The 143,519-nt window shown below is 39.4% G+C and overlaps 8 protein-coding genes across 17 annotated transcripts in view; 2 read left to right on the top strand and 6 right to left on the bottom strand.

Annotated features, from left to right (window-relative positions):
* Window positions 1-11,127, top strand: part of znf410 (zinc finger protein 410) — an 11,586-nt gene extending 459 nt beyond the window's left edge. For both annotated transcript variants that reach the window (XM_041975994.1, XM_041975995.1), the window contains exons 2-12: window positions 1-29; window positions 113-164; window positions 249-381; window positions 1,568-1,753; window positions 2,538-2,759; window positions 5,702-5,861; window positions 7,487-7,668; window positions 8,171-8,260; window positions 8,413-8,532; window positions 9,553-9,672; window positions 10,191-11,127. The exon at window positions 1-29 is cut by the window's left edge. In XM_041975994.1, the coding sequence (XP_041831928.1) occupies window positions 132-164; window positions 249-381; window positions 1,568-1,753; window positions 2,538-2,759; window positions 5,702-5,861; window positions 7,487-7,668; window positions 8,171-8,260; window positions 8,413-8,532; window positions 9,553-9,672; window positions 10,191-10,291 (1,347 nt within the window). In that variant the 5' untranslated portion in view covers window positions 1-29; window positions 113-131 and the 3' untranslated portion in view covers window positions 10,292-11,127. The remainder of the gene's footprint in view (window positions 30-112; window positions 165-248; window positions 382-1,567; window positions 1,754-2,537; window positions 2,760-5,701; window positions 5,862-7,486; window positions 7,669-8,170; window positions 8,261-8,412; window positions 8,533-9,552; window positions 9,673-10,190) is intronic.
* On the bottom strand, window positions 10,864-19,657 carry LOC121633759 (ectonucleoside triphosphate diphosphohydrolase 5-like). 2 transcript variants are annotated; one of them, XM_041975993.1, is made up of 14 exons: window positions 19,476-19,657; window positions 16,628-16,848; window positions 16,159-16,238; window positions 15,733-15,876; window positions 15,166-15,241; window positions 14,704-14,739; window positions 13,477-13,565; window positions 13,305-13,387; window positions 12,864-12,970; window positions 12,457-12,558; window positions 12,032-12,175; window positions 11,693-11,749; window positions 11,396-11,511; window positions 10,864-11,050 (listed from the first exon to the last, which is right to left on the bottom strand). In XM_041975993.1, the coding sequence occupies exons 2-14, from the start codon at window positions 16,839-16,841 to the stop codon at window positions 10,967-10,969; spliced, it is 1,332 nt and encodes a 443-aa protein (XP_041831927.1). In that variant the 5' UTR covers window positions 16,842-16,848; window positions 19,476-19,657; the 3' UTR covers window positions 10,864-10,966. The 2 variants fall into 2 exon arrangements, with proteins under 2 accessions (XP_041831927.1, XP_041831926.1); XM_041975992.1 differs by lacking the exon at window positions 19,476-19,657 and adding an exon at window positions 16,984-17,049.
* Window positions 19,658-19,811: 154 nt separating this feature from the next.
* Window positions 19,812-32,164, bottom strand: LOC121633862 (methylmalonate-semialdehyde dehydrogenase [acylating], mitochondrial-like). Its single transcript, XM_041976158.1, has 12 exons — window positions 31,995-32,164; window positions 31,645-31,686; window positions 29,829-29,903; window positions 29,232-29,393; window positions 29,057-29,135; window positions 25,035-25,337; window positions 24,637-24,758; window positions 24,344-24,533; window positions 24,019-24,200; window positions 23,158-23,337; window positions 20,803-20,901; window positions 19,812-20,721 (listed from the first exon to the last, which is right to left on the bottom strand). Exons 1-12 carry the CDS (start codon window positions 32,031-32,033, stop codon window positions 20,617-20,619), a joined length of 1,578 nt encoding a protein of 525 aa, XP_041832092.1. The 5' UTR covers window positions 32,034-32,164; the 3' UTR covers window positions 19,812-20,616.
* Window positions 32,165-32,591: 427 nt separating this feature from the next.
* Window positions 32,592-51,255, top strand: lrfn5b (leucine rich repeat and fibronectin type III domain containing 5b). 3 transcript variants are annotated; one of them, XM_041976638.1, is made up of 7 exons: window positions 32,592-32,674; window positions 32,755-32,853; window positions 43,678-44,593; window positions 45,091-45,265; window positions 47,956-48,289; window positions 49,148-49,448; window positions 49,578-51,255. In XM_041976638.1, exons 3-7 carry the CDS (start codon window positions 43,703-43,705, stop codon window positions 50,271-50,273), a joined length of 2,397 nt encoding a protein of 798 aa, XP_041832572.1. In that variant the 5' UTR covers window positions 32,592-32,674; window positions 32,755-32,853; window positions 43,678-43,702; the 3' UTR covers window positions 50,274-51,255. The 3 variants fall into 3 exon arrangements, with proteins under 3 accessions (XP_041832572.1, XP_041832574.1, XP_041832573.1); XM_041976640.1 differs by lacking the exons at window positions 32,592-32,674; window positions 32,755-32,853 and adding exons at window positions 35,520-36,439; window positions 36,601-36,649; XM_041976639.1 differs by lacking the exons at window positions 32,592-32,674; window positions 32,755-32,853 and adding an exon at window positions 35,520-36,439.
* An 8,862-nt stretch (window positions 51,256-60,117) lies between these two features.
* On the bottom strand, window positions 60,118-66,919 carry yy1b (YY1 transcription factor b). 3 transcript variants are annotated; one of them, XM_041976214.1, is made up of 6 exons: window positions 66,221-66,919; window positions 64,533-64,695; window positions 62,172-62,232; window positions 61,560-61,718; window positions 61,107-61,319; window positions 60,118-61,032 (listed from the first exon to the last, which is right to left on the bottom strand). In XM_041976214.1, exons 1-5 carry the CDS (start codon window positions 66,756-66,758, stop codon window positions 61,137-61,139), a joined length of 1,104 nt encoding a protein of 367 aa, XP_041832148.1. In that variant the 5' UTR covers window positions 66,759-66,919; the 3' UTR covers window positions 60,118-61,032; window positions 61,107-61,136. The 3 variants fall into 3 exon arrangements, with proteins under 3 accessions (XP_041832148.1, XP_041832147.1, XP_041832150.1); XM_041976213.1 differs by having other exon boundaries at window positions 60,118-61,319; XM_041976216.1 differs by having other exon boundaries at window positions 60,118-61,319; window positions 64,533-64,683.
* A 1,710-nt stretch (window positions 66,920-68,629) lies between these two features.
* On the bottom strand, window positions 68,630-113,797 carry evlb (Enah/Vasp-like b). 3 transcript variants are annotated; one of them, XM_041976830.1, is made up of 13 exons: window positions 113,401-113,797; window positions 82,979-83,147; window positions 80,857-81,034; window positions 77,358-77,424; window positions 73,716-73,792; window positions 73,352-73,593; window positions 73,122-73,219; window positions 72,886-72,925; window positions 71,871-71,922; window positions 71,062-71,119; window positions 70,889-70,949; window positions 70,617-70,674; window positions 68,630-69,539 (listed from the first exon to the last, which is right to left on the bottom strand). In XM_041976830.1, exons 1-13 carry the CDS (start codon window positions 113,403-113,405, stop codon window positions 69,502-69,504), a joined length of 1,143 nt encoding a protein of 380 aa, XP_041832764.1. In that variant the 5' UTR covers window positions 113,406-113,797; the 3' UTR covers window positions 68,630-69,501. The 3 variants fall into 3 exon arrangements, with proteins under 3 accessions (XP_041832764.1, XP_041832763.1, XP_041832762.1); XM_041976829.1 differs by lacking the exon at window positions 113,401-113,797 and adding an exon at window positions 101,863-102,602 and having other exon boundaries at window positions 72,886-72,922; XM_041976828.1 differs by lacking the exon at window positions 113,401-113,797 and adding an exon at window positions 101,863-102,601.
* A 2,223-nt stretch (window positions 113,798-116,020) lies between these two features.
* Window positions 116,021-124,697, bottom strand: LOC121633927 (echinoderm microtubule-associated protein-like 1). Of its 2 annotated transcripts, XM_041976269.1 has the most exons (7): window positions 124,451-124,697; window positions 119,880-120,077; window positions 119,141-119,270; window positions 117,786-117,887; window positions 117,266-117,294; window positions 117,090-117,116; window positions 116,021-116,798 (listed from the first exon to the last, which is right to left on the bottom strand). In XM_041976269.1, exons 1-7 carry the CDS (start codon window positions 124,608-124,610, stop codon window positions 116,524-116,526), a joined length of 921 nt encoding a protein of 306 aa, XP_041832203.1. In that variant the 5' UTR covers window positions 124,611-124,697; the 3' UTR covers window positions 116,021-116,523. The 2 variants fall into 2 exon arrangements, 1 of the variants encoding a protein (XP_041832203.1); XR_006009146.1 differs by lacking the exons at window positions 117,786-117,887; window positions 119,141-119,270; window positions 119,880-120,077; window positions 124,451-124,697 and having other exon boundaries at window positions 116,684-116,798; window positions 117,090-117,122; window positions 117,266-117,350.
* A 1,254-nt stretch (window positions 124,698-125,951) lies between these two features.
* LOC121633916 lies at window positions 125,952-143,276 on the bottom strand. The gene is given in 8 exon segments (XM_041976250.1): window positions 125,952-130,077; window positions 130,196-130,287; window positions 130,796-130,875; window positions 131,000-131,159; window positions 131,336-131,694; window positions 133,047-134,353; window positions 134,355-134,829; window positions 143,065-143,276. Coding segments are annotated over 7 exon segments (2,643 nt in total). The 5' UTR covers window positions 134,810-134,829; window positions 143,065-143,276; the 3' UTR covers window positions 125,952-129,887.
* Between the last annotated feature and the right edge of the window lie 243 nt (window positions 143,277-143,519).

Raw genomic sequence — 143,519 nt, 5'->3', positions numbered from 1 at the left:
ACAGAAAATCTGGCATTTAGTACGTTGAGGTATGTATTGCTAGTTTTGAGCTAATTAACCGCATACGATTGCTGTTTGGGTATTATGTTTGCTTTTTTTTTTTATTTTACAGATTTTACACAGGGTGACCCATGCTTTCTGATGAGCTTGACTCCAAACCAGAGGTAATATACGGTATTTTGATCATTTTCATCCTCCCTCTTCACAGTTGATGTCTTTTAATTATACTGTGTCTCTCCTCCCATCAGCTGCTGGTGCAGTTTGTCCAGAACGCGTCCATCCCGTTGATCCAGAGTCTGGAGGATTCAGAGTCCAAACACTCCTGCCTGCCTCTGCTGGCTCCAGCTGATAACTCCCTCTGCACTCCGTTGGAGCTCACAGGTCAGCAGACATTTCTTGCTACTGTCTTTTTTGTTTTGTTTGTTTGTTTAGTTATAGCACTAGTTTTCTCTCTGGTTATGCACACACCTATGTGATAATATTGCAGAAACCCAGATGCACTCATTGGATAGAAATTCAACTGAATCAGTGGCACTGGGCTGCCATGTAGCTCACTGAGTTGGTAACAGGTGACCGCATCACCTGCAGTTAGCAACTAAAGACTTGGATGGTGCAGTAATGCAGGCAGGAAATTTAACAAATTTCTATTTTCACAAAATTACAACTCTGGCATTATTTCAATGAAACACACCATGCATGGACGTTGCATTGCCCAAGCTCCTCCTTCCCCAAAGTAGAAATGTTATGCGTGCAGCTAACATGCACGTTTTTATTCTCATGTAGCTTTTTTTTTTGTGTGTGTTTTTGAATTTTCAGATGTTACAATATTTCCATGCCCTTTAGATCAAGATGCTCTTTGCAGCAGTATTGCTTATCCTATATTGGTGAAATGTGATTAAATTCGACTCATACTTATAATCCTGAGAGGACAATAAGGCTTTTTCTGCATTGCAGGACAATTAATCATAATGACAAACTGTGTTTGGTTAATGCATTCATTTGTTGGGTCTGCTGTGATTTGAGTGGTAGTAGTAGCCCAGTGGTTAGAGTGATCGGCTTGGGTTCAAGTCTCTGCGCTGGCAACAGAGGTGAACCAATGGGCTGCAAGGCTCTTAACCTCCCAACTGCTCCCTGGGCACTGGATGATGGGTTAAAAGCAGATGACTAATTTGAGTATGTTTTCATAAGATTTATACTGACAAAGATATTTAATTTTCATTTAATAAAAAAAAAAGAGATTTGAAAGTGCAGATATCATAGTCATAAATGGATGAATAAATGGACTCGAATGTTTATTTTCAGTGTTTGCTTATCAAATCGTGGATTTATCAAAGCCTTCAAAACGTACTGAATGCATATTTTGCTTGTCATAAATATTAGTTTTTAATATCCATTTTAATCTGCATTCCCCATGTTTGCTAGTCAACAATTAAATTAATTAAACACTCATAACTGTCATACCTTCAAAACTGTGTAAACAATTTTCATTTTCTAAACAAATAATTTAACACATCATATTTGATGAGATATTCAGCACAGACACTAAGAACATTGGCTTCCTCTTCAGATGGAGGTCTGAGCCATGAGCCGGAGACGTCCCCCTCCCTGTCAGAGTTTGGAGGCGTGCCAGAGCAGAGCACATTAGTGGTCCAGACGCACCCTCAGTCACGGGCTTCACCCAGTCCTCCAACCATCCTGCATGACTTTCAGCAGCCAGACAGCACTTCCTACGTCCTGCTTAATCTCGCAAAAGGTAAACAAGTTGACACTGAACACTTGTCAGAGGGAAATCAATCACCAAGCTTGCAGCACTTTAATAATAATATCATTCTCTCTACTGATGTGTTATTCTAATCAGTTTTAATGCCTGAGCTAGTTTTTGTCTTCTGGTTGATCTGTGTTTTGTCAAAATGACAAAGTTGTGATTTTCTGCCTTTAAGAGTTCTCATTGGCTGTCAGCTGCAATTGTAGAATTCACAAAATAAGGATAAAAGGTTCTGGACTCTATGATTAATGATTTATTTTTCCCAGCACAAGCACAAAAACAAACAAAAAAAACAAACAAAAAACAACTGAATCAATAATTAAAGTTATATTTGACTGTGCCCCATTGGGGGGGAGAGTTTTCCAACATAAGTGTAAATCTGATCTCATTTCTATACTTCTTGTTTCACACAGGCCGATTCTGCACACACAGCTGAAAAGAAATGAGGTGACACATTTTTATGCAGAAAAAATAAGAAGTATTTTGGTTTAAATAAATGATCCTTGGCAGGCACATTCTCTTGGTTCACCAGCCGTTGGCAGGAGAGTCAGAAAAATGATTTGTCTCTTGAATCATAGCTTTTGCAGTTTGCTGTTCTGTCTGTGACTCAGAGGAAGGACAGTTATTTATCTTTTTTTGTGTGTGTGTGTGTGTGTATTGTTGAAAAATTACATTTAGAAATATGACCTAAAAGGGCAAAAGCAATTTGCCTTGGAGAACAGTGGTCTTCAATTCCTCTTGATTTCCCTCTCCACCTTTTCGTCCCTCTCAGGTATACCAGCCTCTTCAGAGTCCCTGATTTTCGCTGCAGATGGCGCCGGGGACGATGAAGACGAGGGGGTCTCGTCAGGGGATTATGGAATAGATGGCAGCGCGCCCTGGTATCTGCGGGTGCAGGAGCTGGCGCACGACAGCCTGATTGCTGCCACACGAGCGCAACTTGCAAGAGACGCCAGAGCCAGCCAGGATGCCAGAGCTGCAGGTGTCAGTAACGGTAAAGTGACGTCTTCAAAGCAACACAATCACATTTTTTTACACTTGAAAGTAATATTAAATAGTTTTTGCAGAGGAATATTATACTCTTCTGCTGTTCGTGGATATGTGCAGTATGGATTGAGTGAATAAGTTTGAGAAAAATCTTAGAAAATGGGTATAAATAAAGCTGCTGTGCAGAAAGCAGCACATATTTGTGGGGAGATCAGCTCAGAATATAAGAGGTGTATGTAGCATAATCAGCAGTGACTAGAACTGCCCAGTACTTTCTATCAGATGTCCTTAAATCAAAATGAATTTGTAACTTTGTTTTTGTAGATTTACAAGTCTTACAGCAAATATCCAGCAAGTCTGTAAATATCACAGAATTTGCCGGCACTGATTAACATTTAGTGGATGCGGTTAGATTCTGACTGTGACTTCATGTGTATTTAAAAATTAGATCAATGCAGAGCTAAGAGATGGATTCAAGTCTGAGTACTAACATTTAGAGAAGTAGTATTGACGTCAGGTGATCAAGCCATCAGGAAAATGCTTTTATATAGATTTTATAATGGCCAGTGGTTCTGAAATATTATTTGTTTTGATCGATGCCTCTTTGATGTCTGTACAGTAAAAAGAGCTTGTCAGTTAGCTTAGCTTAACACAGCTCCGAAACAGCCACATCATGTAAAGGGCTGCAGATTTCCTGAGCTGTGTCCACACGTTTTTCTTATCCTCCTGCAAAGCTGCTGCCTCGATCTGAAACGGACATTAATTTCTCACAGCACAGTCATATCAAACCGTTGACCCACACCAGGAGTCAGGACTCCATCGCAAACCAGGTTAAGCGCCGTCCCTCCACAGGCGCCCTGTTAGATGGGGAATTTACCCATGACGTTTAAAGCACTGTGACTCCTAGCTACATGTCTGATCTTTGAACTCCTCCTGAGTCAAATTGTAGCTGGAAGTCATGGTTGAAAAATGATATTAAATTTTCTTCCTCTTTTTGCCTGCTCCAGGTTTATTCTCAAGCTCCAGCCTGGATCTCTTAAATATGGTTTATGATCAACGGGGCAAACAAAACAAAAAGCATTACACTTGTGTTTTTATTTCTTTACTTTAGCAGTTATTTTTACTGGTTTAAAAACTCAACAACAACGTTGAAAATGATTTAAATAAGGTTAGAAAAATTTAGTGTGTTAAACTTGGTAAACACCTGTTTTGACACAATGATGGCAGAGTAAAAGCTCCTCCAGTGAGTCCTCCTTTATACAAATGAGAATCTATCATTCTGCCACATTTGTTCACATTGTTATCTGGATAAAGCGAGCCTCACCTCAGGCTATTACAAAGCCAATTCAAACACATTTACTATCTTTATTTAACAATTATTTCCTTACCTGTTTTATTTATCCTTTGGGATCAAGTTAGAGACATTGATGGAGAACACAAATTTAAGACTGAATGGATTTAGCCTTCATTGTCTTCGTCATTTTCAACATCAGCAGTACTGCTGTAATAGTTAGAGATTCGCAGCCTCATTATTTGAAATTACCACAATATTCCCTTAAATAAGGGGTCTTCAACATTTTACAGGCCAAGTCCCGCAAACAAGGACCCCACGATATAGCAGGGACTATCATACAGCTGAATGGCACGTGTATCGCAATCTTGTATATAACTGTAAAGTTTGTGTAGCTCAGAGAAAATATCAGTAAGATATGGCTGTCCAAACTTCAGACAATTATCTGCACAGTTTTGTATGGCTTGAAGGGACAGGTCTAAGTTAATCTTGTGCTTTGCGTGAATTGTGTCAAGCTTGAGGTAGGTCCTGTGTGTTGTTGAATGTGTGCATTTCTAACTGAAAGATAACATCTACTGCCCCTATTTATCCATTCACTACATCAGTGTTTATCAGTCCTGGTCCTCAGGACCCACTGCCCTGCATGTTTTAGAGATAACCCCACTTTAACACACCTGAAGGACTGACTGGCTTGTTAACGGCTGGCAAAGAACTTGGTGAGAAATTCATTGATCTGAATCAGCTGTGCTGGAGTAGGAACACAATCTAAAACATGCAGGGTAGTGGGTCCAGAGGACCTGGTTTGAGAAACACTGCACTACAATACACTGGATTCAGGCTATTTAAATTAGTGAGGAAAAATATATATATTTAGAAATTGTCCGGACGGCGTGTAGCTCATGTACAGACGCAGCCGCTCCTCAGTGCAGCCAGCCAGGTTCGAGGCCTGGCCTGAGGTCCTTGTCACTCCTTGCTCTCTCTGACTCCCTTTCCTGTCAAGCTACTGTCAAATAAAGGCCACTAGAGCAAAATCAAAAAACAAAAACAAAAAAAAAAGTCTAAAAAACCAGTAATGTCATGATCCCCCTGCAGTATCTCTGCAGACAATGGAAATAGTCCAAAGATAACATCAGGATGAAACTAAGGGGAGAAACCTTCCTTTTTCAATAATAAATCTGTTTTGAATTTGATGTCTGCAGTTTGTCTGATTTTCTTTTTCAAATATATGTATTACCAATCAATCTACTGTATATTCCTTTACGGTCTAGTATAGTGCATGTTAAAGAGCGCTGCTGTTCAGTGTGGGGCTAAAACTGCCAGATCCAAGCTGTTGTAATTGCTGCCATCCTACTGACTTGCATGAGATTCGACATGTTTCTTTTTGACAGCAGGGAATCGGCTATGGGTGCATTACAGCTGCCTCACCACAAGCAAAGTGGGAGCTGTTAAAGCTGTTCAAAGCAGGGAGTCGGGTCAGGTTAAAAGGGAATGATTGCATTCAGCTTTGGATTGTTTTCTTTTTCCTGCAGTTGTTCAGCAGGTCTCAGTCAGTAACTGATGATTTTACAGAGTCAGGCTCCAGAGGCAGGCCACCTTGCACTCTTGGATTGATTACTGCACAACCCTGCTCACTTCCTCCCCCCTTTCCGGTTGCCTAGGTGACCACACACACAGTTTGATAGCGGACGTGGAGAAGCGAGAGCTGCCGGCTCGAAGCGGCCGCCCCCTCTCCAAGCAGATCCTGCGCTGCTCATTTGAGGGTTGCTGTAGGACGTTCACCTGGCCGGCTCATCTCAAATACCACCTCAAAACACACAGGTAACACATTACACAGACTCAGCGGGGGAGTCCAGCAGTGGTTGCAGGGGCGATGCCCTTGTCAAAGAGTGTAATTTCTAGATAAAACTGCAGGCTTCTCAGCTGTTCAGCAATAATTTTCCATCTGAACTAGTATTACCTGCAAAGGGCAAATGCAAAAAAAAAAAAAAAAAAGTCTCACTTCGAAGTACTTCTGCTTTGTGAGCATGAAAATGATGCAAACAGCCACAGCCAGCTCAAAGGAACTCACAAAACACCACAAATTCATTCTGTGATAACCTCAATCCATACAAGGAAAATGAAAAACTGATTCAAATCTCCCGTTTTCAGAGTTGGAGACTTTATTTTTTGCAATGTAATTAATAATATTATTAAAGTGATGCAAGTTTGTGTACGTTGGGTATGAGCAGTGAGGGGCTTTACAGTTAGATTGACTCGGTTTTAAAAAGTTAAACTTGATACTGACACTAAGGATGATGCTTGATACTCGATAATATTTACGATACTATAGAGGGAGAACAAAATGTATTTTTTAATCAAAGTCAGTACACCACAAAAAACACAGTTGCAAACAATACAAAAAAATGATAAATATAAGAAAAGACATTAGCAATGTAAAATAAATGCATTATTTTAAAGCTCTATTAGTTTGTGCAGAGTTACAGTCTCCATAAAGTCTCAAACTGCGTTCTCAGACTGTTTGTTCATTATGCTGCAAAAAATACAAAAAACTTCAACCACTAATTGGTGTACTTATTTCCATAAGTGTCCTTCACAATACTTGAGTAGAGATCAAGTAAACAATAACATAATGGAACAAATAAACTAGTTATCTACTTTTTAAAACTAGATTTATTACAGAAACATATTTAAAAAGATTAACATTTTAAATGTTTTTGTCTACAGTTTACATTAAAAGGGATCTGACTAAGTAAGGATGCGATCAGTCAGTCGCAGCTTCGTGTAATTCATTTTTTAGGCTGGTTATGGAATAAGAGCGAACATCTGCTCCTGTAATATAACGATCAGGAAGCCACACAACTGAAACACCACAGAGGGAAATGATGCCAAAGCTCTATTCAAGGACGAGCCTCTTGCGAGTGCCTCTGGACAGGGGAGAGGCCTCCGGTAGCATCCGCAAGTCAGGGAAAAAAGTAAAGAATAAGTGCTTTCACATCAGCCTCAAAGTCTCTAGCACCAGAAAGTCACAAAATGTGTGCCTAATTGCTTTATTTAAAAAAAAAAAAGTCAATAGAGAGATCTAAAAACTCGCTAATTATAGCGACAAGTTGCTAAGTTGGCAATAATGTTGACAATGGGTCCTCTAGAGAGATGCTATATGGATGGGGCTACCCGCTGCAGTGCCTACTTAAAATGAGTAGAAGTGGGTGGTCCTTTCCGTGAACTAGCAGACACCAATTTGGCATTTAGTATCGATACCTGTGCTAATTAATATCTAACTATATACTAAGTTTAAGAATTGATTAGTATCGAGAATCGATTATTTTATTTTTTTGGACAACACTACTCAGTCATGACCGCTCGTCTCCTAAACAACTGAGAGGTGTAGCAGTGTAAATATCTGCGCAAGAAACACCTCAGTTGATCTGTTTTTACTTGTCCAGGAATGACCGAATGTTCAGGTGCGGTGCAGAGGGCTGCGGGAAGAGCTTCTATGTGCTGCAGAGGCTGCAGGTCCACATGAGGACTCACAATGGTGAGAAGCCCTTCATCTGCAAAGAGAAGAACTGTGGCAAGAAGTTCACCACCGCTGGAAACTTGAAGAACCACGGACGCATACACACAGGTGGGGAGCAGTAGAGATCCACGTCTAAAAGCCCAAACACACTGGACGCAATAACTTACTCAGGCCATTTGACTGCTTTTTTAATGCTTCCATGGTGCAATGAAGGCTGGAGATTTGAAGAGTCAGCAGAGCTGGCGCCTCCATTTCACTGCTGCAAGCAGTAACATTAACTCTGACATTTTATTTAGGGTGACATTAAGATTTCTGATGGTCAGTTCTACAGTTCGCTTCAGTCTAGTGATCAGCTAACAGAGCAGCTATAATATACAATGCTTATTTATGTTTCACTCTTATGTAGTTTTGTAGGACTGCTGTTGGGAGTTATTTTTTTATTGTTCATAACTTCAATAAATGGTAAAAAATAATGCTGCACAACCTTGTTGTAGACCAGTCTGGGTCATTCAGCACTTCAGTATGAACACAGAGCATTTCTGCTGAAAGAGTTTAATGAGGTTCCTGTATGTGGAGGTAAAATATGTGTGTTGGGTGCCTTTATTTTCAGGAGAGAAGCCTTTTCTGTGTGAAGCAGATGGCTGTGGGAGGTCCTTTGCAGAGTATTCCAGTCTACGAAAACACATGCTTGTACACTCTGGTGAGTGGTGCAGAGTTCACAGCTGCACAGCAGTTCAGTTCCTTTATAATTAGTCCTCTGCAGATAAATCTTGTACATCTCAGCAATGTTAGATCAGAGAGGATCAGAAAACGGCTTTTTCATTCGCTGCTGTTTGTGCTCATGTTTTTCAGGTGAGAAGCCTCATGTGTGTGGGATCTGTGGCAAGACTTTCTCCCAGTCCGGCAGCAGAAACGTCCACATGAGGAAGAGGCACGGAGAGGAGGGGCTCAGTAGTGAAAGCAGAGAAACAGGTCCTTCTCATACACATACACACACCCACTCAGCGTGGTAGGTTGATATGCTAATTGTTGGAATATGTAGCTTCAAGCAGCCCATAGAGTCTAAAAGTGTGCATAAAGATGGTATTGCTTTAAGTTAAAGTTTGAAATATTTCTTAAATTATTAATGATTTTTAGCTTTCCCCCCCCTTTTTTTTAAAGACCAGCAGCAGAGTTGTTTTAAACTGAGCACATCCCTGAAAAGCTGAGACAGCACAACTTTAGCAGAATAGGACCTATTAGGCTTTTTGTGATGTAATAAGATTCCTCTAAGAAGCTTGTAATTTCCAAAATGGCACAGTAACTCATTCTTAAATCTTAAAGCTTCTCTTAGTTTATTCACCTTAAAAGTTACTAAGACAAAAGTGTACATTTGAGTCTGCATCCATCACAGCTGAGGAAAATTCACACTCCTGTTCCTGCTCAGTGTCATTTTCACACCTCTTAAGATTTCAAGCATCTTCAGTGAGCACTTTGTGTTTCAGACTAATTGTACCAGACGCTTCAATTCTTTTCCAACATGCAAAAATGACAGCAGACAGTGCATCCTTGCCTCTTTGTCATTTTTCTGTAACGATCAGGAAGCCACGCAACTGAATCACCACAGAGGAAAAGCTGCCAAAGCTCTAATTATAAACAGCAGATTTATTTGGGTCAGCGTCCCTGAAGAGGCTGGTTGTTTGTAAAAGCAAAGCAAGATGCAGTTGAATAGGAGACGGATAGTTTGTGATATTACAGTTGCGGTTGTTGGAAAACCTGCACATCTAACAGCACAAATCAGCTCTGACATATAAGGTGCATCCAAACTTTTCATTTACTTTGAGAAAAACAGACAGTGTTGATTGGTAGTTGATGAGAATAACTTGCTCCAGTAAAGGATGAATTATTGTGGTAATGTGTCACTCCTCCACGGTTTGCTTTTTTTCTTTTTTTTTTTTTTAAATGTGTGGTGTGGGAAAAGCAAAAGTTTCAACCTCTGCTTGCAACCAACAGGAGAGGCTCTGACACAAAGCAGCCTGCTGGAGGCAGATGGTGAGAATGGAGGTGGTATGGTCACCATGACAACAACTGTGGAACCAATGAATCTTCATCATGGCATGCTTAGATCACCAGGTATGCATTTAGACACACGAGCAAGAACAAAAAATGTGAAGGGTGACTAACAACAGCCCTGACAATGTAACAGCCCCACAGTAAACACTCATCTGGTGAAGCTCATAATGTTATGTTGATGTCAGTGACACTGAGTCAATTTGTGGTGTTACTAATGCCCTGTTAAGTGTTTTTCACTCTGTGTCGATAAGTTCTGATAAGCAGTGTGACTCATTGGTTGTCTAAATTTCTGGTGTTTACAGCAGTTGCGTCTTTCAAATGGTTTTATTCTGGGTCTTTGAACAGTTCGACCTGCACTCTTTGCATCGTACTTCATTTGTTTTATCTGAAACGGTGATTGTCTGAGTTAAAAATTATATTTTACATTTTTTTTGTAATTGTTGGATTTTTTTTTTTAAAGTTGCACAGAGTGTTACACAGAGTGATTACTTTTCAATGAACTAATTGTTAATAGGTTGAGTGACATTTGGTAATTGTCCCTGTTTAACTTGCCTTTGTGTTTGCTTCTGTCCCTATAGATTCTGCAGACTCTGTGGTAGTTCTCTCTCAGCCTCATGAACTGGTGGCCATGACAACGGAAGGCCATACTTATGGGGAAGATGTGGTGGCTCTGCTGTAGTCTCCCATCATGACACACATCACATGCTGCCTATTTCAGCAGCCCTGAACTGTCAGTCAGACGACTAAACATAGACATTTGTAAAGAGATTAATCACAGACTTTAACACTTGTAGATATTTTGTATTTAGCTATCTATGATGGTTTTATTTTGAGAAGTGTGATACTGCAGAGTTTATACAAGACATTTTTTCTCCTCTTGTTTTTGAAACAAATCTTCCCAAAGAAATATTGAGACGGGTTGTAAAAGATTCTGAGTGTTGATGAAAAATGAATACCTGAAACCTCGATGGCTGTTCTGTTTGGTAGGCTTAAATGTATCAAACACTTGATATTAAAAACTACTTTGCTGCGTGGAAACACTGGTCATGCACAGCACAACCAGACAGCCTGTTGATTGTTTGAAACAAACTACATATTCAATTCAATAATGTCCAGCACTGCAGGTTGGTGTTATAAGCTGACATCTTGCATTTAGCCTTCAAAGGCAAAATATTGCAGATTTACAGCAGAATACATGAACACACGAGAAAAATGGTGTATTAAAATAAATAAGAGTGAATCTTGAGGTTATTTTTGACTGTATGAAACTGTTAGAAAAGGCAGTGCACATTACACGTGTTTGTTAATGAGTACCACATGAATTAGCATCTCATCGTCTGTTCTTGAGCTCGCCTCAGCAGATCTTCAGGTTGTGGAAGTGGTCCAATGTAGCACCTAGAGCCCAGCTGGCCTCAGCATTGTTCACTTTCTTGGCCAGCTAGGAGGAAAAAAATAACCAAAATCACTCAAATGACTTTTGTATTAACTAAATAAAACAGTTTGTGTCAAACTAAATATACTGGGCTCATGTCAATTTTTCAACAGTCACCTGACAATAAAATGACAAACTATGTTGTGTCCTCGTTAAGTTCTTAACGATAACTTCTAGATCAAACACAAACGCTCATCCAATGAATTTTGATTATTCATCTTAAGCCAAGTTGAAGCTACACAGTTGATGTTGTTATTTTAAAATCCTTACAATTTTAAATGTAGTTTTTCTCTTTGGTTGCATCCTTAAGACACAACCATTCACACTTAATGTTGAATAAAGCAGCCTAACCTGCAGCACGGTGCTCTCCTTGAAACCAAACCCATCCTTGAGAAGACAAGTGATGTAGGTCATGTCCATACACAGGTAAGGACTGGTGGTTGGGTGCTTGGTCATCTTGTTGCACACTGAGCCGGAAGAAGAGAAAAAAGTGTGTTAGGTTGGATAATCAGTCATCTGTATTCTGCTGACAGATGAGGGCAGCATTTCAGATAAAAACGACTGAAGGTCCATTGAGATGCACACTGTATCTCAAGCACGGAGCTGCAGATCCGTCATAGTAATGATGTATTCCCCTCCCCATCTCACCTTCTTTGGCTCTCTTCTTGAAGTCTTTGACCTGCAGCATCCCTCCTTGGACACCATCTGCAACAGGGGGTGATTTGGGGGTCATTTTTCGTTTAAAATGCTAAAACATTCATTACTGCACAGCAGATAAACATGCACATCTTCACAGTGCTAATGATAGAGCTTATGGCCTTTCTGTGTAGACTGGCAGAGGATAGCAATTTTTATAATACCTACACAACTATAGCTCATCAAATCCCCTGATACAGAAGCAGATGACTCACATTTTTCAGTCTCTGTGTAGCATGCTGGCATTGTATAATTATATAGGGTGTGGACAGAAAGTGTGTGCGTGCTAACCGATAAGGCCTGCATCCACAGCTCTGTCAAAGTAATAGGAGAATGCATAGAAAACACTGCCGTCTTCAAGCTTGTACGGCTGATGAATAACCCCCTTCACCACCTTAAGTACTTCCTGATAACAATGCTTGTATCCTGCATCACCTGAGGGAAACAAAGACAGCAACGTAAATAATTCATTTCCTCTTGGAACAATGTTATAAAATGATGTGTAATTCAATTAAGTGCATTTTGACAGCTCTAGTTGACATCTCAATATTGTCACACCTTATGCGCAAATCAGTCACATGACCTCATTTATGCCATATGTTTATCATGTTTATCAGCTGGTTTAACACAAACTAAATTAAATCAAGAGAAAACTTTGAAAGTCCTTTAAAGAGACAGCAGCTTTAAGTTTAGTCAATAATCAAACAGCATCTTACCATCTGGGTTTCCGCTCACTTGATAGGTTAACCCGCCAAAGCTCCACTCATCCCTGAACTTGTTAGGCAGACAGGAGCTATTAAAAATTTGACCCGCCAACCCTGTAAGTGTACAGAGATAATTACTCTCTTAACAGCTTCACAAAAGTCTTGAGTTTGACTCAAGAAACTCTCATAGTGCACACATTTTTCCTAAAGCACTTCAGTGATTAATCTCAGGGTATTACTTGAAATGTTTACTGGGGGTTAGACCAAGTACACCCCACCCCCCCAAAGAAAGAAAAAAGATCTTGTGACCATTATCACTTGGTGTTGCAGAAGTAGGTACGGTTAGTAGGATGAGGAAGAAAAATTGCTTTACTCTTGAGAGTCTCAGTATCTGTCAGTGACAGTAAGAAAACACAAACCCAAAGTTGGTTGTAATGCAATGCTGTTAACGTCATGAATGGAGCCGTCTGCAACTGGAGCACCCAGTGTGGCGACTCGTGCTGTCATTAGTCCATTTCCAAGATAACTAAAGGAAAACAAAGAATTTACACCAATCAGGAACAGAGAGTGCATACAAAACACAAGTCATTCTGAAAGTAGGGCATACCATGTTGTCTTCCCATTATTCACATCCTAATGACTAAGGAAGCTGTCCTAATTACAACTATCCAAATGAAGTTAAAAGTAACAAGAACAAAGTCATTGGAACTAGAAACATAACCAAAGGCCAGCTTAAATATACATGAAAATAAATTTGAATAGAGATTAAATCAAAAAATTAATTTCATGCTTTTAGAACAGTCTAATAAATGGGCTGGAGCACATTTCATCATGCATTCATGGACGATCAGATCTGTTACCTGTGAGAGTACAATTCAAATGTTGAGTTGAAGAAGTTGAATTTGGCAACGTAATCAGCAACAGGGGCGCTTTCAATGGTTTTCTGTAGTGGGAAATGAAAGACACAGTGACTTAAAATCACTGCAGTTTCTTAACTCATTCATTTCAGTTGAAAGATTTAGAATGGCTGACCCTTTGTTTGGGCAGGAAAGTGATCTGTGTGGATCCTCCTCCCAAATCCAATATTCCCACTGTCTTCTTGGCAGCTGCATTCAGATGACCTGAAAATATTTCCCCGCGTTAATCCACAAACTGCAGCTCAGAGGAGCTTATCAGGTCCACCTGAGATGCTATCTTCAAAAGGCCTTCTTGGCACACATCGAGTCTAAGAGGCATAAAACTGCAGCATTCAGTCTAGATTCAGTCACAGCCATGCTGTTTAGGCAAGGTATTCATACATGTGCCCATTCAGGCTCTATTTGTGGACAATAATGTATAATGCTACTATGACCACTTGGGAAATTACAAACCAGAAAAGATGGGTATTTAAATGTAATAAAAATGTAAGTAATCTGTTATTTCTAAAATTGTTTCAACCCTTATTTAAGACTGACATATATCCAAAGAAATGATCTGCAGCATTTTCACAGACCAACTTCATCTTTTAAAACATAAACAAAGCTACACTTTGGTGCTAGTAACACACCAAGTGATATTTTATAATATTCAATCTGCAACCAACAGATTGACTGGTGACAAGCGAATGGGTTAGGATTAGATACACACTACCAGTCCAAAGGTTTGGACACACTTTCCCCATTAAATCTAATGGGAAAGTGTGTCCAAACTTTCGACTGGTACCATAAAAGAAGCATCCACCAAAATGCTTAGTCTGCCAAAAACTTAGTCTTTCCAAACAAGGACATGTTGTGGCTCACCACTTTGTCCCAAACTCAAATCAGAGAATCATCACTAAGCATAAAGAAGAATGTAAAAAAGATTCGCCTACAGAAGATCTACAGCAGCTAATATTGTGAGGAAACATCAGTTCTGAAAGATAAAAAACAAATTGCTGTTGGATCTACAATTAAATAATGAATTAAAGGAAAGGATGTAACACAATGGTAAACTTGGTTCTGGCACAACTTGTACTGAATGTGCTGCTGACATCAAACACAATAAAGTTAGTTTTGAAAACACCAAAAATCATTTCAACTTGTTTCTGTTAAAAATGCTTCAAATAAACAAAAATACATTTTTTGCATTTTAAAATTCCCTCTCAACTTTTCACACTGACTGTACATTAAAGACACAAAGATTTGGAGATACAAACCCTAACATCAGAAAACGCAGGCTTCTTTATGATGAGGAAAAATACGAATGCTTCATGTCATGTAGATTTGAGTTTACCGTACTTGCCTGTCAGAAAGTTTACAGAAATCCAGGCCAGAACTCCTATATTTGCAAAACAAGTAAACAAAGAAACAGAAAGCAATCATTTCAGGTGGAACTCACAAGTTCATTTTAGAAAAGCTGACAACAAATTTGTGAAATACAAACAAGTAAAGCTGAAATGCTGACAAATCAATGACACCATCGTACAACAGACGGACATTTTTCACCACATAATAACTGGCTTTTAGAGTCAAAATAACTTTGTGGTGAAAAGACGTCATTTTTTTAAGTGTCATTATAAATAACATTCATAATCTACTGTAATTTACTTAAATGCCTTCATTAAGCAGATTTCTTTACAGAAAATGCACAGCACACGAATATGGCATCACTGATGTAACCTGCAAAAGCCCAAACTGAGGACCTGAGGCTGGGATAACATGATGAATGTGCTGCTTGTCAGGACAGAGGGTGGGCTGACGTTACCTTCGTTTGTGCCGTTCATAATGCTGACGCTGTTGCTTGGGACCAAAAAGGGAGATTCGTCAAACACGTGTTGAACCTGAGAGCACAGGAAGAATGGAGAGGAGTAAGATTGAGGAAGAGAAAGGGTGAATGAGAGCAGCAGGGAAATGGCCCTAACATTATCTACTGTAATGGTGGCTCATCCAGAGGTGCCCTCCGCAGGATGGGATTAATTCATTCCCTCAGGGGGATTAATAAAGTATCATTTATCATCCAAGGTGCCCCAGGGCTATCCATTATTATCTTATCCCCTAAACAAGAGCCTTCCACACTGTGCTCACAGCACTCTGGAAGAAGTACTTCCCTCTTGTCTCTGTACTACCTGCCACAGCACTGAAAATGTTCTTTCCTTTCCTGCCTGCTGCTTCACTGGATAAGAGGTTGTACTTTCCTGTGAAAGTGTCAGACAACGTTAAGACTAACAACTCCTTTATGATGAAGAACTGCACCCTACTTTGCAGTCTCACTACTGTTAAAACAGGACCTGGAGGCTCTCAATCACTTCTCATTATCAGTGTAGTCTTTGACCTGGTCCAGAAGAGCCTGGGCTTTCTCTGTGGGCAGCAGTCGAAATCCAGCTGTGGCTCTGAAGACCAAAGGCGTTCTTTTCCAATCCAGACGAGGCACCGTCTTCCTCGCCACTTTTAACAACATGCTCACCGTTTGACTGACCTGTAAGAACAGAAACAATTTAGGCTAAAAGCAGCATTCTACATAAAGGTCTTTTGACGATAGGCTGACAGGTAAAAGGTGAGAAAACTCTCCAAATGTTAATTGCATCTGCTTGAATTTCTCCCTGCTTTAACATTTTGCCTTTTCTCCTCTTATTTACTTTCATCAGCAATGTGATTCCCACAGAGGGAGGCTATTAGAAGCATTTCTGACTACAATGTAGAGCCAGCAGACCTTTTCCCTCAGCTCAATATAATTGATTTTATTTGACAATGAACTCACCATTTCAGGGAAGTCAGCATATGCTGACAAACCAGGCTTCACAGAATGGAACATCTCATTGTCCAAAACAGGCAGCTGCTCTGAAACATACAAGATCCACCCACATCAAATATGAAGAAGCCATTAAAAGCTTTAAAAGGTCTAAATCCGCTTAGCATATATATGCATAATACAGCTGACAAATGAAGTCAAGTGTGACCAATGTCCTCTAAAGTGAGAATTCACAGTTTTATAGAAGTGCAAAATAGAGTAAATGTCCAAGAAAGGCATAGATATTCGCTTATGCTTAATCAACAACAACATTCTAAACAACAATTTAGTAGTTTTACAGGCAATTTACACAAATTATATGTCAACCTTTTCAGCACTGCTCTGCTTCCACGCCTCTGATACTCTGATATCCTAAGGACACTGACAAAAGCAGACGACAGCTTCAACATTCAAATCTAAGACAACTCTACAGTCTTACTTGAGTCACTCTGGATGAAGGTGTAGACATGAATGCGTGTCCCTGTGCTCCCTGCATCAAACATCACTGCGTAGAAGATGCGGCTCTGATTCGCTGGCCTGCTGAGGCTGGGAAGGATCCTGGAAAAATCTAGTAGAGAGGTCTTGACTTGGGCTTGGTGGAGTCCTGCAACAGCGTGCAGGACCAGAAGGAGAAGCGAGACCGTGGGCTTCATCTTCCCTCTGGAGTAACAGCAAGTAAACAGTGGTTCTTCTTATTAGGCCTCGAAAGCAGCTCAAGTTGCTGTGACTAATGCTGAGAGGTTTGAAATTACAACGTGGCAGGCGACAGTAATAAGAAGCAATCAGGTTGTTTACAGCATCATGTTTGACCACACCCCATCAGTGTCTCAAAACCATCCTTTTAACCTGCTCAGTCGAGTCCTGTAGAGAGTTTAAACAAACAACAATTTCACTGTGTTGGAGCTAATGTGGTGAGCTTTAATCTGTGGGTCTGGATGATCTGATCAGTGCATGTCTCAACACCTTGCTACATAATTATAAAATCTTTATTTCATCAGCCAAGCGTTGCTTTGAAAAAGAATCCCTGCTGAGAGACTGTCACAGTGCTTCCAAAGAAATATAAGAGACTGAGGGCGTTTAACTTCAGAAACGGTAGCGCTTATGAATTCCAATTGAGGTTTTGAATTTCATGTTTTTCCACTTGCCCTTGGGTCAGAAACAAGTTCCAAAAAATTAACAGCAGTGCTGAAACTGTATGATCCTCTTATGGGATCTAGTTACAGGGTTATCTGCTAACTGTTCCCAAAGCTCTGTCTCTGTATTTCTTTATTTGTCACCGAGATGTTCAGGAAGCTAAATGGCAACAATGAAAACATTTTTATTATTACAAATGGACAGATTCCCCCAATAAATCCCCCCAAAATCATATTAAACTGTCTCTGCACAAAGCGATCCCAACCCTGAAAAAGACTGCATTACATCAGTGTAGATTACAGAACTTGTCTGTGTACACCACAAAAATGGAAATTTGTTGCTGCTATTTGTAATCACAACTTTTCTTCAATACAACAGTTGCATATTAACATGAGTTACCCTTAAGTCATTTATGTTTAGAAAGATGGCAGGAATATATGACACAGAAACAGAAAACAAAAATGCAAAACATTACTGACTCAGTGCAGAAATAAATGAGTTGGAAACTTGAAAGGGTAGCAGGCAAATGCTTCTAAGTTCCTGCATCTTAAAAACTGCACTTTGCAGAAAAGGTGCCTAAAAAGGCTTAAGAGATGCATAGTTATAGCTGTAATGATCAATTTAAAAGCCTGATTTTTTTATGTCTATCTACAAGATCTGGAGTCATGCGAGGGAATGAGCTTTTATAAAGTAAATAAATATATATAAAGTTATTTTTGATTAAGGAATAGTTCAGGTTGCTTCTATGTTGCATTTTACAGTCGTCTTCAAAAAGATCTGATATTGAATACAAGAGTCACTTATAGATCATAAATCACACTTATGAAGCCTAAACAAACCTGAACTCACAAGGTTATATTTGAAGAGTTTGTTAAAGTTGGAAAACATTTCACATATTTGTTTCCCAAATTAATAACTCAAAAATGAAAGGAGCATCTTTAAAGCCTGAGTCAAAAAGACTGCAATCTAATTTCATTCTCCATTCCCCAAGTTGGACAAATAACATTAGCCTCAATTGTTTGTGCAGAGGTTGTGAGCATGAGCAGGGTACCAAAGACTTTATTGTTCCCAATATCTCACCAAGATTCTTTTCCTGGACATCCTAGACCACTTGTATTAAAAAAGACACATTGTCACTTGTTTTTTTTAAAAAAACACCTACAAGGGAAGACTTTTCTTATTTCAGCAATACAATGCCAAACCTGATTTTGGTGGGTTTACAACAGGGAGGCTCTGATGTGCTGTTATGGCTGGACAGATAAATGAATGGATGGATGGATGGACGGACGGATGGATGGATGGATGGATGGGAAAAGAACAGGGAAAGCCCCCTGCCCAACTTTTTATTATTATTATTATTATTATTATTATTATCATTTTTTTAATAATGTTCCACTGACTTAAGTGAGTCAGGATATTTTTAAAAATTGAACAATACTTTCATATGTATATATAGTTCCAACAATAGCGTTGAATTAGGTGACTGTACCGTATATAACAGTAGATTTATTCAGTATTTTTGCAGTATTTTTGCAGCTCTTTGTAGACGGTCCCTGCGCACTGATCTAACAGAATGATGATTAGGGATCAGTGTCTTGACGTTTGTACAGCTTTGTCAAATCTTAGCACGTTATCTACCTCCTTGCAGTTTTTAGGAGATATCATTTGTCTTGCAGGAATATTTAATTTCTGAGGTATTCACTGAAAAGGCATGATCCTGTGAACATCCTTCCAACTTAAATTTAGTAGGTTTTCAGGGGTCACTTAGCAGTACACAGAAGTTTGATTTGTTGTTTTAATTCCAACAAATGTATCCACTGCCCTATAAGTTACCAGAGAGCTGTCCTCACTGGAATTCCCTCTACTCTGTTAGTTATTTTACACTCGTGTGTAAAATACTGAAGGTGGTGTTTAAAAAAAAGTGAGTTATACCAGACCGAGCAGTGAAAACCTTAATTAGCGTGACTGCTACATTACAGGAGGCTAAATGGTGATGCCTGACAAGCTAATGTTAGATTGTTAGCTACAGCAAGTTCACGAAACCATAAGAGTTTGAGTAAAGACAGACTTGAACACACTGTGAATCCACAGTAACATAAAAACGCCAGATAATTCAATGTTGTGGCACTCTGACACTACAAACTGAGGCTCACCATTTTTTCCGGTTAGCAGCGCCCCGATCTCCTGACGTCACTGAGTATTTTCGGTCTCGTGCAACTGTATATTATAACGTCTCGCGCTGTCTGGACTGAACATGCAGGGCAGCATTGAACAGCTTGTTCAGCCCGTGGTGGTTGGTTTAATGCCAGAAGGAGCAGCACCTCTACATTTCACAAGCTGCCGAAACAGCGGGGGTTCTGTCACCGACAAGACCGCCCACCATTCAGTAAAGTTGATTTTAAGTTCATTAGGGTCTCATTTTTAGCAACACTGTTATCTTTATGAAAATAATCACTGCATTCGAACACAGACAAAAAACAGTATCAGTCCACATAAATCTGTCTTTATTAAAACCGTAACTTCACTGTTATCTCCCAAGTCACAGGGAAGGCAAGGAAAATATGTCTTGTACATTCTGTAACTGCACCACTGCTAACAGTTTCATCCCAGATATTTTATCATAATAACTTAGATTCTTATATTTCAAGTGAATAACATTCTATTTTATTACACCATTCATGACCAGAAGTAGTATTTTCAATGGACAAGACACAACTGTAAATCTGACACACAAACTAATCCAAGTCTCCTCCCCAACAATGTACTACTAGGACAAAACACATGTACAGGATAGAAGCTGCAAAACTCTTTCAGGTTTAATGGAGCAAAGAGGTGGTTGTGTCCACTTTCTGACATTCGTTCCATTCACAATTCAAGATGATTTCTGTTGCTGCTTGACAGAATCCCAGGCCCTTTTGAGAAATTTGATGCCAGAGCCTTCAATGGCTTAGGAAATTGACCATTATTAACTCATGATCTTGTCTGGACAGCACCGGAAATGAGTAGAAAATAAGTGTAAAAATACAACAAACCCACAAAATTACTCTGTGTCACTCGGCGCATAAGTGCAGTTTATCTTCCTTAGGACTAACAGAAATAAAGAGGTGTCATTTGTGCTTTTGTGTTTATATAATGGAAGATGCTCAAAAATTCTAATCAATCTCTCTCTCAAAAATATCCAGTTTGAATGTTTGTCAGCTTTGAAAATGACATGTAACCTTTTTTCCAAACCATCATTGGGCTTCTTCTTAAGGCATGTATGGAAACAATGATGGATGTACAGTCATTTTTAGCTTAGCGTCCCATGGTTGGCATGGTAACAGCCGGGCTTTTTAGAGTTGCATCTTCAGCTTTCCACTGTGAGGTAACAGTCTTGATCTGAGTGAAGAACTGAATTCCCTGGTGGTGAAAACAGTTTCATCAGCAAGCCAGCTCATATATGACATCAAGAAACGTGTTCAAGCTACTTTGTCCATTTACCTGCTTGCCGTAGAAGTTGGTATCTCCTCTGAAAGAACCTCTAGAGCCGGTGAAGGAGAACATGGGGAGGGGGACAGGGATGGGTACATTCACACCAATCTGTAAAAAAAAAAAAAAAGAAGAAGAGTTGAAGCCATAATTCCATGTCTGCATTGGCTGGTCTGGTTGATAGACTGAACAAGCACCAAATTCATTGTATGTGCATTATGTGCATGACCAGCAAAGTTGACTGTGACCAAATACAACTGCAATCAAGAGAGCAGATATTGCCTTTACCATTGCAACTATTCTCCATGAAAAAAATAAAATAAAATAAATAAATAAAAAAAAACCACAAAAACCCCACTATGCACTATTTGAGCAGGCATTGAACAAGTTATTGTGAAATCTCGTGATGATATATCACCTTATCACTTTGGTAACCAAAGTGTATGGCATGTGGAATGGTGTAGCATAGGCTTCGTGAAACAATGTATTTAGCCCAAACCATGGTCTTTATCTAACTACTTAAACAGTACCATGCCAACCATGGGACATAAAATGACAAAAACTGTGAAATAATAATAAAAAAAAATCTATGGTTTTCTCATTGTCTTGAACGGGAGTCCCACAGCTGAAAGTGTTGCGTATACTGACAGCATCAGCTAGCCGCCCTTCTTACAAGGACTTTGTGGTTCATTGTTGATCCATTTTCTGTCATTACATGATGCACTGAAAACACTAATGAGCACCATATTTCCAGGTACAGAAGGACAGCCTATATAGGCATTTAGACTTGATACAAACATTGATGCTGCAAGCTGAAACACCAGATGAATCTGAGAACTCTTTAAGATGATCTAGCATAATTTGTAAATGGTAAATGGTCCGTCTTTACATAGCGCTTTACTGTACCTGGAACGATACCCAAAGCGCTTTACATCATACTTCACATTCACCCATTCATACACACATTCACACACTGATGGTGGAAGCTGCCATGTAAGGCGCTCAACCACGACCCATCAGGAGCAATTAGGGGTTCGGTGTCTTGCTCAAGGACACCTCGACATGAACCCGACTTGGCCGAGGATCGAGCCGGCAACCCTCAGGTTACAAGATGACCGCTCTACTCTGCTGAGCCATGCCGCCCCCATTTGGCTGACTTTCCTCTCAAAAACCTTTACACCTGGGCCAATCACAACCACATGTCTCATACAGAGGGAGTTTCATAGCTTAAACAGCACAAAGGAGCATCAATGAGCCATGTCACACATTTCATTGACTGGTTGTAAATGTATCCAACTGCATCCAGAGACATTTTGGTTTATATTCTGTTAGAAACACACTAGAAACTGAAAATGAGATTATAGACTGATTTACAGAAACATGTTGGTTTACCAGGCTTGCATAAGGTTGTCCAAATCTGGTCCTCGAGAGCTACTTACCTTGCAGGTTTTAACCGTGTTTTCCTACTCTTGTGCACCTGACTGCAATGAAATTAACCTCCTCAGTGACTTGTCTTAAAGCTCTCCACAAGCCTGTAAGTGACTAAAAAATTTGAGCCAGGTGAGCATAAACAAGGAAACACCTAAAACCAGCAGGGCAGAGGCCCTCAAGGACCGGATATGGCCAACCATGGACCAGGATGTTGACGCAAATGAGCTACAGCTTATAAAACCACAGGTGCTTTGTATATTTGTATAATTTCAACCAGCAGTCCAAATAAACACATTTTCAAGGTAGTTTAGTGTCACTAATTAAGCATCGGTGAAAACTTTTCTGTTTCTGAGTTATTGTGTTGACTAATGACTACAAAAACACTAAAAACTGCTAAATAATTTTGTCCTGTGTGAATCATCGGAAATTTAGTGAGCTTTTCTTGACATATAGCTGTCCACCAGCCAAAAAATGGTAAATCAACAAAAAAAAGTGAACTTCTTTCGGACAAGGTTCTGGAGAAATATTAATCCCACACTTGTTACATAAAAAAAACAGTTATTACAATTATCATGTATAAACAAGTTAAAAATAAGTCTATAAATAAGTCTCTAGCTGCACTTTTGCCCCAGGCTTTGGCATTCTCCAACCTTGCCTAGTGTTGGTAAGTCATAACTGTGACAGTTTCAGGTCAGCATGGTGCCACAGGATGTTAGTCCAATAAATGTTCCCACCGCAGATGAACTCAGTTTCCTCCTTCTGAAATACAGCACGTCCCACACACAAAACTGTTATTCAGTCTCACACAGGTGACTCACTGAGAACTAAAATAACACAGAAGGTGACAAGTTTACTTCCCGATTTAAAGAATGCCTTCGAGGCACTAGAAACTTTTTTTCCCCCCAAAACTTCCTTCAGCCTGTAAACATCTCTTACCTGGCCAACGTCCACCTCGTGTGTGTATTTGCGTGCCGTTGCTCCGTTGGTGGTAAAGATAGCGGTGCCATTTCCATACGGGTTTGAGTTAATTAAAGAGATGGCATCATCAAGAGTGTCAGCCTCCAGGATGACGAGAACAGGCCCAAAGATCTCCTCTCTGTAGCATTTCATGTCCGACTGAAAACAATAGGAGCATGATCAGACCAGGATTTTCTCCAGCGATAACCAAAATCTACAACTTAAACTCCCTGACGTTTTATTCGCAAGGCATGGTGTGACGAGGAAAAATAAATGCATTTCATGACACAGCATCTTTTTATTTAAAGAACCACCAAGTCTGACACACAAGCAGAAGCATTAAAGGGTGGGGGAGAATGTCACAATGAGAGGGCTGTGTGTCATTCAGGTGGTGGTATTAGTCTGCAGTGTACAGAGACAGCCAAGTTGTCTATATACATAAACTCCACAACTCTACTGAAAGGTCAGACCGTTAGGCTTTAGAGAGAAATTAATCTCCTAGCCTTTTAAACAAGAAAATGACTTCCTTTTCCCAGAGATTCATTAAAACATTCAATCAGAAGAGGAAGCTAACATGATGCACATTTAATTTAAATTAGAAAAAGCTTAAAATGAGACGCTGAGTTCACAGAAGAATGATTTTGTTTTGTATTAATGCTCCATCTACAAATAAATTCCGCAGGATGTTGTTTCCTTTTCGTTTTCTGTGCCTCATACTGGGACCTGCAGCTTCGACAGAAAACTGGCTGTTTCTTCTATCAAGAGTTTTTGCATAGATATCTGAAACACAGAGTAGATATTTCACTCTTTGTCAAGCCTACATTCAAATTCTAAGCTTACCGTGACATTGCTTAAGATGGTGGGTCCTACAAAGTTTCCGTTTTCATATCCTTTGACGTGAACCTTTCTCCCATCCAGCAGCAGCTTGGCACCTTCGTTCACCCCGCTCTGGATCAAAGACTCCACCCTGGCCTTGGCTTCAGGAGAGATCAGGGGACCCACATCTGCCCCAGGCTGATCGCCTAAAGCACATAATTATAGCCTGATGAAAAGGTACATTCTGCATGTTTTTTGCAACATTTTTAATAAAAAATGCTTAAGACTATACATAATCTTAAAATAGTTAGGGAAAAAAAAATTGTTTTGACACAGCTTTCTGACTTACCGGCGTTTACACGCAGTGATTTGGAGCGCTCCACCAGCTCCGGGAGCCATTCACGGGACTCCCCAACAAAGATAGCCGTGGAGAGAGCCATGCAGCGCTGGCCGGCGGCTCCAAAAGCAGCACCCACTAGCTGGTTGATCGTATTCTCTTTGTTGGCATCAGGCATGACCACACCATGATTCTTGGCACCCTAAGTGTAAAAATGTAGGGCACAGAAGCATTTTTAATATGTGGGTTATCATTAAAAAAAAAAAGTTCCCTAATGATCTTTTTACGATGACTAGTGTGGGTACCATGTTGGACTGCACTCTCTTGCCGTTCTTGGAGCCACGCTCATAGATGTACTCTCCAGCCTGGTTGGATCCCACAAAACTGATGGCTTTGATTGCCGGATGGTCACAGATGAAGTTCACAGCTGCATAAAAGATACAAGGAAAAAATGCAAATCTTTCCTTTTTCATCAATGCCTCAGCCTTAAGGCACAATTCATGAACACTAATACAAAGACTCCAATTCCCCTGCTTCAAACACCTGTGAAAATAGAAACTGCACATATTATGGAAATTTCCCATTAACATATCACTTCAGGGTATATGATTAAAGTTTCAAACATCCTCAGACCTTCCCCCCTTGTTTACCACAAATGCACCTTATGTACACCTTGTGAATAAATGGGGAGTAGCGCGCTTACCTGCATGCTGCCCGTGGATGATGTTGAGTGTACCATCTGGTGCCCCAGCATCTTGGAGCAGTTTGGCCAAAAGCATTGTACAGCCTGGGACGCGCTCAGAGGGCTTCATCAGGTACGTGTTGCCGCATACCATTCCAATGGGGAACATCCACAGAGGAATCATGGCGGGGAAGTTAAAAGGGGCGATGCCGGCACAAACTCCAAGGGGTAGACGGTATGTGTAAGTGTCCATATCCTTGGTGATGGAGGGCAAGGTTTCCCCAAGCATAAGAGATGTGATGCTGCAGGCATGCTCGACCACCTCTGAGGGGCAAAGAGAAAAAGGAGAAGATGGAAGATACGCAAGTAACCAATGGATGCCTCCACAAAAGTTCTAACAGAAATATAGTTTGATGTTTTGTTATGTTCAGCCTCAGAGAATAACGTTAAAACATTTAGTCCTCTGATACCCAACCCGGGAATCAGGGAACACTGGCCAGCATTTCTCGGTTTCTAGTGATCTGACACCCAAATAACAGTAAAAGAGCATCAGGGCTAAGATTTCAAGCACCAAAAATCTTAGACCCAGCCTGCAGAGTCTGCATATTCAAATGCATTTTTATTTCCCTGTATTCATCAGACATCATTAAGAAAAGCCAACATCTATTTATAGGCACTCTCACAGTTGATGTATGTCAGGGTGAAAACCAAACCATGGGATCAAGAGAACTGTCTGCAGATCTGCAAGACAGGATTGTGTTCAGTCACAGATCTGAGAAAGGATAAAAGAAAATTCCTGCAGCCTATTAGGAGCCTGAGCAGCAGCATTATTCCCAAGAAGATTTTAGACTGTCATCGCTGCAAAAGACACTTAAAGTGATACATACTAATACTTTTCATTTTAATAAATATAAATAAAACACATCAAAATGAAGCTTTTGCTTAGTCATCTTACAGAATTGTCAAAAATAAAAAATATGACTCGGAAAGTTTAATGGAGAAAATGTAACACATGAATAAACTGTCCATGTTTATTCAGTAAAATGATTGATTATCCACATCAACAGATAAACCTATTTCATATTTATTTCTGCTGGCAAACAACAGTAATACTTGAACAAACTTCAAAGATAATTTCCCTCTGCAGCAGCAGATCACCACTGCTGGCAGGACACCTGCAAACAGTCTGTCTTTCTGCTGATAATGAAAAGTTAGCAAGCCAGAATAATTAGAGCACCCCTTAACTGGGATCTGCACCAAGAAGAAAATAATTAATTAAAAGAAATCTTTGGCAGTTCACACTTTTAGTATCAAAAATATATCATCCTTTAAATGCAATATACACAGCTTTCTTAATTTCTCAAAATGTTTGATGTACACGTGAGGTTGCCAAAGTGAATAAGTGCTACTCAGTGAGACTGGAAGACAATTACTAAGTGGGTAGAAAAAGAGATAGAAAGTATCTATTTCCAGCATCAGGACTGAACAGAATAATTCTGCAGAAATGTCATTACCCACTTGTGTGTCTATGTTAAATTTGACATAATACTGAAAATAAAATAGGAAAGAAAAAGGCATTTTCCTCTTCTTAAGAATGCATGTATGTGTTAAATGACTAGAAACTCCAAAATCTAAAACATGACACTACTTCTTTACTTTGCTATCAGCAGTAAATGTGTATCAGTAGATATATATTTCACTTAAAAAAAATTAACAGGCTCTACCTCAACATTTAGTCCAAGATTTCAACAAATTGTACTGGACTTTGTAATGGATCAGGGCTAGCTGTCTATGGCCAAACTGCAGGGAAATCTAAGTGTTTGTAAATAAAATGGGCAGTCAAGTGTTTTCCAATAAGTTTGGTGTGTGGTAGTCTGTGCTTAGTTGATTAAAACCTATGGTGAGGCCTCGTTCCATCATTACGGCCTTCGTCTGTCAATCAGCCTGCCAGAGGACCTCAGGGCTGCAGGGACTGTTGATATTCTTAAAAAGACCTATCATTTTAGCTTAGCTTTTAACTGAATATTTATTTATCTGTATTTTTTTTGGGGGGGGGGGGACTCTGGCCTGCCCTGATGTGGGTGGTTCCCGTGGTGGCACCCTCTGTGTTCATGGGTGGGCTGGATTCCAGTGTGAATGGGACCTAAAGATATTGTTGCCTCACAGCAGCATCAAGCCAGATGTTTATGTCTATGGATATTTTTATACTTACATTCAGTTAGGAGACAGTAACTTGGGATGGGAGTCTGTTTGTATGGTACGGGGTACGGTAAGCTCTCTTTTAAACTGCCTGACCAAAAAAAAAAAAAAAAAAAAAAAAAAGTTCACACACTAATATTTTGTTGCACCACCTTTAGCTTTGATTATGGCAGCATTAACTGTGGCATCGTCTGTCATTCTTTGGGTACAAAATGTTGCTGAACCTAGACCTGACCAACCTCAGATCATAGCACTGGCATGATGGCTGCATCACTTCATCTGCCTCCCTCCTTACCCTTACCCATCACTCTGGAACAGGATAACTCTGGACTCATCAGACCACATGACCTTCTTCCATTGCTCCAGAGTCCAATCTTTATACTCCCCAGCAAAATTAAAGCCTTTTTCTTTGGTTAGCCTCACTGATTAGTGGTTTTCTTATGGCTACACAGCTGTTCATTCCCAATCCCTTGAGTTCACTTTGCATTGTGTGTGTGTGGAAATGCTCTTATTTTCACAAACATAGCCCTGAGTTCTACTGTTGTTTTCTTTGATTTGATTTTACCAAACGTTTAAGTGACTGCTGATCACCATCATTCAGGATTTTTTTTCGGCCATATTTCTTCCTGAAAGATGATGGTTCCCCACTATCCTACCACTTTTTAATAATGCATTGGACAGTTCTTAACATAATTTTTATAGTTTCTGCAATCTCCTTAGATGTTTTCTCTGCTTGATGCATGCAAATGATTAAAACTTTCTTAAACAGATTAACATCTTTTCCAACGCCACGGGATGTGTCTTTCCACGTGGTTGTTTTAGAAATGAGAAGCTACTAATTGCATCATGGGGTTAAATAACTTGTTGCCAGCTGAAAAATAATCGTCCATGCAGTAATTATCTAATAGGAGGCTGGTACTTATTTGCTTAGTTAAATCCAGGTGGCAACTTTTTTTGGGCCAGGCAGTGTTTGTTGTGTATGCAGTGTACAGGCAGTGTAAACAAGTGCACGTTCAAGGGTTATTAACGGGTGCAATCATCAAAGTTTCTGTTTGCATGGAAGCACAAAGGTCTATAATTGATCTTAAAAGATGCTAAACCTGAATTGGCTCAAACCCCCCATTAAAGCCAGCTGATTTGAAATGGTGTAGAGGATATTTTCTAGCTGGCTACTTCCAGCAGGATAATGCCTCATGTCACAAAGCTCAAACCATCTCCAACTGATTACTTGATCATGACAATGAGTTTGCTGTACTCCAACGGCCTCTGCAGTCACCAGATAACAAGCAGCTTTTTGATATGGTGGAATGGGAGATTCTCATTGTGGATGTGCAGCTGACAAATCTGCAGCAACCTGGTAATGCGCTCATGTTAACATGGAACTAAATCTTTGAGGAATGTTTCCAACACCATGTTGAATCTATGTCATGAAGAATCAAGGCAGTTTTGAAGGAAAAGGTGGGTCCAACCTGATACTTGCAGGGTGTACCTAATAAAATAGCTGGTAAGCGTATGTCTCCTTTAAAACTCATGAAAAGCAAAGTAAGTCTCTATATGCCAGTCACTTCGTTATTTACTTATTCAACAGTGTAAGTCGCCTTTGCTCGGAGTGTGTGTTTACACACACAAATAATGGACGCCCAGCAACCACTTAAGTTTCAAGCTTTCACCCAGGCTTCTAGATAACAGGTACACTTTGTATTGGGACATTCAGATATCGCAGACAACAATTTCAAGAGGGGAATTTTAATTTCTGATATGTATTCAGCAGCACTCTTATCCACCCAGTCCATCAAAACCCAATCACACCGCTTGAATTCAACTCCATGTATTATTTTACTTACGCAGTCCTCTAAATACATCTCCCTCTGCATCAGCAAGAGTTTTGCCCTGTTCCAAGGTGATTTTTTTCGCCAGTTCTTTCTGGAATATTAGAGGGAGAAACAAAGAAGGCTCAATTCAGGAAATGAGTATTCATTTAACCTGACATACATGTGAGCAACTGAGAAATTTCCCTACAATGTTGTCTTTTATCAGCTGCTGGTAGCGCAGGAAGATCTGCTGCCTGCTGAGGATGGAGGTCTCAGACCAGGACTTAAAGGCTCTGGAGCAGGAATCCACAGCTGCCAGCATCTCCTCCTGAGTAGCTTTGGGAACATGTCCCACCACTTCATTAGTGGCCTGAGGGAGAAGGAGACAGTCCAAACAAACAAGATGACTGAGACGAAGGGAAGCAACTACTTAGCCTTATTTCCAGGACATTGTTTCATGAATGCTGAACCACAAAATATTTGTCTTCTGCTCTTTACATCTTTGAAATCTTAAGTGATGAGAGATGGATATTAGTACATGCTATGAATCAACTCATTACTATTTTGCTAGAGGCTCATTCTTGTCAAGCTCAGCACCAGGCTGGACTCTTAAAGGCTATGAAACATGACAGGTTGTGAAGACTAGACTTTTTTTCCCCTTCCTTCTTATTTTACAAATGAAGCTATTAGAAATATCTAAATCCAGACTCAATTCCATGAACACAAAGCTATACAAGTTGTTTGCAACCGTATCTTGATTTCTAAGCCCATGTAAAGGTTGTTTAAACTTTGGTTGAATACTCACAGGATTGTGAATGTCTAACCATTCAGATGAGTTGGACTCGACAAACTTGCCATCGATGAACAGCTTAGTGGTGGGCTGGAAGATGAAATAAGAATACAATTAAATGCTTTCTACTGACTAAAACCGTTGAATAGTTCAATGAGTTTACCTATTAATCATCAAAACAAGGGCATTGGCTTTTAAAGCCTTTCACTTTGCATGCAATGAGTTGTGTATATTTCCTTGAGGAGACATTGCTAAGCAGAGCCTAAATATTTCTGAACATCTCAACCCAATATTACACAAGAGATTAATTGCATATGAGTTAATAGTGGTAATTTAGCTGAATTACTTTCATACATTTGTTGGATGGACTATCAAAGATGTACTGGTTATAATGCAGAGAAAGGTGCTCAATGTAATTTAGAAATAGGTGTCAAAGTCTGTCTGGAGGACGCGTTTAGAAACCAATAACAAGTAAATGATACATAGCAAAGTAGTTTTTAGTAATATGTGGACTAGTTTGTCTAATACATTGCTGGAAAGTTCAATACACAATAATCTCATTGCTGCTTTTTTCCGTAATATTACTAATAAGCACAAATTATCATTACACCACTTGCATTTAGTGACTCAGCTGTGTGATGGAGAAGACAAAAAGTATCCTTTATAAGTTGGTAATAATGCCATGCTATTTTCCACAGTTTACACTCCAGTCTCTTGCAGCGGTTGCCATAAACTATTTATCACAAACCTCATCACTTCAATTATTCAACCATCTGCATGTTGATGGGCATCTATAAGTATTGACATCATTTATTTGCAAAGTCAAACACCAGAGCAAAGGTAATCCAGTAGTGGTGGCCGTTTTAATCCTAATAATACTTCTACGAACGTTAGTACTGATATTGATCAATACTAAATAATAAGACTGATACTTTAGTTTTACTTTAATCCTATATGTCCCGACAGACCCAGACCCCTGATCCAGAAGCAAAGGTTATTGCCAGAGGCCTTTCAGCATTACAGAGAATATTTAGGTAAATAATGATAGTGAAAGTACTATTTTATTCATCTATAGGATTAGATAATTAATCTAATTCATTTTACTTTTGTACTCATATACTTTAGCCATTTCAGAAAGTATCAACCATGCTAAGACCTTAGCGTTTTACATTTATCCCATCGTAATGTGCTATTTGAATTAATATATTTAATGGAAGTGAAACAAATATACTTATTATATTTGATTGAATATAATTACTCTTTTGCTTTAACTTTGGAAAAATGTTTAATGTGTTTTGTTATTATTCTGTTGTTTCTATGTAATTATAAACTTTGCCCAAATTTGATCCTGGATTTTAACAAATATTCAAAAGGAAAAATGGCAAAAAACATTTAAACGTCAAGAAAATTCCTTCAGATTCAGCAATGTGATGATGTATCCCACCTTAGTTATTAACAATCAGCTGTAACTGGCGATACTGGCCCAACTTGGTATTGGCTCTTTGCCAAATCTTAAGTATCACACACCACTAGAATCCAGAAAGCTTGTGGTCAAAACCTTCAATACCACACAACAAAAAAACTGGCAGCCCTTTTTAAAATGATTATTATTATTATTATTATTCTAAACCCAAGTTAAACATATTGCAGGCTGACTGTATCCTTAAGAGCTGCAGCAGTCAGCAGACATACAAACAATCTGCAGAAATTTTCATTACCAGACAACCAACTTTTTCCCCCCACACATAAATAAAAACAAGCTTTGCCGAACTCCTGACATTCATTTATTGCTAAGTTATAAAAGCTGTTGAATGCCAGTAGTGTCCCTTACCACCGAGGAGGAGTAGCACATGCGACCCAGTTGGAGGGGGGCCTGGGAAAAAACAAAAAAACAAAACAGACATTTACCAACTCAAATTCCTATACAGCTCACAGTCAGACTCATAGCAGGCCACTCTGAATCCTCAATAAACATACCATCAACTACTATGCAAATATATTATGACAATAACACTAACTATTGATTACTAACATTAAATTCTTGCAGAAAGGGGGAGTGGAGAGTGTGCAACGTGTGTGACTTTGTTAGCCAACAGCTCAAGTTGTTAGCCGTTCTGAGTTACGTGAGCAACTAAACAAAACCAACGGTCGTGTAAAAAAAAGAACAAACATTTGTTTTACCTGCTTATTTAATACAGACCGCAGGAGAATTGCTGCCATTGTGGTGAGTCAGTCTGGTGTTTGCTTATCCTCTTGTGAAGCCCTTCAACCGACCCACAATTACCCCGGTGTGCGAACAACTTCAGCTCCAAACGCTTCCAAAGGACGGGATGGTGGGATACGATGCTGCGCTTTTATCAGATCTACAATTGTATATCACGTTGTCTTTTAGCCATATAGACTAGTGCAGATGGTTTATTTATCTGTGAAAATTGTATCTGTTGTCCTATTGGCTGGTTCCGCTCATTGTAGGCGGGACCAAACTTTTTTTAGTAGCGAACCACTGAACGATATTTACCAACCGCCCCAAATCAGGAGGCTCTGATTGGCTGTTAGGATGATCGCAAACAAACTTAGTTTCTATTTGAGTTTGTAACCGGACTAAATGTAGTGGTTAAAAAAAAAAAAAGAAAAAAAGAAAGAAAGAAAAAAAAAGAACAATATATATATATATATATATATATATATATATATATATATATATATATATATATATATATATATATATATATATATATATTAAGATTAGGGGCAGGTAGGCTAATCGTTCCCATAGCAATGAGGACAACATGGAGTTTCTGCAGTGGGAATGTCTTGACGTTGCAAGATGGATTGGGTCTTTAGGATTTCCTCAATACAAAGTAGGCTAAAACTGGCTAGGTTCAATCCAGATACACTACCCAGCAGAGATAAGTGTTGTTGACTTTTCATTTTTCTGCAGGCTTGTTTCACAGAGAATTTCATCACTGGAAGAAAGCTGATTCATGTGAACTGTAACAACTTACCAAAACTTGGAATCACAGATTTTAAAGACATGCAGGTAACAAGAAGAGACAGAAACTCTAAATTGAGATTGTTATTTTAGTGTCTGATTATTAGCATTACGGCAGTATAATCATTATTAAAATATTTGTTCATATATTAAACTTCGCATTTAAAACACGTGATGCTAAAACACCACAATTTGATGTGCAGCACCTAAACTGCCACTTTGAACAGCTTTATATAATGATCAGAATGAATGAATGAATGAATAAATAAATAAATAAAATTATTTATTTATTTATTTATTTTTCTTGAGTTGCAAGTCTCCTCAGTGGGTTGTACTTGAGACACCAGAAAGCTGCTCTCTTTGGGTGCATCCAGTACTATAACACATCCTGTTTGGCACTCTTTGAAAAGTGTGACATCCAGTTAAGCTGTGTGTTATAACCAAGTATCACTGTCAGAAACACCTCAGATCAGAGCCTATTCTATGTTAACTGTTAAATTTCTTATATGTCCTTGAGGTAAGAAAGACTAAATTGGCCATTAGTGCTTTTATATATTCAGCTCTGCTTAGTGTAAAAGCATTAAGTGTTGATGGGTGTGAGCTGACAATGAAAGAGACAGCAACAGAACTTTACAGTCTATCCTCTGACAGACAGGCAGCCAGTGTAAAGACCTCAGAGTTGGATTGATGTGGTCCACTTTCTTGGTCTTAATGAGGAATTGAGCAGCATAGGTCTGAATAAGCTGCGGGTGTCTAAATGATTTTTTTTAGGTAGACCTGTAAAAACACTGTTAATCAAGCCAACTAAAGATGAAAGTATGGAGCATCTTTTCCAGGTCCTACTGAGACATAACATCTTTTACCCTTGATATATTCATAAGGTGATACTAAAACATATTAAGGGAATCACAATGTCAGCCGACTTTGTGATTCCCTTAATATGTTCTTCAAAGTTTAGGTCTGAGTCCATCATACATCCAGATTTCTGGCCTAGTTAGCGGTTTTAGGCCCATACATTGAAGCTCTGTGGTGACCTTTAACTGTTTTTCTTTGGCTCCAAAGACATTCACCTCAGTTTTGTTTTTGTTTAAATGAAGAAAGTTCAGACACGTCCAATCATTAATCTCCTCAGTGCATTTACAAAGAGCCTGTACAGGGCCCCGGTCTCCTTTATGACCTGTGCTAGTGGGAGCATGTAGATGTTAAACAGAAGAGGCCCTTAGATGGAACCTTGGGGAACTCCACATGTAATTCTTGTCTGCTCAGAAGTAAAGTTACCTACCTAGTTACCACAAAATACTTCCAGTTGTTTAAGTATGTTTTGAATCAGTGCTGTCTAAAACCTGACTGGAGGACATCATAGCAGTCGTCCTGTTTTAAAAAGTCCTTTAGCTGATGAAAAACTGTTTTTTCAATGATCTTACTTAGAAATAGAAGGTTTGATATTGGCCTGTAGTTGTTCATTTGTGGTTTATTTTAGGCTTAACATAAAAGTCTTTTGATTCATTTTCTTTAAGATGTATAACCCTGTAGCCTCTGTTTCTGTTATACAAGAGTCTTAATAAGATCTCCTTGACCATATCCTCTCAGTCTCAGCGGGGCTACGTTATTAAAAAGAGTTAGAAAGTGTTAAGCGTGCTTCATCAAAGGCCTTTATCCTGCTGTGCGTCCTGCAGGTCATCTCTGCTGGTGTGCGTGAGCTGCTGGGGATCACAAAGACCCTGTGGAGTCGCAGCATCGCTGACCCCTGGCAGGACACCATGGCCCTGTTCTTGCAGAAAAAGAGCTGCACGGGCAAGTGTGCAGACAACCTCACCTACAAGCAATTCTTGGATGACATGCATCAGTGAGAGCTCAGCGTGAATCACGACAGTAAAGGAGAGAAAAAAAGCAAGACATGTCAGTGTCATTTCATATCACCAACTGTCAGCTGGCAATGATGCCTTTGAGACACTCACAAGAGGTCATATGCAGGCCTTGACATTAACACTTTCAAACAGCAAAATACTGGTGTGGCTGTTTTGGGGGGGAAAAAAAACAGGAAAAAATATTTTAATATAGTGGGTTTCTACTGGCTGTCAAAATATATTTATATCAAAATCACTGAAAATCTACTGACTGCCTAGTGATATCCCAGCAAGAGTGAAACAACAAAGACTGAGTGCACTTTTCACACATTGTGCACACATGCATATTGTATAATCAGCTATTCAATCAGCTCACGCCTTTTCAATTCTGGATAAATGCTTAAATCATGCGTTATTCTTGTTGATCTCAAGTGGATGTGTTGTAACTGGATTGAGTTATTGATCTGATGTAATCATCAGGGGAATTCTCTGGATGACAACAAGCACTTATTTTAAAGTGTCATGAGGCCCCTGGCGTGTTCCTGGTCATTGTTCTCAGAAATTAAATTGAAGAAAGCCCCCCAAATGACTTTGGAGCTTCTGTACTGTAATGCACTTGTGCATATACTGGCTACACTTTGCAAACTTGCATAAAAAGCTATAGGATGAGTGCATCAGATAATGGTTGGTTGTGTGCCAAGCAGACCCCAAGGGAGCCAGGTCCTTTCTGTTTCAGCCAACTCCACACTTTATTGCCAAAAAAATCTATGTAATACATACAGGGATGTTTAGATAGGTTGCTATTTTTGGCTTTTCTGAGACCAGATGTGTAGGCTCAGGTTTTATCCAAACTGAGGCATGGATAGATTTTCAGTAGTCTGATTATTGTTTGGCTCTTTTTTCTTTTTCTTTTTTTTCTCTCCCATCTAATGCATCTCTAAACCTGATCACCATTCCAGCTCTCGTTTTAATTCTTAGAGAATATTATAGGTCCACTGCATCTTCGTGCAGCAGAGTTCACTCTACATGAATAAATTATGATGCCTGCCTGTGAGATAGGCTGGGAGGCACTGCATCTGCCTATGCACACAAATGGTCTCTGTGCAGCTCAGAGCGCACCGATTACCATTCCGAGCACAGCACCTCTGGTCAGAAATGGAGCTGGGTCGGTGGCTGACAGCAGTCCGGGGGCAAAAGAGGGACGATACAGCCGACAATGACAGCAACCTCTCAGTCAATCTGGATTAACTCAGGCTGAGCTCCGCGTCGCCAACAAAAGCCCGTGAAAGCGAGACGAACATCTGGTAGGATTCAGCGCAAACACCAGCCACTCACAGCACGGTGTATTAAGGCAGCCTATCGCCACAAAAGGCGTTTTCTCCTCTCTCCGGAGGTGCACATAGACGGATGCGCATAGAGGCGATCCCGCACAGCCCCTAAGCCAGAACGGGACCCTCCAGGTTGCGCGTTTTTTTCTTTTCTTTCATTTTCTTTCTTTTCCCCCGCTTTCCAGATGGGGAAAATCTGAGTGACATTTTACTGGTGTGAAGGAAGGAATCGTCCTTTATCAGTTGGTTATGGATTTCTTGAAGGGCATCGCTGGCTTTGCAGGCCGTTATGTATTATAGGATCCCAAGACGCTTGTTTCGGGACACCTGAATTATCTCAAAAGAGCCACCGTCGGTCCCATTTTAGGCAAGCCACTGTTAGTATGCTCGCAGCACCTCTGGGAGGAAATAAGCTCAAACCCACCCTCCTTTGACTCGGCTTGATGTTTCATCTGCAAGGTAAATTCAATAATTGATAGTTGGAATTGCAGCTCTGAACTCTTTGGGGGGGGGGGAAGATTGTGTGGTTATGAAGAGGTGTAATATTGACTTGAAGCAGTTCTCTCAGGACCCATTTCAACCCCCTCACCCCCACTCCCAACTCTTCTTCATCATGACAGGGGTTGTGGCTGTGTAACTAACCCACCAGTCCAGGACCTGCACCGCAAGGTCAAAAAAATCTCCTGTTTTTTGCAAAGTAACACCATCAGATAGTGGTTTTATTTTTAGTATCCACCTGGCTGCTTTTTCTTTCTTTCTTTCTTTCTTTCTTTCTTTCTTTCTTTCTTTCTTTCTTTCTTTCTTTCTTTCTTCTCCTACAGGTGAAAGTAAGGATTGTGACTGACATGACCATTATTCTACTCTCAGATGCAGGAAGTGATTGATTTCAGCTGTTTTCTTGTATGTTTGGCAGCCAGTGGATTCAATTAGCTGTGGTTATGCTGAAATGCAAATTACAGACCAGACATTGAGAAGGTGTTAAAGTCCAAATGCACTTGAATAACTAAACTAATAATAAGTCTGAGAGTCTTTAACACACACACACACACATATATATATATATATATATATATATATATATATATATATATATATGTCCTGTCTTATAGGGTGTGTTAGTTATCACATATCTTATTATTCATGAGTGCCCAAGGCACCATTGTAACTGCTACACCAGTGAAACCAAGCCCACGCCTCATTTTGCTGCTCCTGTTTGCTCTTGCTGTTGTGTGAATGTGCTCAGTGCTGGTGCTTCCTTTGCTGCTACCTTTACTGATAGCAGAGAATAGATAGGTGGCTCCTCAGCAGCAGGCTATTCTGCACACCAGCTCCACATTTACTGACCCAAATTTGCACTGCTCCTCAAACTAAGCTTTTCTTTTTGCTGAAGAAGTGCTTTATTAAGATTTGAAACAAGCAAATTGAAACTTGTGTGCACCTGTTCCACTTATGTGTGTATCATGATTAGGTTTGTTTTCATTATTTAGCCATTTTCTGGCTGTGTAGAGTATGAAGCTCTGTGTCCTAAAGGTTTTTTATACAGACATAAATATATCTGTTTGGGTAGGCATAAATTTAATTTTGAATGCCTTTGTTAACCCATAGATGGAAAATAATGTGTAATAAAAAGAAAGCCTGCTTGTGGACTATGCTATATTTTCAACAATAGAATAGGTTTTTTCTATGGTTGTAACTCTTTCTGTCTAAAGCTGCACTTGGGATTTGATTAATTTGAACATCTGCTGCAAGATTATAATCACCTGATCACAATTACTTGAGTGGACAGAGATCATTTTGCATAATCTTTCAAAACACATCCAGTCAACTATATTAAAACTGCTGGATGAACCTTACAGAATAATCAAATTTCCATCACTGTCTCCCCATTATTTATCAGTGTTTATTCTCCTTTCTTATCCAATGATTTAATGGCAACAAACATTTATCCTGAGGCGTTTAACTTTAATTTTTAATCTTACTGCCTTTCAATGATCATCTACTGGCATCCACTTCATTGCATTGCTGTGGTCTCATTTGGGTTTTAAGACAAATGAAAAAAGAGAGACAAGGAATTTAGGCCTAATTCCAGTTCCCTCCCTCGGCCCTACCCCTTTGTTTGGCAAGGATAAGGTGCCCCTTTACCTTTGGAGCTCAAAGAAGAGGGTAATCTAGCCATCCAAATGGCTCTCAGCACCCCAGTTGAAAGGATTAATGACTGCTTCTACTTGATCGTCAAAAGAAAAGGGGTACTTTATCCCTGCAAAACTGTGATGCAGGGCCGAGGGAGGGAGTTAGGATTGGATCTTACAGGAGGCATTTTGTCTGATTGACCCAACATGGGTTAGAATCAGGTAAATGAATGCATGGATTAAAAACTGGCAATAACAAATGCAAACACATTTGGGTTTAATGAATGAATGGAGAAACATATAAAGGACTTAACTAGCACAAAGTGTAATCAAACAAGGAACATTGCATTTATATATAACCTGAGGACAAAATCCCATATGGGGCATATTTTCAGCCTTTTCTACCTACATGGATCCCACATGACAATGGAAGGTAACTATCTAGTCTAAGCCATGAAAACAATAATATGAAAATAATAGTGGCATAAAATGATGTGAAAAATGGAGTTCACCTCAGGAAACAGCACAATGGTGAAAAAAAGGGTCAGATTAACACAGATTAGTCTGACCGTTTAACAATTTACATCAACACCAGATTGTAAATTTGTCACCTGCTTAGCTGGAACACACCACAAAAAACACAAAGAGTTTTTTGACCCATCCAAGATATCTAGCAGATCAAGTCAGCACTGAATATCTAATGATGCAGTGTGAAGGGAAGCACTTGGAACTAAAGGGGGAGATGTTGATTCTGATGAACAGCACTTCTATTGATGCAGTGGTCTCTGCTTAGTATTCTACCCCCCTGGTTCAAACACACACACACACACACATGCATGCAGGCTTTTCAGACTGGAAAATAATTTCAGCTGCATCAGATTTCCCATCAAGTCATTTGGATTTTTATTAGGTGCCAGACTGGGAAAACATGTAATGATTGAAGCATAAAATCCAACACAAAATTAGCTGAGTGTGCAGTTTTCTCATCAAGAAGGTCATAAATGGTACAATAGGTCTGCCATGACCCTTAACTACAACTTTTAATTCAGTTTAGGTTGTCTGAAAATCAGCCAGTGATTACATCACACTCAAAACTGACGTTTTCTGTGTTGCCATGACATCAAGAGTGCCATCCAAAAGCTTTCACACTTTAACATTGACAGACTGCAGAAAAATGGTGTCACAGCACATACACAAAAATAAATAAAACATTAGTTAGAAGGTCCATAACAGCGTCAGTGTATAGCCAGGATGTTTGGACTTGGGCTGTACAAGCATTTACTTGACAAAATAGCGTTTCTACCAGCTCAGTCAAAATATGATCCACTTCAGCACATGCAGCAGCTCCATTTGGCCTCATAAAGCAGATGGGCCAAGAACCTGTTTCCCTGCTTTGTCAATACCATTCTACCAACCCGTTGCAGCATCGTTTTACCTCCTTGACACAAGTGAGCTTATTTTTGGCAGCAGCAGACATCCGGCTGTTCTTCTCTGACTAACCTGGGTGAGACACTCCCGAGACGCAGCAGTTGCTGTTGCGTCGACCTGCGTGAAGTTACAAACAGATCTCATTAACTTCCCCACACCGGGCTGCTTTCCCTGATTTCCTGCCCAGACACGGATTGCAGAAGCTCTCTCACATGAGCTCCAGCATAAGTTATACCATCTGAAAAGATATCCCCCCATGACCTCATCGGCCGATTGGCAAATAGTGTGCTGCATAAGGCTTTTCTTGGCGAATGCTACCCCAGGGAGGCAATAGATATCCTCTGCTACAGCATACCGCTGCTGCATATGATAATATGTCTCAGTGGCTGGAGGTTGTTGTGTGGTGAGCTGCCTCTATTAGGCACAAATCCACCCACTGGTGTGCCAGTGTGGGTGTGGGCTGTCAGTCTGTTCTTTTCTCTGAGGGTGGAAATACCTTCTCTGAGGTAGTAAACCTACATTTGATTGACTGAGAATGAGATTGTAGCTGATATATCAATAGATTGTCTGTTTCTTGGGTCTCCCAAGTCGACTCACTGTAATGAGCAGCGCAACCTGGATGGTAATGGTTTTTTAAGGTGTGACATTTAAAGATGAAGTGCGTGATTGATGAATGCATTAATTGATTATCTACTTATTTGTTCATGTACCTGATGAGTGCAACCTGTTATGCAAATCTCTGTGGAGCACCCATAATTAAATGCAAATTAAGGAGATTGTAACAGATATTTCCTGCCAGGTCTCAGTAGCGAGGGCTGGTAGGTGCAGAGGGGGTGGAGAGGGTTGTCCTTTTGTCCTCACAGAACAAATTTTGGAAGGATTACTGTTGCAACTACTCTTTTCACGTTTGGCTGAGTTTTCAGCAGAAAAAAAAGAAAAAGTCTCATCTACACAGAGTGAATCAATATCACGTTTTCACCACCATTCGAGTCTGGAAGTAGCAGGTTCTCTCCGCCTCATTGCACAACCAGGGGCCGTACTATTCACTCAGAGGTGATTGGCACACTAACATACACACATTTAGCACACATTAGCTTTGCTATCTTATCGTTGGACATGCATGCACATACGTGTACAGTCACGTGAAAAGGAAACTGTCTATGAGTCTTGAAATTAGGTAATTAGGTAAATAAAACATGGGATGTACAAAAACACAACATGTTACACTCATTACCACAAATCAAGCCAAAATACAGAAGAAGTGCCATAAAATATAACTACATCCCAATGCTTCTATATGAATTAAGGGGGTAAGTAGCAGCCAGGTAAAACTAATCAAATGTACTTTATTAATTCGTCATCAACAGTGTGTGTGATGTGCGTTAGCACAATGCCATAGAGGAAAGACATCAGCAATTATCTTACAGAAGCAATTGTTGCTGCTAATCAGTCTGGGATAGATTATAAGGTAATTTCCAAATTATTTGTAAGTCTTTCCTTCTAAGGAGAGAACGCTTATCGACAAGTGAAAAACCTTCAAGATAGTTACCAATCTTCCCAGGACAGAACATCTCAGCAAGTTAAACCCAAGGTCAGACTGTGCAATGCTCAGAAACACTACAAAAAAACCCGAAGAGCTTCATCTCAGACTCCAGACAGGCCCCAGTTAGCATGTTGAATGTTAGAGCTGAAAAAATGAGACTTTTGATGAATTGCCAGGAAACCAAAACACACTTTGGTTTGCAAAGTTGCTGATAAACAAACCACAACTTCTGAAACAATGTTTAGTCATAATGCGCAGCACCACATTTGGTGAAAACCAAACTGCATATGGTATTGACAAAAACACTTCATTCCAGTTGTTAAGCATGGTGATGGAAGGCTGATGATTTGGGCTTGTTCTTTAGCCACATGATCTGGACACCTTGCAGCCATTGTGTTTGCCACGAACTCCTCTGTATCTCAAAGTATTCTAGAGTCAAATGTGAGGCCATTTGTCCAACAGCTAAAGCTTGATTGAAATCTAATCATGCCACAGAATATTAATCCCAAACACAGCAACAAATCTACAACACACACACACACAAAAAAAAAAAAAAGTCCAGACATAAACCTGAAATACTGTGGTGAGACCCTATAAGAACAGTTCGAGAACAGAACTCAGTGATCTGAAGTAACATTGTAAAGCAGCCTGGATCAAAATCCCTCAACAAAAATGTAAGAAACTGATAATGTTATACAGAAAATGATCACTTTTCAGTTTTCGCAGCAAAAAGTGGTTTTACAAGCTACTGAATCATGAGGTACACTCAGTTTTTTACGCACTGTTCCATAACTTTGACTCACTTTTTGTTCACTAAATAATGAGTCAGTGTAACTGCCATGTGTTGTTGATCATTTGATGATAAATCTTCCTAATTTTAAGCCATGTTAATGACTAGGTAATTTTTAAAAATTATATCCTGATCATAAAACCTTAGAATTAAAGGAAGATGAGCTGTCTTTTTTTACATGACTGTAAAAGTAGACACTAAACTTGCCACAGAGGGGGGCAAGTAGAGTCATGGCAGCGCTCGGTAATGACTCCACACTTCATTTCTCACCAACTCAAATCCATGCGCCACTGCACTGCTAAATAAAATCCACAAATCTTTCCCGATTTGGTGAAGTTGTCCCATATAAAAATGGGTTGGGAAAAGACATTTATTCATCGCTGCTTCATCACCAGGGCTCATAAAAATGTCAGCGTGCTCTCCAATAATATTCCTCCCCTTTGCTATTATGTTCAGTTTAAAGGCGACCTCTTTCCTGCCTCCTTGTCAGGCTGCAATACTTTTTACCCAGCTGTCAAAATGCAGCCGTTGTCAGCGGATGCCACCAGACTTCCTTTACTCCCCCACATGGCTGCGTGTCACTCCTGTCCTCTCTGCTGTTTTTCTTCATAAGATTTTACTCATAATCATACTGGCAAGGTTATCACACCGTGAGCTGTGTTACCATTCAGGTGCAGAAGAAATTTTTGAAGCATGAAGGTTTTCAAGAGGCATGCTTTTGCCAAGGCAAGATTTATATGCACAGTTTCCAACTCCTAACATGGACAATGGGGGTATTATGAGCAAACCACTGGAAGCTGTAATCATAAATCAGCCATTCTCTGGTATTTAAAGCTGGCTTTTGTGACTTTACTAGAATTGAGGGATTGGATCTCTTGTTCTCTGTATTTATTTGGATTGCCGTCCCTGTCTGTGTACTGTAATTGGATACACAGGGGTGTGAATATTGCATGTTAAACTACAATGGCACTAAATTTCAACTGTAAATACAATCACATCTAATGTCACTCATGCTCCAACACATTGTGTGGTGCACCTGCAGGTCTGTGAACTGATCATCCACGGCTTAGTTTTATGATATTTGATATCCCTGACAATGTCTCAGGATTCCTCAAATGGATCCCTTCTTATCCCCCATCTCAGCTGTGTCATAAGTAAGAGTAGCACTATAGAGAGCAGAGAGAAAATCAATAGAAAGGCATAGCACATCCTCTCTGAGGCACCAGGCCCAATCATCCCTTCCTATTGGCGATATGATCCTGTGAGATATCAGTCTAATTCTTATGAGGCCCTGAACTGCCAGTCTAGACTTTCATCCTTCTGTACACAAACATAAAAGGACTGGTATTATCATATCAAAAAAGTATGATCAGGGGAGCTGGAGCTTAAAGGGAAAGCTGCCACAAAGACCATACATGATTACTGGGGCTGTTTCACTCTAAAGTCTGCAGGTGACTAATTAGTTTCATGTCTAATTGCACAGCATTCATTGTTTGTTCAGGCATTGACTTGCTCAGCTTCCTGCCCACTATTTGGATTTACTTCAATTCCAAGCTTTGAGCTGGCAGATAGTGATTCAAATCTAGTGGAAAAGCTTTAACTTTACAGGGAAGAAAGCCCCCCTTTCACATTTAAAGGGAGGTTTCTCACTGTGAGTGTGATCACAGTAACAAATACCACCCTTTGTTAAAGATGATACTGACTAGAATTGTATGCTTTGCATTTTTAACTGTTTAATAAAAAAAAACTTACTCTTCTCTTTTTTTCTGCCTGCCCTGATCTTGTTTTTTTTATTCTTTTTTTTTAGGTCTGTTAACCTGATTTAAAGCCAAATGGAGTCGTTTCTGGTGTATCTGATTGTTCTTGGTGTGGCTATAAAGGCACATAAAATTCAAATTTGCCCCAAACGCTGTGTCTGCCAGATGCTTAATCCCAACTTGGCAACATTGTGCGATAAGAAGGGGCTCCTGTTTGTGCCCCCTAACATCGACAGACACACGGTGGAGATGCGGCTTGGGGATAACTTTGTAACCAGCATTAAACGCAAAGACTTTGCAAACATGACCAAGCTGGTAGACCTGACCCTGTCTCGCAACACTATCGGCTCCATCGCACCTTATGCCTTCAAAGACCTAGAGAACCTACGAGCCCTTCACCTTGACAGCAATCGGCTAACTCGCATCACCAACGACACCTTCAGTGGCATGTCCAAACTTCACCACCTCATCCTCAATAACAACCAGCTCACCCACATCCACATCGGGGCCTTCAATGACCTAACAGCATTGGAGGAGCTGGACCTTTCTTACAACAACTTAGAAAGCGCCCCATGGGTTGCCATTCAAAGGATGTCCAATCTCCATACACTCAATTTAGACCATAACATGCTCAGCTACATCCCAGAAGGTACATTCTCTGGGCTACAGAAGCTTAAAAGGCTGGATGTGACGTCCAACAAGCTCCAGAAACTTCCACCTGACCCTGTTTTCCAAAGAGCAGGGGTCCTGGCTACATCTGGAATAATGGGGCCTTCGTCATTCGCGTTGAGCTTTGGAGGGAACCCACTGAGGTGCAACTGTGAGCTGCTATGGCTGCGGAGGTTGCGGAGGGAGGATGATCTGGAAACGTGTGCTTCGCCGCAACATCTTGCTGGACGTTATTTCTGGACTGTTTCAGAGGAAGAGTTCCTCTGTGACCCTCCTCTCATCACCAGGCACTCTCAGGTATAACCTGTTAAGACATAACACAATCTGCTACACTGTCTGAGACAAATATTGCCTTAGTTAATCCAGATTGGCACTTTGTGTTTACCTGGACTGTCACAACAAATATTGGCTTTTAAACATAAGGAATCCTACAAGAGCTGTTAGACATACCTGGGAATTGGAGTTAAGACATTATTGTCAAATATATAGCTCTTAAAAATACTGTAACCCACAGCAGACTCTACAGAGGTTATTTAGCTGGATTTTCAGTTATCTTTTTAATAAAGCTATTAGTGGGTTTATGATGGATTGGAGGTGAAGCTCTTGATACACAGTGGAAAGTTGCAGTGATTTAGTCGCTGAGCAGCCAAACAGAACGATCTTGCCATGTAAACTCATTTACATTCAGCAGACCTGCTCTGCATAATTGCTGAGATAATTTACTTTTACCAGAAAAAAAACATATGAGTGTGAAGTAGTCCTCACTCTAACTGCCTCTGCTGCTTCTGCCTCAGGAGCTGCGAGCTTTGGAGGGCCAGAGTGTGACCCTGCGCTGTAAAGCCAGGGGCGACCCCGACCCCATTATCCACTGGATCGCACCAGACGGGCGCCTTATGTCTAACTCCTCCAGGGCCGTGGTCCACACAGATGGAACACTGGACATCCTCATCAGCACTGTCAAGGACTCAGGTCTGTTTACATTCCAGTGGCTGCGCTTGTGGTGTTGACTGAACAAAATTAGTTGTTTGCTTGTACACACATAAGCCTATAGGACTGAAGTATTTTTTTTCTATCTCAGATAATAAAGTGGAGATGGTTGGGACATGCAGGCTTATGTACTGATAAAAGTCACTAGGAAATGAAAGGTGACTGCTACTTTTATACTTAGGTTTATGTTATCCATACATCATTAATAATATCTTTGCTCTCATTCTTTAATGTGATGTATTAAAGGTTTACATATTAAAAAGAATTCCCAGAGAAAATGTAGATCATATAGATCATTTGAGGGCTTTCTCTCTCCTAAAGTGTGTTATGGGGTTTATTGTGAAATTAAAAATCCATTAATCCACACCAAAGTGAATTATAACCCACAGAAGCCTTGAAGTCCATGGCCATGTCTTCATCACCATGAAACAATTTAATTGGATTTTGAATGAAAGGTAGCTGTTTTGACCAAACAGATCACTTTGGGTCTTTCAGGGCCTTAAAGCGACAGGAACTAAAAGAAAACATTTTAAACAGAAGGTGACGAGTGGTGACATAGCAATTGCATAGTATGAGGAAAAACTATGTTTTCTAATCAAGAACATGTGTTTACTTATTCTAATAAGCCAATTAAATGAAATTGTGAACTTGTAACTACGCTTAACTCACCTCCCCAGTCATATCACCCCACCCAAAAGAAGCTCCTCATCTCCACATTCCTATCACTAGACCTCAGGATGCAATCTGAGGAACTCCAAATAAAAAGAAAGATTTTTTAAACTAATTTATTTATTAAATTAAAGTGATTGTCAGTACAGTGTCAGATGAATATTCAACCTTCCCCTTCTCTAATAGCATCAATAAAGGAAGACAGAAGCTCGTAAATCACAGTGTTTATAGTATGTTTTCCTCTTACATGATGCTGCATTGTACATTACAGTTTTCAATCTTCCAGCAAATGCCTATATATTAATCTGATCTGGCCTTGCAATCTGAATATAAACCCGCTAGTTGTCTGGTAACACTGATGGCATCTCCCACTAATGTCTGTGTATGGTTGATCAGGACCTCTACCTTCATTTTTGTAAGGATGTACAGGATTGATTTCCAGTGTTGCTCTAAACCCATGTATGACAGGGTATATGTAACAGAGCTTGTGTTTCAGTCTGACATCCAGGACAAGATTATTTATAGTTACTAATTTTCTTAAGGCCTGCAGTTGTTGTGTGAATGTTTTAGAGGTATTACAAGTCTGTTGCCAGTCACAGTTACTAAAATGTAGTCATTGTCAACTTTCCATTTGGCTTTTACTTCTGGAACTTTATGTCTGGAAATGCTTTAGAGGTATATGTCATCTAAACTAGTAGTACCTCTATATTACTGTAGTTTAAAAAAATACTATTTAAAAAATACACATACCATATATGTGTTATATAGAAGTGTTTACTAATCCTGCATTTTGGTGTCCCACCTGTTACATGGTTGTACTTACATTGTTGTACCCCAAAAAATGTTGCTGCACCATGCATGTAAAAGAAAAGAAATTAAAATGAGGTAGATCTGTGCAGACACCTTGTGATTGTATACCAATTTAATGCCATAATTTCCCTTGGTCTTTTTTGATTATCATAGGAATATATAAATTAAACAATTGACAGAAGTTCTGCTGGGCTATAGAACCCGTCCAAATAGTTCTATGTCAAACAGCAAAGTTGTAAAGTTAAATATTCAATCGGCAGCTTTTTAAGTGGAACAAAAGAAGGATCCAGGGCTGAGGTCTGGAGATTGATTAACTAACCACTGGATATTATCAGAGGACATGTAATTTAGAGCACGGCTGCCACAACTGATATTCATAAAGCTTTAGATTGTGTGTCATGTTTTCCAGCCCTGTGAAAACAACACTTAAATACAAATAAAAAGAAATTTTTATAATCTTATTGGAGAAGTTCAGTTGGCCTCAGCAGGGATGTTTGGCAGGTTTTACTTACTTTGTGAGGCAGCTGGGTTCTGAAGAGAGGAGAATCGATCTTTGCTTTAAGCTAAGACCAAAGCACAGTAGTTTGGACCAGTCAATATGCCACACTGGTAAAGTTTTTGGTGCTGCAATAGTCAGATTAACAATGGCAGCTTCTGCAGAGGTTAGTGTAATATTGGCAAATGGTTATACATGAATTGGACAGTATTTTCTTGTTGAAAGAGAACAACAGGTTGTGTGATAAAAAAAAAAGTGGGCCTTATTCCTTTAAACTTGATCAAGAGCAAAGAACAGGGGGGCAATCCTTCATATAAAAAAATAATTATTAAAAAAATAGTATCAGTATCTGTTACATGGTTAGCTGTACCATGCAATGTTACCAAAAACAAAAACCTTACATGTGAAGTTAAGCTAGCAGTATATTGAATTAAATCTCAGCCCCTGTTCAAACATGATAGAAATTAAATGGTTTGGTACCATCCTCTACAAAGCCAAAAAAAAAAATTCAATTAGAGATAAATTTGCTAAGAATATTGAGACACAAAAATAAATTCAACTTGGCCTCGTTATACAAGAAAATACTTGAAACTGGCTATGTTTAGACATGTTTGCTGCCCTTTTAGTGCAGACAGTAAAGTGAGCATCATATAGATGGTTGGACAGGATGCTGATCTCATTAGTTTACTTTTTTTAGGTTCCTTTACCTGCGTCGCTTCCAATCCAGCTGGAGAGGCTCAGCAGACAGTGGATCTGGTCATTGCTAAACTCCCTCATGTCACAAACAACACAATTGCAGAGCAGGAGCCTGACCCTGGATCATCAGATATTGCCACTGTAACCAAGACAGGGGCAGAAACAGGAGGGGTGCCTCTGGGGAATACAAAGACAAGCCAAGAGAAGAAAGTAGTAATTGCAGAGGCCACCTCTACCTCAGCCCTGGTCAAGTTTAACTTCCACAGGAGTATTCCTGGAATCCGGATGTTTCAAATTCAGTACAATGGGACTTATGATGATTCACTGGTGTACAGGTAAGAAAAAAAGATATAACCTGATATAAAAAGAAGAAACACTATATAATCTAACAAACATACAATCTGAAACTGAACCATATTCTAATCCCATGACCCTTTACCTACCTTTATAGTCTTCTCTGATGCTTAAATCCCTTTGGATTTTTTGTCATTAAAAGCTAGGCCTGACTGTTGGCATGATTTGTGATATCTGCTAATCCTATCAGGAAGACAGACTAATGCACTGTTTCTGACTTCTCATCCTTCGACTCATAATCCCCCTTGTGTATTATTTACTATGTGCAAGACCCTGATAATGCTTAATCAACAAAATCAAAACATAATGTCAGCACTAAGCTACAGACCCTTAGGAAGATGAAAGAGCCGTCTTACTGCATTTTACAAAAAGCATCAGAGGCGTCGTACAAGCCTTTCCTAAGAACAGTTGCATACTGCATTCTTTCATCCCTACCTGCTTTTACGCCGTAGTTAGTTTTAATCACTAATGTATGATAGAATTGCCGCACAGATGCCTTTTTTTCAGAATGAACTTTGAGGTAGCACATATGGTGTTTCAGTATTGGCTGCAGGATTTGGTAGACTTGAAAGGTTCCGACTGTTATACTGATGCTGTGGAACAAACAGAGACTTCCTGTGTTCCCAAGCAACCCTTTATCAGTGGTATTGTTGAAAGAATAAATCAAATGTCACAAAAGATTGTGCCTAGACACGTCTTAAATAGTCTCCTGAGAGATAAATGATTGTCATGTCATTTTATTCCAACAACAGTAAGCTGGATAATCTGATTTGCTTCAGTCCCTTTTCATTTAAACCTCCTTTATCTATGCCACAACTCACAAAGCTCTTCTTCTGCAGAATGATACCCCCGACCAGTCAGAACATCCTTGTAAACAACCTGGCGGCTGGTACCCACTATGACTTGTGTGTGTTGGCCATCTACGATGATCAGGTGACTTCGCTGACCGCTACCAGGGTGATAGGTTGCATCCACTTCACTACCGAACCGCAGTACCTGAGATGCCATTTCATGCAGTCCCAGTTTCTTGGTGGCACCATTGTGGTTATCATCGGAGGAATAATTGTAGCCTCCGTGCTTGCTTTTATCATCTTCCTCATTGTGCGCTACCGGGTGTGTAACCAAGGAGATGCAGATAAGGTCAGTTTGGCAAGATTCATCATGTTTTCTCATTTTGTTTGCCATTTTTATTGGTTTTTAAGCCAGGCTTTGAAATGGGTCTGTTGTCATTTTTCTTTCTTTTGCTGTACCTGTCTTCTGTTATGTCAGGCACTGGAGATGGGGGATATTCGATCCCTGAGCAGTGATGGACAGCTACAAGGCTGTGGGATACCCAAGTCTCTCTCTAAGCAGGTGTTGCGTCCAGAGAAGAATGACAAGGACTGCCTCAGAGTCGCCCTCCCTCCCCCAGAGCCAACCAAGCAGCGGCCACCTGTGACTGTACCCACCACAAAACCCTCTGTCCCTGACTGCACGGTCTCTACCTCTGCTGGCAGTCACAGCTGGCACCCGGCCTCCCCAGGAGCTCCAAGGCCCAAACGTTCCAGTGCTCCACCAAAACCCTCAGAGGGATGGCGAGCTGAAGCTCAGGCAGATGTTGAGCTCAATAACATGAACCGGAATAACTCATCAGATGTTAAAATGGCTACCGGCATTGCTCTCGCTGTGCCCGGCCAGCCTACCAAATGGACTGCTGCTCCCAGGGGTCCACGACCCCACCATGCTTCACGACACTATATGACTGTGCCTGCAGGCGGAATAAGGGTGAACCGCAGGCATTCGCTTCACGCAGACTCATACAGGGAGCGCTGCTATGTGGCCTACCCCAAAACTGGAGCCAGTCTACGCTCCAAGCGCAGCCTGTCAATGAGCGGAGAGCTGCCACAGCTTGACAGCTCAACAAACATTCACCGAGCCAGAGACAAACTCTCCAGGTCTGAGTGGCTGCTGGAGAGCACTTTATGATTTGAAGTTAATGACCTGCGCTCTCTTGTATTCTTGGATTGGATTTGTGGCCAGTTGTGGAACAGATGCCTTGTTCTGAGCTTTAGTGCTCTTTGTTGACGGACCTGTGGAAGGCAGGCACACAGGGTTATGGGAAATGTTTCACATTGTTTTCTACCTTATAACCTCTCAAAGTCTTCTTTATAACAGTGGATCAAACTTTGATGAAAGGCACAACACAATGTATAAAACATCATGTACAAAAATGTTTAGTTGTGTGAGATACTATATATCTCAGTGCAACCATAAGTGTTCATGTGGTATTGAATGCAGTAACTTGGACATACTGTATTATAACAAAGAAAGCATCACACAATGGATGGAGTAATTCTGCTCACAGTCTCGATGTCTGTAACTTAAGGTGAAACAATCTGAAGACTTCGAGCGTGATTTTCTTTTTTTTCTTTTTTTCAGTCTGTAACGCCACAGACGGATGGTGATGTGACTTAATTACTTTGGTGGTGGTTTGGAGAGATTAAGAATGTTCCTTTTATCCCAGAGATGTGGGACCAGAATGTAGAAGACAGACAGTGCTCCAGCTTTTCATCCCAACCCTCCCAGACACAGCACAATGCAGCATTTTTGTGGCACAAAGTCGACTCAGCCTAATACTGCCCTCCGGTTTGAATCGATACATTTTTATCACATAATTACATAAAGACTCAACTCTGATAGGATTCCTGTCATGATTGATTTGAGAGACCACACCAATAGCACGACAGGTGCGGCAGGTAATCTGATATTATGTGTGGATGAGATCCAACGGGATGGCTTATTTCCATATTTTTACTTACAGACATTATTATGTCATGGCGACAACAACCATTGTAAATTAACTTGTCGATGTAAGAGAAAAGGGTAATTACAGGAATGGGAGGACGTCTGCTCTTGATTTTGCTGTTGTTTCTGTTTGATGTTTACCAGTATAAATAAACCAGTGATAAAAGGGACATGCTGAGATTTATCTCATTTTCAACTTGCCTTGTGTGTTTTCCCAAGTTCTCCCACATCACAAATTAGTGAAGAGCCCTCTGTGCAGTGTAATGTTTCAGAACAAAACAATAGCTGCATCCCTTCCTTATTCTTCCAAGCTTTGTTAACCAAAGTGATTGTAAACTTAGGTGTTCAGTAGTCTTACAGCAATTTAATTCCCCTTTCTCTGCAAGTGGTGGACCTTTGACAGCTCCCTGAGCCCTGGTGTTTGTTCAAAGAGAGCAGGGAAGCAGATGATGAAAAGAGGCTGTGCTAGTCACTGGGGACGCTTCTCGCTTGCACATCTCAGCACTCATCTAACAGCAGCATGCCTGTTCCCTCCAAAAGCAGTCACTGCAGAAACCTGCCGCAGGAGAGGTTAAACACAACCTCCGCAGTGGGATCTCATGTGCAACTAATTCCACAGTTTTAGTCACAAGAATGACATGATATGCATTATCTATTGGAATACAAGCTCTGGCTCTCTTTGTATTTTGGTGTCTGGATGTTGGCTGATTGATTTTACATTAAGTGGTGTCTCTCAGTTTTAGACCTCAAAGGATATAGAACATTGGGTTGGAAATACATCTAGAATGAGCCACACACAGTATGTAATAATTCCTGTCATTTAAACAGCATTTTAAAGCATTTTAATTAATTCTTTCTTGCTTATTACGAGTGATTAAAATGCTGAGGAGCTTGGCCTGAACCTTGGTTCAGTTGTTGACGAGAGCCAGAGGTGTATGTTAATAATAGATGCATTTCTGGAGTGAGACAGAAGCAGCATGGGGAGGAGTGGAGACGAAGCAGAGAGGAATAGATAGAAGGTTTTGTGAAACAAATACAGCGAGGAGGATGGGAGGCAGGGGTGAGGATGAAAAAATAGAGGTGTGGAGAAGAAAGTTAGATGGCTCAGAGATGCAGAGACAAGAGAGGAATGGGACAGAGGGAATAAGTGAGAATGTAGAGCAGAGTGCAAAAAAAAAAAAGAAAAAAAAAACATCCTTTGAAAGGAAACCATGCAGCCTCTGGCGCTTTAGTATTCAGCAAACCTTCACAAAGATGGTAAGGATGGGGAGGAGGAAGCAATGAGGTGAATGTGGGTGATAGACCTCAGCTGGAGGTCAGGCAACGAGCAGAGCAGTGAACCTTTCGGCCACATCCAACCACACTGTGCCCTTCACAAAACTGCATGAGCCTGACCCACTTTTCAAACCCCTATAATGCGTTTCCGGGCCTTTGTCTGGCCTTCCTCCTCCTGACACCACCCTCCTCCTCTCTGGTCTACTGTCTTGCATCACGCTGACTCACTACTCTCAGCTGCGGGGGTCTTGCCATGCCTTTGAGCAACCCAGAAAATCCCTCTCATTACCACTCCTCTAATCCCAGATACATTTTCTGCTCCTGCTGTTAACAGGCTTTTTATTCAGTGGTGTGAGTTTCATTTTGTTCTGACAGGACAAGTCCCCTCATGAAGAAATTACTCTAACATGGCCTCTGATGCAACAACTGACCGCCGTGTTCCTCAAAATTGCACTCTCCAAGGGTTTTGTGATGGGAAAAAAAACTGTCATGGCATAAAAATGCCATGTTAATCCGAACATGTGAACATGTTAATCCGGCCCCTGCATACATATCCCCAACTGTACATATTTAAACCAGACAGCCTTTCCCGAGAAGAGGAAGCTAAATCGCATGAAGTAAAAGTATGAAAATGGTACCATATTCACTTTCTATTGCTCGTAATTCTAGAAATGTGGCAAGTGTGGGCTGAGATTCTAGTAAAACCAGGTCCCACCTCTTGAGCTAGCCAAGCAGCTTACGTCCCTGGCTAGTCTTCTGCTACCATGGTGTCCCAGACCCCGGCTCACTTGGCTAATAGCTAACCTGGCTAGCTACTTTGCCACCTTCCAGCTTCTGCAACTCTAAAGTTCTGGCTTGTTTGGCCAAGAACTTGCTCAGTTAGCTACTTGGCTAACTTCTCACAAGTAGTTAGTAAACTCCAGTCATCTGAGAGCTGTTGTCTTTTCCCCTTTATTTTCTACCCAGCTTGAACCCTGACTTCTCCTCACAACTTGTGCTAGCTTCTCATTTTATTGGTTCCTAACAAACTGCAAATGCAAATTAGTTGAACACACTGGTTCTTTAATTTTTCTTGTCTTTTTTTAGGCTATGGGTGGGGATCTGCAGATTCAATATTGACAGCCAAAATATTGATTGCCAATTTTTACATAACATGGCCAAAATTGCAAACTAAATTTTCATTATAAATGAACTTTAATGAAAACCATGTTGCAGGGGAAATCACATTTGGAAACATATACAATTTATGACCAATTGTCTCATTTAAAAAAATCATTGTGCCTACTTCAATATACTGAAGAGCCTATTAGCATCATCGTTAGAGAGGAGTAATAAGAAGCCTTAATTGAATAAAACTGAGGATCTTCAACAAGTGTGTCAGCACCTCCTGCTCTCTGTGCTACAGCTCAGTGTTTCATTATCTCCACACAGCAGGCGGTGTTAGTCAAAGTCACACATGAGACATCATTTCTCTGGCAAGCATTGTTCCTGGGAGAATGCGTAAAGAGCACCCTGGGCCGGATTGTGAACACAACCCAAACATCACCGGTATCTTTTCGAGGGGGAAGGAGAGCACAGAGGAGGAGGTGGCATTGTGTAAAATATACACTAGCAATTCCAAAGAATATGCATTATTGAGAGGTGTAAATGGGTTTAGACTGAACATTATGGCTCATTAATAGTGAATGTGATTACTGTTTCTGGGAACACAGCAGTCTGGACAAGAGGGGAGATAATTGAAATGGCCAAATCTAAACAAAAGTTGTGCTCATTTACTCAGCAGCAACTGTCATGTCAAACTTATAGCTGACAACTGATTCTGCCAGTGTATCCTGTTATGAGGCTAACTTCTCACCCTGAAAACTTCTCTTCTCCCACTCCAGTCACGGCTTTGCTCATTCAAGCAGTTTGAGAAAAGGTTGGAGTCATTCATTTTTTATGATCTCAGCTTTTCAGTAAATTACCAGCAGGATTTTAACAAAGCTGAGGGAGAAAATGAGCGAGCAGTTTTTGGAATCACATTTTAAACTGGAGGAGTTGTGCTGAGTGAAGGTCACACACCAGGGTGGGGGGCTGACAGAGTGACTCCCTCCGTTTGACACACAGACGCAGCATCATCCCCAGAAGATTTGGTTTGACGTGAAGCCAGATTATCATGTTGCCCCCTGAAGGGGTTCCCACGCTAAACGAACAGATGCCTCCTCCGCTTCCTTTCCTCTGTAGCAACCTCCAATCTTTCTGTTACATATGCCTCAGGGTGATGGACGACAAGGAGGCTGGCTGCAGTTTACACCAGACATACCAGGCACCATTAGGAACCATTTTCTGCCCATTTGCCTGATAGCTGCTATCTCTTATAGAAGTGATTTGCTCTCCTTCTCTGGAGTGATGGATCTCTCATTGATTTGTCAGTGTTGGAGATGACTAAAACACCAGTGCAGCTGCCAAGCAGATGTGCCAGTCAGCTCTCAACTATTTATCAATAGCTGGTGAAAGGGGACACTTAAAACCTTAATCAGGGTGATTTACTTAAAGTGCCAATCTTGTCATCTCTTCAGCCTTCTGGTAATAGAAGATGGGAAGTTGTTGGGAGGTCACGGACCACATTATTTTAACTCCCATCACAGACACCTAGTAACTCCAAACATGTAGATGCAACTGCATGAATGGCTGTATTTTCTCTCATAGAGTAATCTGCATGGCTGTAGGCTTTCCTTATCCAGCTCACAAAAGGATTATGAAATGATTGTGTTTATGTGTGCTAATCTTATCTATTGCTCAGAGTGATGCAAGTGTGCTTGTTAAGATATCAATCCATGGTGTCATATTATGTATGAATTTCATGCTGATTGGTCATATATGTCTCCCATGCTGGCAGTTGAGAGTATGGACAGAAAAGAAAACAGAAATGGTGCAGTGGCCCCACAGCGATCATCTGATCTGCTGTCATCCGCTGCAGCTGATCAGGCAGAGCTGCAGTATGAGAAACTGAGATTGTCAGGCAGCTCTTCATATACAAGTCTGTGAAAGTATCTTCATTTGACCGCGACGGCATTTGCAATGCAGAACTCGCAGGCCGATCACATCTCCACACAGCCGTGCAGTCAGTGATTTAAAAAATGGAGATGGAATGGCTTTGCTGTTTTTGACATGAGTTCACCTTCAGTGGCCTGGTGGATGCAAGAGGACGTGATGAGGATGTTAAAATGAAACATTAATCAAACAAAGGCCAATCTGTGATTGGCATGTCATATCTGATGCGAGAGAAACTGAGGCAGACGAAACTCAAAGCTACTGAAAGCTAAGAGCAGACCAAAAACTGAAAAAGCCTGAGTGTACAACTGAAACCTGGCCCTGACTTTCTGTGCTGTAGACATACATTTTAAAACAGAGAAAAGAGACTCACACAACAGAGATGAAGTAGAAAAATAAATGTTGCAGCTTGTAAATATAAGATTTGAAATAAAATAAAACTTAAAAAGGCATACAAAAAGGCCTTCAACCACTTATTTAGTGAAGTTTTTGCATCTGATTATATGTTTTTGACGCGGATAGAATCTTAAAACTAAAGAGGTAAATGTTCTATAAATGTGTTCCCTCTGAAATCTTGTGAACTAAAAGCATAAAGTATGAAATACAAAGTAAATGTGCTTAGTTTTAAGTTTCTACCCTCCAAATAAATAAATAAAAATTTAAATAAAAAAATAAAAGATTTATCACTTTTTATATTTTAGGGTTAAATAAAAAGAAAAGATGTTGATAAAACAGAAAAAACTAATCTTTGCATTTTAGTTATGGGAGCAAGTGACTTGCACATAATGAATGTCTTACATAACTGGCTGATTATCAAAATATATAGTTATTATTTTATCATTGCATTTAGTGCAGTCATGCGTTGATTTACTAATCTGAAAATCTGCCATTGTAGTCCTTGTACAATCTGCCTTGGCATCAGTGTAGTGTAGTCAATCATGATAATGTACGTGAGATACTGTAAATCTGAGCCTGTCAGGCGCAGAGAGAGGAGAAGGAGGAAGACATGTACACTGACTGAAAAAGACTGAACCTGAGGCAGAGGAGAGACAGAAAAGCTTTCTATATTTAGGCAGAGACAGGCTCAGAGAGAGCTGATAAGGCAACCAGAGGTGTGACAGAAAAACCGGAAACTGGAAGATGAACTACACCCTGTACCATTTTTGTGTTTTGTGACTCTAGAAAAAAGGGCAGAAATAAAAACCCAACTGCCTTGACATTTTAAAAGGATTCAAAGACAGGTCCCTTAGATGTGAGGTGTAAGCGGGTTGGATGTTAGCAGGGCAGAGCGGAGCGCTCTAACATCTGCAGCAGCAGTCCTGGTGTTCGGAGGGTATCTGAGCCTCTTTCTCTCTCACATGCTCTCCCTCTCTCCTCTGTTACCTTGGCAACATATTTTCTGCATGGAAATAGCATCTCTTGCTGTGCCCAGTGCTGAAGAAAAGGCACTTCAAGAGATTTAAACGTGTCTAGAACAGATTTGACCTACAGATTGGATGGAATGGAGTTATTACTGTTCAGCTTGTCTTAGCAGCAAATTGGCTTGTGAAGGAGAATTGGAGGAGTTAAGCATGATAGCCACCAGCAGGCTTTCGTTATATAACCAAGGATGTACTTGAAGGTATAACCTACATAAATGGCGATTTGTACAGCTCTGTATTAGCAGAGTAGAGTTTATGCACCCGCTGTTTTTTTAAACAAACAAAAAAAAAAATTATTTGCATTTATTCACATCTTCCACTGATAAATGATCAGATCCAGCTTTTGACAAGTAGGGGAAAAATCCTTGCAGGGGTGATATTAAGAAATGTAAAATAAATGTTAAGGCAAAGAGAGCTGTGGACAGATCTGTGGATTTCCTGATTTAGTCTCTACGAAGGGGTTTAGTCTTATCTCACTGCTCAGTCCGCCTGGTACTCTGCAGTGTGATAAACCTTTGTTTGCTTGCAGTCAGAGCAACATAGAAGAGACAGGCAAGCTAATGAAAGAAAATTCAGGCACTGAGATGGTGGGTGAGATCCCACTCAGCTGCAAATAAGCCAAGACTTGGCCTGAGCAGAGAGGGAGACAGGGAGAGATGGGGAGGGAGACGGTGAGAAAGTGAATAAAATCCAGGTAAACATGCAACCCAGGATTTAAAAAAGAAACAAGTGCCTCAACTCCTGGGGGATAGAGAAGCCATAATGAAATAAGCATCTGAAAGAGAGCAGGTGTTGGAGGCTTGACAGACTTCAGCTGCATAACAAGTAGTGCATTCACTCTCCCCTGCCTTTGTCAATCAAAACAAGCAGTGTTGTAAATAATTCTGTCTTAGAAGAAGGAGAAAGAGCTTTAACACTATCTGACTCTTTTCTTTACTCACTTAAATAAAAAGAGGGTGGGTTTACATGTCACACCAGTCAAAGTTGGCTCACAGGTAAAAAAAAAAAAGAAGTGGCCCTAGTTCTGAATTTAAAGCAGGAACACTGAGCTGTTTGGAGTCTAAAAAACAATAAGACATCAAGAATCCACTCAAGCTACATTTATTGATTTCCTCAGTAAGAGCAGAAGTTTGCGACCAGAGAGGCTCAAGAGAAAACTACAAAAACGGACACAAGTTGCCTGCTGATCAGCACCACGGACAGCTCTGCCATCAGTTTCAGTACAGTTTGCTGCCTGAAGGGGGCAGTTGGTTGGAGCTGGCCTGGGAGTCTGCAGCGGGAGGGGGGTGGGGGATCAGGCCAAAGAGCAGGATCTTAGCAGGACGCTGACATAGACAGTTGTGCTAATCCTGCTGCCTGAGCAGAAAAAGGAAAAAAGACTTAGGAGGAAACTCAAAAATTGCCCGTGGAGATCAGAGAGGAGAAGAAGGAAATCCTTCCGAAGAGATGCAGCTTTTAGAACGTTATCCTGAGCTAAATATTAATTAAAACTGACACATGATGTCTTTGTGGATGGCTACATCTAGTTTTCTTTAATTCTTAATAAAAACACATATGCAATCGCTTTCTGGAATGTGCTTCTTTTCCACAAGATTACAGAGGGGAACAGCCTCAATATCCTTGGGTGCCAGAAAGCTGCTAAGCCACAATACAAAACTCAATTTACAGAAACATGTAACAGATCAGTACATTAGTAATATATAGCAATAGCATAACAAAAATTCTAGATAATTATGTAATGCATCTGCATAAAAAACTGTTCAAGGTTCACCTTAAATATTATTATATAAATGATTAATGTTTATGTATCATTACATTTGGTAGAGCTGTTAGCAAAAGTCCAACAAAACTATATTTTTCTTGATTTTTTAAAATGCAAATAAGAGGCATATTCACATGAAAAATAAATGTCATTTTCATTTAAGTTACTTTAGTTGTTTGTTGGCTTTCTATTCATCCACCATCTTGCAATTATCTTTAGGCTGCCTTGAGTGCACAGCATGTTAAAGAAATACTCGTAGATTTCTAATGTTTAAATGTGGGGATGTTGGTTCAAAAAGGGTGTTTTATTGTTAAAGCCGGTCTATATTCAGTTCAGTTTTCTTTACTTACTGCGTGAGTTTCATCCAGAATTTGACTGATGCTATGCACACTGCACTGCTCCACTAGCTGCTACACCACTCCAACGCAGAGCAGTTGGGAAAAAAAATTATTTTCATCAAATGCTGACATATTTGACATATCCAGATGCTGCTTTTCATGCTTTATACACTGTGTTTTGTGATGAGTTCGCAGTTAGGGTTTCCCTGTGGTGACAGCTTGCAGAGCATGTTTCTGCAAACAACTCTGCAGCTCCTTTGCAGTCATCGTAGAGTTTACTTTGCATTTCTGCACAGCAGATGTGCATTTTTTAACATACATTTCAGAGTGTGAAATGCAAATCACGAGCTCCTGGATTTCTTTTTATGGGCTCCAACTGCTTTGTAGGCCTCAATTTTGAGATTCCCAGTCAGTTACTTAAAGAAGTTTATGGCACTACATTTAGCATGAAAATTTAGCAGCTCTAGAGATATCAACAATGGCAATGCTCAAAAGTAACTGGGCAAGAGAAAAGGTACAATCAAACCGGGTTGGTTAGCCTTAATGGGGCTAACTAATCCAAGGTTGCACAATTAAACTCAAGAAGCCAGAGCATCAGGAGTAAACCCATGTTTGCACAACTTGTGACTAAATTCCAAGCTGATCAGCAGGTTGTAGCCCACAATCTTCTTGCTGCAAAACAATGACAACTAGGGTTTATAGCTGAATATATAGCTACCTTCCATCATCCTTTCCAAAACTCTTTTCCCTGATCTCATTGGAAAAGGTCAAAGGATTAAGGAACGATGGTAGGAGAAATTCTTAATTTTCTTCAAACTCCTAACAAACGACCATGCTGCAATGAGAATCCAACACTTTAACTAAGCTGTGATGTTTGTCAGCACCACTGACCAAAAGATGCTCCAGTGTTTCCTACGCTTAAGAAGTTAAAGGAAGAATAAAGGAAAGAGTGAAGCTCCCCAAGCAGAGAACTCAATTAGACTCAGCTGTACCAAATTCACATCCCACAATTACTTACAAATTTCACAGGAAAAAATACTGAACAGTTAATATTTATTAGTATTTGAAGAGGCTGGTTTAAACAAGTTTGAGACATCACTCTTATTTTTGTGTATGAATGAATTTTAGTTATATCTACTGAAAAATGCTGGAAATAGTATGTTTTAATAAGAACACGTATCAAATAAGATGGAAAACCTGTTTTAGTGCTTTAAATAAAAAAGAAAGCAGTAACAAAAAAACAGCTGGTCCACACTCACAACTACTACAGTGTGCAATTTAAGCAACTTACAAGTAAGATGTTCTTGTCAAAAAGACAAAAAATGATACACTTAAACCTTATTATGCCGTTCAACAGAGTTGGAATGACCCATTTTATTGTGGGCAGCTGAGATACATGGTGTAAATATCAACAAAGGAAGTTAATGGTTGACGTCTGTACATTACATTCTAAACAAAGAGGTGATGGTCTCGCAGTCAGTTCGATGTAAGCTTCACACACTGTGACAGGCTTCGAGTACATTTATATTACTCATTCATCTGTGTAAAGACAGTTAACAAAAAATATAAAGCAACTAATTTAATTGCTTAACACTTTAAATCACACCTCAATCTATATCTACTTCATTTTAATACAGCCATACAATACAGGTATACAAGGTTATTTTGTGGTTAGAGAAAAATACAACCAAAGGTGTGGAAATGCAAACATACAAATGTTCATAAGTGTGAACCAGGTTAAACAAGGCTGAGGCCATTTTTTTCTATATCAGTATGACTTTATAATGCTGGGTGAAAGGAAATTACTATTTTACTAATAAACACAGCCTGAGGCAAGTGTACAATATGCACACTTGGAGGGAAATAAAAGCAATGCAACAAAATAAAAAAACACTAATAAACTGCTGCTTCTCTGGTAAAAATAAGTCTCTGATGTTTGTCCATGGGTTCCATCTTCTGGCAGCTGAGTGCCACTGGAGAAACAGGGACTTATGTTGGCCTTGGCTTTGGGGAGTATTCACTGTGTTCCTCATCCAATGACAGCAGAAGAAACGGGGGCTCAGGAAAACCAGCTGATTCGCAGTGTTTTGTCTTTTAATCTGTCAGATTATATATATATATATATATATATATTCCATCTTCACAAGAGGTTTTGCATGTGCCGCCACAACGCTCCGTTTTTCGTCTTTGTGGCTGGATGCTGATGGAGGGGCTCTCATTGGTTATTTTTAGCTTTGGCGTGTGTGAGAATGTGAGACTTTAAGTTGGTCGACTGGGCGAATTTCTTATTGCAGCCGTCGAAAGGGCAGACGTAAGGCCGGTCTCCAGTGTGGATCCGCACATGTGTGCGCAGGTTGAAGTCCAGAGAAAACCTTTTCCCGCAGCCTTCGAAAGTACACTGGGAGAGGAGGGAGGAAGATAAGAGTGAGCCAAAAATGTGAAACTGACTGACATGTCAACAGCTGAATGGACTTTATTGTTAAACATGATTCAGAGAAATCAATCAGATCAAATATTACATGTCACCATGACTGATTTATCTACTTAAGATAATGTTTTCCTGACAGAAGTGATTATTACCTCATTCTTCTCGGCAGAATTGTAATGATATACAAGTGTAGGGGAGAGTGAGGCCTACCTGGAACGGTTTCTCCCCTGTGTGAACGAGTTGGTGCCGTTTAAGCTTGGAGCTCTCAACAAAAGCCTTGCCGCACTCCGCGCAGACATGCACACGGGGTCCGTGAGTGTGAAGATGCTTCCTCATGGCCGAGTTATCCCTGAACATCTTTGTGCAGCCCTGGATCAAAAGACATGCAGCACAGAGAAGACAGACATATAATGTAAGCTTCTTTGCAGCAAAGCTGTAAATGCTTTAAGTGGTGCACAGAGAGGTTACATTTTCTTGCATTTATGTCAGTGTTATAAGGGCTCTCAGCATTTTGTAGAGCTTTTTCTGAAACAGGCCCTGAAAGAGTGAAGCTTTAAATCCATTCTGAAGTGGTGGTGTACTGTTAACAGTCACAAAGAGCATAGAAAAACCATTTACATTAGCTGGTTCAGATAAGGCCTGATTGTTCTTGTACAACATAAAAATCAATGTACTCAAGTGTTATCTTCGCTTTTAAATAAGCTTTAGTGTAATGTGACAAACCAACAATGGGTAACAAATCTAAACCATTCAGGAAGGATTAATTTCATTTAGCTAAAATAGTGACAGGATTCCTGTGAGGGATGGCAGTGCAAGACTCACTTTATGAGGGCAAGCTATCGTCCGGGGAGCGTCGTCCTCTTTGACCTTCCTGGGCTTCATTCTGTTGAGAAAGAAGGAAAGTTGAGGGTTTTAACCACCAAGAAACAGGCAACAGCATTCTTCTAACTAAAGTTCCTGAGTTAGGAACAAGCCCAGGTTTAAGGCGGATTATTGAAGTAAATAATAAACCTGTTACAGTTGAAATATGACAAGTACCTCATGGATGGCACATTTCTACAATTAAAGGAAGTTACTTTGGAAAACATGTGGCAACCCCCTGACTTGTCACATTTGCTTATTATACCTCAAAATAAAAATGCTTTCCATCTTGCCAGTTTTTACAAACAACCCTTTTTAATTCAGTTTCCCCCAAAACAAAGGTTTAAGTTTGATGCTTTTTCTGGCGCAATACTAATTTTTATGAAAGAGAAATCACAAATATAAAAGTAATAATAGAATAAGAAATCAAGTTAAAGATATTTTTGCATGAAGCAGGTCACATTTTGAATTTTCACCTACAACAGAGATAATGTTGTAAATGATTTCACACAGTGGGGTGGATGCTATGTGAAATTGAGTCTACAGGGTCTTAGTTGGTATTGCAAATTTATTTGCATTATTGTTAGAAAAAGACACCTAAAATGGATCAAAATACACCTTCTAGATATGTGCACCATGCATGCAAAAACGGCCCAAATCCTGCTTTTTTTTTTTTTTGGTTTTACATGACAGCTGAACAACACAAATTTCATATTTCATGTCACGATAACAAATTTTGCTGTGTTTTACTGTGATAAGCGATAATATTGCGCAAAGCAATAATGTTGTCTTTTTGAGACCATTTTCAACTAATATAATGACAGAGACATAATAATACAAGTACACCATTCAAAGATCAATAAACTTTCATTTTTAAAGAACATTTTACACTGGAACTGGAAGAAATTTTAAATAACACAACAAAACAATAAATAGAACGAACTCTGTCTCCTTAACAATGAATGAAAACCAAACACAACCAAAAACAATAAGTATGATAGAAAATAAAGTCTCATGAAGCTCAGACAGGGAAAACCGGTAAAACCGACAGTTAGTACCATTGTATTAAAAACAAACAGACTGTGCTTCGTTGCAGTTTGTGCAGCTGAAATATTCTCCCTCACCACTGCATGTCAGATTGATCTATGAGCAGTGAGTGAACCGGGGCGCTGCTGCAACGCGCTGCTGCGCCGTTCCCACATGCGCCGGGACACCGGCCCAAAAGTAATGCGGCCCACTCGGAATTCTCCCGAACCTCTCAATTAGCCGACTGATGTGTATTTCAGCGTGAGAAATCGGAGGTTTGGCACGAGAGCGTAAGAAGCCACTCAAATGCGCGAGTCTCAAGGCCGATATGTGAGAGTTGGCAGCCCTGTAAAACAAATGCGGCATACCGGCTCGCACAGGTGCTTCACCATGGTCCGTGCTGCAACATTCTGCTGTCAAGTATGACACGAGAGAGATCACTCCGCAAGAAACGAGAGCGTTCAGTAGGGATACTCCATAGTGAAACCTACTGTCATACACAGCCTATAATAAAGTAAAAAAAAAAAAATCACAGCCAGGCCTATATGTGGCCCTAAATCAGATGCAAAGTTAATATTTTTAAAAGCAACCTCAGTCTAAACGTCACATTTTATCTGACATTTATGTCATAGAAGTGAGACAAATCTCAGAGTTAAATAAAAATTTGGAACATGAACATTAATGCTACCATTTTTGAAAAAAAAAAATCTGTTTTTATTTTGTACAAAACTAAGAACTATAAATGTTCAATTTAATAAATTAAAGAGACTCCCTTTAAAGTACATCTGACGCTACACACTATATTGCTTGTCAAAAATACACTGCAAGTCATCTTTGCCTAAAAAATTAACACTTTTAAATAGCAAAACTAGACACATATGACACTACAGGTGAATATTTTGACTACCGCATATCCCCAGAAAATGCCATTCAAACAATTAGATTTTGTGTTGGACTTATAAGCAATTCAAGCGAAATATTTCTGAATATGAACTAATTTGCTTTAATTGACTGCATCTTGTAAAATTAAGAAAATTAGTGTTTCTATACTGTATTTTCACTCTTCTAAAACTGGTAAGTATATATTTTAATTCGTGTTTTGTTTTTTTTAAATCTTTTTAATAGCGTTTAATTTCCTCTTTGCTTCAAAAGTTCCCACCATTCAAGACTCCAGTAACAGAGGAGCAGCTTCCTATATATTCATCAAAACTGTGTTGACAGTGTAAACAAGTCTGTTAAGTGCCGGGAAGCAAAAGATGCAAAGATACTGACACACATACACACTTGTTCACTCACCTGGCAAACTCAGCCAGCTGTTTGGGGTCTGACAGGTCGATCCCTGGGATGCCACCAGGGGGCAGCTTCTTCCCCGTCATGTACTCGGAGTAATCCGGAGGGGAGTTCTCCCCCACAATCTGCTCCTCCACCACCGACTCATGGTCAATGTCTTTATTGTCATCTAAAAACACATTACAGAGACTGAACCGATAACATATTGCTGGTACCCTGGCTACAAGCCCCGGGGGAGCTGACAACACCTGCTGCAGCATCAGCTATCAGGTTACATTTAGAGCCACTTCATAGGTGTAGAGAATTACTCTGGGATTACATGGAAATTACATGGTCTGACAACTATTTAAATGGCCAGTAGCTGTGGTGGTGTTTCACACTATTTGCACATTATTTCTCATTAATCAACTGATTATGGGAGAAAACAAGCAGCAGATCCCTTCTTTTTTTAAAAATTCCCCATATTTGGACGCTATACTAATTTACCACAAAATACAAATGCAATAGTTGTGTGTTACATCTTCTAGCATGCAAGGCTTAGCAAGTTCCTGATAAAACTTCAATAATTGAATTTTATTTCAGTGCAGCACTTTAATTGTAAGAGAATACTTTGAAAGACTGGCATCAGTCTGCAAATACTCCCCCCCCCCCCCCCAGTATGTATAAAAAAATGCAAACTATTTATTATTACATAAATTAGGATGGCAAATAAATATATAAATAAACAAAATCATTAAAAATCCAATACAGAAATAAAAAAAATAATAATCTAGTTTTCAACTAATAACAGAAACAGAAGTATTAATACACCTAATTGATTTGTTTGACATAGGCCATTTTTGCAAAATGCTACCCCCCTTTTTCATGTATATTTAAGAATTATTCACGCTTAATTATAGACATATTGAACTTAATATTTAGCAACAAAAATGCAATCAAGTGTAAACATTACTCTCCATCAACCAGCAGAGAGCAGTAAAAATAGACTATCCAAAACATAAACTGGTGTACTTATTTTAATAAGTAGGCTAGACACGCTGTTTTACAATGCTGTGATATAACCTAAGGTGTCGGTAAATACAAGCTCTTATATTATTTATTTTATTATTTCTAATGATAATGGATTAGCACCTGGCACATTACGGCTGTACGTAGCCAGCTGTTAAGGCGGAAAGCTACATGGTCAAATTACCAGCAATGGTAGCCAGAGCTATGAGAGCTAACGGCTAAATAAATACCAAATAAATAGTACTTTACTCTAAATTACACCAAGATTAAACTTTAACACACTTAACAAACCACCCCTGCGCAATACCAGTTGTTATTATGCAGTAAGTGTGCCACAGTTTTGAGGCCTGTGGATATAAGCAAACCCAGCTGTCTCTACCCAGAGCACCGCCGCCATCTCTGCCTGGCCGCGTCTATCGCCATTTTTTCGGGGCCGCCGCCATACTTACTAGTCTCGGGGAATATGGCGGCGCCCAGCAACACCTAAAACATGGCCTCCCTTCAAAACAAAAACATTTCCATATCCTGCAACGGGGTTTTGCATCGAAAACTTGCATTATATACCGCTTCTCACAACGACGCGACAGACCACTCCAGGAAATAGTCTGGTGCAGCAGGACAACGCCCTGGTAATGAGGCCTCATGCAACGGAGCTGACAAGACACTGCTGGGCTAGCGTTACTTACCCGATGCCCACATTGTAACAGAAAATTCCCCCTCCAGTGTCTTTATTTGCACCTGCTTCTGTTCCCATTTTCTTCCACCAGCCTCGGTGCCACTTAAATAGCTCTTTTTGCCCGCTTTCTTTCCACCGGTGCCGCCTCCCCGTTTCATCCGACCAACAGAGCTCTTCCCGGCTACAGTCACTAAAGTCTGCTCAATGTACTCGTCCTCAACCCCCGGAGCAGGTACCGGGATGAGGATCTGGTCCTCGAATCCGCCACCACCGTCCGTATGCAGGTCCGAGTCATCCCCACCGACTACTTCTTCCCGAGTCTGCACCAGTATCACCTCCTGGTGGTGGTGGATCGAGTTGGGGTCGTCCGTGACAAGCGGCTGGAGCGCGATCATGGGCTGCCCGTCGTCATCGTCATCCCCGCCGACCACAGTGGTCTCGATAGTCTCTACCGGTATCGTCTCCACCTCTATCTCGTGGAGCTCCACGATCTCGGCCGGCATCTCCGAGCCGTCTGTCTCAATGTACAGCGTATCTCCGGATGCCATATTGAAATCCGCCAGTTTGCCTCTCTCATTCACGCCGTGTTGTGCTCCTTTTTTAGATCTCACAAACACACTCACTCACCCACACACACCCCCTGCTCTGCTCCTGCCTCTGTCTCTTCACCCTCTTCCTCGATAACAACTCCTCACTCCGTCCCACGCCAGTTCTCGTTGCCACTATGCCCTGTCATACCCAAACATCGCGAGACTTCGGCGAGACTACTGCTGCTGTGTAGCTGGAGGTTCCGTGGGGTTTCCAAAGATTGTGGACGTGAGATATTAAACATGTTTGTTCCAAAGCCCTCATCTACATATGTGCACATATGCTTTAACTGATAAATTAAATGGTAGTCAATGGAAAGAATATCTGAGGGTTTTTTTTGTTTGTTTTCCCAGCACATATGGAGTTTTTGATATCACATTTGCACATTGTTGTTATTTATGAACAACTATGTGACTAAATCTTTTAAAAATATTCTTAGCAGATTTTTTTAGACATCCAAAGCAAATTCCTATAAACACCATTTCCAGTAATAGGATGTTTTGTTTATTTGTTTGAACCTCTATTTAGCAGGCAAAAAAAAAAAAAAAAAAAAAAAAAAAATCCAATAAAATTATTTTCACTTTATTTTATAACTAACATTATTATATTTAGAAAATTGGCAGGTGCCAAGATGAGGGTGCCAGGACTGAATTTTAAAAGAGCATTGACCAAATATATTTTCTTTTCAAGCAAAGATGGGTGCTAGTCAACCACTCTGAACCAAATTTAGTCTAATAATTATCAATAAGTTAAAAGAAATGTTCCTCAATGCAAATTACAAAGAACTTTAGTCTTTAAACATATATGGTGCAAAATATAAGGCTGTTATTGGTGTTAATGGTGGGGGTCATTAGTGTCCATGGCATGGGTGAGAAGGTATGTAGAGATGTTATGCTGCCATTGAGGGGATATTTCCAAGAGGCAAGTTGTTATTTCAGTAGGACAATGTCTGACCTCATTTGGCTTCATAGACACAGAAAGTGTGTACTTGGCAGGTCTGCCTGCAGTTCAGCTTTCCTGTTGGAATGAATGGAGCATATGAAGAGGCGAATCAGCCAACAGCTGATGTTTAGCGGTTGAAATCTTATGAATGCAGTCTTCTTTGCAGAATTGCAACAATTCATATCCTCCTCAGTTTCAAACAACTGAAAAATATGATTAACATAAAGCATGATGTCCCACCTTTGTTTTGAGTGTTTAAGTCAGTGAAGACACTGGTTATCATTTCAATTGTTCTAGTGTCTGTTAAAAAAAGGGTAAAAAAAATCTGAAATAAAAACTGATTGCCCAACATTTCATGAGATCTGGTTTTTATGTTCTAGTAAAATTAAATCTGCAGTTCTTTTCAATAAGCTGAACATATTGCTTTCATTGATTCCTCCGATCATGCATTTAATATATTATCTATATTTTTCACTTATGCTATCGCATCAAATATGTTGTGAAGGGATAAATTGCTCCATTCAATGGTTTTACAGCCAAATTGTGATAAATGTACACAGACACAAAATTTGTACTGCATTGATGAAATAGATTGATTTATCTATTTGGCAAATACAAACACAATTTTCAACACAGCTCTGTTTCTCCAGCTGTAGTTTATGAGTCTTTTAAATAAGAAAAGGTTTTTGAGGGACAAAAGCACCAGGTCAGAATCAGAACCAGAACGGACAGAATGAAAGAGACACCTTCATTTATCCAAGGCTTTGTTCACAGTTTTATTTGAATTCATTTTAAACTTGGTGTGTTTGTTCATCTTTATTTTGACTTAAACCAGGAAGCACTTTGTCATAAAAGGAGAGAATGAAATGAACAGTACTTCACCATATCCTTGCAGCCAATAAACATTTTTATTAACAACATGATCACAAATACTCTGGTGTATTATTTATTCTTTTTTTTAAGTTTAATTTATGGGGTTGCAATATCCAAAGGAGTCAATTCCACTCTTGATTTCAAGTTGAAGCTCATATTTGTTTTTCTGTTGTTTTTTCTGCCATGGTTCCACACATAACCGTGTTGGAGAAAAAGATACAAACCTTTTAAAAATTTTTTTTAGGTCAGATGATGAGAAAGAAAATTTGGGATGTGCCTGCAAATGTAGCTCGATCAAAGCAACAAATGTAAAATACAAAAAAAGTGACTTACAATAATGTGCAATAATAAAACATTATCATAAAACATTATCATTACTATCATATTCTTATCATAACTTCCTTATTTCACCATTACTACACTATTACAATTCATGACGTTACACAGACAATAAGAATGATAGTAATAATAATGAAAGTGATAATAACAAAAACAAATCACAAGAAAACTTCCAAAAACTTTAAAGAAATTAGTGAAAAAAAGAAAACTATTAAAATAATTTGGATTTTATCATTTTCTTTTGGGCAAAGGACAGAGGGGAGGATCAGGCTGACAAACAGACAAAAATGTTAATAAAATCTGAGTAATCAGTGCGAGAGTGTGCCTCATTCACGTCTTTCAATAGAAACAAACGAACAAATAAAAGTACACAGACACGTCTGAGGTGTTAGAGCATCGTTGCTTCAACACCGCAGTAGAAACATGATGAGTAGATGTCACAGTCTGGGCCTCTGTTCCTGACTTCTCCTCTTCTTCAGGCCCACAGCAGCAGCTGCAGGAGCAATGGTTTGAAAAAAGTGGTTCATGTCTCGGAGTTGCTCTTTGAGATTATGTCGTGCTGACTCGACTGAGTTCATGTCTAAGGGCTGTGAGGAGAGAGAGTACGTGAGAAAGAAAGCTGGGTTAAAAATAAAGGCTGGGACACAATTTCACAACTTTATACGAAGACCAACTTCACTCATTTTAGTGGGTTCATAAAAATTTAAGAGATCCCCACAGTGACATGCATAGTAAAGAAAAACAAAAACATTTATTTTTAAAAATGCAATGTAAATGTTTTTTATATGATCCTTCAGATAGGACTGATTAATTTATATAAAAAAAAATGTTTCTAATCCCAGAGGATATTTATAAAATATATTATGACAACACCTTGCAATAAAAATGAATTATTTATTATAGTGTTCTATATATATATATGTATACTTTTTTTTTTTTTTGCTCAAGTTAAATACATTTAAAGATATGTATTCAGACTGTCTATATGTTTGTGATTTATAATCCATTCAAAGATAAAAAGTTATGTAGATATTTTACAACTTTATATTTCAATGTTGATTAGGACAGTACATTAATTATTACTGCAAAGCATTATGATTTACAGTGTAGAGATCTATTTATCAGGCTTGTGTAACATATTATCATTTCTAATATCCATCCATCTAATAGCCACCTGTTTATTCCAAAGCAGGGTTATTAGGAGACTGGAGCCTATCACAGCTCATTTTTAATATGTTATGTGTGTATGTTATGTACGTAAATATATGTATATTGCATGTGTTAAAATGTTAGAAATATCATTATTGATTTTTCTATGTTTTAGTTTTATGAAAAACTGCTTATATGCATTGTTTCCCACTAATTCAAAATGTTTTATATTAGTCAATCAGTGTTTTTTTGCACAAAATGTAACATAAATGTATTTCTGGGTTTGCAATTTGACGACTTCTTGCTATAAATTTACTAAATTAGAAAGCTTTTGTATCATTTGTTCATATTTTAGAGTTTGGAGTATGAAAATGTTTAGTTTTCCAAGAATCTAGTGCAACCTAGTGGTCACAGCTGCACATAGCTACCAGCCTGAGATGACCCACTGAATATACTGAATATTCACAGTGCTCATAAATGCTGACTGGTCCTGGTGTTAAAGAAAAAAATCCTACCATCAAGGATTTCATCCTTCACTTTGTGCAATTCACGGAAAACCTCGTCCAAAATTTCCTGTTGAAGCACAAATAATAATAATAAATTTAATTTAATAATATTAGAAAAATCTGTTCACAGGAAACACGTGTTAAAAGCTGATATTTTACCATCCACACAGCTAATGAAAAATAAAACTATTTTGTGGTAAAATGCCAAATAAAAGAGCAAAGTGACCACAATTTACATCGTTAATTTTAAGGTTTGTCATTACAGTGTGTTTTTCTTTTACCTGTTTCATCCTATCGAGGTCTAACGAGTCTGTGTCACTGCCACTCCCTGCAGGTCGTGCCCTGCAAGATAGTAATATTTGATAAAAAAGAAAAAGGATTCTCTGTTTCACTGACTGTTGCTTTTCTGCTAGAGTGAAAATCTGTAATTAGCTGTGGAGCTTCCAGCCCTCACCTCGAAACCATTGACCTGTCTGCAGAGTTAGCTCGGTCCCAGGGCTTCTTTGCACCATCTACATGACAAAGGAAGACAGTAGGAGGGAGGAAAAAATGGAGTCAACTCCAGAGCAAAAACAGTGACAGGAGTATGTATAACAGAAGTGAGTACACCCTTCACATTTTTGCTAATATTTCATTATATCTTTTCATGGGACAACACTATAGAAATTAAACTTTGACATACAGAATATAAAAGTTTAGTTTTTTATAGTCTGGTGTCCTGTAAATCAAAGTTTTATTTTTATTACTGTTGTCCCATAAAAGGATAGAATGAAATATTTGCAAAAATGCGAGGGGTGTACTCACTTTTGTAAGATACTGTATATATATATATATATATATATATATATATATATATATATATATATATATATATATATATATATATATATATATATATATATATGAACAGACCCTAACCCTTTGTTTTAGTTTTGACTTGACCACTGTCTATAGAGTTTATCTTGTCATCATATAAAAAGGAAATTAATACATTATTCTGTATTTCTGTTTGTTTCTACACCTGATCATATTCTGTTTCCCATTATAATTTTATCTTTGTCAAACAAAGACCAGTACTGATTTACATTAATATTTTATTAACTCATATGCTTACATGTATAGTGTGAATAGGCAGACATAACTTATATAATATCACATACTGTATACTGTGTCTAAAAGAAGAGGTTTTTGTAATGACTTTCTCTGCTTACTTGGACATGCGTACGTGTGTGTGTGTGTGTGTGTGTGTTTACTGTTTTTTACCTGTGGCATTCTGTCCACTCCGAGTGCTGGGCGAGGGAGAGTTTGGGTCATCCTAAATAAATCCATAGAACATGAATGAAATAAGCATCACCAACACTACAATTATGGTCATCATTGTCTTTGTCATTTACAAATACAACATTTTGCATTGATTAATATCACCTGCATTAAACCAGCACAGACATCTTACATTTTATTTATTTATTTATTTTGTTTGTTTGTTTTTATTTTAACAGCTGAAAAATCTGGTTTCATTAAACTGACCTGAAAGAAAATGTAAAAAAAAAAAAAAAAAAAAAATAAAAAAATAAAAAATATAGAAGAATATGTGGAATCACTCAGTTATGAGGAAAATATGAAATCATATATAACAGAAAAATAAATAAATAAGTGTGTTTTTTATGAAAGCTTAAATTCTTTGAGTTGATATCTTACTCATGAAAACCAATAATCTTCATCAATCAGCAGTTAATCAGCTGTTTTTTTCCCTTTTCCATCTGTGTTCTAGCTAACTTTCATTTCTTGTTCCACAGTCACACCTGGTCTTTAGCTGCTGATTGTCACACCTGCTCATTTGTCATCTTCTGCCTGGTTTCTTTTGTTCATTGCCTGTTCATTGTTTTGACAAGCTTGTCTCAGTCAGTCAGTTTTTGATGGTTTCCTTTGTAGTTTCCCAAACATCCTGCCTCAGTAGACATGACATCCTCCCCATATTATCAGTGACTGTGGAAATGTGTTTGTTTTCTTCAGGCAATCATCTTGCTAGGTATCATTGGATCTGCACCAACGAGTCACCAAACATTTAGCTGTTATGTGATTAATTTTCTAGAAAACAACTTAATGAACATCCATCAAGAATGATATATTTTTTTTCATGATCAATTACTAAGTTAATAATAATAAAAACAAACTGCTTATAAAATTACTGTAAACATTTACCAGAGCTCTACCTAAATCATCAACCTAAATATGACCTTAATCAGATAAATATCAACTAATCCGTCAGTTCACTCACATTTTGGCTGTCCTCAGGCTTCTCTGAAGCTGCTTTCCTTCTGGGGGAAAGAAGAACCTCAAATTAGTACAAGAAATTTAATAATGAATCAATGACATTTTGAAAAGAAAACTAATATTAAATCCCAGAATTTAAATACTGATGGAAGGCTGCAGGAACTAGTTGCACCTAGTGCAGCTGCATGATGTCAACATAAAAGAAATTTGTGGGGGTTTTTTTCTGTGTATTTTTCCAACCTTCTTGCCAACAGAGCGTTCATCTCCTCCATCAGTCCTCCGCTCCCCCCACTTGTTCGGTTGGCATCATTTTTGGCGCCTGAAGAGCTGTCCTCAGGCTGTGGAGCAGAGAGCACAGAGCAATGTCAAGTACATTTGTCAACGAGATGAGATAATCCAGTCATATCCTGCACGACCAACAGAAATTCCATCAAAAAATCAAAAACAGAAACAAAAAAGTTGTATCTTACTCTTTGGACACGACGCAGTTTGGCTCCAGCAATCATGGCGGCGAGACCCGTCGGTGCAGGTGGCTCATCCCCCGGGCCTCCTATGGGCAGCGGAGGAGGGAGGGGAGGCTGGGGTGCTCCTGCTGATGGTGGTGGTGGGCCCGGTGGCGGTGGAGGGGGAGGAGGGCCACCCATGTTTACTGGTGGAGGTACTACTGGTGGGGCCACAGAGAGCACAGCAGGGTGGCCTTGGAAAGGAGAACCTGGAGACAAGTGAAAGTAAAGAACATAAACCCGAATTCTACTCACACTTAGATTCACTTGGATAATGAGGTAAACCATTTTTACAAGCAGATAAGGGAATGACCTGTAACCTGGTGCATACCTGAGTTGGAGGACCGCCGCTCCCGCTCCATGTGCGCCTGCATCTGCTGCTGCTGCTGCTGCTGCTCCATCATTTGCCTGAAAGGGACAGAAGGGAAACAACATCTGACTTTTAAAGGTCTTCATCATTGTTTGTATGAAATAAAACAATGAATAAATCTGCTAGCGCTTTACAATAGAAAGCAGATAAAGAGCCAAACCAACCTACATTTAGAGTGGACTTTGTCTTCCTCTGATGACTAGGTTCACAAGAATGTTTAAAAATATATATGTGGTTTGTTCTCATGATGTTTTTACATATATAAATACAAAATCCAGTCATTTGTAAATCCTTTTATCCCTATTTCAAATATGAAACTGTAAAAACAGCACATTAAATGCTGTAACAGTATGTGTTTGAGTCTTTTAGAAGGAAAGTTATGAAAGACTGCATGGACAGATAGTTTACCTATATAAGAATATTTCTCAATGTAAAATGACAGAGATGTAATTATCTTTAAGGCAGAAAATCTTTAGAAGATGAGACAAATTCAAAACCAATTTTAAATTACTTTGATTTTCAGGCAGCACTTATTTAAAAACAGACACATTTCTGTAGTGGAGATCTTTGAGTAGGTACAGGAACATGTCTGAATACCTGAATGTCTTAATATCATTCAGTTCTGTATCCACAAATGTGAGATTAAACTGTACAATACAAAAAAAGAAGGAAATCTAAAAAAAAAACAGAGATCCTGCTGACTCTCTGGGTTTAAGCTCTGTTAAGATGAACTGGATGAAGTGGGACATCATGGATGTGGCACCCTCCTTGTTATTACTGATGTGCGTGGGGTGCATCAGCCCACATGGCATTTTTTTTTTATTTTGCTCAAAAACGTTTAAACTTTTTTTTTTTTTTTATATATTTCCTGTAAAGTAATCATAACAGCATATTTAGTTTGTTCCAAGATTATTCAAACTCATCAAAGGAGCCTTTCTTTTCTCTAAAAGGAGAAAAAAGATTATTCAAAGACATTATTAATGGCCTTGTCTTGTAAATTCACTTTGCTGCCCTCCGGCTGATGCTACAACCTCAATGAAAACAAACGGATACTTAAAATCTTTTATTTCTTCTGTTGTTGAACGCTGATAGCAGAAAATATCTTGAATAACTTCTTTGTTGCTCTTTGAACTTTGAAGGGGGGAGTGGCAGCCTCGTATGGAGAGGACCTGGGTTCAAGTCACCAGAAGTGGGCCAATAAGGGCCCCTGTGCAAGGCCCTTAACTCCCCAATGGCACCTTGAATGCCGACATGTAGCAGGTCACAGCTCTCTAGTATCTAATAGAGATGGGTAAAATGCAGACACTACTGTAATTTCCCAACTGGGATGAATAAAGATTATTATTATTAAACTGAATCATGTTTAAGCTCATATTATTGATCCGTGGCAATGTTACTTGTTTGTTCTGTGGCTAATTGTGAGTTTTGAAGTGTTTTTGGAATCTACCAGGTTTTCTGAAGATAAATCTCAACTTGCACATCTGTAACGGCTACATGCATGAAAAACAGCGTACAGGTTTTGAACTTTGATTCAGATTGCACACTGGAAGTGTATTAGTACAGTAACTTGATAATTCAGTAGTTAAAAGTTTAAAGTAGTTAAAAGATGATAAAACGCAGCAATACTGTTTCTCCTCACTTTTTATGACAAATGAAAGGAAATACATCCACATACACAATATGTAAAATCTGGTGTTTGAATGATTTGCATATTTGTACCACAGTAGACATGCATGAACAGTCAATAAAAAAAGGGAGCCCTTCACAAATTTTTTAAATTTGTGAAAAACAGCTGATGCCATGAATTCATACAAAGCTGTCTTAGAATTCAGAACAAAAAAAAAAAAAAAAAAAAAAAGAATTCAGACCAATTGATGTCTTTGCATCTGTGACTATTTTGCAGGAAAAATTCCTACAGAGCAATGTAAGAATTGTCACTTTATTTCATCCATTTCAACCATCTCTGCTTCTTGTTCCAACAAAATGTTTTTCTTTTAATCCCTCCCATGTCTGCTTTTGACAGGAGAAGCATATGTATGCCACGACCCAGGAGAGATGGGAAGGAGGCAGCTCGTGGCGAGGAAATGGATTGTCCAACTGTGAGTTGGACAGGAGAAGTGCTGAGACAGCAGCGTCCCTGATGTGACAGCAGCACACACAGCAGCAGGAGCAGAGCTGCTGAGCAATGCCACCTAGCCACTACTGGAGATAGCTCAGTTGAATTCATTAGCATCTGTGCACACACAGACCTGAAATGTGCTGCATATGCACACAATCTCCTGTCACAATCATATGCCCTAATCCTAGTTCGACATGGGATTAGCCATAACTCCCATCATATTTGTCCTCTTAAAACCTGGCATTTTGGCATTTGGATGAGCCAATAGGCTGAATGGAAATAGGTTAAAAAACAGCAACAAAGACCTAGTTGTGCCTGAGCCTGTCTGCAAAGATGAGACCACAGTAGCAACCACAATGTAAACCAAAAAAAAAAAAATAAATAAATAATAATAAAAAATTCCAAGCACCATTCTGATTATTACTCATATTAATAAATACTAAATAAATACTATACTCCACTAATAAAGGAAATTGGTGATTATTAATGTGAAAAGACACATGACAAATAAAGGAAAAGCAGCATTGCTTATCTTAGTGGCCTTCATTCATATTTGCTTTGGGACAGGCTGTCAGACACATGGGACTGTATTTAATGCCTTAATCCTCACCACTGTTTCCATCTGCACAGAGGTTCCTAAACGTTTATCCCATGGATATAATTCCCTGAAATATCTAGAAAAAAGTCATCATGCATGCAGTAAAGTACAAGAGCTCTCAGTGGTAAGCAGTAAATGTCACATAACTGCTGGGGACCTCTAAATATAGCTTAAAAATCTATTTTCTTTTTTAAAAATTCAGTCTCTGCAGTGTCTCGCTGCCTCTATTCCAGTGCTAATTTGCATTGCTTGTCATCAGCAGTTTGTATTTATGGATAAATCCCAAAAAGCTTTTTTATTATAAGCGACTGGATGCCATGTTAATATGATGAAGAATCATGTCAACAGTGCTGTCATTTATTTCTGTTTAATTAAAGTTTCTACAGCTAATATGCCAGCTAGAGCTGATTATGGATATATTTTTTCTTACGCCACAGTCACAGAGAATTCCCATCAACTGTGGTGCCTGTGAGCAATTTAGTATATTTCAGCTTATTGTTTTAGTTTTACAATCCACAGCTGCTGTTCTGACTCAGCTCTCATACAGTTACTGTTAAATCAGTAAAAAGCTCCATAAATTAACTGTTCCCACCAAGCAGATTAAATGTAAATGGGATCACATAAACAGATTTTAAAATTAAGTGACTTTACTCAGCCTGGATTATATGCAAAAGAAAAAAATATGTGTGTTTATATTTCAATTGTACTTCATTAGGTTTCTATCAAATTTTTAACATTTTATTCTTTCTTGATTAAAAAAAAACAAAGAAAGAAACTAAAACACCTGGAGAAAGCTTGTTTGCTAATAAAGACACAAATGGCTCCATGGACCAACAGGTCCAAACTCTGAGGCTTCGAGTTGTGACCAGTAAAAAATGATTTTCACCTTGCTCTTTGAGCTTCTATCTCATCCGAAGATGGGCCATTCTGGACTTGTCGCTGGAGAGCTGGACCTAAAGATGAAGAGAGGAATTAAAAAAGGAGACACAGATAAAACAAAGCTGGCCTTAATGATCCATTTACCAGAACTGTAATGCTAATTAGAATTAGTGCCAGTCAAGACAATTAACTACCAAATGACAGTGAATTAAACAGGAGTTCATTATGTCATCTTTTTTCTTTTGCTAATGAGTAATGTTTAATGAAAAGCATAATAATTCTCTAAGTAAATGAGTGCAAATTGATTCACCCACTTGTTCTGTTGAGGGCAAAAAAAAGCTCTTCATCTCTTCAGCTAGTAGAGACACTATCTGATTCTTAATACTGTGAGAATAATACAAACATTTGTCACACTGGGCTGCTGTGTGTTAAGCTTAAAAAGTCAAACAAAAGTTACGGAGAGAGTACAAACACACAGAGGCACATAGACAAATGTCAGCCTAAGAATAGCAAGACCTGGAGTATGTTTGTTCTGCTGTCTGTTGTTTCCCAAAGCCGACAGATCCAAACTGGAAATTTAACTTTTGGGGTAAAAGTTCAAACACAGGAGGCATTTATTTGTTCAAAAGGCCCCAGATCCAACATCCCCCTTGATTTAAGTGAAATCAGCAGAGACCCATAGAGGGTCCTTTATCACATCCCAAGAGGCTCTAAAATATAAGTATGTGTATTATCTGTTTCCTAAGATATGAGCTACAAGACTTCTGCTTTGTAATCCGTTTAACAGCATTACTGAGATCTGCAGATGTAGAGGCAGATAAGGAGTGTGATTAATTAAGACATGATGAGATGACTGAAGGAGGACTTTAACTCAAGGATTTCAATCAAATATGAGGGAATGAGCAGTTCATGACTGAACTCTTCTGGAAAACACTAAACTTCATTGTTCTTCCCATGAACCAAGAACATTTTTCTGATTTATGATTTCATTCCTCTTAAAAAGTAAAGGAGAGCTATAAAACAAAGCAGAAACAGAAATTGGCCTTCATTTTTGGAACATCCTCTGCTCTGTTTAATGAAAAGTAGGCCTTATATAATAGTTTTACAGCTCTGAAGTCAGTGTTTTAAGAGGTCAATACACAGTGACGATACTCTTCACTGCTCACATCTCTGATGGAAGCAGCTTTTTTTTTTTACCACGGTGTAAATGGCTGCCATTGATCAAGTAACAGAGATAAAAAAAATAAATAAAGAAACGGGATAACAAAGAACATGACTCCTGGCTACTAACAGATAACTCATCAACACACATCCACAATGTGCACAATGTTTAACCTGCAATTGCATTTATTTATCATATAATTACATCACACATGTGACAAGTTTTTGACTGCAGAAAAGAAAGCAGTATAAAGTTTTTAACCCAGGTCATGAAATCAAAAGTTTTTTCAATGGATTTTCTCATTATAACTCATAAAAACTACTCTGGACAAGTAAAGAAGCCTAAAACGTGCAACCCTCTGCTCAGACAATGAATGTAACAGCAGTTTTTTGTGCATGTGCCACATGGTCTGATAACATGTGTCATTTTTTTCCCTTTAAATCTCCATATAAAAAGTGTAATTTTAGTTGTCTTGAGTATGTTTAGATTATAGGTTTAAAACGTGCACACTGATGTCTGTTACAGTGGGAACATGGAAACAGGCTGAGTAGGTCCTAATCTATAAAATTCCCTTAGGAAAAGAGGAAAATGGGCATCAGGAGCTTTAATGGACACCCAACCAACATCAAACTGTACAACAAATTTGAAATCACAATAATCATGCAAAATTTAAACACTCAGCAGGCGTTTTCTACCTACATGACATTCTGAAGAAGAGAAACCGGCTGTAGCAGACACAAAGGCACTGACAGATCCACTCCTTCCTGACCATCTCTTGCCTTCAGCTACCCTTCCTCCTCCTCCTGGTCTTCCCCATCCATAACCCCCCTTAAATCGTTTGCCTCTCTCCTCACCTGCCTACCTCCCTCCCCTCTTCTGCGTCCTCTACTCCAGCCCCAGTATCAGCTGTCATCTTCATGTAACCCACACCAACAGTGGCAGCAGCAGCACAGCGAGCATCTCTGGATAATGTTTCAAAAGGTTGCGTTTGTCTGCAGGCTACACAGCCCTAACGCCACTCAGCCAGGCAACTAGACAGCGCCCATGCGCTGCTGGTTTACACCGAAATTCACGCACAAGGACTGTTGAATTGAAAAGTCTGTTTAATTCTCAAGTGTGATTTAAACTGAGCAGCAAATATCTTCTTAGTGCTTTTTGTACATTTGTGTAATATAGTTTTAGACATGACTAATGACTTCAACAATAAACAAACCAGAAATCAGGCACTTTAAAGCATTTCAGCATTCCGGAAGAATTTAATTTAGATTTTCTCTCATTTTGAGACATAATGAAATATTCAAAAGGACATTTTACAGTTTCAGTAAACCAGTACACACTTCGCTGTTATCCAGTGTGAAATTAGACTGGGATGCTGTATTTATTCTCCACTCTCTAAGTGTGAGAGCAATGCAGAGAAAAGGTCAAGTTTTAACCTCCTTGCCACTAGAGGGTGTCTTACAGACTGTAAATGCATCTTACGTAATGAGCAAGGGTGCACAGATATACTGAAACCAGGTCCTCCTCCTTGTGTTTTCTGCAATGCATGTGAGCAACTGCACATAGACGTTGCATTTCTTGGTGCAGCTGGTGTCACTGCTGTGTGGCAGTTAGGCAACATGATTTATCTGTGGAAGTTGCACATCCTTATGTTTGACTGCTGTCACTCGAGCCTCTTTGTCTCATGTTATTAGGAAGATGAAAAGGTCCGCTCTGTTGCACAGAACCCGGGGGAGATCTTCTCAGTGACTCATTCTAATTAGGAGGCTGGAGGGGGCTGCAAGGAGGGGGAGACACACTACTGCTACTACTACTGCTGCTAGAATGAGTGGCATGCTGGGGAAGTCAGTCTGTCGCATTCTCATTCTGTCACTCCCCAGTTTATATTTCGCTCTCTCACTTTGTGACACACACATAGAGCTCTTAGAAAGCAATTGCCTGCCTCATATATGTTTTCAATGTTAAAAGAGGTCTTGAAAAAGGCCATCAGACTTGAAGCAGTGACAGGAGTGATAAAACTAACAACAGCTTTGTTGATGTGACCCAAGAAGTCACAGCATGAGCGCAATTAAATGAATCTGTTAATATTATTAACCCCACTTATCCACATAGCTGATGAAAACTCTGCCTCAACCACACTTTGACAGCTACTATCACACTTGAACGGGGTGTAGATGTCAGAATCAGGATGAAATAAGTGGGGAAGTTAGAGGACAGAGAAATAAAACTGAATAAACACATTCAGTATTCAGATATTTCTATGACCAAGAAGGGTGGAGCTAATGTTATAAAAAAATGTGTGAAACTCTTCATTTGGTCATATTTGCAGAAGGTGTGTTCAGCTCACCTCCATCCTGAGCGCTGAGAACATTGAGAGCAAAGAGCATAGCATTGGAGAAGGTGGTGGCTTCTTCCTTGCTGGCAAAGTTGAGGCCATAGACCTGCCTGGCGTCCCTCCACTGGTGAAAGGTCGGGGTAGCTTGGTTGTACTTGAGGCCCTTTACTATTGAGTAATTGATAACCACCTGTCAGATGAGGAAGATCAGAGAACATGAGAGGCAGAGTGGTAAAAGCAAAAACTGCAGAGCACCATTTTCAAACACTCATTCATCTTCTTTGCTCATCTGCTGAAGGCAGCACTTGGATATAAATACAATGCTATCGCTGCTCTCATGATTGTACTTGTGTTACCAGCTGCAAAAGACCTTTAAATGTCAGAGAATTCATCGCTCGGAGTGTGACAGGGTTTGGGGATTTTGAATCAGTTCTGTTCCCACAGGGAAGATAAAACAGCCGTATTTTGTACCAGCTTTTATAGGCAGTACGGCCTGTAACAGCTTTTGGACTGTCGCTGTAACAGGCTTTATGTAGCTTACATTATGGACCGTAGCTTAGAGTAAAAATTCTATGGGCCATTATTTATTTTTATTTAACATTCAGCCAATGCATTTGATCAATGTGTAGCATCAGCTCTGTAGGCTCTTCTTAGGTTTTTTGGTGGACAGCATTTTTGTCTGTTTGTGCTGAAAACGTACCTATAATCATTGAATCTGTGGGCTTTGGGAGCTATGTAAACAGATAAGTGCACAAGAGTAAAATTCTTTCATAACATGTCACACTTGGAGCTGATTGAAGAATTTGAAGACCACCATAAAGTCACAACTCCAGAGATCAGAGATCATTTATATGACATTACCACAAAATGCAAAGCAAATGCTGCTATGTCATCTCTGGGGTCTCAGTTTCCTTTATAGTATAAAGTATGTTCTACTGCCCCCTTCTGCACAGGAAAGTTATGTCTTTTGGCTCAGGTGTAGCTGGCACAACCTGATTGTCAGTTGGAGGTCATCTTTTTAGTGTGTTCAAGCGCTATTGTCTTTCTTCTGATGCTGGCAGTGCAAGAACACATTTACATATAGTACACTCACATGAACAGCCGTACTGTGATATTAAGATCTGACTGTCATGTAAATAATCACTTTAACCAGAACAAAATCATATTCAGAGTAAGATTCAGATCGAGATATGGAAAGAATACTAAACTTGGTCACATTATGCAAACTTATATACACCTTAATTGCAGTATAATACTTTATTGGAATTTGAATAGCAGCTTAAGATGAACACATGCTTTTTGAGAGCAAGTACATTAATGGATTGTGTTCGGAGGGCTATGACTGCATTTAAGTCTCTACGATTGGCTGGATTGTCTGCTGTCCAACCAATCTTTGTGTCTTCTCAATTTTTTAATTGTTCTGCTGACATTTAATCAGTGTAGAGGTTTTGATCAGTTCGCCAAATGAAGAGTTTGGGGTATTGCTATTGTGATCATTTATTTTCTTTTGGATAAGTTGTATTGTGTGCAATGATGTAAATCCTTAATTTGGTCTCAGCCATTTGTTGTGGACTGTTGTGTCAGGAGCTGGAAAAGTGACTGGTACAGTGCATGTGCTTCATAGTTGTGTTTGGTGGTCACCTCAACCGCAACTGGTTGACTTATATGAATGCTTTTCCTTACTTCTGTTTTCAGAATGTGTGTGTGTGTTTTTCTTTTTTTTTTTTTTCCCACTTATTAATAAAATATTTTACTACTCTCCTGTCCCAATCTGAGCTGAGTTCATGACACACCTTCAATGTCCTATCACTACACACACGTCCACACACTCTCAAGATCGACGTGTTATTAGGTTGGTACACTTGGAGAGTTTGACAGAAGAGGAAATCTTTCTTTAATTCACAACAGAAGTGTTCAGCTAAAAACCTTTGATAATCATCTCAAGCGCACACAAAAAACACATGAGCATACTTTGGCTGTCAGTGTAAAAAGGCTTCTTTGATTCTGTCATGTTTCTTCTAAACAACCATTAGATTTCCTTTAATCACCAAAATCTGCTTCTTCTGGAAGTTACTTCAAAATTAAACTCTTTGTCAGACACCAAGACAGCTTGAAATACTAGTCTCTGTGTTACCTGCTGGTCCTGCAGTTTGACGCCCACCACTCTGAAGGTGTTGTTGGCAGTGTTGTGGTAGATGTTAATGCGACTGAATCCCTGCTGCCCAGGCTTGATGGGCACCCACTTCTTACTGCTATCATCGTAGACCATGACTGAGGCCCGAGCCTGGCAGATACTCTGCTCACTGGGGAGGACATAAAGAGATAAAGACAAAGAAGCAGAATAATCATTAACTGACATTAAAAAAGAAGACTAAAAGAAGAAAAAAAAATGCCCATAAAGCTGGAAAAAGTTATAAGAAAATAGCAAAGTGTGTTCAGGCAGCTGTTACCTCAGTTTTACAGACTTATGAAAATACAGTTAAATTAAAGGATGATGAATCTCTTTTAAAAGTGGTTAAAGTTGGTTGGTATGGAATACTTATGCACAGTTTATGTGTTACAATAGACACTAGTCAGAGCACTTTGAGTTTGGATTATCAGATAAATGCTATTTTTTTTTTTGTTTAGGTTTTTAACTGCTGCTAAAGCTACAAAATGAGCTTTTAGCTTTAGCAAATATTATATAGTGGATTTTTACAGTGTCACTTCTGCATCATACAGTTACACTGACTGGGTCCATGTAACACAGTCCATGTCGCACAGTTTTGCAGACTGCTAACTGTATCGTTATACAATATGCTGAGTCTGAGAAAGTTTGATAAAGTGAAACTGACTGATTAAAAAAATACATATATTTAAATGTTCTTACTGCTGTCTATTGGATATAAGACACTACCTGACACGACCTGTTTCACATATCAGTCTTATTGGACAATTAAATACATCCTTGTTCATTTGCTGGAGTTCCTTTTTTGAAATTCATATATGCCAAATAGAAGCAGCTCTGCGCTACATCACTGTATGCTCCCACATATAAAGCTGGCCTTGTGATCAGTTGTATCAGCTGAGTGACAACAGCACAGTTAGTTAGGCTGGGGAGTTTCACAATGTAGAAAATATTGTTTGTGAATTCATTAGAAAATTCACGGGGACAAGAAGTTTCCAAATTAACATCTAAACATGTCTAATGCATTTTGGAAAATATTTTTTTTGTCTGCAATGAAACTAAATAAATTAAAAGAAGATTTCAGTTGTTATTTATGGGAATGGATCAATCTTACATTTGCTACAGCCGCTGGCACACGGATAATTTAATACCCCTAAATTCTGAAAGTAAATGTCAGACCAGCTGTAAATCTAAAGATGAAATGAAACTTCAACAATGGGACAGTAATTCTGAACACTGAAAATACACATCCTCACATTTGAAAAGGTCAAATTTTCTTTTAACTGTAAGATTACAGAATACAGCATGTGTTTGTGTGGAGATATAAATAAGAAAATTAAAGTGAATGAGGTAACAACTCAGTCTTCTAATCCTCTGTTTTAGTAATGTCTAATCCAAATGTAATCAAGCTCTTGTCCAGCATCTGTTGATGTTCTTAATGATGTGCAATTGTAATGAGTGAGTGTGAGTGTCATAAATGTGTGTAACGTGTCCATGTGTATGTGTGTGGCCTTCAGTGCTGGGTTTGACTGCCCTCCCATCTGACTGCATTTATGATAACCCACTGCTACTCTAGCCTTTTCTTTACAATAACATACACACACTAGCATCCTGTAAATGGCACTGTCCATAATGAGAGCAGTGTATCATGACCTTAATTGTGTGTTTTACAGATAAAAAGCGCACAGTGAATATGTGCACAGTAAAAAGGAGAAGACAAAATCATGGAGGCTGGTTTTTAGCAACTAAAAATGACATAAAAAAAACATAACCAAAAACAAACAGCTTTGACTTGCAAATTAGATTAACAGGAGCAAACCCCATCTGTGTCTTTGCCTTCTTGGCAGTCTAAAATTAGTGGATCAGGCCTTAAGGCACAGTGAAAGAGCTGTGTCAGAGGAGGAAGGAAAGAAATGAGAAAGGGGGAAAATTCTTGGCTTTTCAACTAGTGTGCGGGTGTAGCATATGGTGTGAATGAAGTGCATGTACATGACTAACAGGAATGAGATATTTATTTTAGATTGAAAAGAAATAGACGTTTTTATACTTTGTCAGTAAATAATAAAACTGATGCTAATCTTACGTTTTCACGTTGAAACTGTTACAGCCAAAGGAAGTTTCCACTGCTTTGCAAGAGAGCAGCTGTAACGCACTTGCTCCATTTCATTGAGCATGCTTACATTCCTCTAATACATTTTGAACTCATCTAGAGGGGCGAACAGGATAACATTCTGTGACAGAAATAAGCTCTTCATAACCTACGCCACTGATCCTACAGTATAGCTAAGACTCGCTACAAGCTAATAAGTTTACATAGCTTGATCTGGGCACAATTAGCATCAAACAGACACTTTTTTGGATCTTTTGTGAAGAGACATTCATATAAAGAAGACACCAGGCTAACATTATAAAAAATTTACTTCAAAGTGGAAAGGCAGCAGCTAAGGCAGGCAGGAACTGACTCAAACAAAGCTACATTCTCAAGCTGTATTTTATACTGAAGGTTTAAATAAATTTCTTTCTGCTTGTGTCGAACTATTCACACTTAAACCACATCAGTCATTTATAAGTGCACTTGAAATAAAAACCAGCAGGGCAATGATGTGTTTAATTTATTTTAGTTAACTTGTCGACTCAAGTTAATTTTTAAAACTGTGTTCTTGGCAGCTAGCTAAAAATGGCATTGAAAGCCCACAAGCATGAATAAATGAGGTTCTTGTGCTAAAAGAGACCCAACCAGACAGGCAGAAGGAGATCGAGTGGATGAGGGAAAAAGAGATGAAGCAAAAAAAGTAAGACAGGTTTTACACTGACTGACAGTTATGGAGCACACACTCAAACATGCAAATAAATGCAGTAATGCTCTGAGGCTTGCATCATAGTATTCAATGAAAAATTAGCAATTGCTGTGCAGGGTATAAATAAATGAGATGCTTCTGAATTTATCATGATGGCACACATTTGTGCATTTTTATATGAACACACACACATACACACTTTAAATGTCATCATCCAAGCTCTGTACATGACCAGTTTTTTTAAGAGTAAATCAAGCCAACAATAACAGACAGAAATCTCAGAGCTTCTGAGGAATCATTTCCTCAAATTACTAACACAGAAATATCCCAAAGAGCCTACTTTTTGCTATCAGAATGCAGCATAATGCAATCTCTCAATAATTTTTACTATATAAACAAGTAAATAAATAAATAACTTAATGATGCAGACAGAAATGGCTACATCCATAGGCAGCGCAGGCATTGAGAGCAACAGCATTCAGAATTTATGGCTGCTATTCTTCCTCAAGTTCAAACCAGTTCTAGTTCTGTGACTACTGCTGCAATGAATTTTTCCTGCACTGAAAACAAAATGATCAGCCTCAAACCACTCCACTCAATCAAGACATGCAGTAGACATTCCTTCTGAAAGCATTTAGGAAATCAGAAAACAAATTAAGGAAAACACAAAAGGTTTGTCTCCTGTCCAATACCTCATTTAGCATGAATGTAATGCTAAATGTATATAGGGTAAAAAAAAATAAAATAAATAAATATATATATCATATAAACACATATGATCTTTATGTTTCATCTCTTGAAAATACACATGAATAAAGACTGTAGAGAAAAACTCCTCTCCTCTGGGTTATTTTAGGGTTGATGAAATTTTTTCCCTGCCATGAGTCCTTCCTCACATGCAATTTGTTTCTTAAATCAATCACTGCTCAAGTACGAGGAGCAGGTTTAACAAGCATCCTTCTGTTCATTAACTTCACTAATATGGTCATAGCTAGGGCTAGGCAGTTAATCGAAAATTAATTGAAACCAGCATTTGGAACCAATAATCGATGTAATCTTGCTCATGTCAAGTATTTAAATTATCTCTTCAATATATTTTTAAAATGTTTATTAAATAACCATATGTTGTTAAAACTGTGTGTGCTTCCTTTCACTTATTATAACATTAATATCTGCTCTTCTATTATAAAAAATATTTGCAACAAAAACTTTCAGTTAGCTATGAGAGATAAAAATAAAACAATACTAAAATAATTATAATTAATTGTTATCGAGGTAACATGTTCAATTAATCGTGATATTGATTTGAGGTCATATCGCCCAGCCCTAGTCATAACACTCCGCTTGCACCTGGACCTGTCACAGTCATTCTCTCTAACTTGTAGTGCTATAGCGTTAAATTTCCCCTCTCTATTTGTGGTGCCAAACTTCCTGTCTGCTTGCAGTAAATTTACTCTTCCAGCATCAGTCCCCTGATCCGAAATGAACAGTGCAACCACAGGCTGTCAGAAGCAAAGGACACACTGTTGACTCACAGAAGAATCACAGGAAGGGGAAAATGCACAGGAGACGGGGTTATTTCAGGAATTATACACATTGTGAAACAAGGAAAAAAAATGAAAAAGAACCTGAAGCATGAAACATAATAAGCACTTTCATCCTCTCTTCTCCTGATGCTTGTTAGTACGGAAGGAGGAGTATTTTAAATTTAACACAATAACTGCTTGGTAATGGCCTTTTTGTGTAAGAGTATAGGCTGAATTTCTCACATTTCCACTTAATTTACTGTCATCATGTAAAGTGTTGCTTATCTCTGATTGCTTTGAAGCTGAGAGCTAGCTCTGATCAGTTTTCACTCGCTTTCTCTGTTTCTATGAATCAGTATCAATCAGAAGGTGAGCCATCTACCTATAATTATATCTACAGCACTAGTATTTGATATTTTTTTACTCGCGCTTTAGTGCCACTGTGCAAAATGTTGTTAGTGTTCATAGCTCTGAGCATTTGCCTGTGTCAGTCCTGGTCATGTCTTCCACAGCACTCTGTGCTGTCACAGGGTTTTGAATGTATGTCTCAGTCTCCATCCACACCATGGCTTGTTGCTGTTACAGTGCATCACCCTGCAGACATTGCAACATCAAAGATATTGTGTTGCTCCACTTCTGGGGCCTTGGTGCTCAAGGCTCAAAGATGGAAATGCACAAGCAACAAAGAAGAATTTGCCTTAAAAAAGCCATACACAAAGCTGTATGCTAATTTCTGTATGCATGCACCACAGATTCATATCTACATCCAACTTTGAGTGAAGGCAATGAAAACTTAGGCAGGTTAAAGTCTGTTCCATACACAGCAATGCTTGAGAATTTCTCTGCTGAAAGGATCACAAGAAAATGGGGATTTTTAAAGGTGAAAGTGGAAAGCTGGCTTGTGACATTAGTATTTCTGAAATAAAAGATATTTCTAGCATGCTGCTGGGTAGTTTTCTGGAGCAACAATAGATGCAAAACAAGCACTGTAGAAGAGTGGTCCCCATGGTGGCACCATGGTGAGAGGTACCATGAAATAGCACTAGGCTGCAAAGCAACTGCTAGTGGGCAGCCAGGAACCATATTGCTAATTGTGAAGCAACAGCACAGAACTAAGCATAGTCTGATTGTGTTTTTGCAATTTTCATCCTCCTCTCACAGCCACAGACCAACAACTGCTGACCTATGTGTATGCTGCAGCTGCTTGCTAAGCTAAACTGAGTAAAAGGCAAATCATCTCTGGAGAGTTTCTTCAGAAGAAGTAGGAGAGATTAAAAGGACACTTTACAAAGTTAAAAATGCAGAGACAGCACAAACAGTGAAAAAAGAGGCTTCTTTTAATAGGAAATACAAAGAGTCCTATCTTGAAAATCACTGATAGATCGATGGTGCCCTTAAACCTGGTGCTGGAAAGCTGCATCGCTAAAGCTTGGAGGCTTTTCTCTATTTGTGAACGACTGATTCTCTCTGTTGCCAAGAACATGTGCTGTAATGTGACGGATTGAGCTTCAGCTAACAATATGGCACAGATTCCTCTTGCAGCTATCACAGTGTCAAGGTGAATCAATGAAATACTGGAGGACATCAGTGCTGGAACAACGTAATGAGTCAGAATGCTATTAACACGGTCAATAACTGCACCAGTGTTGAATTCAAGACAATATCCATGGTTAATGTGAAAGAACCATAGTTTTGAGGTCAAGAACTTCCCAGCTTGTTTTATAGCATTGCAAGATATTATTTCAGTTTTATGTATTACCTAAGCCTTATTTACAATGAACAAAGTTCAGGAAATTTCACTTTCTACAGTCTGGGACCTTCAAAGAGTCCATATGAGGCTAATTTATAGGCAATGCAGGCATTATGCAAATGTGCTCAATGATATATACAACTGAGGGAAGAAAAGCATGGAAACAAACAAGGTGGCTTTGCATCAGCGTCGGATTATGTCGGATGAAATAAGTCTTTGATGTGAACTATGCAGACTTTTTAGAAACATAACAAGCTATATAACACATTGAAGGAAACAAAATGCAGGCTCTCTGCAGAGAAAAGACAGCTCCTGTGTGAGCGGCATAGTTACAGCAAACACAATTAGCCTAACTTTCACACAGCATGATATCCACCTCAAACTCTTTACAAGCTCTAAAAAAGGAATGAAGGGAAAAAACAAAGAATCAAACAAGCCCATCCGCAAATATGTTATGGCAATCAGAGTGTGATTTGGTGACTTTTCAAAAAATTAAGCAAACATATGATTTTTCAGAAGAATCACAATTTAAATTCTTGTCTTCAAGACTTTGCAAAGTGGTTGGTTTTAACATGAATAAATGCAAACATACAAAGCAGCCTCACACCAGAATGTGGAAAAACCAAGTTATTCTGCATCTGATACAAAAAGCAGCAGTATCATGATAACGGTTTTAAAATAGTAATCAATTCACTTTCTAAGTTTGAAAATACAAATGCATGTCTGCATTTGTATTTTCAAACTTGCTTGCCTTTTGCATTTTATAAAGATGTCACACCTGGTCAAAAACAGTTAAACCACAGTATTTTAAATCCAAAAAACTTTGCATGTATTGGATTTTCCTTGCATCTTGTAACATGCTTAAGTTAGGGGGGTGGATAGCAGCTTTCCACGGCAGACTGGTATGGCAGATAACCTTGTTTGAGGCCCAACAGGACCCAACAACTTTTCCTTTTAGGTTTTGCTGTCAGACACAACTAGGTAAAATTAAATATGAAAATAAAGAGGAAACCAAACACAAAATTCAGTAAACAGTCGATTACAGATTCACCTCACATCATCTTAAATCTGCCATACATAAAACAGGCAATAGAAACAGTTACCATCTCAAAAGTTCTGTATTTCCTTATGACACACTTTGTGCACACTCGCTACGTTTTCTTGAAAGATGTGCATTAGCAATGTAGTAATGACCAAAGTTGGATAAAGATGGTTAGCTTGTCCAGTGATGCAGCTGAAGCCAGAACAACAGGTTAATACACAGTGATCCTCCTCCTCCTCAAGAAGCACCATCAATGAGATATAAAGAAACACTTAAACTCTCACAATGCTCCGCATACTTGACACAATTTCATACAGTCAGTTTATTAAGAGTCAATCTTTGATCTGATCAGATCTCAGATCTGAGTGGTGTAAATGATGGTGCTCAGTCATCAGTGAAGATTATATTTATTTAAATTCAAACTGTGTCCTTAAACATTAAACAGACGTGGCACCAACAAAATAGTTAACAATGTTTAAATGTGTTGCTGTGTGCATGTGTGTGCAGCGGACTACCATCTCTTGAATCCTCTTAGGAGTAGAGCTGAATTCAAGGCATGTTAAGGTTTAGGTTCGGTATCAACTGGATATAGTTAAAGGCATAATTCAGTTTTTGAAGGCTTTTTTGTTTCTTTTTTTTTTGTTTGTTTGTTTTTGTCATACCTGCAGTAGGCAGTGGTTGGACAGTGGAAGAATTCTAATAAGAAACAAACAGCTACACAGAAAGGGACCACAGAAGAACTAATTTCACAGTTTAAAACAAGTAAAATCTCTAAAATGTCATACCAGTTTACTTCTTATAGTGAATTTTACAGAATCACTTAGCTTAGCTGACCTGTCAGAAATCCTCCATTTCTCCAATCTGAGAGCCTTCGACTGCTGTCGACTGCAGGTAAGATACTCACTGCACATAAATATTTTACACAACCCCATTTAAAAAAAAAAGAAAAAGAAGATGAAACATCCCTTCAAGGTTAAGGTTGGTCCTGAAATGGTTATGTTAAGGTTAGGGACTGAGTGTACACAATAAAAGGGCATTAGCGTAATGTCCTAATAAGGATGGCCCCACAAGCCACATGTGTGAAATATTTTGTGATTCTATTGTTTATATTGTAAGATTTAGAGCCTTCAAATGTTCCTTTCATAAGGAACTTTCTACTGTTCTGGTGGTTGAGCAGACTCCTCATCTCTCCTATCACCATGTCTGTTCTATTTGGAGGAAAATGCAAATACACAAACACCCTTCAGGTTAATGACAGCACTCAGAGAAGCATGCATGTTTGCAACACTTGACCATTGTTTACCTTCATTGCATTAGATTTTCTATTGTTTTCATTGCTTCACAGCAATGAAAGAGAAGAACAGCATATCACAGAAAGTGTCTTTGTGTCCCTCATCCAGCTGCTTAGAGGGAACAGCCAACTCCCCAGAGTTAGCTGGCAAGAACAATCGTCAACATGAATAGTTTGTCTCGATATCTAAGGCCTTCACAAAATGTTCTCTGTTTTCCTAGACAAGAGGACAATGATGGAAAATCTTCCAGCTTTCAAAGTGGCCAGAAATAGGGTTGCAAAAAACTCCTTGTATATGCCACCAAGTTTGTGTGTTTCTGTGTTTGTGTGCATCGGCTGCATGAAACATCAAAGCAGCAGAAAGAAGAACAGCTGACAGCTTAAAGATTTATAAGCACACCAGAGCAAAGCGACATCAGCAATGAGACTGAGCCTCAGCTAAACCTTAGCTTACAAAGAAAATGGGATAAATGGTGTTAAACCATCTCTGCAGTCTAACCTTTAGGGACTTTTGGCATCATGTCAAGGCTCTTTGGTTAACGTATTAATTTCTACACCTATCTTGGTATCTCAACAAATATCTTTTTCAGGTAAGGTGCTCATGCACTTGCAGAAATAGTATGGCCCAGTTCTTGCTGCTGCTTCTGTGGAACTAGAGCAGATGCTGCTTAATGTTAGCTATGTTTGCTCGGCAGAAAAGTTTGAGCACTTGTGAAACTTTATAATCAAAAAGATTTAATATGCATGTATTCTCATTGAAAATATCTGCAGTAAGGATGAGCAATTTCACCAAACAGAAGCAACAAAACTAATTTTGTTTCCACTTTCCTCTACCTCAGTTTTTTCCTGTGGCTCAGAAGGTGATAAGTCAATAAAGCATGACAGTGTGAGTCCTCCCATGCCTCTGTCCTGTCATGTAAATCACTGCATGTTTGTGGTGGAACATGTAAGCCATTTGGACTTTTCTGTGAAAAATGGGCTATAAAAAAGTAAACTGTTTGGCAGGTTTTTGTCCAGTCACATAAACAGCTTGCTTCCTTTCATATTTGTGGTTTAGGCGGTGCTGGGAGGTGGAAAGATATGAAGCAGAAAGAGTTGCACAGATGAAGGGGGGGTCGAGAAAAAATGGGTCTGAGCTGACGGCAGACTTTTAGACAGCCTGCCAGCTCTAATACAAACAGCTATAAAACAAACCAAATAGGTCAACTTGAAAAGAGAAGTCTAAAAATATCTGGCCATGACTAAACTGAGTTTAATGTCTGCAAATCACACTGTGTAAATTTTGTAGTTAAAGGGAGAAATGTCCTGAAACAAGGAGAGAGAAGACGGTTCATGAGCAGTGACTCATGGAAAAGTTGTTGTGTGTGGTTCAGTAATACTCATTACTGTGGTGTGACACTGCATATTAGTACCAAAAATAGAACAGCAGTTTTAAACTCCATCTCAGTGGACACAGAGTGTTAAATCATCTCTTGCTCTGGCCCAATTTTTGCAAGCTATTGTGCAAGTTAATCTAGCTAACTGTGTACAGTTATAAACCACTGACACAAGCAGAGGGACTTTGCCTCTCAGAAAATCCTCTCCTGTACAAAAAGTAGTCATAAAATGGAACAGACCAATGTTTTCAATATGTTTAATTCTATGAATGACCAATTACATAACCCTGAGACAGATAGGGTAGATGAGAAAAAGACATATTTGTCCATAAAGTCATGCCAGTGAAAACTAGTAGATATGCCTTAAGCAACCAGTTGTTGCTAAAATTACTTTATTAGCTGATTATTAGCAGGTGTGAACATTTCTATAAAAGCAGACATTTTTATCTGGTTTGAACCATAGAATATGTTCAATGTAAAAAAAAAAGATCCAGAAAGGGCAATAGAGCAATAAAAGTGCAGCTTTAACTTACAGACAATTTACAGAGTAGTTCAGGAGAGGTTATTTAAAAATCATATTTAGTTTTCAAGCAGTATCAGGTGTGATTATGAAAATATAGGTGACAAGGTAAAAAAAGTTTGTTTTCATTTCGTTTTTGTGTCCTACCCTCCCTGATCCACACTCCTTACTAGTTAGTGGCAGCAATACGCCACTAAAACACCACAGACTGCTGAAACAATGTCCTGTAGACAGATGAGACCAAAGTAGAAATGTCTGAAAACCAAAAAGCTACATCTCAGACTTTCCAGGTTTCAGTTAGCATGTTAAATGACTGAGGGGTTATGATTTGAGCCTGGTTTGCATCCCGGGCACAGACACCTTGCAATCATTAAGTTGATCATGAACTCCTCTGTATACCAAAGTATTCTAGAGTAAAATTTTAGACCATCTGTCTGCCAGCTAAAGCTTGGCTAAAACTGGGTCATTCAACAGGACAATGGTCCCAAACACAGCAGCAAATCTCAATACACTGAAGCAACTTTCCAAAGAGGAGTGGACCAAATATCCATCACAACAATGTGTGACTGATAAAGGCATGTAGAAAATGACTGCTTCAAGTTATTGATGCTGAAGATAGTTCTACAAGCTCATGAATTAGGAAGACTATTCAGTTTTTCATACACTACTTGCACATTTTGGCTTTGTTTTTGTTAAATAAATAACTATATTGTGTAATATGTCATGTGTTGTTAATAATGAATACAAACTGACATTGGATTTATTACATTTTAAGACCTAATAAGGACCAGCTGATTATTATTATCTCCTGATACGTAAAACCTTGAAATTGAAAGAGGATGGACTTTTGGTTTTCACATGACCATGTATTCAGCATGAGTGTATCTAAATGCATTTCAGAGCCTGAAGACCCTGCAGAGAGGATACACACTCAGGCTGAATATCACGTGCAAACAAACATACTCCCAGACTCTACTGCTGAGGCCATGCAAAAGCACACTAATCTGTTGGCATGACAACTGGAGTGGAATAGTCACTTGGCCTAGAAAATATGGCTGTGAAGAAAAGATGAATGAGCAGCGAGATATGAATAAAAAAACAGCGACATAAGCCCTCAGACGGCATGCTCCTTAATTACAGACCTCACTGTCATTGCCACAAGACTGAACAATGTCCTGTCTCATTGAATAACTGTCTCTTGATGCAGCAACTGTATATTTGCATGGCTGTTTGCATCCATTTGTGTGGTTGGATGTTGGATGATGATATTGTACGATTTCTAACTGCTGCCAGTAAAAGGCAGACAACACTGCCTCGAAACTGCTTTCTGTGTCTACATGTTGCCTTGCTTTGGAGGTTTTGCAATTCCCTTTTGAACTGCTGAATGAAGCACTAAAAAATTGTGACAGTTCACTGAGGTCAGTGAGGACATCTAGAAGGAATAACACCACTTTCTGTTACCATAAATTAAGACCGAATTTATGGTTCAATTCCTGTTGAAAGCTTGGGAAAAAATAGCAAGGATGAGAAGTCTTTTGCTGCTCCTCCGCATTATAGCATAAAGCATTCAAAGGTTTCCTTTCCCCTCAGAGCTTAGTTTGAACATCTAAAAAGCAGTGGGAAATCTTGTTGGGCAGGACAGATTAACAGGAGGTTTCATTTGAGATCAGGTTCTCTTCACTTTCATGTTTGGCCAACACTTCCATTTATTATTTATAGTGATGGATGGAAAAAACTTGATATTAACAGTGTTTAATAAGATTTTTAGTAGTTTAAGGGGACTTTTCTTTCATGTTATCAAGCTGTTGTCATTACATTGTCTTGCATGACCTTAAGAAAACCCTAAATCTCCAAGAGAGTACGCTTGGTGGAACAACTGAAATTAAACAAAGGTTTGTCTGTGTCTGACCCTGCTTGGCTTATGTATTGTTTGTTTTCTACTCTGTCCTTTCTCTCAGCAGCAGAGGATTTACACTTCGAATGATCCCTTATGTCTGCAGAGACGTTGAAATCCTCTGACATAACAGAAGCGTCAGCAGACAGAACACAGAGTTAGCTGCAGCTTTAAACGAAGTTCATCTGTGAACTTAGTGGAATCTGACCTGCAGATGAGATTAGATACTATGCTTAAAAATAAAACTGGAAATCCTGCAGATGCATAAAACCCCCTATTTAAAGAAAAATCAAACGTTGGAGAAACACAAAGAGCTGAAAGTTTTCAGCCTCTTTGGAATTTCACATCATTTCTGTAGACACAGTGTAAAATTTAATTCCTTTTTTGTTTTGGGAAAATCCAGTGATTTCCAGATTCTGATTGGATCACTCCAGGACTTACAGAGTTTTGTGTGAGCTACTTTTTTAAAAGAAATTCTCTCCCTGTGTATTGCTCTACATTATTTTGCATGCATGCCACTATAAATTGAGCTGGCTTCCCAGTCTCTGTCACAGAAATAAAATCCCACAGAAAGCTGCCACTACCATGCTTGACTGTAGATGTTCAGAACAACCACCAAAAATTTGCCAGTAGTTGGATAGTTTAAAGATCAAGGTTTGTCACAAGAAAAGAAAAGAGGTTAAAGACAACTGAGGAATCAAGATCTAGCATGCAGCTAGTTTACACTCACACAGGCTAGAGGTCAAACACCAAGCTAAGGGAAGTGAGAATATTCAGAGTGACACATATTCAGAGGGGAGCTTTAAAGATCAAAGATTGGAGCTCTGGAGATATCATGTGTCAATTAAATAAGGATATTTGGGATGGACTATTTGGTTGAGATGATTGTATTCTTGCTGAAAGAGAGAATGCTGTTGTTGGTTGGTATTTTCATGAACATCAAAAACTATTTAAAGAAACTATATGACTAAATACATTCACTTGCACTTACAGTATAAGAAAATTGGCTAGTGGGAATCCTGATTGGTTAACATTAGGAATCTATCAGCCGGTGGCTGGTGATCAAAATTTAATTTAGAGTGCCAAGCATTCCAAAAATGGAAATCATCACATCAAAACTTGCTTCTCATGATCAGAGTCAAGTACCTTTTAGCAAATTTCTAACTTAATGTCTTTTTTTCTTTCTTTTTTTTTTAAAAAAGAGGTGTTTAACCTTTAGCTAACTTTATATATCTGCAGTTTTTCTCTTTCATGCAGATGACAGGACTAGAAGAACAGTACTGCTATCATTTCTAAAGCTGAAGATGTTGCATCCATCATTGTTACTGATCCACAGAGGAGATGGTAGAATTCTTGAGTAATTTTACATCTGGACTCTTTCAAATCTTTAAGCTAGAAAGAGCTGGAATCTCTGATTTATTGTGAATTTCAGGAAGCTGGATTGATTTTTTAATCAAACAAAAAAGTAAATAACATTTTACCTTTAAAAAGCATTTCATTCTTGTTCCAGGTGCAACATTAATGGCTTCAACATGAAGCCAGACATTCCTGTCTACTTTGTTGTTCGTGGGAATCTTGATCTCAACTTAATGAGCATTTGCTGGAATGTTTAATGTCCAGAGCCTCAGGCTGTCCTCATCTGTCCAACTGAAGCCATACACCACATATTAAAGGAGTCAAACTTCAACTGGTGAGTGTGTGGCTACATTCAGGGAGGTCAGTCAGTTGCTCCCAGTCAAGTGAAGCACGAACCAATGAATCAAATGGATGAAAAGATGCACTCAGACCCCATGCTGAGAGGAGAGAGAGCAGAAGCAAGGAAGAAAACAGTATGAGGGGGAAAATACAGAGAAAAAAAAAGACACTGAAGATATAAGAGGAAGATGTGAGAAGATAAAATTAAATTAAGACAAAGAGGAAGATAAATTGAGGAGAAATATAGAAACAGAGGAGCAGTGGCTTTGAAAAATGCATGCAAATCCATTTGAGGAAGGAAAAAAAACTTCTCAGCAAAAAGGTGAGATCATAGCTAGAGCATTAACACTTGGATTGCCTAAAAGAAACACTTGAGAAAGGAAAAAAAAAGAAATGAATGTAGTGTAGCAGAAAATGAAGATGAGGAGATGCCCTGAGGCTGCCTCTTCTCCATGATGCCATTGAACTGCTGCTTTGCACTGTGGAGCCTCACAAACAAACACACACACATATAGTGTAGACATGTTTACATATGATCAATTTTGCAGTTGGGCATTTGCTGGAGGCCATTAGGTTAAGTGCTTTTTTATTTCGGACTACACTGGCAAACACTCACAGGGATTTGTAATTGACCAACATCCCTCCCTGTCATCAGTTCATGGATCCACTGACCCAGAATGTTTCACAGATATCCAGCAGTGCTTTCTTATGTTTGATATGTGCGTGCGGTATCCTCCACCTACTGTATAATCTATCAGACTGCAGTGGACTGGGGGTGGAATAATACAGACATTTGGCCTCCTCTTGGAATCCTGAAAAAACAGAAAGCTTCTCCATCAGCCCAAGACATAATCCTCAAGCAATAACTTACATTACAGCAGCTCTTGGATTTAAGTTTAAGGCTTTCGAGGTAAATAAAGAGAAGGAGCCAGAGGGCAGAGCATCCCAGGACAACAGAGAAGAGGAGTGGAGATCAGAAAATCTAAAAGGATGTAATTTAATCTGACATATTAAATTGTTGAAATTTAGATTAAAAATAAAAAGCAGGAGAAAGACGCTGCAAGAAAAATTTGGACCAGTATTTAATTTCTAGTTTCTGTGGAAATTAATGTAAAGTGCACTAAGAAAGTTTAGCTAACTTGACCAAAGGTAAAGTTTTAAAGATTTGACCATGACCTCAAATTCAAAGTGCTAAAACTCAATGCTGCGATCATCCTGGCTTTGTTTCTAGGACAAAAATGTCATGTTAATGATTTTTAGAACAATCTCAGATGGCAATATTGTAGAAAATTGCTTTAGCTTTAGCTTCTTGGTGTAAAACAAGCAACTATGACATTCTCTCTGTTCATGCTGCTAAAAGCGGTTCATGAAATTAACAATTGGTGTCCGCATTTTACTTCTCTGAGCCATCTCATTGTCTTTCTAAATGTATTCTCACATTTGTGTAAATGTTGTGGGTTTCTATCGACATACTCCTTAAACTGAAAAGCGGTCACTTGGGCTCATTCTCATAACTTTATTCTCATCCTAAAAAAACAACTGCTCATGCTAATACAACGGAACCGTCTCTCTCCTCGGTTCACTTCCACTTTATGTTTTCAAAATAAAAGCTGCCAGTCTCAACTTTTACATTTTTGCAAAACAGTTTACTTGAGTGGTGTTATTCAGCGCATTAAAAAACAAATAAGTGATCATTAGGGGATGTTTAGTCTTTTGACAACAGAAGAATGACTTTTTATTTGATGTTTCCTGACATTTCCACTTAATATTTTGGAATATTAAGAATTCATCCTAAGCTGAAAACAGATTTCAGAAGGTACTTCTTATCAAGAAAGAAATTATACTACTTTGTAGTTTTTACAAAGTACTCTCAAAACCTGCATGGCTGCAATTGGATGAGGTGCTCATAGGAAAAGGCTTCCACATAGTCTGCCAATCAGATGAAAGATATGCAGCAGCAGGTGCAAGAGCCAGGTGCTGAAAAGACTTGTCTGAGACACAGGGGTGCTTCTCTTTCAATACTTCTATTAAAAGTCAGTGCAGTGTCTGTGACTTCACATTAGGAAATAATAACTGTTTGGCTGAAGGCAACAGGTTTGATATGTCCGAGTTGGCCTATGTACAAAAGTCCCTGCATAAAGTGCCAAATAATTGTCTGTGAGTGATGAAAAACCCACCTGAAAAACAGCTAACCTAGCTTTATTCCTGTTCTGTCACCCTCAGCAGCAGAGTAAAAGTATTAAAAACTATTGAAACTTTGGAAATTTAATGCTATTCTCAGTTTGTGAGTCTTTTTATCATTTGCAATAGACTGCAAATGCACAAAAATCCACTTTTCTCACTAAAAACTAGCTAACATTTGCAAACAATCAAAAACTCAAACTATAATCAATCTCTTCCTCAATTGACTGACATCACACAACAGCTTTGAAGTCTTTCTAATCACAGGGGAAAACATGCATACATGTTTATTGTTGCATCAAAGCTACAATACAACTTTGGTGATGTGAAACAAGCTGTTACTACTAACAACATGCTGCTAAATACTAATGTTAGATAAACATTGTGAAATGTTGCCACCCTGGTAAAGGCAGCCCAACACCACTGATGGGGTTTTTGCCATATGTTTGTTATGAATGTAACCTTATATTTCTGAATTCGTGACTTTAAGTAATTTCTTATTGGAAATAATCTGCAGACATGGCAATGATTTTCACTTAAATCCTATAGTTTCTTAAAAGCTATACATGAACATTTAAGACTTGATTATCACTAATTGAGGTCACTAATGAATTAAATTCAACCAAATCATCAGACTAAAAAACATTACCATCATTAGTTTACTGCTAGCTGTTGGGAAAGCCAATAGAGACAGATGGTCTTGCTCTCTGTATATAAGGGTGCAGTTTTCTGTGCATACATGAACTGTATGTGTAGCTCTGGTCTAGTGGATTGGCCAGCACTGGTTGTCATGGTTATCATGCTATCATGTGGCTATCCTGTGGTAACCATGGATCACAAGCTGGTGCTAATATCCCAGCATTGCCACCACCCCCCAAATGTTTTTCCAAGGCGTATGCTATACCAAATTCCATGCTCAAACATCCATTTTTTCCCACCACAATCACAGCAGTGTCTTCTTTCTCCTTCAATTTCACCTCCATCCATATGATTCATGTTTGCAGTCTAGTCTTTTAGTTTGCTTAGCTTTGCTTTTTTCCACCAACCCTCCCACCATCTTCCCCTTTGTCCCCTATTTTTCCTCCTCATCTCATTTCTCTTATCAACTCTTTCACTCTCACTCTCTTGGTTTCAAATCCATCTGTCTCCAGTCTCTCCTCTCTCCTCTTTCTCAGCTTTAATGAGCTCAACTTATTAATAATGATGATAGATTCTGCTGTAAGAAGCTGCCATTCTCTCCACATAAGATTCTATTGCTAATATACCTACTTAAACACTAGAAAGATTAGTCTGATTAATTCTGCACAGAAGCAGATACAGCACAGTGCTTTTATGAAAACTCCTCCCCCTGCATAGACACATAGGGTGTATAAGTGTAGGTGTGTTTGCCTTTCTTGTGTGCTCCTTTTGCTGCAAAGAAGAGGTGTGAGGAACAGCAGGAGTGTGTGCGAGACTATGGTTTTTTATTAGTGCTGCAGTCTACAGACACATAAGACACTGATATTTTCTGATGTGTGATGATGTGAACATTTTTACACAAGGCCACACAGATGAGAGTACAGTCAATTATTTTCGTTTGGGCTACGGCAACTGTGAAAATACCTTTTACTGAAATGATAACCTTGGTTTAAGTGAGCAGAAAGGATGTGTCAAGTGTAATGTTAAGTTAATTTAATTATTTATATGATCACTATTTGTAATCCTAAATGATTTGGTAAACAAATAATGTTCTTCCTCCTACTGCTGCAGCCCAGCTGTGACAACCTCAGACTCCTGTGGCGCCATCAGGGAGCTCAGCCAGGCCATGATAGTGACACGCTTGTAGACAGACATAGTTGCCGTACCAGCTTGAGGGCCTGGCCGAACTAAAAGCTGCTTAGTGTGGAAAACTCTGCCTGAGTCTCTTAAAGCTGCACTAATCAGAGCTGTTATAGGAGGAATCGTCAAATGTATCTCAATACGAGATTACAAGGACATCTCAAGCTATGGATGTAAAGATTCATGACAGCATGGATAGTGATGGATCCAATGACAGATAGCTAATATCATAGTATGTGTTTCCTTGATATAAACGCATTTTTCTTTTTTTCATCAATGTCACAAAGCATGAGCTCTGAGTTCTTGCATGCCTGAGTGCATCCGCTCCATCCAGCACAATTACATCTCAACCAGACAAAGAACACGGAAGCTGTTGCATGTCTGAGCATGCGTCTTCGTTCAGTCTGCAAGCATGACGGCAGCTGTCGGCTGTGGATGCAACAAGCCACCCCTGAGCACTTTAAACAGTGATTGGAGGGGAAGACTGACAAAAAGAAGCAGAAGTCTAACTGCAGAGAACAAAAGACCCATGCAGGTGCCCAGTAAGAGCGTTAAAGATGGATGGTGAGTATAACACAACTGTGGCACTGTCTGTCCCTCTGTCTAAACTTGGCAAGCTCCCTCATAGGCCATCAATGCCCCCTGATTCTCCCAGGAGACTATGACTTTTCTGCACAGCTAGCTAATACATTAGCATGCAGCCCCATCCCCCTGCAAGGGCAATCAGCCACTCACAGCAGCAGTCATCATACACAGAATCGCCTTATATGCAGCAGCAGCAGCTGGGGAGCTGTTGGAAAATACAATCATGAGGCTATAACCGAATTTTCAGTGATTTTGAAAGGCAACTGATAGAGACAAAAGCCAATGGAGATGACAGACTCCATCAACAATAAATGATGGATTTTCAATTTATTGACAGATGCGGTGTAAACACCGTTCCTTGCATCAGAAACCTACCTGACTTTAAACTCAGCGAGCTGTGGCTGCACCCCGGGTTCAGCACAGTAGATTTGGGGAAAGTAAAATCGGTGCGACTGAAGGTTGATGTCCATGGTGTCCAAGCAAAACAGGCGCACAGGTCAGCCCTGTTCTGTGACCACAAAAAACAGTCAAAGTAGATGTCGGTATTTGCTTCCTCAGGTACTTTTCTCTTTGTTTATCCTGAATTCAGTCACTGACACTCCCACTAAAGGTTGGAGCTGAGTGGAATCATTCCAGTTACCTTCGCTGCCAATGGTCACAGGGTTACAGGATGCTACCGCCAGAGAGGCATCCCCCTCCTTTTCATCTCCTCCGTGCAGTGAACATGCAATCACCTCTGCTGCCCAACATCAAAACAGGCACACTAACCTATTTCCCCACTAGCAGATATTGTACACTCTGCAACTGTGAGCACAAGAACAAAGATGAGTCCAGTAAAAAGATGATGCCTCTTGACAAATCAAGAGGGGGGGAATTTTTAAAAATCCTGGTTTTGAGTTACCAAGTCATCCTTTAGCAGATAGAGATGCCACTTTATGAAAAAAATGAAAGATTAATCTGAAATGTAGGTAAAAGACAGGATTTAAACCTAAGAACACTCCTCAGTCACACACAGAGAAGACTGACTGAGGAATGAGAGTCGCTTGGTTTTTACGCTTCAGAGACAGAAGAAAGGGGGGTTAGAGAGATGGAGATAGAGATTCCCGGTGCTGTGAGGCGTTGCCCTTGCGCTGCCTCTCCCATCTGTGTCTCATTGGATTACCTCCTCCCTCTCCGTGCTCCCTCCTCCCTCTTTCTCCCTCCCTCCATCCTTTCCATTCTCCTCTTCCCAGCTGTGACAAGAGAGAAGGGCTGCCAGCCCCGGAGGCTGCTGGTCCTGCCCCTCCTCCTCCTCATGCTACCCACAGTTCCCCAATCCTGGCTTCCTGATTGGTCAAGGCGGGGATGCGTAAGTCTGCACAGAAAGAGGTAACAGAGGCTAAGAGGAGGAGCAACAGATTTTAATTCATCTGATGGCTCCCGTCTTTTCTCGGGTATGATTTGACGTGGCATGCCAGGCTTGGGTGGAGCTCGAAATGCAACACACACACACACACACACACACACACACACACACACACACACACACACACACACACACACTGGTATGAATATATATACACTGTTCTGGCAGTTTACACTGGATGTTCATTAGCCTAAAGGGACAGAAAGGGTGAAAACAGAAAAATAAATACATCCATCTGCTGAAACCTTATGGCTTAGTTGGCTGTAAACACATCAAAGGTAAACAATTACAACCATAGTGGCTATCTGAAGAGGTATTAATATGGATAAAGGATTAATAAATAAATAAATAAAATGCTAAATCAGTAGAATACCTAGAAAATTTTTTAAAAAGATCTTTGAAAAAATGTGCTGCTATTAAATGGCTTTTACTCGATATTTTGTTGTTTATTAATGCATATAGATTATAAGTGATAAAACTAAAGGTGAGGTGAGGTCACACACTAATCTCCTCGGTAGGTCAGACATCAAAGTAGTTTTCCAGTTAGGGACAAATCCCTCCCATATTTACTGTACATCCTTTGAATTCCCTGGGAAAAAAAAGAGAAAACATCCCTGGTTTCTTTTTTAGTACAACTCAGCCAGCCCACGTCTGTCCTGTTTTGTTTGCCAGCAGGCAATTTAATTGATTGTACTAGCTAAAGAACTGTTGGATGACATGGTTTGTACTGTAATCTGTAAGAACGGCAGAGGGCATTGCAATGTAATGAGGGTGTTTTACAATTTTTATCTATGCCATTGTGACAGTATACTTCCATATAGTAAGTGACACCAAAAAAGGAAGGGAAATAAAATACTTATTGAACACTGTTCTAAGTACTAGAAGGGAGGGGGTTAGGGAAGATAAACAGATTAAGTCAACATAGGACTTTAACACAGAAAGCTGTAGTCTGTTTCATGTTTTAAACCAAGAACAAAGTCATGTCCTTGTTGTACCTAAACCTTTAAAAATAAATGCTATAATTGGTCTTCTGGCTCTTACTCCACAGATGGGGTTAAACAACTGAGTTGTGGTTACTTTGAAATTTGATTAATTAAATAGTATTATTGTACATTGTTGGGGCAATACAGTTTTCTTATCGTGATTGTTGACAATGTTTCATGAGACAGACCATCTACCTAAAAATAATGTTAGGTTCCCTAGCTGAAGCACAGCAGAGAGGGAGAGACCTGTGAGTTGTATTCATTCAAATTTTCATTTTCAAATTTTTCCAAGTTCTGGTTTTAAGTGATAAACATCTGTAATAATAACCAAGAGCACACAGACCATACAAACTCCACACAGAAAGGCCATAGTTGAGATTCAAACCAGGAACCTTCTTGTTGAGAAGAGAATACTAACCAAAACATTACCTTGCACACCATACACAGTAAACTATCCCTTTCATTTAATATAATGCATTTAATTTATCATCATCACCATATGTGGTGATGATACCAATCAACATAAATACATTTTTCAAACATTTTTTACAGCCTAACTATTGCAACTGTAATTAGTTTCATCCAGGTTCACATATGCTTACTACTGGCCACAAGCTAGACTGATTAGACTTTCATAGGGAAAATTGTCCTCTCTACTGTAATCCACCACCCTGTACATGCTCAGGATGGGATACTGAATCAAACAGAAGATTTTATAAAACCCAATGACTTTCTATAGGCAACTTTATGTAAGCACAATTACAATGAATTGTACTAATGTAGATTATAATAAATTGATTTAATTGGATTATAAATAGATTTAATTTGGTTATGGTGCACTTGACTGAATTAGATTAAGTGACTCTAGAAAACTGATATGTTTGGAGTACAGTTGGATTGGACTGGACTGCATATTTAAAAACACCTAAGATGACTTTTACTATTAACTGGCATTATATAGAAAAAATTGAACAGAAGAGTATAAAATATCTCTTGAGATAATATTCTTCAGTGGCCAGGCTTAATGCATCCATAATATTATTCATTGTTTTATTGCTCTTCTTTGAAATTGTAAGAAAATACTGCTTGCAGGCTGAATAGTAACTCATGTTCATCTAAATGACCATTTTAAAGTAAAAATTAAAAAGACATTAATAAAAATTGATAAACAAATTAAGCTTTCACAGAGGGATCACAAAGGAAGTATAATCTATTCTACAAAAGGTAGGTGGGAAAAAGAGTTTGAGTAGAGTACCTGGGGACAGAAAAATTGACATATAGGTAGAGAGGGTTTAACCCCTGAGTGGGACAGAAATGAACCCCAGGGAGAGAAACAGACAACTGGATAAGAGGCATAATGTGAGAAGGAAAGAGAAAAGAACAACAAAGTAAAAAATGGAGGGAGAAAAGAGGCTAGACTGAAGATGAATAGGAAGGGTGAAAGGACATCCAGTACACCCCCTTCCCCCATCCTCATCTGTCAGGTCAGACCCAGCAGCCAACTGTTTTCTAATATTAAACTGCACAGCTCTCCTTGTACTGAGTAAATGCACAAATGTGTGTAGCCAAGTGCAAGTGCTACTGTAGGAACATAGCTATTAGAATACAGCAGGAGGGTTGGCCTTCTGTCTGACACACAGCATGACTCTGTGTGTGTGAGAGAGTGAGCCACACAAAAAGAGATGGTGAAAGTGTGATAGACTGGGTGAAAATGGGTGAGTCACAAGATGCAAACATGGAGAGAAAAAAGCTGGAGAATGACGATATAGAGTGGGTTCAGATTTTAGTGTGTTTATACACTAAAATACACAGTCTTGAGTGTGTGGAAAGGGGGGGGGGGGGGGGGTTATGATGAAACTGGAACCACAACATACTTGACTGATTCTGCCTACACACCAATGTGCTTAGAGAAAACCATGCAGCTGTCTACTTATTTCAAAGTTTGAATTGTTTATTTGGGAAAAAAGTGACAGATCTGTTAACTCTGGTCAGAGCCAAAGCACAACGGTTTTTTGACAGGACACTCTCTGGGTAAAAAAACTTGCATCTATTTCCCATCCCTCTCCTTCAAGAGGACATTTTGGTAAACACAACGCCTGGTGTTCAAAACTGAACATAGTTTAGAAAGATACACTGTTTTGTATATAAAGACTCCAGCTTGACAGTATAAACATATTTCTTAAACTTTAAATATTCACAGAAGCACAGTGGCCTCAATTACCATTTCTTGGCTTTTAAAGCCTGATTCCACCTTCAGAGAGCTGAAAAATGGGTTGAAAAGCCCCAAAATGTCCTCCTATATCTTTCCCTAAAGTACTCTTCCATGAAGAAGTTTATAAAATATGATGATGTGGGGAAATTTTAAGATAATCTAGATAAATTATATTAAGTACTTTTTGGTGATATCATGTGGGGACCATTCTATTATACTGTTAAGCTGATTTCAAAATTTATATTTTTCCACTGCATTTCTGATAAATATGTTGCATATTAATTTTAAAGTCACAGTAAAAAAAGGAGACCATAACCAGGATTACTTAATTGTACCCTCTTTTTGAGGTAAAAACAAATAAACAAACAAACAAACAAAAAAAAAAACTGTTGTGACTTCAGGATAATTCAGTTTTCACTTGTAATTTCTAATCCAATATCTTCAAGTAGCTCACTAAAGAGCACAATAAATAAAAATAAATAAATAATTTTACACAAATTGTACAAAATTTTTAATGTGGTGTTATGGTGTGTAATCTGATTTACCGCACCCTCCTTCCTCTTAACAGCTTGATCCCACCTGAAATTGAAGCCATGAGGAGAAAAAAGGGATGAAACGAGCATGAGCGGTGTTACAGGGTGGAGGTTAAAGATCTTTGACATTTCCTGTCTTCTCAGTAAACTCACACAAGCTCATCCTCTCATGCTCACAGCGTCTGACTCACTTGAGCCACACATTTTAATTACGCTACACACTAATGGGAGCAGGAGTTATACAGGGAGAAGGAATACAACAGGGAAAAGGAGGCTGGAATGATTTCCTACTCATTCACAAAGGTTTGATTACCCCTTGTTTAAACACACACCCACAAATGTGCTGTCTGCGTCAATCAGCCTGAGAGCGCTGCCTCTGGATCCCTCAGCACGCATAATTATGACTCATAAACCACACTACTGTCACCCAAAATGAACTGCTGTTATTCTGATTCATAACAGCGTAAACACGTGGCCTCACACCTGACATCGGATGCATTATTTTTGTGCATCATCTTCTCCATTTTGAGTTGTGTGTGTTGGACTGGATTTGGATGAATGTGGCTATAAGACTGTGTACAGACAAAAGAAGGTAGTTCATTTAACCAAGCAGTGGAGAGAAACACCTTATAAAACTTTGAGTTTTTGTGCTGGTTTTGGTCCATCTTTCATTGTGTTAGAAATATGGTCTAGCCCTGCACTTGTTGTGTTTAATTTGTGTCTTTTTGCTTTTACTGTGTCCCCCGTGTGTATTTTTTTGTTTGTTTTCTTTAACCTTAATTTAAAATAATAAAACGCATGAGATTTAAAATCTTTTTTCCAAGAGTATCTTGGCCAAGACCGGGAGCAGCTCGGATCAGAAGCTGTACACCCATTTCTTGAAAGGGTTTATGTTGCATATGTTATCTAAAATTCAAAGTACAGCATGTAACAAAATAGAAGGTCAATGACAGAAAAATTAAACATATAATTAGAAACTGTTTCTATAGGTACTAATCATTTTAAAATAAAATAACTTGTGTTTTATTAGGGCTGTCTAAATTAATGGGTTGATGCTGTTATGGCCCCAGGACTTGGCCTTGACTTTTCATGTAAATTTCTGTGTATGGTTGCAACCAGGTGATTGGCTGACTCCAGTATACGTCACCTATCCTATGATTTGATTATGAGCAAGCGTTGGTTGGTGCTGTGCACTGGATTTTATGGCTGTCAATACTTATTGTGGATGCTGTAAAGGGCAGAGTTTGATCTTGAGCTGTTTCCAGAAAGTCCTTCTCATGATCAGCTGGACTAATGCCGCAAAGATGACTTGGCTCAAATTGCAGCCCACTTCTCCATATCCCATCCAAAGCAGCTTATTAAAAAGGGGCTTAAGGATTTGATTGTAAGGAAATTGATTGATCTTAAACTGTTGGTGTTACCGTCTCTGCCTGTGGTTGAGGCAACTGGTGTGTCTGATATATTGCCATTTGCTGGTCAGTCTCCTGAACGTGCGGACAGCCACAAGACTGAGCGTGTGTCTCAGCATGGTTCTAATGAAATCTGAGGTGGAGGATGAGGCTGATGGTGGGACCAAGACTCCTTTTACACTTCCTTGCATTGATCCACTTTCTGAATCTGTTGTTATGTTTACAGACCATAACCCCTTGTATTTCTATTACGCATGTACAATCACAATCAAAGGCTTATGTGCTGGGCTTTGATTGTGTAGGAATACAATCTTGTGATTAAACACAAAAAGAGTGCAGCCAACTTCTTTGCACTTGTTTGCAGCTGTAATTGTCTTTTGTCATATACTTTTTTGGTTTATGTCTTAAGGGGGGAGGCGTTACTGACCCTGGCCTTGGCCTTGGCTTTGTATGTAAATTTTTGTGTTTGGCTACAACCAGGTGATTGGCTGACTGCCTGGATTTCTCTAGCAACTGCCAGGGTGTGTCATTGCTCGTTCGTGATTGGCTGGCTCCTTGGCACATACCAGACTGTGCCATCACCTGTCCGTGATTGGTCCGCTCTGTCATCAGCTGCCTGTGAGCTGCAGTCTTTAAACTTGGTGTTGCAGTGTGTTTTAGCTGAATTGTTACTATTTTGACCTGCTGTTGATGTTTGCTTTTGAGCAAGTTTGATTTGGGTTCTTAGCTTGCTGAGTAACTTTGTGAATGGCTTTAAGCCTTTAGTTAAATAAACCTTTGACTTAAACTATTTAATTTCTTGTCCTTAATGTTGGCAACCCCTTTCCCCAAGCAGAGCCGGGGTTGTAACAATGCAAAATGATTAATCTATGGAATTAACGAATTAAGTTATTTTTGGGCATTAACATATAGACATCAAAGTTATTACTCAAGTCATACTAAAAATCTAAATTTGGCAATTATCTTGATGAGAGAAGCTGATTTGGAGCATGTAGGTGCCTTGTCACAGCGGTGAACTATATCCACAAAAAAACAAAACAAAAAAAAAAAACCACACATCTTCCTTATTTATGAAGATTCTGTTTAACAGTTAAGCACTCAGTCATCCCATCTGATGTTCTGATCCACACTCCTTACCAACTGGTGGAGGTAATGCACCATATAAGTGCATGCTACAGCCAAAATAAAAAAAAATAAAATAAAAAAAAATAATAATAATATATTTTGTTATTGTGTATTTTCAATTTTATTTTATTATTTTATTAATTTCTAACTAAATAACAGCACAGATATGAATACTGCAGCTCTATAATGAACAGTATTCATACTATCATATTTGAGGTGACTAGCTCTTAAGGTTTAGAATGACAAGGGCAATTGGCTCCATTGTTGGTATAATTGTTCATAGACCTGGCTGTGTGTTATGCCTATTACTGGAAGATCCACCAGCTGGGGAAGCCAGCAAACTCAGACCCCGCAGAATTTAGATTTACAAGACAAACCACAAAATTGTAGACAGTAAATGAGGTTGGAATTTGGTTGGATTTACAGTATGATCAGAGCAGACAAAGTAACTGCAGATGTTACTTTAGACTCATAAATCAACAAATCTGGACATTCAGTGACATTTGGCCTGAATATGCTTCTACAAGTGACCTCTATGTTGCATCCTGTCTACACATAGCATTGACTTCTGTGTGCATTTGAGATCCTAGTAAATGCAGGAAATGTGTTGTAGCCACCATAAACACATGGATGCAAAGTTTAAACAGTCATCTCCTCAGACATTGCAATTCTCCAACAAGTCAAAAAGAAATGAATAACACACACCTGCTCAGCCTCAAAGCTCACAGCTGTGCACCTAAAACAATGAGCTGAGAGAAATCTGACCTTCACTGGTGCTTAAAGCTCCCTGGAACAGCGGGACATAATCCATGACATTTTGATGATTTATTTCAGCTCAGGGACCAGATGTACTGAATACTGGTTTACATTCTCCGTGTATTATGGAAATGTACATCATCGTCATAACACAGCACCAACCTCTTTGATGTTAGACACATTACAACAATTCAACCACCGTAGGATACAGCACACCTGTTAGTATGGACAACCGTGTGCAGTTAAACTGGGTGAAGTTCTGTGTGTTTGCCTTTCAGCACAGTTATCATTAATGTTATTGATGACACACATTCCACCAACTGCTCCTGTCAATACGCATCAGGCAACAATGTCGACATTTGATCGACTGATCTTCCATTTCACTCTGAGAGCATAAAGAAACAATCCAGTACAAGCAAATGGAGATGGTGGCCAGGACCACAGATCAGCCAGGGTTAATTAAGTCATTAAGTTAATGTGCATCAGTATATTTAACGGGTAGTTTGTCAAAGTGGCACCTGTGCAGTCATGTGCAGTATCATCTGTGGTTGATGTATAAAGGAAATATATTTTGCATTTGTCCATCTGTTAATGGTAAGCGAATAATGCAACAGCCTGTCATTTTTGTAAAATAAATAAATAAAAATAAATAAATTTTAACAATTAGTGAATAATATTTTACCCAAGTATGATTCTGGCTCTGGCTCAAAACTGGCTGTGTCAGTTATTTTTATTTTTAATTTTTTCCACATAGTGCACATCATTCAGCATTATGATGTCTCCATATATTTATATGCAAGTATAAAGTTCTTAGGAAGCTAGCACCACTGCTTTCTTGTCTAACTCTGCCATTAACATGTAAAAAAAGAGGAGATCTCACATATTTTTATTATTAAACTAAGGAAAGAGCAGTATACATAAAAATTACAGCCACACTCAGTGAAAATCAACACACTAGACACACTGATTTACAAATATGTTCAATTTCAGTGCCTGCTGTACTTACGTGGACAATAGATGCAGGTGCATAGATAAAGCTTATAGACAACTGTGCTCATGTGAACAGGGCCCATAACAAAATAAAATATTTTATTTGTTATTTTGGTTCATTTTTCAAAGATAATCATTATAATTTTTAGTAGTGATTTAAAGTGCAACCAAATGAATGCCTGACCCTCTTCTTTCCAAACAGCATCGGTAAAATTATCGTTACTGCAACAGTAAGATAACTAATCTTTTCTTTTAAGGTTACCATAATAAAAACATTATTTGATATGAATATGAAGATCATCCTAAATATATTACACACTGCAAGTTTGAAAGTCCTTAATGTTGTTATTATAGTAAAATTACACCACTAAGGACAGTAATTTACAATGCATGTTTTTTTTAATAATTAATCTAGCATTTTATTAATTGGTGCTTATTACAGTCAGTCTTGATTCAATTAGAAACCTCTGAGTTGCTTATCTAAATGGACTCATAGCTCATTAATATTCTCCTTTAAATTATACAAAGGAAAACATCTTATCATGTTGGAAATATCGGAACTAAAAGACAGGCAGACATCAGGTCTGTGTGACCCCATTTCAAAGTTTTGCAGTTCAATATTTGAGGTCAAGAAGTCATTTACTGTAATTTTCATTTTAATCAAATAAATGCAACAAATATCCAAGAGCTACTGTTAAAGATTAATATGGGAAAAAAAGCTACTTTATTAGTAAATCACAGTTTTAGTGGAAGGCAGACAGGAATGAGGAGAGAACTATATTTGGGTACTAGCAGACGAATCCATCTAGCCGGGGATCAGTTGCTCAACCCAAATTCCAGAAAAGAAGTGCCAACCAAGGCTTTACTGTTCCAGGGTCTTCCCCCCCCCCCCCACCTTAGAGACCTGGGGCTGGACTAATATGTCTAATTATCAGAAATGAAAAACAGATTCCTGCTCTGGATTCTTTTAGTGATTGAAAATCATCAACAGTACAAAACAGCAAGTTTCCCATTCTTCTAGATGCAGAAACAGGTGAGCTGTTGGTTAGTGGATTTGAGACCTCTAGTTGTATTATACAGGCAGAGGAATTCAACAATGTACTGGGGAGCTGCACCTTCTAGAGCTTTAAAAACAAATAAAAGAATCTTAAATTCAATAAGATATTTTACAGGAAGGCAGTGCAGAGACATGAGGACAGGGATGATGATCCTCTGTTTACAAGATCCCACCAATGACTTGAAAGGACCTTAATTTAAAAAAAGGACCTGTTTCCAGCTGTTTGTCTATTACTTTGACTTTGACTGATATGGTAGGTTGAAACAGCAGCTAACTGAAATCAATGTCCATTAAATTACAATACAAAAGTACAGTTTGTGTCTTACTAACATGCACACAATAACAGCACACCAAACACAACCATGCTGGACAAAACACTCACATGCGTCCAGATGACCCACATCAAACTCTTATGAAGTGGCAGTCTGTGTTGCCACCTACAGAGCAGCTCCGCACAGCACAAAATCCGTTCTAAAAAATCACAGCTCTGTGTTTAAGTGACTAAAATGATAAGTGTGTTACAAATATAACCATCATTATATCCATAATGTTTGTAGATGTCGTTGTTGTAAATTCTATGATTTGTTTGTTCGTCCTTATGGGAAGCCAAAGCTGAGAAATCTATGCTTCCACAACACAAGCATCAGCCTGAATCTCAACACCAACAGTAATTAGAGACACCTCATGGTCCCCGTTTATGGTGAACCTCTGCCATGGGCTCGTGCCTCACCCACATCTGTGCAGCAGGAGCCTTGCAGCTGATTGGTTGGAGGATGCGTTTGCCAGTAACACATTTCCTTATAGGCGCCCACTAGCAGCCAGTAAACCCAGTGTTTGCATCCCAGAGACTGCTGTGTCTGGATACCCCTGATGAATACTCGGAGCTGATTGGCTGTTGGGCAGGGAGGTGTGTGACCACGCAGGTTGCATTTAATCGGTGCGCACACATTCATTTTCAGGTGGTACAAAACGACAGCGTTTGTTATTAAATAAATCGATCGTTAAATTAAGCATCTTAGATCAGGGTGTTGCATCTCCACACGTGTTGTGTGGTTTCTATGACGACAACAACTTCTTTTTTCACTGCAGGCAACCTCCACGTGACACATGGCAGCGCGAGCTGGAGTCAGAGAACTGGTGTCACATCAAAGCTTGCTCTCTCTCTGTATTTACAGTTCACAATAGTTTAAAAACCGTAAGGGTCTTTATTTTCTTGGTGACTGCCAGTTAGTGAAGGCGATGGTTCTATGATTCCCAGGCTGTGATTGTGATGCAGTCGCATGCACATCACCGGCCTCTCTAAATTAAACTGCGTCAATAAATACAACTGCATACTTGTTAATAAAATGAATTTTCTTGTAAAGATATCCTCTAACATTATGTGGCAGATTCACGGCAAACTGCGCTTTTTGAGCAGCGAAGGGAATAACACATGCAGCTTACCTCATCTTCCTTTGCTCTCCGTTTGGGTAAAGCCAACAATGTTTTCTATCTTCTTAGTTTCTTAGTTCTTCACGTCCTTTAATTCGGCTCTAACCCAGTTCCCACAAATGCAGCAGTTCTGAGCGTCTTAACAGAAAACAACAAAGCCTGCAGCCAGTTTGATGTGCAGATGTTGAGAGGATGGAAAAAGATGACAGGGTGTGGAAAATGCTACACGGTTATCCACAGTTTTCAGGTCTGTATTATAGGAATAGCTATTTTCCGGTGTCTGTCAGGCTGCTGGTGGTTCGGTTGGAGCCATCTCGGAAGGCAGGACCCCGCTTTCAGAGGCACAAAAAGCCGGGCGGAGCGGCTGAGAGCGGCTTCTGAGGTGCCATCTTTTCCTACCTCCAACCACTGGGAGGCTGGATGGAGAGGAGAGGTGGGGGGTGAGGGAGCGGAGCAAGCTGCTGAAATTTTCACGTCATGCTGGTTTTGCTGCACAGCAGCGCCCTCAATCTGGTGATGTAAAAACTGTTCATGCAGCTGGGCAGTAACTCACACTATTGAATTTTCTTTCTTTCTTTCTTTCTTTTGCGGTTTTCTGAGAAAATTCATGTAGAAAAATCCAAAGTGATCAAGATCCTTTATTTTGTTTTGCTTCTGTTTTCCACCCACATCTACAGATTCTCTACAAATATCAAAGCCAGTTTTACGCGCAAATAAATACATGAGAAACAACCACTGCTCACACGCATTCCTAATGAGAATTTAGAAACAACAGTTAACCAGTTGTTTTAAGATTGCAGGAGGAAGCTTGAGTGAAGAGAACCGCTTCTCCAGTTACCTTGTGCTAATTGTAGTTCTCTACCTTCTCATTTTATGTGTTCTTCTCAGTGCATATTTATCAGAACACCATGACCCTCAAAGTTGTCGGGATTTGTTATTCCAGTCTTCCTTGTAGTGGAACATTCAGCCCGTCTCACCTCTCCCGTGGAACCCTGCAGCAGAAATCATTCGCTAAAGCATTGATAGCTGATAATTCTCATGATGATGTCTAATAGACATGTTAAGACACCTGAAAATGTTATTGACGGTTAAGTGATGGTCTACCTGTGCATGTGTGTGGTGAAATCTTTCTTTGCTTTCCAAGCAATACTGCGTAATAATGTAAACAACATAATATGTTAGTGCACACACACCTGCAAGCAGAAATAACAGACCAGCTTCAGCATCTGTCCTGAATGCATCACCCAGCTGCTGTTTCATGGAGGACAGATCGGCTCACACAAAACTCAATAACAAGAGTCCTGCAGTCATTTGAACCTTAGTTTGATACTATGTGGGAATATATATATATATATATATATATATATATATATATATATATATATATACATTCTTTTTTTTAGTTTTCGGAATGCTAACAAAGAGCTGGCTTTTTTTTTTCAGTTTCCTCAGCACGCATGGAGAGACTTTCATTAAGGTCCCTCTAGTTGTCTTTGTGTGTATCTTTGAGTGATAGAAAGTCCTGTCTGATTTCCTGAGATCTTGCTCACAGAGTTGTGTTTCAACGAGTTGTGTTTCATAATACTGTTGAGGTCATTTACTACATTGGTGTAAGAAAGACATGACAGAAAGAAATTTTTGCATGCACAGTGGCTGCCTGACGTACTCTGCTGTAGAGGAGTTTCCTAAGACTTGTTGGATAGCATAATGTTGTGCACTACTTTTCAACACATCTACTGTGTTAATATTTTGGAATCAGACCAGAAGAACTTGAAATCGCATTAAATAATTGGTTAGGTTGCCACCAAATGTGCTGTGACATAGCAAAATGGACGTTCTTCAGTTCATAAATGATAAAGTTAACAACTTTCTGATGCAAAAGTGACTTGGTTTATAATCCACTATAAATTATTAAAACTGCAATGGATTATCTTTTGGTGTTAAGTTGTTTTCAGAGGGTGAAAATGTACTTCTCTTTGGTTATGCTCTTGGTGGCTGTTAGCTTAGCATCTCAGTCAGAATTCCATCCTGCTTCTCCAAAGTGACTGCTGATTTCTGCAGGTTAGAGATTGAATACACAGAAATGCTTCGCAAAAAGAAGAAAAACGTCTTTCAACCATTCTCTACTTTAGTTCTTTTTATTACCACAAGAGGGTGCTGAAGTGGTAGATACCCAAATGATACTCATTTTATCTTTCATTGCAAAAGTTTAAAGTCATTGCTCTAAATCTCTGACTTTTCAAATGCAGTAATGTATCAAATGTTCAAAAAGTATTTTTACAATTAGATAACAGAAGTATTTGCATGCACGCATTATTGGAACTCTGTTGAATTCACAGGAGGTGTGCCACTCTAGTGTTTTCCACTTCAGTGTTCATCTAACTGACAGGGTTATGAATCATGATTTTCAACAGTATCCTGATTAGCAAAGGGTTCGGCGGCCATTTGACCTTTGTAGACACTTTAAAAGTAATCAATGGAAAATTGCTTCATTACAACTGCTGCACTTTTCTTCCTCTCCATGGGGCTGACCGGCCTTAACCATGCTAGAAAAATACAGCGCAAAGATCTCTGCCACATGCAGAGTGGTAGAAAATCAAATGACAAGCCCTTCTATTCGTGATCATGGTTCTTTTTTTTTTTTATTGTTTTCCCTGATTTTTTTTTTCTTTTCTTTTGGTGAGGTGGAATCTAAGAGGGAACATCAAAAACACAACATCACAGCAAACAGATGTGGAAGCAGATTCATTCACATCAAACAGTTTCTCCCTTACATCACACACTGGATGCTGACAGACAGGCAGACTGTCAGCTTCTCATGCAGAGCATTAACAGAGAACACAGGCATTCAGGGAAACTATATGCAAGCTTCAGTGTGTGAGAAATTGAGCTACAACTAATCTGCCGCCATATGAAAAACTAACAGTTCATTAAAGCTTTACTATTCCCAAAATGAATTAACATAAAACACAATATTTGAATGAATTAGTCAAACATGTTAAAGTAAATGTTGCAAAAGAGAAGAGGGAAGAAATAGAGGATACTTTCAGTTTTTAAATGATTCAGTGAGGCTTTCAGTAATGTGGGTGCTGAAAATAAATGCTTAATTTAAATAAGAAGGACTGACTTTCTCCCTCAGTAACAAATCTGAAAGTAATGGCTGGGCGATTTCATGGGGCTTTTGTAGCTGGATGTGTCCTGCGGCACATTCTGGCTGGTTGTTGTTTTCTGGAGGTTTAAGGTGAAGGATGGGGTTGATTTCTTCATTTCTGGTTTACTGCCCCTCTTCACTTGAGGGTGTCCGGGCGCAGCCACAGGCCCGCTGTCAGCAGGCACCACAGATGCAGACTTGGCAGCCTCAGAAGACCCAGTCTTTCTTGCGAGGGGGCTCAGATAGATCTGCATAGTCACTAAGTGAAGTGGTGAAATGAGGTGAGGAGGGTGAGAGAATAGTTGGAGTGGAGGTTGGTCAGAAGAAAAGAAGTGATACGATGGAGGTTAAAGGGCGTGGAGGATAATTGAAGAGGAAATGGGATAAAAAGAGACCAAAAAAAGGGGGTTGCAAGAGGTGAAGAGGGGCACACAAGTCATGGTGAGATGTGGAAAAATGAAGAATGAGCACAAAAGAAGAGCTCACGCACAATTCTATGAACTGAATGATAAATTAAAGCATTTTCTATATTGTCAGGGGCAAAGCCTACCTTTGCAGTGTGTCACACGTCGTGCCCCTGCACCTGGATATCACACAAACACACAGCTAGGTCACTCATTTACAAACAGCAAACAATACCAATGCAATGCCTGCTTGTCCTAAATATTTCTGATAGTTTCACATTTTGTTCTGAATGCAGGAAAAGCAGAGAAAGTTCTCTCTTACCAGCGCTTACTGCGGCCTCTTTGGGCTTGCTGCTGTTATATTAGGATGCACGAAGGCAGAAAGAGAGGGAGACAGATTAAGAGAAACTGTGACAGGAATAGAGACTAAATGTGAAAGAGATTTTAGCAGATTAAAGAGCACCACATTGACACATCAGTTTCAGGTTGACTAAACATTTGAAGATCAGATAAGATCATGTTTAAATCATCCTGTTACTTTCTTAGGTGTTTTCAATCAAAACAGGATGTTTCTTGTAAGAAATTGGGTTTATTTGACTTTGGAACTCATTTAGCCCATAGAAATGTATTCATGCACCTGTTTGTAAGAGATATTAAACAAAAGGAAGGAGGTGAAATAAAAGACATTGAATGTATAATAATCTGAACTACTGGCATTTATAATACTCTCTCATTTATTTATATATTGCAGGAAAGTCTGAGTCCTTGGAAGTAAAATTTAAGGGGGTGACTTGTGCACACCTGATGTTTGCGTTATGTGCAATGCAAAACTATACTCTTACCTTTCTGGAATTTTCTTACAGGTTGAGGCTGCAGAAGTGGGCCGCGTTTTACTGGTCTTACACGGAATGTCCTTCACACTTCCTGGTGGGCTTCTCACACCACTAGACAGAAAAAGAAGAAAACACATTCAGTTAAGGAAGATGAGAAGGCAAAGACAAACAGGGGAATATGAGATCAAATAATGCAGAAAAAAGGTCAAATAAGACAGGAGACAAATGAACTAGTGCTGCTAATGACCGTGCAGCTTCATAGTTCATCCTAATAACGAACAGATAGCCTTAGGTGATGGAGATTTACCTGCAATTATATCAGCATATCACAGATACATCAGCAGCACTTCAAGACACCATAGAGGAACCCCATCGTTCTCTATAACTAACATTATCTAATGGCAGTATCATTTGAAAGGTAACTAAGAGGAAGAGATTGTGGCTTTGAAATAAGGGCCAATGTTGGGATAATTACTGAGCTTTCATGTGCAGCGTTTCTAAGATAATAAATGGTGTCTGCTGACTGCACCTTAGATAATGAGATTTTTAGCTTGAGATCTAAGGCTGATGCTTCACTAAGAACCATCTGATTAGGTCGGTTTCCCATTCATGCTGAATGTGGCTGCTTTCTCATCCCTCAGCTTGTGGCTTGTGATGTTCTTATTGTGAGGAGTCACAAAGGAAGCATGACAAAGGAATCACCTAACAACAAACTTCAAGAACTTTTTAAGTTGGAAATACATCGTGCATATCCTCCCAGTACATCATAAGCTTTTATGAAACTGGATTGAATAATGGCCAGCTCAGTGACGGGCGGTCAATTACTTTATGTATCACATAAAGTAATTGTATTATTTGTCCACTGATCTGTGTTACACATGTATTTTCTGTATGACTCCAATCATCTTACGTAAAATCGCTGAATTCGCGCAGTTCCTGATCAAATACAGGGCAGAAACCCGGATGAGGCAGCAGCGAGTCGAGCCGAGCCTCTGAATGCGCGTTCCCACGAGCTGTGTGGCGCGTGTTTCTCAGCCAATATAAAGTTTACAGACAGATTTATTATAGGTACACCACGGCTTTCTACAGTCTGTGTAATGTCTTTAATGTAAGTGTGTGACATAGGTTTTCTCGCTGATCGGACAATATGTCGTAGAAAAGTAATAAAGTGATGCAGACAGAACTTTGCCGCACCTTGAGGGGGCGCACGTGAGCTGGCGTTTTAGCCAGTGTGTGAATGTGATATGATGCATCACCAGTGGTCACTATGCTGCCAGTTGAATAGATATTCAGTTTTACTATTGTAAATCGCACTCAGTGGTCCAGCTAGCTACCTGCATGCAGACCAAACGGTGTGCGGTTACCTTCGGGATGGAGTTGGGCTGTAGTTCCTGGCTGTGGTGCTAGAGGGCAGTGTAGAGCTCTTTTTCAGAAAAACATTGCTAGAGGTGAGCATGGGTGGTCTCGAGGGCAACGCTAGAGACACAGGTCTGGCTGTGGAAACACACACATACATACACACACACGAGGGGAAGAATTTATCTTAGTTGTAGGAGATATATGTCTGGTGATTGCTGCTCTGTTGTGCGCACAAATGAAGCTCTTTCTGGGAGGCATAAGTAGTATTCAGACATGAGCAATAGAATATCTGGATTTGTTATATTCAAATATCACAGTTTAAGTATAATTATATTAATCTGCAAATATGTTCTTTCACTTGCCAAGCAAAAGTGACTAAATTTCCTACAAATAATCCCCCCACTGGCTGAACTGCCTGAAATCTTGTTGGCAGTGCAGACTGTTTTCTTCTGTTGCTTATATGTATCACCCCACACAACAGCTTCAGCAACTCCCTGATAAACACACACAAAAAATGTTTTTCCAACACTAAATAAAGAATCTTAACTTTTTTTTAGTAATTCTCAAAAATAAGGTTAAAAGCATGCAAATGTATGCATCATTGTCCATTTGAGTTACTCGTAATCGTATCATGAAAAAGTTCTAGTCGCTCAATAGTTGATGTCCTCCAGTGCACAATATGATAACAGCTTGTTAATTGTTGACACCGATTAAGTTCTTCAGCAAACACAGATTTAAACTCACCTTTTGCACCCGGTGCCCTCCTGCCTGCAGCAGTAGCTGCAGCTGCCTGGTGCTCCTCAGAGATGTTAAGTCTCTTGAGTACATCAGCCAGCGCCATCTTCAACAACTGGATTTCATCTTCCTGCATCTGCATCCTCTGCTCCAAGTAGGTGAGACGGTCGGCCACATCCAGGCCGCTGGCTGCTGAGCTGCGATCGTCTGCAGAGAGAACAGGGACATCTGGAGGTTAAAAAGTTTGATTTGTTGCACAGCATTACAAGAAGCTGATCCTTGAATCCTTGAACAGATATTCTGTGTGGTATGTTTATTAGGATGCACATTATTATGTTCTGTCATTCAACTACATTACATTACTAATGAAATGGAATCACTACTGCACTGTAAACCAGAGAGAAAGCTGATATGAACACTGAATAATCATACGCTTCCAAAATGGGGCTGTCATGATACATCATCACTGACAATACATTATTTTATTAGAAAATACATTTATATAGATTTTATAGATCACACAAATAATATTAAGTTCATCTCAATTAATAAAATCAAAACATTATTGAATAAAGATTGGTTTAGTGCAGTATTATGTACTATTTAATGATTCATTATTTGTTTATTTTATTACCCCTGGAATTTACTGTTTTTTTGTTTTTTGTTTTTTTCTTTTTGTTTTTTTCAATTTATTCTATTTCAGAGCCTGACTGCAATATATTTATCTGGAAGTTTTCCGATGATAATCTTGATTTTGTTATTGTGCTGCTGCCCGTGATAATCATAAACTGAAAATCTAATTTTATGACAGCTCTGCTACTCTAAACATACATCAAATGTATTTTTCACAAAAAAAAAAAAAAAAAAATGGAAAAACTATCTCCCTTAAAAAGTGTAATAAAAGCCTCAAGTGGCATGAAACGCAATGAAAACTCTGGGGCAAAAATATACATGGTTGACGTGTCAACAAGATTTATAAAGCTGAAATAAGAGAAAGGGTTAAGCTGTTTGAAATCCCCTCTTCATGCCTGTATGGCAAAAATCAAGCTAATGAGGTCACGACACAGCTGGACCCAGCAGATCATCCATGCTGTCATCATACAGCAGCATGTAAACAAGGTTTTCCAGAACACTTTTGTCAATAAATTCAATTTTCTTTCATCAGTTTCTATTTGACTGTCTTTTACAGCTGGCAGTCATAGTAATAATGTTTCAGAGGTGAATACCATGTGAGCTGCCGGATGCTGATGAGTAGTCAGGGTGCCTCTGCTGCCCACTTGGACTGTCCTGCACCAACCCAGACATCTTCCTCCTCTTCTTCTCTTCTCGTGAGCATACTCTTTCAACCCTCTTTCCTCCTCTGGCTCCCGTCAGATAGCCCGGCTCTCCGTCCATCTCATTTCACTGGTCCTCACTAAGATCTCATCTCTTTCTCTCATGCACAGGTAAACACTCACAAATCAGTCCTTCTGCTGTTCTGCTTCCAGCTTCCAAATGTTATGCCTTTAGCAGGAAGCAAGAAAAGTCTCTTCAAGTTTCCTTGATGGTCGACCAGCTCACTCTGAGACCTAGTGATGCGTTTGACAGAGCTTAAAGCCTTTTGCTCAGGATGTGTACATATAAAGGTGGGGGTGGGGTTGATAATGCTTAAAAACTCAGTAGTCGTCCAATTCAGCCTGAATTGTCTGTGCTTGTATGTGTGTGTGTGAACTTGCATGTGAATGTGTGTGTGTGTGTGGGAGTGCAGAGTACATTGTTAATCCCACAGACTGAGCCTCTTTGACCCCACCCCCACACATAAGCCCTGTGTCACTACAAGGGATGGCGACAGAAAGGAAACAGCAGAACCTAAAACTGCAGCGTACAACAGTAAACATCTTGAGTGATGAGGAATATGAAGCAGAGGCAGAGAAAACTAACACTTGCTTGTACTTTTATGAAAACAAGGCTTTGAAAAACACAACTAAGAAATCATCTGAAGTGAGCACTGTGAGGACAAGTATGTTCCTGTAGTTTTGATATCTTAACAAAAAATAGTGGTTCTTCCAGACAACTAGGGTTAGGTTGCACTTCTCCAGTTTCTAATCTATGTTGATACCTTTTAGTGTATCAGATATTTCATTAAATTAAATAGCGCATTAACATAATGACTCAGCAGCCTGAACACTATGTTACAATCAGGCATGGATTAAAACCAGTCAGAATGAGGAGCTGAATAGGTAAAGTTCAGTTAATAGCTAAAAATTCTGATAATTATAGGTAGATATGTTCAAAATTAAGAAGTAATAAATAAATACCTGAAAGAAAATCTGAAGAGCTAAAATGGGGTTGAATGGCTAAAAGTAATTAAAATCAGCTGAAAGGGGAGTCATTATTTGTTCAAGTGTAATTAAAAATGCTCAAAAGGTAAATTGAAAGAGCTTTAACAGAGAGTATTAAGTATTAAAAGATTTTAAATATACAGATTTTAATTACACATAGTAAAAAAAAGTTCCATAAGGTGGGAAATGCGTAATCAGTGAAAATTAATAACATGATTGCATATTAATCAAAATGATTTTGAATTGGGTTTATAGTTGGGAGCAAACCTGTTATCCTAATGTCAGCTATAATCCTGTCTCTTGCATTGATCATTAGTTTATAGTTAAGTATCTGACAATAACAACTACCAATAACCAGTAAATTAAGAAATTAACGTCTTTAAGTCTTTTAAACTTTATTGAGCTTGCATGACTTAAATTAGTTAATTCTGTAATATTACAGTTTTTCTGTATTCACAGATTTTTTCTGCATCATTTCACAGTTTTTCATGTAATTTTTTATTTTGGGGAAATATCAATATAATTATGGAAATACACTACAAATTTACCCGTCTAATGTAAAATTTCACAAAAAACCTGTAATTGTGAAAACAGATCAAATTTTAATAAAAAAAAAATGAAAAATAATTTTATTTCACATTAAAGACTTATAACACAATTTCAAACTTTCTCATAATTTCACAAAAATGCAATTAATAAAAAAAGGTTAAATAGTCAGGGGCGGCATGGCTCAGCAAGGTAGAGCGGTCGTCTCGTAACCCGAGGGTTGCTGGTTCGATCCTCGGCCAAGTTGGGTTCATGTCGAGGTGTCCTTGGGACACCGAACCCCTAATTGCTCCTGATGGGTCGTGGTCGAGCGCCTTGCATGGCAGCTTCCGCCATCAGTGTGTGAATGTGTGTGTGAATGGGTGAATGTGATGTATAATGTAAAGCGCTTTGGGTATCATCCCAGGTACAGTAAAGCGCTATATAAATACGGACCATTTACAACCATCAACAGCGAAATGATGTCAAGTTTCTGAAATCTTAAAATAAATTATGTCCATATTACTAAATACTTTGTCTGCCTTCCTACTGTAACTCATTAGAGATTTTCCTCCAGTGATAATCTGATGCAGGCGAGGACTCTCAGTATAATCACTCAAGCATGCAGTCTGCGGTAATCTGCCTCTCATGGAGTTGTGATTTTGTGTAGGCTCGTGATCTTCTGTTTTTCTTCTTGTCCTGGCTGTGACATCATCCTCGTGCCACCTCCACATACTCCATATGGGATTGGGATTAGAATAGCACATAATCCTAGTGCTGTAAAAGAGAATTAGCAAACCCAAAGCTCAGACTGCACTAACTGGTCTTCACCAAGAACAGGCAGCTGCCCTGGATGTGCATTTCATGCAAATGCAGTCACAAACACATGCATTAAGTCATGCACTCATACATGTACACATCACCAGGGCAGTATAGTTGTGGAATTTGCAAATTGACTATTATTGTAAATAAAAATACATAAAGGCATAAACTGCAGCTCACAGAGCCAGAGGAGTGTTCTAATCTCTGCTTGCAGATGGCGTCTCTTGAATGACAGAACAGCATCTGTCTGCTCACATCAGGACTGAGCATACTGGCACACACAAGGCCACATGTGCACGTATCAGTTCACTGATATCAATGCCCTCCAGGGGACGGGAAGTTGCCCAGTAATTCCTCAGCTGATCTCACAGCACCCACAATTTAACTATGTTACATAGAAGACAATAACTATACAGACGATAACTGCTTTTTGATTAATGTATCTTTGATAATCAACATTTCAGAAAGTTTTATGATTCCCACAAGTCTCGCAGCACTAATTTTTCACCAAAACTGGAAGGAATCTTTTTTTTTTATTTTATGAATGATATACATCATATTACCTCAGAGAACAGTGTATGCTCAGTTCTATATGGGTTTATCAAAAAACACCTGTTGCATCTTAGATCCATCCTCAGTCACTTTGGCAAATTTTAATATATATTTTTTAGATGGTCTGTGTACATGTAATATATTATATACATATTACATTATAAAAATATTACATGTATAACAAGTTTAAGGATCATATTCAATTTTTGTCACTCATTTCAAGAAGTAAAATAAGTGACATTTATATGAATTCACAGACATAACAAGCTGCATTCATGTCCATACGCTAAAGTGGAAGCAGAAACTACCCACATTTAACCATTTTTTTTCCTTGTATCATCTGAACTCACTCAGCTCTACCTGTCATGAAGTCAGTGTCTGGTGCCAACAGGCAGTCACTGTTGTAGCTCTCCTTCAGCGAGGGTCTCCTCAGCAGGCCGTGGGCTGTCTCCTCCATCCCTAGACCGTGATCCACCAGCTCCTCCATGTGTGCGTCCCCTTCTAATGTACCCGCTGCCATGGCCCTGACAGAGCAGTTCAGTGTGATTCTGGTTTTACTGAGTCTCCCTAAACTTCACTGCTGAGGTGATTCCCCTTTCCTTGAGCAGCAGTGGCCACCTCCTCCTGTGTTCCCTCCTTCGCCTTAATGTCCTGTAAGGAATGTATGAAGGGAGGTGTGAGAGGATGATGTCACTCAGAGGACAGATTAAGGACCTGGTAAGCCATCTGAAGCTGAAGGGAGGACAGGACTGTGAGAGTAGGAGTTTGTTTCTCCCTGTGTGTAGCATGGAAGGAAGGAAGGAAGGAAAATACTTTCATATTAAAGAAACCCAAATTCCTGAAGGTTTTGCATCCCCTGTGTCTGCAAACATACAACCACTGCTTCAAGAATGAAATGGTAGGTGACAATATTGACCTGGGTGTTGAGGAAATAGACACTCCTGGCAAAAAAACAAAACAAAACAAACAAACAAACAAAAGAAAAAACATCAACACACAGCAGGGTGGGACAAAGCAATTTGCTGTTGCACGCAAAGTTGCAGACAGGCACACAATTACACTTCCCAAAAGAGCTTACATCAGGCTACCATCCGGCGTGGCCCTGGTGTACAGTAAGGATGATGAGATTCTGAGATTAGGGAGCAGAACTTGATTAATTATGGTCATCACAGGGACAATAAGCCGGATGTGGTAATTATACCAACAGAGAAAGACATAGGAGTAAGATGAGATGCTAGTTAGGCGATTGTGTTTGGGTCTCCCTCAGTGTAAGCTGCTGTTTTGTCTATTTTGCAGTTTGCTAGATTGATTCTTTCTCTAACAGATGCTTCTATTTGCTGATCTGTCAAAGCTTTTTGGCCTTAAAAAAATTGGACTTTCTTTTTAATTTAAATCATAAACATAAATGACATATAGAGCTCAGTTGTGCACAGCAATTTAACAAAAATTTGGCAAGCAATTATTTTAACTTCTAGTTTTGTTTTCCTCCGTTTTCTTCTCCTCATCAAATTTCATTTTGTATAATTTTCTGTACGTGTGTTTTTCTAAACGCAGCACAGGAAGATACATTCAGATACTATACTTTATAATTTGTTCTAACCAAAACGTGGAGGTCAACCTTGAATTTAAACCCTCAATGTCTCACTGCTGCCCTCCTGTGGACACTGTTGACATTACAGCTGGCTGATGGAGAAACTTTCACCTGCTTCCTGTTCATCAGGTTTCAAATGTTACACTCTATATAGTTATTAAGGATTTAACAAACACTGGTGTAGTGTGTTCTTAAAGAATGTAATAACTTTAATTCCTTGTGGAAAATAAAACATATATAACAGGACTCAGCAATAAAAAGCCGTACTCAGAATTTTCACAAAGGACATAAAATTTATAAATATTCTCTCAACAGTACATTAAATCAGTTGGGATGATATATAATTCTTCAAAAAGAAAAAAAAAATATCAGATTTTCAGAAAGCATGACAAAGTGACAATAATCTTATACACACATTTCTTTCTACTCCAAAAATATCTAATGTATATCCCCCTTTTGTCCAAATATATCAAAATATATGCCAACAACAAGCATTAATACAGGCCACAGAGAAAGCAGAATCTCACAGGTTGGTCGGGTGCTTTTGTCTAAAGGAGTGAACACACACACTCACTCACTCACACCCACATACACACACACATACATGCCTCATGTGAGGCAGCGGTAAAGGTTACTCAGTGTTTCATTTCTGCCAATATTAACGCCAAGAGTGCACAGGACGTTTTCTCTCGGTAAGTGCTAGACCAGCCTTGCTGTCATGGTAATGAAGGATGCAACTGTGCCCATGCAAAGCCTGTGGGTAATTTAGTTATGTAAATAATAACATACAATCTAGTCCATGCTTTTTGCAGGGCAGGCCAGCACTTTGGGAGGATGACACATGGCTTAGCAAGATTTTCCAGGAAGCTCCTGCATCTCTCTCGGCAGCCAAAAGGATGTGGAAGCAAGTAGCGAAAGCTGCTGAAAAGATGAGGGAGGTGGTCATGAGACTTTTCTGCAAACATATGATTCCTGCCCTCTAGGGGACAAATGGATCAATGCACAAGTGGGTGAAGGGCAACGGTGGTCAGCTGGTTTTCATGAAGGGAGAAGCTGATGAGTTAACTCTTATATTGATTTACCACATCTAGGACAGGCAAGGCAGAGAACACCCAATCTGTACATAGGATTAGTCCAACACACCCTAAAACCTGACCCTTTGTCTTCAACAATCAGGGGACGTCCTGTCCTCTATCTCACATTTACAGTTTGTTTCTCTCCTAATAAAGCAAATCGATGAAAGCTCAGGTGACCATGTTGCCATTCTCCCAAATGGCACACTTAAGGTCAGTGAGGTGGGGCAGAAAGGATGCAAGTAGTCTCTTTCAGCATGTTTCAGATCTGATCTGATTTTTCTAACCTTGGACCAGATCAGAGCACCTCTGCTCACCTGTCTGCTGTTGTATAGTTTGGTCTGGTCTCCACCCCATAACATCTGTATGCTATAACTGTATAACTATAGTTGTTAAACTATACAAATTAATTCTCTAAATTCTTAAGTTACAAATAAACAAATTATTTCGATCCTGAAACACGAAAACACAGGATATCCGTTTATCAATAAGACAGTATCAGTATGTCCAAATAAGTTAAACTGAAATAATAATATATTTAATTGTTTTTCTCCTTTAATTTTTTTTTTTTTTTTGCTTTAAATATAATTACAGATCTTGCAAAAATACTACGCTGTGCATTGTCTGTCTGCTTGTTCAAAGAGTGCCCAGTGCTTCCTGGATTCAGATATGTGCATTTCGTTAGACGTTTCCTGGAAGGGGAAAACCCATAACTGCCTGTCATCTACAATCTCAGGTCATGTGATGGCATCGGGTCCCTTTGTGTTCTTTCATTTGGTCAAATCTTGATTAACGCTGTGAAGATTTAAAACTCATCTGAAATTAACTTAAAACAATAATGCATATTCTTCTCTTGACTTGTTAAATTTATTTTCTAAAAATAGTCTAAAAATATATTGCATTTGCCATCTTAGGAAATTGATTTAATAAAATATTCTTAGGAAGGAGAAATTGTAAAGTAGGAGAATATATATGGGACCTCTTTGAGGGATTAATAGAAAGAAAAAATTAAATGAAAATTGATTAAGTTTTAGGTTAAGATTCACGCTGCTCACATTAACGTTAAAAGATGGCTTTAGTGTTTGGAAAACTTTTACGGCTTCTCATTATGCGATGAAAAGGACGTTTGCCGCATCAAAGGAAAGCAGTTAGGTATTCTTTATAGGTCTTAAAGGTACACACACTCCGACACTACTCGAGTGACAGTAAAACACTTGCATGTTTAAAAAGGCAATGGAAGAGCATGGTCTGAAATCAACCCCAGCTCGATTTAAAGTTTTAAATAAAACACCCCTTCAATCCAAATACACATCAATCACGATGCTACGTTTATCCGCACAGCAAGTCAGGCTTCCATCCTGATGCCTTCCTAAAATCTAATCACATTAACAGTTTGGATACATCATAAATATATACTGTATATTTATATACGCATGTCAGAGCTGATAAAAAAGAACAAAGTAAATGGAATGACTCCAGCGCTATATATCTATACAGTCTGTTTATATTCCATGGGATTCAACAGATGGAGCATCAGGTAACATGACAAACACGTTGGCTGATTCCTCTACTGGTGAAATAATAGAAATAGCTTGCACTGACAAAAGCAGCCATGGCTTCCTGACGGTTTCCTTCAAAAAAAAAAAAAAAAAAAAAAACACACGCACACACACACAGACATGTCATGTACAGTAACCCCCCATTATTCCCACCATGGTAACAGATTTTAAGCCGGAATTTAAAATAAAAATGTGGAGAAGTCGAGCACACCCCTCATCATGAAGGAATGGATTAGTGCAATCTAACGATAAGTGCTGGCGAGAAGTAGTACGAGGGAGGAGATGGGAATACTGGCTTGTGTGACATCCTTTGGTTTTATCTTGGCTGGGCGGGGAGCTTGGTGGGCATGAAGGGGGAGGGGCAAGAAAAGAAGTTCAATCTAGTTGCAGAATCACAACCAACATTCGCCAGGCAAGCAGCTACACTGAGGGCATAACTGCAGGAGATTTATCAGCAGTGAGCACAGAAAATGACAAATTTTAGCTACTCAAATTGGGTATTTTTCTTCATCATACATCATACAATGACATTTCTTTGCAAATTGGATTGTTGTGATTTATGTTTTACACTATTTTCTACCACTTTACAGTTTGAAAATTATAACGGCTCGTTTCCAGCCCGACACTTTTGGGACTACAGGTGGTGAAACTAGCTGCCTGAAATTCTCCCTGCAAGTCATAAGGCAGGTCACAGGAAATAAAATAAAATAAAATAAAATAAAATAAAATAAAGCAGTATCTGTGTCTGAGATCCAAGTTTCACAAATAGCTTTACCATTTTAATCAACAGATATCATTTCTAAGCCATTTCATTGTTCTGACTTGAAGAAGTCCTGCTCTCAGAGTAAAGATCTGTCACAGGTACAGTATTTCAGTTTTTACTGAGCAGGACTCATAATAAAACTGTTTCTGTCAGTGCCATGTGATGGAAAGCTTCACTTCATCTGAAGCTTCTTGTTTGGTTTGATTTCATTAAAATGAGCAAACGTGCCCACATATTTAACACTCACTCACACCAATCAGGAGAAATAAGACGACTCTGCATTAGCTGCTCTTTCATCCTGGCTAGTTGAACAACGTTAAAACCGAGCTGGCAGCGCAGGTTTGTGTTCCCTGGATGCACCTTAGCACCGGATCACCCCTGAGCCAGCGGCTTACAAATGGAACAAACATGATTGTTGTGCTAAGCTGCATCTGGGGAAACACGGTTCTGACTGAAACCTAGCTCGGCCTGGTGTTCGGCGTTCTGGGCAGGAAAGGGATGGTGGGGTCGGGGCTTGGTGGAGCACACAAGCTTCCATCAGAGTGGAGTTGATGAATGAATTTTTCTCTCTTTGCTTCATCTGAGATGGATTTAATCATCAAATTCTAACCCCTCTGTACTCACCTAAAGGGATCTGTGCTTCTAATGTGTCTAAATGTTTGCAAAAACTGAATCCATCCCATCACTCCCCTTTCCCCCCCTGTGAGCAGGAAACAGGGGTGTTCGGTCCTTCGATGCCCCTCCTCTTTTTTCTGTGCAGGAGGCGGAGCTATGTGATGATTAATTGGAAGGTATGACAGCCTTCTCTCTTCTACTGCAGGTTCTTCAAGATGCGGCCGTAGCGGAAGTCGTAGACATGCCGGCAGAGATACACCAACTCAGGGTCGACGTCTGTGGGCACACAGCGGTGGGAAGGGGGGGCAAAGTCAGGGCGGAAGGGCACCATGCTGGCACTGCCAGGTGGAGCGCCCTCGGCACGCCGCTTCACCAAGGCACAAAATCTGGGGAAGAAAAATAAAAAAAAAAAACGTGCAAATGAGATCTAAGCCAATTCTTGAGGTGAAATATTCCTTAAGCTTCATTAACAGTTGCTGAGGAAATGTGTGCGCACTTACTCACCTACAGTACTGGGCTAATGGGAGAACGTAGCATCTGTCTTCTATGCAGGCCACACTATTTTCATCCTGATGCCGAGAGGCGAAAATCTCATTCTGAAACCAACAGTGGGTGAACAGCGTCATATCATCAGAAGTGTTTCCTATTGTGCTGAATGACAGCAGAAGAAATGGCAACACTTTTCAACGGTAAGCACCGAGGGAGCTGGACTTGTTCACATGAAATAGGATTTTGCCTCAGTGTTGTTACTTTATGAGCCACCACATAACAAAAATGCTGCTCTGCTCCACAAACGCGTCTGAATTTTCTTGCAGTGACACCGTCCCTGTGCCTGCTTTGAGTCTCTGCAAGGCTGAGGTCGGAGAGATACAATCTTTTCTGGCATTGTGGTTAGACTGAGGAGCTAACCAACGATCAACAGTTTCAGTGCTGCTGAGGGAAAGATAATGACATTTCCAGCAACACTTTGCAAAAACAAGCAGTCCTTCCACGTTATTTTAGCACATGCTGTCATCATGAGATCTTTTGTGATTTATATTACAACGCACCCATAATAATAAATAATAATAAAAAAGAGTTGTCAGACAGTGCAATTAACCTCACCTCACAGTGTGCGCTGGGATCTCGGCCTCCCTGGGTGTGCTCAGGTCTATAGTACCAGAAAAGGCTCATCATCAGCTCTCCTGAGGCAGCACAGAGAAAGACACACAGGTAAACAACACCGTCCACATGTTCCTCCAACAACCCTGCTCATGCACAAAAACAGCTCATGATCCACCATTCTCTCTTTCCTCATCTCTTTTTCACCTGTTTTGGGGTCTTCCCACAGAGCTGATATCTTGGCAACATATGGGAGGGATTTCTTCCTGGGGCCAGATCGTAGCAGCACAGTGTCTCTGACATGTATCACTTCACCGTCCCTCTCGACTCCTTCGTAACACTGCCGCAGGGCTGTCTCATCCTCCCCCTGAGATAGAGATGCACACAAGCGTCAACCTTAATTATAAATCTCTTTCTAAATCCTTATATTCAAACACAATTATCTTTTTCTTCTAAAGCATCTTCTCTTTTTTTCTCTTTTGGGGCTCTCTAATCTCTCTTGCACATTGTCACTTTCCAAACATCTACTGATGAATAACCTACCGCAATGAAGACCTCCCTCTCTGTGGGCATTCCAACAGGCCGCCAGCCATTTGTTGCACGTCTGCGGCTGAGCTTCTTCTGTTTGTTGCTGCCGAGGCTCGGCACAGTTGATGTCTGTTTCGTCGGAAGCCGAGTGCGGCCCATGGACAGGGAGCCATTGGACGCCTTGGTGCTCTGTGGGCATTCCTTGGCAAGCATTAACCTGGCCTGGGGCTGGTCTCGTCCAGACAAGGAGGTGAGCAGGCGGGGTTTAGTCTGAGTGGATGTCGGTACGTTGGATAGGGGACAGCTGGAGATGGGCATGGTTGGGGGAACCAGAAGAGAGGGGCTATGATCGCCCCGTGGGGAGGAGAAAGCCTCTGGAAAAGTAAAGATGGAAACAGAACTGAGTGAAAAACTTTTTACAAATATGTTTCAGTGAAACCTGATGTATTGTATTTTTTTAATTGGTATAACTATATGAATGCATGAGAGACATTTCATATATAAAACAATTAAACTTACTGTAGACTGAAAGGACCTTATCACAATACATCTATGTCAACCCCTAAAGCAATAAGCACTTTCAAAGTTCAACAAAGTAATGTAAAAGGGCATTAAACGGCTGAAACATATTTGATATTGAAAGAAATTGGAGGAATTAGTTTTAACTAATTATTCAGTTTCAATTGAATTCAATACTTTATTACAGACACAATATATGGTCCATATTAACAACACACACAAAAAATTTCAAATGCTTTTCTATAAAGGCTCAAATGCCAATGAGTCAATAGAATAGAAAACTAATGTTCAAATGGTAACAGGTTTTTAAACATAATTAAGAATAAAAAGAGCACCATAGAGAGGAAGAGTCTCTCAGAAGTAAAGAAGGGCAGAGCTTCAACAACTTAAAGTAAACCGATGGGAATCACTATCGGCTCAGGAATCCTTCCTGAGTAATTCTATGAATCCACTGTGATAGCCACAAATGCAGGTTAAAGGTCGATCATACAACAGCAAAAAACCATGTGACCAAATATCTGTGCAAAAGCTAATTGAAAATCTACTGAGACAAAGTAGAAAACTGTTCTATTGTCACACAAATTGAAATTTGAAATTCTTTTTGGAAATGAAGGCAGCCATGTTCTCTGAACTAAAGAGAAGAGGTACCACCCAGCCTGTTGTCAGCACTCAAAATCTTGCATCTCTGATGGTATGGCTGCATTAATGCTAATGGGACTAGCAACATGCACATCTGGAGAGGCTCCACCAATGCTAAAAAGATATATCCAGGTTTAAGAGCAACATCTGCTGAAGACCTTGTATATTTCAGCAAGAAAATGCTCAACCACATACTGCATCCATTACAACAGCACTTCTTTGTAGTAGAAGAGTCTACTGATTAAAAGCACTTGGTGCATCACAAAATGCAAAGCTTAACAAAGAGGTTGTTGAGTTTCAAGAATCCCGGAACCTTATATCAAACAAGAATTTCGTCTGCAAAAGGTCTAACATCAGGTCTCAATTTTCAGACATTTATGGACTATTTTTAAAAGAAGAGGGGATACCAGAAGAAGTTAACATGGCCCTGTCCCAACTTTTCAGATGTGCTGCGGTCAAATTCAAGACAAGTTAAACTGCTGTGTTACAGCTGTGTAAACTTTAATTGTCCTATTCAAGGTCTTCAATTAAGGACACCAACTCAAGAGGATTTCCATTTTCCACTCACCTGTTTTGATGCTGTGTGTGCATCCAGTGCACCCTGCACTGAAAGAGCAAGCCCTGCTTGTGACTGGGGGCATCGCTCTGTAGGTGTAGCCACTGATCCTGCAGGCCTCACTGTAACAGGGCGAAGTCACCGAGTTGCAGTAGGCAGGGTGTGGTAGCCCCGTGGGATGGGCCACCTGCCGTCCCAGCACCTTAGAGCCAGTCATGGGATTAGAGCAGATACTTGAGGGGGTAAAGTTTAGAGGTTGCGAGGTCAGGGAGGCTGAACTTGTTCCAGTGTGTGTTGGGTGGGCGATGTGGACGTAGTAGCTGGAGAAGCAGTGGTCGGCGGTGCAGAGGCAAGGGTGAGGGCTGAGGGTGAGGGCTGTGTGTGGGTGGGAATGCGTGAGCGATGGTGAGGTTACTAGGCACTCGCGCTTCACAGGGGTCATGGCTGAGTTGAGTGACTGATCGTCAGAGTCTCCGTAGGGCTGCTGGCCGAGGAAAAAGGCCAAGCGATGGCAGTATTCCATGGAGCCCTCTGAAGGACAGCAGTAGTACGGGCTCAGCTCAGTCTCCAGCTGCTCTTCCTTCACTTGCTTCAGGGGGTATGCGAGCATGCTGCGAGACTGGTAGCCTGGTTTAGTCAATCTATGAGTGCAGCTGCCTGACTCCCACTCTACCTTGGGCTCAAAATCTGCTTTTTTCTTACAAGCTGTGCAGTCACTGGGAAGAGGGGGGGCTTTTTTCCCTTTCCTCTTTTGTATGCGTCCCTTGTGTTGCAGTTTGACCCTGGGGTGCTGTTTTTGGGCTGAGGCTGCAGCAGGAGCTGCACAGTCTGATGTGACAGTAGCCGTTGGAGCAGCCTTTACTCTCTGCTTACTAGTAGCAGAGGAACTAGTTAACTTCAGCAGGGCTGCAGCATTAAGACCAGCCAACCGTCTGGGCGCAGGGGCATCCAAACATGCCTGGCTCACCCAAACGCTTTCATCACTTCGGTTAACTTTGGCATTTTTGCCAAGCTTAGAGCTTTGGCTCAGCTCAAGCTTGTGAGATGTTGAGATTTTATTGATGTTCCCTCGTGAAGCCTTCAGACCTCCAGGAACACCATTTCTGGCTGGATCTGCATCCAGAGAAAGCCCTCCATCTGCAGATTCCTCCAGTCTCCTGGCCTGTTTGGCTGCTGGTTGGGCATCAGTGGGTCTTTCAAGCAGCAAGCTGTTCACTGCCTCAGCATTGAGAGAGGCTAGTCTGCGTTTGCGTGGTTGTAGGTCTCCCAGCTCAATACACTCAGCATAACTGGGCCGGCTTGACTTTAATTTGGTTTTTGTTTTTTTTTGCCCCTTTTCTTTCTCTGCTTTTCCCTTTTTTGGATTTTGACTTGCAACCGTCTCGTCCTCTCTTTTCTTTCGACCTCTCCTTTTCACGCAGGTTTTCTTCTAATCGGGTAAGGATGACTTGGCAGCTGAGCCCGTCCCCATCAGAATTTCCTGCCCTCCCTCGTAAAGGGTACAACTTCCGGTCCCGTTTCTTGTCTCGTCTCCGGTCCAGCTTTCTGCCCTGATCTGATCTCTTTGTCCCTCCTCTCATCTCCTTTCCCCTCTTGGTCGTGCCTTTCCCCTGTTTGATGATATCACTTATTTTCTTTGTCCTTCCGAATCGTAGCGTGCGCTCAGGCCAGGCGCCGCCCATGGCGCCACCATGTGGGCAAAGACGGCTGCCGTCCCACCACTCAGCACTACTGTGGCTCTGCCTGAGGGAAGCTTTCTGCCTTGCGTGAGTCATCACATTCTTCTCCACAGAGCCTGGAGATAAGAAACGGACAAGTCAGAGAACAAGTTTGCCCATATTGATATGCACATCCAAGTCTCACAGAACAGCCAGTAAACCACACAGTAGCTTAATTGCTTGCAAAGTTTTTAACTGCATCCATAGAGAGCTGTTAAGGACTAAAAGTCTTAATGACTTCTTTTTCTAATCTTCATAGAGAAACTACAGACAGTTTAGGAGCAAGCGGTAAGACATGTATTTGTTAGATTAATTTCTTAATGTCTTTTATTACCATAAATTACAAGAAGACAAAGCCAAAGGGGATTTTTATGTTGTAGTGATGCACAGCGCAACTGACAGCAAAACAAAGATAATGTCTGTCTAACATAATCTCACATAAACACAGCAGCAACATCTGATTCAAATGCATAAAGAAGCTTAGCGATGAATATGTTCTTTGTCTAAATGAGATTGTGATCACACTGAATTTACTTGATCATATGGTGAGCTCCAGCTATTGAATGCCTGTTCCCTGTCCCCCTGCTATGTGTGTGTGTGTTTGATGTGGTATTGGAGAAACTGATGCACTCATTTCCCGTGATCGTTGCGTTATTACTCAGTCCGAACACAGCATGCATGTAACAGCTTGTTACGGCCAATTGCAGAGTCTGAAATGTTCAATCTGAAACAAGAAAGTGTATGGAGTTTTTGTTGTTTTTTTTTTTGTTTTGTTTTGTTTTTTAAGCTCAGTGGAGAGAAATAAGAGAAATAAGGAGGAGATTAAATATATATTGAAGCTTACTGGCATTTTTAAATCACTTGCATTTGATGGTTGCACATTCTCTTAAGTAAAAATCCATATATATAAAAATCAGCTTCAGACTGCTAAAATGTTTGTGCTAAATGTGAAACAGCAGAATAGCCAAACTTTAAAAAAAAAAGCTTTGACATACAAGTAAAATGTGAAGCCAATAGTGATTTTGATTCATGAAATCTTAGCCAAAAAGAAACAGTCATTCAAATAATTGCAATTAATGAGTTTCATTTCCTTTTTCAGCTCACTTTATTCCACCATTAGTTTTACGCTTGTATTAGTCATGCCTTTAAGTCCGATTAATCGCCTCCTTCATGTTATAAGGCTCTCCTTCTGCAGTTGGCTTACAACCCAAATACAGTTGCTTGTAAGCCAAGGTGTCTGACAAGAATTTCATGGATTTAGCTGCAAAGCAAATCGATCTCATGAGAATGCATTCAGTTTAATGTTAGACATTAAGTGTCTAAATATAAACAGCTAACATAGGAAGGGGGTTTGGAGGAAAATAATTTGTAAATAGTGGTGGAAATATGACATTTTTATTGGTTTTAGTCAACTGCTTTTATGCAGGTGAATATTTATTGAAATGATATCTCAAATACAGCATGACAAGCCTACCAGTAATGGTATTTAAAGTACCCATATGTGGTAACTTCACAAGCTCAGAACTCTGTTTTGTGGGTCTACTATAATAGGTTTGGTGTGATAACTTTAAAATGATTGAAAAGTGTTTGTTTCAAGCTTTGTAAACAGTTATATATATATATATATATATATATATATATATATATATATATATATATATATATATATATATATGTGATCACTAGGGCAGGGCAATATATCAGGATTTTCAAATATATCAACACTTTTTCCACATACGATATAGAATAAGGGAATATCGTTTATATCGAGATAGTTTTAACTAAAAACAAGCTCAAACAATCTTTTCTTTTTGCATTTTGCACAGCTGTATTTTTGTTATGGTCATTGAAAAGTATTTTGATTCATTTTGTTTTAAGAGCATTTAATTTAATATACAGTTAATTTAATTTCAGTCAACTGTATGATTGCACATGTGCTGCTGATCCTTAATAAAAGTGCATTTAGCATTCAAGGCTGTAAATTAAAACTGTCTCCTTGGTTACGTGACCAAACAAATAAATTATTAAAAATATATTGAGATATATATCGTTTATCGGGATTCAGGTAAAAATATTAAGATATGAAATTCAGTTGATATCGCCCAGCCCTAGTGATCACTACATTAAACATTTCAAACTGTTTTAGTGTTTCACAGTCTTTCTTTCAAATTCCCACTACAAAACAGAGTACTGGACACCAAAGATCAGACCTTTCCCTATACTCTGTTTTAGCGGGTTTGAAGAACATAAGCAAACGCTAAATATAAATGTGTCCGAAAATACATATTAGGTGGAATAAGTCTTGTTTAGTATTGGGTTGCTCTAAACCAGGGCTACTCAATTCGGTCCTACGAGGGCCGCAATCCAGCAGGTTTTCCATGTATTCCTGTACCAACACACCTGAGTCAAATTAATGAGTTATTGTGTAGAAACTGATTGGCTGTTAGAGCCACCTAATTTGACTCAGGTGTGTTGGTGCAGGTATACATGGAAAACCTGCTGGATTGCCGCCCTTGTAGGATTGAGTAGCCCTGCTCTAAACCTTTAAACTGTTAGAAGTGATGCTGTAATAAACCTTCAAAGCTGTTGTAAGAAGAGACTTTTAGATTCATCACAATTGGAAGTATTGATCTCCAGAGGGAATTTCTTCAGTTAGAAACCTAATGAGCAATTAAATATTCGTGAGGTTTTTTGGCGTGTTATAAAACTTTAACTTTTAGTATTTAAACCTCTAATAAAGCTTTAAAGGTATAACTTTTGGTAAAAAGTTTGTATTTGGGTGGGATGCTGATTTACTGGTTGCAGGTTTGTCATAAAGTAGGAGGTGCTGTCACGAAAACATCTTAAATGTCCGGAAGTGCAGGCCCAGAACTACGGGTCTGAATCTGCAGCTCTCCAGGTATGCAGAAAAGATACTGTTGGGGTTTCGTGTGGACGCACAGATTTCATTAAAAGATTTTAATGAAAAACATTTTAAAAACTAAAAATCGGTTTCATCCCTGTGTGGATGTAACCTCAAAACAGCCAGTCTGGTTGTCAGATCAGAAGTGCTATGCACACTAATTTCAATTCCCTTAACACATGTCCAAACAGGCAAAAAAAAAAAAATCACCTCAAATTACTATGATTTTTTTTTGTGCATCAATTAAATGTTTTGTGTGTGTGCGTGTTTTTTTACTATTATTATTATTTTTATTTATTTATTCTTCCAGATACTCAGTGTTTCTCAATCCGGGTCCTCAGGGACCACTGCCCTGCATGTTTTAGTTCTTTCCAACTCCAGCACACCTGATACAGATTAACTAAACTGCTTGTCAAGTTCTTTGCAAGCCTGCTAATGAGCCATTCATTTGAGTCAGGTGTGCTAAAGATGGACACCTCTAAAACATGCAGGGCAGTGATCCCCAAGGACAGGATTGAGAAACACTACTCTTGACTCATCAAGAAAACAGTTGTGAAAACCCGTCTAATGACCTGTTTGAGAGTCAGACTCCTTTGGGAGTGGACTTTTGATCTTTTTAACTTTGACATCCTGTAAACGTTATAAAGCACACTAAAAAAAAAGGAAAAACCTAAAGCATGTAACATGTGTTATTCAAACACTCAGAACATAAACCACTAAGAAAAAACATTGATAACAGAAGAAATTTACAATTTCTTTAGTTTCCCTTTGCAAATCAAATGACTTTTTTCAGACTTAGAAAAGCTTCTTGTCCTAGAGTTTTGTTTTCCATTATCAGTCTACAGAGGATAATGGCATCCTCCCTCTTAAAGGCAACTGACATGCAATGTTATTTTAACGATAATTTTTCTCGTCCCTTCATGTAAGAAATGCGGAGTGACATTAGCTTTGTCGTTAAAAGCTCACAGATTCCCTAAATGAGCTTTGGATCATACTTATCAGTCTATGACACCCACCGCCGTCTTATCACAGGGAGCTTTTTCATCTTTGCAGTATCTCTACAGAGCTGAGCCTCAAACGAGCGAAAGGCTTGCTGGTTGGTGCAGATTTCTATACAGTGCAAGCACATTTAAGGCTAAAGACTTCAGCCAAAACTGACGACTTGTTAACAGTCAAATTCTAGTCAGACTTCCCAAACATGGGCTCTGTCCGCCCCCAATCTGACTGGGCTTGTGGAGGCTGTAAGTGCACCATTCGAGCGAATGCAGCAAAGGCCAACACAATTAAAGCTTAAGGTTTCTGAAACAGATTATCAGTAATGTTTCAAGAAAAATTAAAGCACAGTGAAACATTTCTGTATCATTTAAAATGGCACAAACTGTTCCAGTACTCTGAAATAAATGTAACAGTTAATTGTGAGCTGCTCACAAACAGCAGGGGCATGACCCTGAACGGCAAACTCAGGACAGTGTGCATGCGTATGTGTCGGCCTGCCTCTTTGCAGTGTGGCAGGGTGGCTAACTCCGGGCTGTGCTTCTCAGGCAAGATGTAATTAGTTTAGCGGTGCGACCTCCCTGGCTGAGACTGACATTCAGCACCTGAATGACATTCTATGAAGAGTTCACACTCCATATTTAATCTGAATCCAGGTTGAACAAAATAAAAAAAAATTAAACTTCCTCACAGAATCTGTCAGATGAATGATGGAAAAGGCACCCGAGTGATACAATCCATCACTGATAGGTACTTTAAAGTAAATTTCACACCAGTCAAGATTTCCAGGGAGAAACTGAGCTTTTATCCTGTTTTAAACCCACAAGTCTGCAGGTAGGGTTGCTGTGAGTAGGTACAACCTGGAAGATATTATCTTGTGTCATAGCCTTCTGGCTGAAACACAATTCTAAACACAGTTGGGCCTGGTGATCCTCAGGAAGTAATTTCAGATTTACAGGAAGATCAATGACCCTGTGCTCTCTATTTCTAATTGGTTAGAAAGCAGAGCATTAGTTCCTCTCAGGGCATCAAACAGCAGACACACCAGGACTCTTTTTGAGACTTGTGATACTTCAGGACTCCTCTCAAGATTACATGTCGTGTAGCTAACCACAAGGTTTCAGTGACATTAGATCAAGAAATGAAGTTCAGTTATAAAATACACTATACAGCATGACAAATTAACAAGCAGAAAACATAAAGCGACAAAGAGGTGACAGAAATATCACAGGATGTTACATTCAGTTGTGTATGGAAATTCAAAGCTGTTCCATTACCACACAATGTGATGCACACAAAGGAGAAAATACCATGAGCAGCATATGAAATGCAATAACATGCCATGAGTTTATCGCATTACCCACAAATATCCCAATGCATGGTTCAGACCTCCCTGTGGGTCCTAAAAATCTTGACTTAAAATGGAAAAGAAAAGCAATCTGATGCTGTATCACTACTGAACATAAATGTGTAGAGTTAATAAAAGGTTTACAAAAAGCACCACAATGTGTTTTTTTATTTTCTAAGTATTTGATAATGTCTTTGTGTAACTCCTCTTGGAACCATCTATATCTATTTACATAGAATTCATTCATGATTTAAGAGGAATAACACAAGATAACATCATTAATAAGTAATGATTCCTGGATATTTATATGTTGACTTCATCATGGATTCACAGTTTGTTATGAAGTATTTATTGGTACGATCAGCTGGTTCCTGAGATTATCACTGATAGGAAAGGGAGGATTAACTTTCAGCAGCTGGACACTTGGTTAATAAAACATTCAGCGAACATTTTAGAAATATGCATCACATTTGAGGGGCTATACGTCCAGCTCATCTAGAACTGAGGAGCTGGGTGATGTTAGCCACCATGAAGCTGGCAGCCTGAGCCTGAGGGACAGCTGCAGGGGAAAGGGGGAAGACACCAAACATCCAAGACTGGATAGGCAATTAGACATTTTAACTAGAACGGAGAAGAGAGGAGTGAGGCAGTAAAGAGAGTCACCACGTTTGTGACAGATACAGTAATATGTAGCTTCATGGACACAATTTTAACCACAGTTTCTGTTCATGAAACTGATGGCAATCAGGGAGAATCTGTTGTCAGAATTACGCCTCCTGACCGAGACTAGCTGGATGTTGCCAGGTAACACAGACAGAAATCCCAAAAATAACTTCATAACTTTTAACAATAGAAATGTAAAACCAAAATTAGACAATGCCTGATACAGTTTGCAATATTACTTGCAGTACGTTATTAATGAGTGGCAAAATTTTTTATTCATTAGAGTCAACAAGTAGTACTAAAATAAAGCTTTCATTCTTCTATCTGAGGGGCCAAATGATTGTGATTACTCATAAACATAACCACAGTACTGAAAAGTCTTTAGCCACTCCTCTTCATTCATTATATAATATAGTTTATTTATCATATAACTATCAATTTTTGTTATTTTTCTTTGGACACTGGCTTTGTTTCCCCACTCATTTTCATTTCAATCTTTAAACTAATTGTTCAGTCCACTTAAAACTAACCAATAAATCACATGCATAAAGAAAATAAACTTACTCAAGGAAAGAACCAGTGATGCCCACACATAAACTTAAACAAAGAAGCTATTTTAAATTCAATTGTATCTTTAGCTACATTTTAATAGCAGCCTGTCAAATAGTTCTCATTCCTTTATTTGCATCAATGAAAAAAATGCCAAAGATAACACAGTTCAACAGACATATATATATATATATATATATATATATATATATATATAGTATTTTTGCAACATCAAGAGGATGAGCTGAAAAGTTTGCATATCTTGCCATGATGTGCAGCATGTACTTATGAAATCTGAACAATTTGGACAAATCTTGGACAAATCTACACTGTCTGGAAATAACATATTTAACAAATAGGAAAGAAAAATCCAGCAAAGATCTAAAACATGACATGGGAGATGCATCTGGTCCACGTTTCAATAAACAGTTTCACCCATTTTACAGTTTTCATGGCAGTATGTAATAAAAGTCGGGGTGGCTTAAATCTTTTGTTCAATAGTGTATAAACATTTTTTATGTATCTGTACTTAAAGTACTATAATAACACGCTACTTTTCACCATGTATTATAATTAAATATAGTCTTTTTGCTTTATTTAGTAAATGATCCATTATGTTGATTCTAAAAAGGTCAGGTTTTAGACGTTTCCCCTGTTTTAACACAGCTGATTCAAATTAAACAGGTATATAGAATATGCTGAAGCAGGAAACATCTAAAACCTGCAGGACAAGGTGGAGGATAAACCGGGCCTAGCAATGCACTTCTATGCCAGCCCTGGATTTCCATTCAATAAATAATGCTGCATTATTATTGATAAGCAGCCTATCAAGTAGCCCAATTCAAATGATGAATTTATATTGTATATATTTTACCTTTAAATGACTTTTACCAAACTTAAAGGGAAAGGCTTGAAATACTTCCTCCACCACTGTTTTCCACTTGCGTACACATCACTTTTCGCTTCAGTCTAAAGACTCACAGATCACAAATCTCCAGAAAGCAATCAGGTTAATACGAGTGACACCTCCCAGAACAAAGCCCTACCTGCCTGTATTCCACCTGTAATGACAAATTTTCCTCTCGGTCATGTTCCTTCAACTTTCAGGTGGAGCCACAAAAACAAGAACACCCGCAGATCACGCAGAAAAACAACCAGCCAGCCGGGTGAGGTGATCCGTTCTGGCCGGACTGAGAGGTTCTTATTTAACCTTATTTCCCACGCCACAGCCGGTGACAGGCAGGTAAACGCGAGCCGCTGGTGGATTGAGGGTGATCAAGAAGAGACAGTAATATGAAACATTAGGTCACTGTTTTTGTTTTCGCCGAGACTTGCACCGCAGCCTTGAGCTTTATCTCTAAAACGATCGGTTTAGATGTCGAAGAAGGTTTAATAGATAATTGAAACCTCACATTTTTGGACTAAAGTTCGTTAAAATAAAAAATACACGCGCATAGTGTGGAATACAGCAGGATGGAATACAGTACCGCCTGACGTAGCTGCCCATCTGAAGAAGCTCTAAATACGGGTTAGAGTGGAGGGGGTGGGGGGTGCTGCCCTAACACACACGCACACACCAAGCGAAATAAAGGGCAATCACCCTTCCTGATCATGTTATTTATCTACATTCCTCATTATTCACACGGTGGCCGCTGTGGTCGCGGTCCCAGTTGAGCGCAGGGAGGTTACGGTACGTAGCGCCAGCCCCAGCGGATCGCTTCTGGTGCACGAAGCGGAAAAATGGGCTCCGCGCTCCTCTGTGGTTGGCTGGACAGTCGGAGCAACTTCAAACATCCAGGGCCAAACAGCAACACATTTTTTAAAGAAAACAAAAAAAAACATGAGGCGCTAACTTACGGATCGCCGCCACGCTTCCTTCTCCTGGCAGCCGGGAACCGTCGAGCAAATCTGCGGAGAAGGAGGAGGAGAGGGTGGTGGTGGCGGCGGTGGAGGAGGAGGAGGAGGAGGAGGGGGAGAAGCTGGACTGGTACGGTGGCAGAGCTCCGCAAACTGGGAGAGCTGGGGAGGAGTGGAGCGAGAGGACGGTCGCTGCCTGCGAGATGTGTGTGCTCGTGTTTGTATGTGTGTGCTCTTCCTGGTTTGGGCTTCCACCGATTTGCAAAAACTTAATCTAAACCAATTGCCAGACGGACCAGCCTCGCTTCACACCCCCGTCCTCCAATGATGGGCCAACAGCTGTTCAGTAAAGGGAGGTGAATGCGTGTGTGTGTGTATGTGTGTGATGGAGGGGCGACTAAATATTTGCAGTATTCGAGGTAACTTAGTTCCACTACATTAAAACACTGCGTTGC

Source organism: Melanotaenia boesemani, chromosome 22, assembly GCF_017639745.1.
Source record: "Melanotaenia boesemani isolate fMelBoe1 chromosome 22, fMelBoe1.pri, whole genome shotgun sequence".
Lineage (NCBI taxonomy): Eukaryota > Metazoa > Chordata > Actinopteri > Atheriniformes > Melanotaeniidae > Melanotaenia > Melanotaenia boesemani.
The sequence above is the reverse complement of the archived record's forward strand: the minus strand, read 5'-3'. Positions and strand labels throughout refer to the sequence as shown.

Bases quoted from the DNA above. Each gene is read 5' to 3' on its own strand.
- LOC121633759 (XM_041975992.1), bottom strand. The intron at 15,877-16,158 runs GTGAGTTCATTG...CTGTTCTTACAG, and splicing joins ATGCTGACTTCCCTGAAATG to GTCAGTCAAACGGTGAGCAT. The intron at 11,051-11,395 runs GTTAGGCTGCTT...TTTTCCTCCTAG, and splicing joins AGGAGAGCACCGTGCTGCAG to CTGGCCAAGAAAGTGAACAA.
- LOC121633927 (XM_041976269.1), bottom strand. From the start codon at position 124,610: ATGGCAGCGGGTACATTAGAAGGGGACGCACACATGGAGGAGCTGGTG. The intron at 117,295-117,785 runs GTAAGAGTATAG...ATATAACAGCAG, and splicing joins TGTAAGAAAATTCCAGAAAG to CAAGCCCAAAGAGGCCGCAG. The intron at 116,799-117,089 runs GTAGGCTTTGCC...CACTTCACTTAG, and splicing joins ACGTGTGACACACTGCAAAG to TGACTATGCAGATCTATCTG.
- lrfn5b (XM_041976638.1), top strand. From the start codon at position 43,703: ATGGAGTCGTTTCTGGTGTATCTGATTGTTCTTGGTGTGGCTATAAAG. The intron at 45,266-47,955 runs GTCTGTTTACAT...TACTTTTTTTAG, and splicing joins CAGCACTGTCAAGGACTCAG to GTTCCTTTACCTGCGTCGCT. The intron at 49,449-49,577 runs GTCAGTTTGGCA...CTGTTATGTCAG, and splicing joins ACCAAGGAGATGCAGATAAG to GCACTGGAGATGGGGGATAT.
- yy1b (XM_041976213.1), bottom strand. From the start codon at position 66,758: ATGGCATCCGGAGATACGCTGTACATTGAGACAGACGGCTCGGAGATG. The intron at 62,233-64,532 runs GTGAGTGAACAA...CTTTCTCAACAG, and splicing joins CAGCTGGCTGAGTTTGCCAG to AATGAAGCCCAGGAAGGTCA. The intron at 61,320-61,559 runs GTAGGCCTCACT...CTCCTCTCCCAG, and splicing joins CAGGGGAGAAACCGTTCCAG to TGTACTTTCGAAGGCTGCGG.
- LOC121633862 (XM_041976158.1), bottom strand. From the start codon at position 32,033: ATGGCAGCAATTCTCCTGCGGTCTGTATTAAATAAGCAG. The intron at 24,759-25,034 runs GTAAGCGCGCTA...TCTTTTATGCAG, and splicing joins CATCCACGGGCAGCATGCAG to CTGTGAACTTCATCTGTGAC. The intron at 20,902-23,157 runs GTAAGAGATGTT...TTTTTTTTACAG, and splicing joins ACGAGGTGGACGTTGGCCAG to ATTGGTGTGAATGTACCCAT.
- evlb (XM_041976828.1), bottom strand. From the start codon at position 101,957: ATGGACATCAACCTTCAGTCGCACCGATTTTACTTTCCCCAAATCTAC. The intron at 77,425-80,856 runs GTGAGCTGAACA...CTTCATCTTTAG, and splicing joins TCTCAGCGCTCAGGATGGAG to GTCCAGCTCTCCAGCGACAA. The intron at 70,675-70,888 runs GTAAAAGAAAAA...GTGCTTCAACAG, and splicing joins ACCTCGATAGGATGAAACAG to GAAATTTTGGACGAGGTTTT.